At 37.6% G+C, this 144,179-nt stretch overlaps 4 protein-coding genes and 1 long non-coding RNA gene across 7 annotated transcripts; 3 read left to right on the top strand and 2 right to left on the bottom strand.

Annotated features, from left to right (window-relative positions):
- Positions 1 to 18,046: 18,046 nt before the first annotated feature.
- Positions 18,047 to 19,914, top strand: LOC131995773 (uncharacterized). Its single transcript, XM_059364844.1, has 4 exons — positions 18,047 to 18,148; positions 18,212 to 18,726; positions 18,830 to 19,043; positions 19,261 to 19,914. Exons 1-4 carry the CDS (start codon positions 18,145 to 18,147, stop codon positions 19,725 to 19,727), a joined length of 1,200 nt encoding a protein of 399 aa, XP_059220827.1. The 5' UTR covers positions 18,047 to 18,144; the 3' UTR covers positions 19,728 to 19,914.
- Positions 19,915 to 52,175: 32,261 nt separating this feature from the next.
- LOC106088837 (uncharacterized) lies at positions 52,176 to 53,312 on the bottom strand. The gene is made up of 3 exons (XR_001221520.2): positions 52,570 to 53,312; positions 52,420 to 52,504; positions 52,176 to 52,347 (listed from the first exon to the last, which is right to left on the bottom strand). It is a non-coding gene; the product is annotated as an uncharacterized LOC106088837 (long non-coding RNA).
- Positions 53,313 to 64,397: 11,085 nt separating this feature from the next.
- On the top strand, positions 64,398 to 66,265 carry LOC106088835 (uncharacterized). Its single transcript, XM_013254525.2, has 4 exons — positions 64,398 to 64,499; positions 64,563 to 65,077; positions 65,181 to 65,394; positions 65,612 to 66,265. Exons 1-4 carry the CDS (start codon positions 64,496 to 64,498, stop codon positions 66,076 to 66,078), a joined length of 1,200 nt encoding a protein of 399 aa, XP_013109979.2. The 5' UTR covers positions 64,398 to 64,495; the 3' UTR covers positions 66,079 to 66,265.
- On the top strand, positions 66,255 to 99,146 carry LOC106088836 (tektin-4). Of its 2 annotated transcripts, none has more exons than XM_059364843.1 (6): positions 66,255 to 66,380; positions 66,449 to 66,532; positions 84,274 to 84,548; positions 84,609 to 85,130; positions 98,340 to 98,562; positions 98,627 to 99,146. In XM_059364843.1, the coding sequence occupies exons 1-6, from the start codon at positions 66,351 to 66,353 to the stop codon at positions 99,002 to 99,004; spliced, it is 1,512 nt and encodes a 503-aa protein (XP_059220826.1). In that variant the 5' UTR covers positions 66,255 to 66,350; the 3' UTR covers positions 99,005 to 99,146. The 2 variants fall into 2 exon arrangements, with proteins under 2 accessions (XP_059220826.1, XP_059220825.1); XM_059364842.1 differs by having other exon boundaries at positions 66,446 to 66,532.
- LOC106092864 (alpha-tocopherol transfer protein) lies at positions 99,039 to 135,685 on the bottom strand. 2 transcript variants are annotated; one of them, XM_013259803.2, is made up of 5 exons: positions 135,540 to 135,685; positions 107,279 to 107,521; positions 106,860 to 107,204; positions 99,295 to 99,452; positions 99,039 to 99,225 (listed from the first exon to the last, which is right to left on the bottom strand). In XM_013259803.2, the coding sequence occupies exons 2-5, from the start codon at positions 107,504 to 107,506 to the stop codon at positions 99,120 to 99,122; spliced, it is 837 nt and encodes a 278-aa protein (XP_013115257.2). In that variant the 5' UTR covers positions 107,507 to 107,521; positions 135,540 to 135,685; the 3' UTR covers positions 99,039 to 99,119. The 2 variants fall into 2 exon arrangements, with proteins under 2 accessions (XP_013115257.2, XP_013115258.2); XM_013259804.2 differs by lacking the exon at positions 135,540 to 135,685 and adding an exon at positions 109,180 to 109,247.
- Between the last annotated feature and the right edge of the window lie 8,494 nt (positions 135,686 to 144,179).

Here is a 144,179-nt window from a genome sequence, read left to right as displayed (position 1 = left end):
GTTTGAAAATTGTTGTTGCTACAGCCACATAAGTCCAAATCCGAACCGATATTGATGAAGTCTTGCAGATATGTTAAGATCAATAGCAAAACAATCCGTGCCAAATTTTGTGCAGATCGGTTGAAAAGATAAGTAACAGAACAGTCCATGCCAAGATTAGTAACAGAAAAATCCATGCCAACATTTGTGCAGATCGGTTGAAAATTGTTGTTACTACGGCCACATAAGTTGAAATCCGGCGATGCATATATATGGGAGCTTTATCCAAATCTTAACCGATATTTATGAAAATCTTGCAGATATGTTAGGATCAGTAATAAAACCATCCATGCGTACCCTATAAATTAGCCCATGAGTGGAGCGGTTGTGTTTTCATTTCGCTCCTCAAAGAAAAAAATCCGTATCTCGAAATAGGTGCTACCTATTACAAAAAATTTCAAATCCTTTTTGGAGGAGGCTCAAAATAAACTCCAAATGTCCCTCCCTTCCTATAGGTTGGTGCCTTGGCACCTGTAGTCGAGAGTAATAGTAATTATTGTCAAACTACACTCTCCATACGACAAAAACTATTTCTTAAAAACATTAAGCGAATTCAGAAGGAACACCAGATCGAACCTATCCTTATCAATATTAGGGTTTCAAACGGAAACCAATTTTTATATTAAAGAAAACCTAACACATTCCAACTATCAGATCCTTCAAGCTGCAGTTCGATTGAGGAAACAAAATCAAGTACATTCGGCGTACACTTATCGCGGATTGGTCTATATCAAACACTTTGTTAATGATAACCCAATTTGCATTGAACACATCAATATGCTGGATACTCTTTTTCGCTCTGCTGAAACTAGCAGAGAACAACATAACGCAGATACTTGCTAAAATAATAATGATGAGAATCTTTTTAATTAAATTTTTCATGAAATTAAACCCTTTTAAACTATTATTTATTTATTTTTATTTATCTTTCAAACTAAATAACGTTGCCTTGTCATACATACATAAATTTAAAATCAAAGATTTGTACTGTCTACAATTACATCTATGTTTCTCAATATGTTGTTCCCTCGTAATGAAAGGGAAAATTCTAGAGACAATATACACCTGATGGTCAGGGTTCTAGCGCGACAGAAGCCAGGACTGAAAATTGTGCATATAAATGCTCAGAGCCTTAAGAACAAAATTGATGAGTTTCGCTATATATTTGAGAAATCCGGTGTTGACGTTATTGCGGTCTCTGAGACATGGTTTCAACCACATTATGGGAATAGACTGGTATCTGTAGATGGTTACAGGTTTTTAAGATCCGATCGGGATGGCAGAGGTGGTGGAGTTGCTATCTATATAAGACATGACATAGATTTCAGACCCATTGCTTCGTCTAGTTCAGCAGACAAAGTTGAATATATTTTTGCCGAACTTCACTGTTTGCGTAGAAAAGTTCTGGTTGGGGTTGTATACCGTCCGAACAAAAGAGTGCAATATGATGACTTGGTGAAGAGACTTGGGGATATAAATTGTCATTATAATGATATTATAGTCACTGGTGACTTTAATAAAGGGTGATTTTTTTGAGGTTAGGATTTTCATGCATTAGTATTTGACAGATCACGTGGGATTTCAGACATGGTGTCAAAGAGAAAGATGCTCAGTATGCTTTGACATTTCATCATGAATAGACTTACTAACGAGCAACGCTTGCAAATCATTGAATTTTATTACCAAAATCAGTGTTCGGTTCGAAATGTGTTCAAATTTTGACAAATTTTGTTCAGCGATGAGGCTCATTTCTGGTTGAATGGCTACGTAAATAAGCAAAATTGCCGCATTTGGAGTGAAGAGCAACCAGAAGCCGTTCAAGAACTGCCCATGCATCCCGAAAAATGCACTGTTTGGTGTGGTTTGTACGCTGGTGGAATCATTGGACCGTATTTTTTCAAAGATGCTGTTGGACGCAACGTTACGGTGAATGAACACATTTCGAACCGAACACTGATTTTGGTAATAAAATTCAATGATTTGCAAGCGTTGCTCGTTAGTAAGTCTATTCATGATGAAATGTCAAAGCATACTGAGCATCTTTCTCTTTAACACCATGTCTGAAATCCCACGTGATCTGTCAAATACTAATGCATGAAAATCCTAACCTCAAAAAAATCACCCTTTAGTAATGTGCTTGAAGAAACACATTTGACGGGGAGCATGCAATCAATAGGGTTGCATGTTGTTAATTCCAATACTGCCACACACTATACAATGACAACAGAGACTCTTATTGACTTGTTCTTCGTAAGTTCCAAGACTGATGTTAAGTTATATGATCAATTATCGGCACCCCTATTTTCAAAACATGATTTATGTTTTTATACCCTCCACCATAAGATGGGGGGTATACTAATTTCGTCATTCTGTTTGTAACTACTCGAAATATTCGTCTGAGACCCCATAAAGTATATATATTCTTGATCGTCGTGACATTTTATGTCGATCTAGCCATGTCCGTCCGTCTGTCCGTCCGTCCGTCCGTCCGTCCGTCCGTCCGTCCGTCCGTCCGTCCGTCCGTCCGTCCGTCCGTCCGTCTGTCTGTCTGTCTGTCGAAAGCACGCTAACTTCCGAAGGAGTAAAGCTAGCCGCTTGAAATTTTGCACAAATACTTCTTATAAGTGTAGGTCGGTTGGTATTGTAAATGGGCCATATCGGTCCATGTTTTGATATAGCTGCCATATAAACCGATCTTGGGTCTTGACTTCTTGAGCCTCTAGAGTGCGCAATTCACATCCGATTGGGATGAAATTTTGCACGACGTGTTTTGTTATGACATCCAATAACTGTGCCAAGTATGGTTCAAATCGGTCCATAACCTGATATAGCTGCCATATAAACCGATTTTGGGTCTTGACTTCTTGAGCCTCTAGAGTGCGCAATTCTTATCCGATTGGAATGAAATTTTACACGACGTGTTTTGTTATGATATCCAACAACTGTGCCAAGTGTAGTTCAAATCGGTCCATAACCTGATATAGCTGCCATATAAACCGATCTTGGGTCTTGATTCTTGAGCCTCTAGAGGGCGCAATTCTTATCCGAATGGAATGGAATTTCGCACGACGTGTTTTGTTATGATACCCAACAACTATGCCAAGTATGGTTCAAATCGGTCCATAACCTGATATAGCTGTCATATAAACAGATCTGGGGATTTGACTTCTTGAGCTTCTAGAGGGCACAATTCTTATCCGATTTGGCTGAAATTTTGCACGACGTATTTTATTTTTACTTTCAACAAGTGTGTTAAATAAGGTTCAAATCGGTTCACAACCTGATATAGCTGCCATATAAACCGATCTGGGATCTTGACTTCTTGACCCCTAGAGGTCGCAATTATTATCCGATATGTCTGAAATTTTGTACGACGGATCCTCTCATGACCATCAACAAACGTGTTTATTATGGTCTGAATCGGTCTATAGCCCGATACAGATCCCATATAAATCCTTCTCTCTATTTTACTTCGTAAGCCCCAATGGGCGCAATTCTTATACGAATTGCCTGAAATTTTACACAGGTCTCCAACATATAATTTAATTGTGGTCCCAACCGGACCATATCTTGATATCGTTTTAATAGCAGAGCAACTCTTTTCTTATATCCTTTTTTGCCTAAGAAGAGATGCCGGGAAAAGAACTCGACAAATGCGATCCATGGTGGAGGGTATATAAGATTCGGCCCGGCCGAACTTAGCACGCTTTTACTTGTTTGACTTATGGCGTTCCAATGGAATATACAAGTATAACATATACGTACAGAGACTATAGAAACATTGATTATAACTCACTACTTTGTGAAATTGGCACCGTTGAGTGGCAGAAACTTTATGGCATGTCTTGCGTAGATGAACAGATTGCATTTCTTCAACATAATGTGAGTCAGATTTTCGACAAATGTGTTCCGATGAAGACCCGAACTGTTTTTTCGAATGGGAATCAGTGGTTTGATAATGATATTAAAGTATTGATACGTAAAAGAGATTGTGCGTACTCTCGATGGAAGCGTTTTAGAACACCTGAACTCTTCAATGATTACAAGCGTGCGAGGAATCAGACCACTTCTTGTATAAAGACGAAGAAAATAGCTTATTTTAGTCGTAAATTTCAAGAGGCATTGAACACGAAAGATACTTGGAGACATATAAAGTCAATTGGAATAGGAAGTGATAATGCATCAATTGATAGACATGTTGATTTAGATGAGATTAATAGGAGTTTCTTGAACATATCTTTTCCTGAGCCAAACGTACATTTCTACGACAGTGAATTTAGTAACGTAAACCATAGTAGTAACAACACCTCACCGGACCTACGTTTTGATCTTGAGCGTTTTGAACAAAGCGATATCGTTAGCGCTGTAGAATCAATTAAGTCTAATGCCATTGGTTCTGATGGTATTGACCCAAGATTTTTTAGGATAATTCTACCCTTTATTCTTCCGTATATGTGCCATCTTTTTAACAATATTATTTTAAGGAGTTGCTATCCACAGTCTTGGAAACGGGCAAGGATAGTCGCAATACCAAAGAATAACCAGGAATTTAGGCCAATAGCAATACTTCCATTCGTCTCTAAGATATTTGAGACTCTAGTCAACCGGAAAATATCTGAATATATTGCGAATAATTCGCTGCTAACAGATTTTCAATCTGGTTTCCGGCCAAAGCACAGTTGCACTACTGCACTGTTGAAAGTAGTTGAAGATGTAAGGAGTGATATTGACAGCGATAAAGTTGCCTTTCTTGTTCTTTTAGATCATTCGAAAGCTTTTGATTCCGTTGATCCCAATATACTTTGCCTTAAACTGAAACATTTATTTAAATTTTCTGAAAGAACAACGGATCTTATATATTCCTATCTTACGAATAGAAGCCAATCGGTATGTGTTGATAGCCGCTGTTCTAGTTATCTTCCAGTCTCAAGAGGTGTTCCACAGGGGTCTGTGTTGGGCCCACTCCTTTTTTCCTTATATAGCAATGACCTTCCTGGACAGTTGCGCAACTGTGGTATTCATATGTATGCCGACGACGTACAGCTGTATATGAGCTCCTCGCCGGGGAGGTTGATCGATGGCGTACTTCGACTAAATAATGACTTGCATAGGATAAACACATGGGCAAACACCAACGGACTTCTTTTAAATCCAATAAAGTCAAAGTGCCTTGTAATTGGTAGGAATCGGGTGACAATGCCGCCCAATCTTGATGTGGCAATTGCTGGAGCCCCAATTGAGATTGTTTCATCTGCAAGAAACCTTGATTTGGAGTTTGATGATAGACTTTCATGGAAGAATCATGTCAGAATGACAGTGGGCAGGACCTACGGCGTTTTACGAAACTTATATATGAGTCGACAGTATACCCCTTTGTCAATAAGAATGCTTTTGGCTAGGACATTTATTCTGCCGAAACTATTATACTCTTGCGAGGTTTTTTACGGTAGTGATGTAACTCATAGGAATAAATTGCACGTGGCCTTTAACGATGTCGTTAGATACATTTTTGGTTTGCGTAGAAGAGACCGGGTATCTGACTTTGCCAGACAAGTATATGGTGTCTCTTTTAACTCGTTCCTTAAGATACGCTTGTTGCAAATGATCCACAAGATAATTTATACCAATGAACCGTCATATCTGGCTTCTGTTTTGCGTTTTGCTAACTCTACAAGAGGTAAACAAGTAATACAAATACGTCATCAATATCGTGTATCTGAACAACAGTTCTTTGTTAATGCTATACGTCTCTGGAATAATCTTCCCAATAGTATTCAAATTATAAGTAATGAACGACAGTTCAAATCTTTGATTTATAATCATTTTAATTAATTATTTGTTTTGTTTTTTTTTTATAACTATTTTTTTAATTTATTTTATTAGTAACTTTGATTAAATTGTTAAATTTTCTTTAAAGTTTCTTTTTCTTTTTTTTTTTTGTTTTGTTTAAACCTTTTTTTAACTTAAATATTGTATCAGTAACTTTGCTTAAATTGTTAAATATTTTGTACCAATTATTGTTCTATTTAAATGAAAACTTGTTGAACTCATTGTATTTATCAATTTACTAACCCATGCTTTATATAAGACACTGTCTTTTGTATGGGTTTTATCATAATAAAAATACAAATACAAATACAAATACTTCAAGCGGGCAACTAGTTGTCAGCCTAATTGATGAGGAAGAGACGGATAAACCAGAGGGAGGCACAAATCGTCCCCAGCCTTTAAGTATAGATGGCGTTTTCGACTTGGACAGCGACAGTGTCAATGAAACAGTCATCGCAGCCGAATCGAGAGATGAGGGCAGCGGGATGACGGCAGAAGTGAGCAATGGCTTTGCTAAGCTCACAAGCAGACCGGGAAAGCGATCCTGTGTACAACGAAGGAGACAGAGGAGATTGTACCGGCAGCGCAATCGGACGAAAGTGCTGATGCTGGAAGGAATAGAACTGACATTCCAGGCACTTCTACGGAAGCTGAAAAAGATCAGATCTCCCGAAGAGCATAACACTGCTAAAATGCTGAAGAAGAAAAGAGCTCCCCGTTTTCACAAACTCTTGGGGAATGGGTTGAGGATGGGAGCAGCTCATACCAACACGGTATATTCGAGGCGACGATAGGAAACCTGGAAGGAAGGGAAGGGGTTTCCGATCGGATACCTGAGACGACACTAGAGGTCGAGCGCGAGGTACTGCTGCCAGTAGTACAGTCTGGGTCTGACAGAACCCTAGAATTGCCGTCTGCAAGATCATGATCACAAATGGATCAAAGCTAGGGGACAGAGTGGGTCTGGGAGTCTACATTGAGAACCCAGGGACTGAGATCTGTTTTAGACTGACCATAATACGGTCCTGCAGGCAGAGATCCGGGCGATAGCGTAATGCGTGAGGTGGTTTGGTACTAACCCGTGGACGTCGAGTGTGAACATCTTTACGGACAGTTAAATGGCCATAAGGGCAATAACAACCAGGACGGTAAGGATTAACACCTTCTCTGTGGATGACACAATCCGCATCGTTTGGGTGCTGGGCCATAACGAAGTAAGAGGGAATGAAGGGGCAGACGATTTGGCAGTGAAGGGCAGAGAACTGCCGTCGGTAAACTTGGTTAAACCGAATCCTTTCGAACAGATCGTTTGAAAATTGTTGCTACTACAGCAATATAAGTGCAAGTCAGGCGATACATAGATGCTATATCCAAATCTTTACCGATTTTTATGAAATCTGGAGATATGTTAAGATCAGTAACAAACCAATCCAGTAACAAACCGATTTTGTGCAGATCGGTTGAAAATTGTAGCTACATATAATTGGGAGCTATATCCAAATCTGAACCGATTTTGATGATATTTTACAGATATGTTAAGATCCATATTAAAACCATCCTTGCCAAATTTTGTGCAGATCGGTTGAAAATTGTAGTTATTACGGCCATTTAAGTGCAAATAGAGAGATTCATATATATGAGAGCTATATCCAAATCTGAACCGATTTTTACCAAAATCAGTAACGCTCGTCTTTGGGCAAAAATGTGACATGTGCAAAATTTCGTGACAATTGGACAACAAATACGACCTATACAAGCATACATGGACTTACAGACGGACATGGCATAAATCGAATCAGAAAGTAATTCTGAGTCGATCGGTATACTTATTAATGTGTCTAGCTCTTCTTCCTCTTAACTTTGAAAACAAATGCACAAATTTATTATACAGTATACCACAGTGGTGATGCAGGGCAAAAAAACGGCAAACGGACAAAAGGTATAGAAGGGATCCGCGGACTTTTATTATATACCAGCTGAACCGGGCACGCTCCGCGGCGCCTTCTTTTACTTTATATGGAACACATTATTTTTTGAATATTTACTTCGACAATTAAAGAGCTTTAAGTGTCATACCATGCTAAGAAAATAGTGCATGAATATCGCTTGATTAACAGTACAACAATATAAAAGTCTTCATCTGAATCCCATATGATCTTTATTTGTCTATTCATTCGCTCAGAGGGTTTAGGGTCATTTAATATACTTTATTTGAGCCCGATATTCTCATGTTGTCTGATTTAGGAGTGTGTTCGGGGGTGAGGTGTTCCCCCAGACACTTGGCGCTGGAAAAAATATTAGTGATCTTCATCGTGCTCTTCTCTCAAAAACCATTTATTTGAACCCCATATTGCCATTAGGCTCAACATTGGATATCAAATGTGTTTTCTAATCTCAAATGCCTTTCATTTAAACCCCGTACTGCAAAAGTCTGTGGCCCCTGAAAACTATCAATATCGAGCTCCATTCTCTTTAAGACCCAAATTGTCATGGTGAACAAATACGTCCTATTTGGGGGTTGTTATGGGGGTGGGACGTTCCCTAGGTAGTTGGTTCCGAATGTTGATATTAGATTCGTGATCTACGCCCAAATACCTTTCATTTGAGCCCCACATTTCCATAGTCGGCAAACATGATCGGTTTGGGGGGTGTTTTGTTGGATAGAGCAGCCACTCAATGACTTGGACCTGAAAATATATATCAGATTCTTGTTCTTGCTCTCATACTGCCATGGTCGGTAAATATGTCCGATTTGAGGGGTTTTTCGGGAATTGGGTGACCCACGAATCACCACGATCAATCATAATGACCTTAGTTAGGTCATTATGATTGATCGACTGTTTTGGGGTGAGGTGGTCCGCTAGATATATAAGCAGAATAAAGATACCAGATACGCAGTCCACAACCTTATTCCAATAATTTAACCCCATATTGTCATGATTGATGTATACAGTCTTTTTATGGAAGGTGTCTATATATTGATATGTGAGAAGTTTGCCCCTGTTCCTTAGTGGAATGTTCATGGGCAAAATTTGCTAATTTGCAATTTGTCTATATGAGGGTTGTGCGCCACACCCCACGATTTAAGGGGGTAAAGCACCACCTAGATTCTTGGACACAAAGTTTAATGTTATATTCGTAATCTGATCCGAAATGTATTTTATTTGAGTTTCATCATGCTATGATCGAGTAATACTCCCATTTGGGGGGCTTATCGGGGGTGGGGCGACCATCAATTACTTAGGCCCCGTTTATTATGTCATGCCGAATACCATTAATTTGAGTCCCATATTGTCATTATCAACCAATATACCTACTTTAGGGTGTTTTAGGGTCGGGGCGGCCCTCCAGTTACTTGGACCCATTTTTTGATATAAAATTAGTACTCTGCTCCTGAATCCCTTTCGTTTGAGTCCCATATTGTAACGATCGGTCCACTTTCATTTTTGAGTAGTACTTTTGGGGTAAGGGGGAAGGTCTCCCCCCTTCCGATATCAACAAATTATAAAGCCTATACGTCTTTCTTGACCATATTCGTAATCTTTCCCGAATACCTTTCATTCGAGTCCCATATTGCCATTATTGTCCAATAAACCTATTATTTGGGGGTTTTGGGTTGGGTTTTTTCTTGGATCCAACTTTTGATATCAAATTTCTATTCGACTCCCGAATACCTTTTATTTGCGTCCCATATTGTCACGATCGGTCTACTTTTGTTTTTGGGTAAGGGGGAGAATCCGCACCCCTTTCGATATCAAAAAGTTATATATCCTATTGCTCCTTCCGGACCACTCCCCACAATCTGTGAAAATTTCAAAGAGATCGACCGCTTTTGAGTCTTTATGTAACAAACACATTTACAAATCTACAAACAAAAAAACACAAATTCACTTATATATCCACCACCATAGGATGGGGGTATACTAAACTTGTCATTCCGCCTGTAACACCTAGAAATACTGATCTGCGACCCCATAAAGTATATATATTCTGGATCCTCTCGACATTATGACTCGAACTAGCTGTGCCCGTCTGTGAAAATCACGAAAGAGGTCGCGTAAAGCTATCCGCTTGAAATTTGGCACAGATACTTAATATCGATGTAGGTCGTTGGGGATTGCTAATGGGCCATATCGGTTCAGATTTAAATATAGCTCCCATATAAACCGATCGCCCGATTTGACTTCTTGAGCCCTTACAAGCCGCAATTTTTGTCCGATTTGGCTGAAATTTCGCAAGTAGTGTTTTCTTATGACTTCCAACTACTGTTGCAAGTAGGGCCAAAATCGATATATAACCTGATATAGCTCCCAGGTTGTTCCACGATCGTCCTTGTACGGTTCCTAGAAGCTTTATTTTTTGCTGGTTTGACAGAAATTTGGTTTGTAGAATAAAATTATGCCCTACAACTTAATTTATTTTGTATAACTTTTTAGCAGAATCCATAGGATTCGGCCCGACCGAACATAGCACGCTTTTACTTGTTATGTATATAGACTAGCTAGACAGGGCCCGTTCCCCTGCGCCTTCTGCCACTGTCGGGAAAAATGTCATGTTTGGTGGTGCTGGTATGGCGTTTAAGATATTTCGCCTATTGAGCCTAATATTGTCATTATTAGTCAAAATTTTTATATTTAAACACCTTAAAATAATAATACCACCTTAAATAATAATATCAAATTTCTGTTTTCGAGTTATTATAAACAAACTAAATTTCGCGTAAATCAGTGCACCCATCTCCGAGATATGGCGTTTTTGAAAATAGGGTGAGGGAAGGATCCACCCATTAAAGTTTGGATGTTAGATCTACTTCAATCTTAAGTTTTGGTGATGGAGTAGCCAAACGCTTTGCCCCTAAAGTGGATATCAGAATCATACTCTACTTCCAAAACCACATTTGAGCTACATATTGCTATAGTCGGTATATATGTGTGGTTCAGGGGGGGTTTATGAGATGAGTCGAGCCTTTTTGCCATTATCCACAAATAAGTCCATAGTAAGCAAACATTGCTGGTTTGAGAGGAGTTTAGGGGACGGACCCTGAAATGATATTGGATTTTGTTTGAGCCCCATAATGTTAAGCATTTCGAAGGTGGCGTTCAAGATATTAAGGGCTACGGGTCTCGTTCAGATCTACACTAATTAATTTTTTTTTTGTATTGTTTATCTACATTCAAAATCATATTTCAAAGCTTCCATTTGGGATACCACATTTTTAAAGATCCGTATAGTCTCCTGTGCCTATCCCAATTTGAGGGTAAAAAGTGTACTTTCCTACCAAAGACCTATTGCTGTTCTATTTTATCCTGATCGGCCTTCATTTATTATTTTTCCCTACACCACAACCACACCCTGCACCATATTTAGCATATTTAGATATAGCTCCCATATATATATTTCATCCGATATGGCCTATTCAGGCCATAATTTTAGTCCGATCTTTACTAAATTTTTTATGAAATGTTTTATTTGAAGTTCTAATATGTGTCCAAAATTTCATCGAAATCGGTTCCAATTAAGATATATCTCCCATATATATCTTTCATCCGATATGGCCTAAACGGCAGATGGTAACCAAAATACATGAATCCTTATATCAAGATATGATTCGAATTCCAATGTCATAGACCTTTCCTTAAATTCCCATATTATCCCGTTCGAACAACACGTTCTATTGAAGGGTATTTAGTGGGTGGACCGGTCTCAGACTCGGTCCCAAATGTGTATATCAGTTTCTTTGTCATTTCTCAAAAATCTTTCTTTTTATACCCACTTTTTGACGTTGGACATTCATGACAGTTTTAGGATCAAATTCTTATAACAGATGTACACTCAATTTCTAAACATCTTTCATTTGATATCCATATTGTCCCAATCGGTCAATATGCCCTGTTGAGGGGTTTTTGTGCGGTGGGAGCGCCTCAAAAACCAAGTAATACATTTTTATATTAGCATTTTTCTATACTTTTAAATCGCTTCCATTTGATATCCATATTGTCCCAATCGGTTGGGATGATGTCCTGCTGGGGTGTTTTGGGGGGTGGGGAAGCCCCTCAGACCCCAAGGAATAAATTTTTACGTTAGATTTGTATTCGACTTTTAAATACCCTTTCATTTGATACCCATATCACCCAAAACGGTAAAAGTGTCTTGTTGTGTGAAGTTTTTGGGGGTGCCATTTTTATGTCATGTACGTCCTCTACTCATAAATAACCGAGTTCGGGTTATTATACCCTCCACCATAGGATGGGGGTATACTAATTTCGTCATTCTATTTGTAACTCCTCGAAATATTCGCCTAAGACCCCATAAAGTATATATATTTTTGATCGTCATGACATTTTATGTCGATCTAGGCATGTCCGTCTGTCTGTCGAAAGCACGCTAGCTTTCGAAGGAGAAAAGCTATCCGCTTCAAATTTTGCACACATACTTCTTATTAGTGTAGATCGGTTGGGATTGTAAATGGGCCATATAGGTCCATGGTATGATATAGCTGTCATATACACCGATTTCGGGTCATGACTTCTTGAGCCACTAGAGGGCGCAATTCCTATTCGATTTGACTGAAATTTTGCATGAGGTGTTTTGTTATAACTTCCAGCAACTGTGAAAAATATGGTTCAAATCGGTCTATAACCTGATATAGCTCTATAGATCTGGGATCTTGACTTCTTGAGCCTCAAGAAGGCATAATTATTATCCGATTTGGCTGAAATTTTGTACAACGGCTTCTTCCATGACCTCCAACATACGCGTCAAATATAGTCTGAGTCGGTCTTTAGCCTGATACAGCTCCCCTATAAACCGTTCTCCCTATTTTACTTCTTGAGCCCCTAAAAGGCCCGATTCTTTTCGATTTGGCTGAAATTTTCACATATACTTCTACTTTGGTGTCCAAAATTCAATTAGCAAAGCAATTATTTTCTTTTATCCTTTGTTTGTTTGTTGCAATCATACCATGGGGGTATACTAATCTAGTCTCTTCGTTTGTAACACCTCAAAATATTCGTCTAAGACCCCATATAGTACACATATTCTCGATCATCTCGATATAGCCATGTCCGTCCGTCCGTCTGTCAAAATCACGCTTAAAACTTTGCATGGATACTTAATATCGATGTAGATCGTTGGAGATTGCAAATGGGTCATATCGGTTCAGATTTAGATATAGCTCCCATATAAACCGATCTCCCGATTTGACATCTTGAGCACCTGGAAGCCGCAATTTTTGTCCGATTTTTCTAAAATTTTGCATGTAGTGTTCTTTTATGACTTTTAATAACTGTGCCAACTACGGTTCTAGTCGGTCTATAACCTGATATAGCTCCCATATAAACCGATCTTAGGATTTGACTTTTTTAGCCCTTGGAAATCGCAATTTTTGCCCAATTTGGCTGAAATTTTGCTCTTAGTGCTTTTTATGGCTTTTACTAATTGTGACAAGTACGGTCCAAATCAGTCTATAACCTGGTATAGCTCTCACATAAACCGATAGCCTGATTTGATTTCTTGAGTCCTTACAAGCCTCAATTTTTGTCCGATTTGGCTGAAACTTTGCATGTAGTGCTCCGGTATGACTTTCAACAATTGTGCTAATTACGGTCCAAATCGGTTTATATGCTGGTATAACTCCCATATGAACCGATCTCCCGATTTGACTTCTTTACCCCTCGAAGCCGCAATTTTTGTCCAATTTGACTGAAATTTTGCATGTAGTGTTCTTTTATGACTTTTAATAACTGTGCCAACTACGGTTCTAGTCGGTCTATAACCTGATATAGCTCCCATATAAACCGATCTTAGGATTTGACTTTTTTAGCCCTTGGAAATCGCAATTTTTGCCCAATTTGGCTGAAATTTTGCTCTTAGTGCTTTTTATGGCTTTTACTAATTGTGCCAAGTACGGTCCAAATCGGTCTATAACCTGGTATAGCTCCCACATAAACCGATAGCCTGATTTGATTTATTGAGTCCTTACAAGCCGCAATTTTTGTCCGATTTGGCTGAAACTTTGCATGTAGTGCTCCGTTATTACTTTCAACAATTGTGCTAATTACGGTCCAAATCGGTTTATATGCTAGTATAGCTCCCATATAAACCGATCTCCCGATTTGACTTCTTGACCCCTCGAAGCCGCAATTTTTGTCCGATTTGGCTGAAATTTTGCATGTTGTGTTTTGTTATGAGTCTATAATCTGATATAGCTCCCAAGTAAACCGGTGTCTCGATCATCCTTGTTCGGTTCCTAGAAGCTTTAATTTATGCTAGTTTGACAGAAGTTCGGTATGTAGAATAGAATTATGCCATACAACTTATTTTGTATAAACATTTAGCAGAATCCAATCCGAACTTAGCACGCTTTTACTTGTTTATGTATTAAACTTGTAGCAAACAACATATAATGTACTAAAAATGCACATGTCCCTCTTCAGGCCATACTTTAAGTTTGAAAGCTCGCAGTAAATTTAACGAGTACATAAAAAACAAAAACTAGTAGTAAATATGTGCTGCAAAGGTGTACTTGTACCCCCAATTTTGAAATCTTTAGCTCAATACGTAGGGAAATAACCATTTTGTATGTTTTAGTTAAATTTACAAATTTGAGATAAAAAATCATCTAGTCTAGTCAATATATTCTGACAAAGTGTCCGTAAAAAATACCGAAATAATACTAAATGTACCGTTTCCAATTTTCCTAACGTGCTCTGAAAAAAATTAGCCCAAAATTTAAGATTTTTCCATATTTGTAGGATTTATGCAATGAAAACGAGCCAAAAAAATCTAAACTTTAAAATAAAGATGCTATCTTTAAATTTAATTTCCCATTTACTAACGGACATGACCATTTGTTTAAAATTTTAATCGCTGATTGATTATTATTTTACTTCATAGATGACTATCCAATTATCATTTTTTGAAACATCCTTTTTATACCCTCTACCAAAGGATAGGATGGGGGGAACCACCTTATTGCTGAGGTCAGCATGTCCGCCTATGACGCTGAACGCCTCGTTTCGAATCCTGGCGAAACCATGAGAAAAAATCTTTCAGCGGTGGTTATACCCTCCTAATGCTGGCGACATTTGTGAGTTACCTTGCCATGTAAAAACTTCTCGCAAAATAGATGTCACTATGCGGCACGCCCTACACAGATTCATATAATTTTGAGTAACAAAGACTTTGGTTGAAAAAACAACTACAGAAGTTGTTAATTTTCCTGCAACAATTTATTTTAAATCTCAACGACCCAAAGTACAAAATTGTTATTGAAAGGCACTCATTGCAAGCCAATATAAAACAACAACAACAATATATCCATAAGCAAGACAAAAAACCATCTACCAGCCCGCCGCATGTGCTGTACTTTGGCTGGTGGTATTTTTATTTTCTTTATTCGGCTCGCGCTGCTTTGTCTCGTTATAAAAAAAAAATTTTTGGCCGACCGGGGGCCTCCAACCTGTGTTTGCAAGTCATGAATGGCATGGGAGTTTTGTGCTCTACATGGTAGTACGTCTATTTTTACAACTATCTGAACTAAAGAATTTGTTGAAAGTCAACAAAATTTCAATAATTTTGTTTGTTAAGTCTCTTGTAGAGACTTACTTACGTACTTCAACAAAGAATGTCTTCGATTCAATGCTAAAATTTTTTGAGAATTTAAAGTTTCACATACAAATTTGGTAGTTAGTTTTTTCTACGAGTTATTTTTTCCGTGTACGGACTCGGCTATAAAAAGGAGGACCCTTATCATTGAGCTTAAAATTTGAATCGGACAGCACTCAGTGATATGTGAGAAGTTTGCCCCAGTTAACCATGTGGAATATTCATGGGGAAAATTTGCATTTGAATGGCCATTTCGTCCACTGTGAAGTGGTCAACAATGTATTGTTTTTCTTGGTCCTATATGGTACTTTTTATTTATTTTTTATTTTTTTTTACCATTTGTTATACCCACCATTATAGGATGGGGGTATATTATTATATTATACGAAATATTCGTCTAAGACCCATAAAGTATATATATTCTAGATCGTCTCAACGCTCTGAGTTGATCTAGCCATGTCCGTCCGTCTGTCGAAATTACGATAGCGGTTGATCGCGTAAAGCTAGTCGCTTGAAATTTTGCACAGATACTTAATATTGATGTAGGTCGTTGGGGATTGCCAATGGGCCATATCGGTTTAGATTTAGATATAGAGCCCGTGGAGCCGCAATTTTTGTCCGATTTGGCTGAACTGGTATGATTTCCAACAACTGTGCCAATTACGGTCCAAATCGATCTATAACCTGATATAGCTCTCATATAAACCGATCTCCCGATATGACTACTTGAGTTCTTACAAACCGCAATTTTCGTCCGATTTGGCTGAAAATGCGGTGTTCTGTTATGACTTCCACCAACTGTGCCAAATTCGATCTGAATCAGTCTATAACCCGATATAGCTCACATATAAAGCAGTCTCTCAAACATCCTTGTTCTGTTCCTAGAAGCTTTAATTATTGCTGGTTTGACAGAAATTTTGTATATAGAATGAAATTATGCCATATTTTGGTATAGACATATAAACCGATCTCCCGAAATAGAGTATTGAGCCCATAAAAAGAGTACTTTTCATCCGATTTCGATAAAATTTAAAACAGTGAGTTTTACTACACCTCTACACTCCTTTGTCGAATGTGGTCCATGTCGGACCATATTTGGATATAGCTGCCTTATAGACCGATCTCCCGAAATAGAGTATTAAGTCTATGAAAGGGGCATTTTTCATCCGATTTCATTGAAATTTGAAACAGTGGGTGCAACATTATGGGGAAACATACGCTGTATCTTTTTAACCTCATAATGAATTTGTAGCAAAAAGCGTCTTTGAATAAAAAACTTTGAACGAGAACCATTAAACTACCTTGGCAGAATGGGCAAATGTAATTAAAAATATTTTTAATATTTTACTCCCATATATCATATATTACCAATTGTTAACACCAACAATCACATATTAATCAAATTTTAAACAAGTAAAAGCGTGCTAAGTTCGGCCGGGCCGAATCTTATATACCCTCCACCATGGATCGCATTTGTCGAGTTCTTTTCCCGGCATCTCTTCTTAGGAAAAAACAAAAAGTAAAATAGAGAGATCGATTTATGTGGGATCTGTATCGGGCTATAGACCGATTCAGATCATAATAAACACGTATGTTGATGATCATGAGAGGATCCGTAGTACATAATTTCAGGCAAATCGGATAATAATTGCGACCTCTAGAGGCTCAAGAAGTCAAGATCCCAGATCGGTTTATATGGCAGCTATATCAGGTTATGAACCGATTTGAACCATACTTGACACATTTATTGGACATCATAAAAAAACACGTAGTGCAAAATGTCATTCCAATCGGATAAGAATTGCGCACTCTAGAGGCTCAAGAAGTCAAGACCCAAGATCGGTTTATATGGCAGCTATATCAAAACATGGACTGGTTTGGAGCCATACTTGGCAAAGTTGTTGGATATCATAACAAAACACGTAGTGCAAAATTTCATTCCAATCGGATAAGAATTGCGATCTCTAGAGGCTCAAGAAGTCAAGACCCAAGATCCGTTTATATAGCAGCTATATCAAAACATGGACCGATATGGCCCATTTACAATACCAACCGACCTACACTAATAAGAAGTATTTGTGCAAGCGGCTAGCTTTACTCCTTCGGAAGTTAGCGTGCTTTCGACAGACAGACGGACGGACGGACAGACGGACGGACGGACAGACGGACGGACATGGGGTCTCAGACGAATATTTCGAGTAGTTACAAACAGAATGACGAAATTAGTATACCCCCCATCTTATGGGGGAGGGTATAAAAATATAATTGGAATAGAATAGAATTGGAAACTTTGTTAGTAAATTGCCTAATACCTTAGGGTTACTAATGTGAATATATAATTTGCTATATAATCTTTATGGGATCTTAGACGCATATTTCGAGGTGTTACAGACGAAATGACGAAATTAGTACAACCCCCGTTCTATGGTGGAGGGTATAATAACACCGTAATGGTCAACCGGATGGGTATTGGCAAGGCAAAGGTCAGGCAAAGCACACCAGGCCAGCTAGTAAATTATATAAAAAGTCTATCTATGTTTTTCTCCCTACAGTAAACTAGAAGCTAGACAAACGAAAATTCCTTTACTGAGATACACATTTTCCTAATTGTAAATATTATATTTAAAACATCAAGAATAAACAAAATCAATATTTCTCATTTAGTTCAAAATGGGTAAAAAATACATGAGGTTCTATCTTAGAAGCATTAATTATACATTATCGTTATTCTTGTCAGATTCTCCTTGCCTCAAAGATTGTGTGGTCAACGACATGAAAAATTCTTCAATCAGCAAATCCTTCGAATCGCTGCCTTGTCAAAAGAAATTCATATTGAAACCGGAAGATGAAATAAGTTTGGATAGTATTTTTTCGGCCGTATTGGACAAAGTCGAACCTCCAGAATTTCAATTACAAAATCAGGAATGGAAATTAGCCGCCACGGACATGCCCACTGACAAACAGGCCTTGTTGTTTGAGGATAAGATGTATATTTCCGAACTACAAGCCAACGGTTGCACATTAAATGGGGAGACGAAAATTTTAATGGAACGTGAACTAAAAGAAGTTGGTGAATTTAATTTTCTTGTAGAGGAAAGTTATGATGGCTATGTGGCCTTTGCCAAAAGCAATATCGCAAAAGGTTGCGGTAAATATTCCAGAGGCCATTGTGTTAAGGGAAAATATGACGATAAACTGCGTTTGATTTGTGAAAAGCGAAGTGAGCATGACTATGTGGACAAAGCAAGAATTGTAAGTTTAACGTTTAACCTGATTTTAAATTGGAGGAGAATATCATTAGAATATCACAATGTATAATGAATTTAAATGTTTTGACTCTATGATATCTATTCAGGAACGAACATTAGATGTCCGCTCGAAAGAGGACAGTTTGGTGGGACGCCGTGAAACTAAAATCAATAATGATGTTCAGCGATTTAAAACTTTCATTAATATCAAGGGACATGATGATATCTTTCTACTCGATGGAGGTATAATGCTGCTCATACGCTACTTGATAGTGAATCGTTTTCGTGGCAATTTTAATTTTTATACCATGAATTTATTCGGTACGTTTAAAAGGTCATCTAATAAATATCCTTTAAGCCATAACAATTTTAAAATTTGCATCGATATATGGTTAATGATCGCATTACTAAACTAAAACCGAAAACTTAAAAAAATAAAAAAAAATATATATATATATAAAATTGTTAAGAAAATTGTAAAATTTTCTTAACAATTAACGATTAAATGTTTATTTAAATAATCTTAAAATATTTCCAGGCAAAATCCTTCGCTGTCACCTGACCGTTCATGAGGAACGAAAACGAATTAAGATGTTTCACCGCACGTTTACAAATGCCATTCGAGTGGTAAACATTCAATATTTTAACAATTATCCCCAAGAGGTCTCTGAGACTTTCTACAACTCGAATGGGAAAATGATTCTGCATTATTGGCATGGCTTTCACTATATTCTGCACGAAACCAAAGGTTTTATAGAGACCAACGAACGCATTGTACCCAAGATGGAATTAATGTGGCGTTGTCAAAATGAATTGCTGGGTCAATACCGTGAGAAAAAGAAATTTACCTATGACAATGCCATAGCTTATTTTAACAAACATGCAGAATTGTGCCCTTTTCTAATGGATTTTCTACTAAATGTCATTAAGTATAAGCCACAGAACGTATTGGAGTTTACAATTAAATACTTTCAGAAATTTCGTAAACCTTCATTGGATAAATGAAAAAATGCTGTTTTCAACCCTTAAAAGACCTATAAAGCTACCTGTTCTGGATATAGTGCTCTAAGGAGAGAAGCAACTTGTTATTTGAATGCCTACGACATATCAACTTGGAAAAAACCCTTAACAACAATTTTGCCTTTTGTTTACGATGTCAAAATAAATGTTCAAATTCCTTAGTTCGTTCATATTGATGTTTGTTTCGTTTAGTACAATATATTTGTTAACTTTTGTTAAATTTTATTAGTTTTCCAATTGCATTCTTAAGGTGCACTATGGCTTCACATGAGGAATGCTGTCATGAGGTAAAATTTTGTTTTTTATATCATCTTCACCATTGAAAAATTTGTTGCTTTCAATATCTTCTAAGGAGCCCATTCCCCCTGCGGAAGGCGAAGGACAATGTGAAATGCACCACCACATTGAAGAAGGACCACCAAGAGAAGGACATTTTGCCGTAAGTACAGAGTGTGACCAACGAGCAAAGTTTAACCTAATTCTAACCTAACCTAGTCTAATTGATAGCTCATTTAAAATTTTTAATATTGACAATAGGTAGCATGATTTTTATATCCACCGTCCAAGAACGGGGTCATATTCATTTTTTGTGGTACAGCTACAGCTCCATAGCATTAAAATGCAACTTTCTTCGCTAAAGGGAAAAATTTTCTAAAGGACGGACCAAAATTGTGGCTTTTAAAGTGTGATGAAAGATATGTGTGGGTGCTAATTCAAATTTTAATCGAATTTTATTCAATTTAACGTCAAATAAAACCACTTGTGCTAAATCTTGTTAATATTAAACTAAAATTGTGAGTTCTAAAGTCATATTGGATGAAAGATATATATGGAAGCTATATCTAGCCTTAAAAGGCCATTTCGGATTAAAGATATATATGGGAACCATATCTTAATCTGGCCCGATTTTGAAGAAAATATGAACACATATTATGACGTGAAATAAAACATCATGCCGAATTTTGTAAAGATTGGACCAAAATTGTGGCTTCTACAGCCTTAAAAAACCATATCGGATGAAAGATATATATGACAGCTATAACTAAATCTAAACCAATATTGTGCAAAATTTTATATTAATCGGACAACAAATGCAACATGTACCTTGATCACAAGAATACATGGACAAACAGACGGACATATCTATATCGAATCAAGAAGTGATTCTAAGCCGATCGATATATTTATCAACGGGTCTAGCTCTTCTCCTTCTAAGCGTTGCAAACAAATGCACAAATTTATAATACCTTGTACCACAGTTGTGGTATAGGGTATAAAAATTTACAGTGAAAACACACTGTCTTAATAAATCACAAAGAATTTTTTTTACTTTATCTGAAAAATTAAAAACAAAAATTATATATAGGGTTGCCCAAAAAGTAATTGCGGATTTTTCATATAGTCGGCGTTGACAAATTTTTTCACAGCTTGTGACTCTGTAATTGTATTCTTTCTTCTGTCAGTTATCAGCTGTTACTTTTAGCTTGCTGTAGAAAAAAAGTGTAAAAAAGTATATTTGATTAAAGTTCATTCTAAGTTATATTAAAAATGCATTTACTTTCTTTTAAAAAATCCGCAATTACTTTTTGGGCAACCCAATTTATATACATATATATATAAATATTATTAAATTACTAAATCGGAAATGGGAATCGACGGTCTGGAATTATAGGGTTAATGCTTGTTTACTTGTTAAAACTCGATTGACCTTTAAGGTCATTTTCTTCTACGCATCCAGACGAATCTTAGGTACCGTCCACCACCTAACTCAGTTTATATTTGTATTGATACCCTTTAACACTACTGTGGTACAGGGTATTATAACTTAGTGAATTTGTTTGTAACACCCAGAAGGAAGTAAGAAAGGCCCATTGATAAGTACACGGATCGACTCAAAATCAATTTTTGATTGGATTTAGCTTTGTCGTCTGTCTGTCCATGTTAATTCGTATAAAAAGTACAGGTCGTAATATTCCTCCGATTGTCTTCAAACTTGGCACTGGCACAGGAAAAAATCGATTTAGATTTTGATATAGCTGCCATATATATGTGTTCGTTTGATTTGGACTAATATTCTAATTATGTGGCTCCCAATACTGTTGTTGAATTTCATAGAAATCGGTTCAGATTTAGATATAGTCCCATATATATTCATTTCAGGGATTTTCAAGCACGTCTATTAACCGATTTTCTAAAAATGTTGGACAGCGATGCTCTCTATGACTCCCACAATATGTACGGAGTTTGGTCAAATTTCTTCATTTCAAATTTTAATTTCAACGACTTGCAGGTGAAGGGTATCAAAAGATCGGCTTTGCCAAAACTCCTCGTGCAAAATTTCAGTCAAATCGGATTGTAATTGCGCCTTCTAGAAGCTTAAGAAGTCTAGACCCAAGATCGATTTATATGGCAGCTATATCAAAACATGGTCCTATATAGCCCATTTACAATCCCAACCGACCTACAATAATAAAAGTATTTGTGCAAAATTTTAAGCGCCTAGCTTTACTCCTTCGAAAGTTAGCGTGCTTTCAACAGACGGACGGACGGACATGGCTAGATCGACTTAGAATGTCATGACGATCAAGAATATATATATACTTTATGGGGTCTTAGACGCATATTTTGGGGTGTTGCAAACTAAATGACGAAATTAGCATACTCCCCATACTACGGTGGAGGGTATACAATAGAAATGTAAATATGTGTCTCAGTGGATGTTTATAATCACCACTGAATAGTATTTTTTCTTTTGATTTTAAGGGGTGATTTTTTAAGAGCTATGGAAAGTTTTTAAAAAAATAATCATAAAATTCCGAAAAATGTATGAAATCATTATTTGAGTCGATAGTACGGTCCATATACTTTAATGTTTGAAGATTATTTCATACAAATGTTGACCGTGACTGCGTCTCAAATGGTCCATTCGCTTAGTCCAATTTTGGCATACTCTTTCCAACATTTCGGCCGGCATCTCACGAAAAAATGCGTCAATTGAAGCGTTAAATCGCACGGTCTAAGCGGGCAATTGACCGGTCCCGAACGTGAAATAAAATGTTCTCCGAACTCGCCTCTCAAAAATCAAAAGTCCATTGTTAAGAGTACTGTGTAGCATATGGCACCGACTTGTTGAAACTACATATTATGCAAGTCAAGGTCTTGCATTTTGGGCAACAAAAGTTGGACATCATCTCACGATAGCGCGATCCATTCACAGTTATGATTCGATTCGCATCATCTTTGAAGAAGTACGGTCCAATGATGTCACCAGCCCATAAACCGCACCAAACTATGACTTTTTCTGGATACATTGGTAGCACTTGCAATACTTTGCTGATCTTCACTCCAAAATCAACAATTCTGCTTACTTACGTACCCATTGAAACAATCGGCCAACTTTCCAAGAGCCCATTCACCAAAAATTCTGCTCTGTGGTAGGTCGTTCGGCTTCAATTCTTGCACCAGATGTATTTTGAAAAGCTTCACACCTAAATCCTTCCGCAAAATTTTCCACGTTGTTGAGTAACAGAGGCCCACTTGCTGCGAACGGCGACAAATCGATAATTGATGGTCATCATAAACACTGGCTCATACAGCTGGATGGATGGATCAGGTAGCTTATTTATAGTAATATTCCAAAATTTCTAAAAAATGCCTAAAGTAATCAAAACAAGTAAAAGGCAAACATAAAACAAGTAAAAGCGTGCTAAGTTCGGCCGGGCCGAATCTTATATACCCTCCACCATGGATCGCATTTGTCGAGTTCTTTTCCCGGCATCTCTTCTTAGGCAAAATAAAAAGGATATAAGAAAAGATTTGCTCTGCTATTAGAGCGATATCAAGATATGGTCCGGTTTGGACCACAATTAAATTATATGTTGGAGACCTGTGTAAAATTTCAGCCAATTCGAATAAGAATTGCGCTCTTTGTGAGCTCAAAAAGTAAAATAGAGAGATCGATTTATATGGGAGCTGTATCGGGCTATGGACCGACCATAATAAACATGTATGTTGATGGTCATGAAAGAATCCGTCGTACAAAATTTCAGGCAAATCGGATAATAATGGCGACCTCTAGAGGCTCAAGAAGTCAAGATCCCAGATCGTTTTATATGGCAGCTATATCAGGTTATGAACCGACTTGTACTTTATTTGACATAGTTGTTGAAAGTAACAATAAAAAACATCTTGCGAAATTTCAGCCAAATTGGATAAGAATTGCTCCCTCTAGAGGCTCAAGAAGTCAAGACCCAAGATCGGTTTATATGACAGCTATATGAGGTTATGCACCGATTTGAACCATACTTGGCACAGTTGTTGGATATCGTAACAAAACACGTCGTGCCAAAATTCAGTCAAATCGGATAAGAATTGCGCACTCTAGAGGCTCAAGAAGTCAAGACCCCAGATCGGTTTATATGGCACCTATATCAGGTTATGGACCGATTTGAACCATACTTAACACAGTTGTTGGATATAATAACGAAACACCTCGTGCAAAATTTCATTCCAATCGGATAAGAATTGCGCACTCTAGAGGCTCAAGAAGTCAAGACCCAAGATCGGTTTATATGACAGCTATATCAGGTTATGGACCGATTTGAACCATACTTGGCACAGTTGTTGGATATTATAACAAAACACGTCGTGCAAAAGTTCATCCCAATCGGATAAGAATTGTGCACTCTAGAGGCTCAAGAAGTCAAGACCCAAGATCGGTTTATATGGCAGCTATATCAGGTTATGGACCGATTTGAACAATACTTGGCACAGTTGTTGGATATCATAACAAAACACGTCGTGCAAAAGTTCATCCCAATCGGATAAGAATTGCGCACTCTAGAGGCTCAAGAAGTCAAGACCCAAGATCGGTTTATATGGCAGCTATATCAAAACATGGACCGATATGGCCCATTTACAATACCAACCGACCTACACTAATAAGAAGTATTTGTGCAAAATTTCAAGCGGCTAGCTTTACTCCTTCGGAAGTTAGCGTGCTTTCGACAGACAGACGGACGGACAGACGGACGGACATGGCTAGATCGACATAAAATTTCACGACGATCAAGAATATATATACTTTATGGGGTCTCAGACGAATATTTCGAGTAGTTACAATCAGAATGACGAAATTAGTATACCCCCCATCTTATGGTGGAGGGTATAAAAATAGAACAAAATTTTTTTTTCCACAGATTTTTGTACCGCTTTAACGAATGATAGATGGTTACAAAAGGGGGGTTATGAACATTCCGAAATTATGTGACCTAATCTAGACTTCAAGAGGTCTACCGCTTTGATGTCGCTGGCTAGTACAGATGTATCAATTATTGTGTCCGTCATGACAGGTCCCTCTCTGATCAGAAAACATGCTGACAGTCTGAAGGTTGCAAGTAACGACTTCTACACAAGCTGTGAGGACGTCGAGGAAGAAGAGACTGTAGAACATCTGCTGTGTGTGTATCCCACACTGGCAGTCAGAAGGAGTTCCACTTTAGGTTCTCATTTCTTTGAGAACTTATCTTATTTAGCGGATGTGAACATTCGCAAGTTGTTGGGAACTAGAAGACATATTCCTTCTCTTGTGCCTGTGGTATCACAATGGACGGAAACGTCTAAGTAAGTCTGATGGCAGACTGCCACTTAAACTTAACACACAAACGGCAAGACAAGATTAATATCGCCCTATCCTATGATGGTGGCTAACCAAATTACATTAAATCGATGGTAAACAAGTTAAAGCATGCTAAGTTCGGTCTGGCCGAATCTTGTATACCCTCTACCATGGATCGCATTTGTCAAGTTCTTTGCCAGATATCTCTTATAGGCAAACAAAGCAAAATGGATAGGAATTGCTATGCTATTGGAGCTATACCATGTAATGATTGGGGCCATACTTGGTTTGACTGTTAGAGACCAAAGTGGAAGTCATTTAGCTAAATCGGATATAATTGCGCCCTCTAGAGGTTCAAGAAGTATTATAGGAAGATCGGTTTATATGGGAGCAATACCAGGTTATGATCCGAATTAGATCATACTTTGCATAGTTGTTGAAAAATAAAACAAACTACTTCGTGCAAAATTTCAGCCAAATCGGATATTAATTGCGCCCTCTACCGGCTCAAGAAATCAAGAATCGAGATCGGTTTATATGGCAGCTATATTAAAAAGTGGACCCATAAAGCCCATTCGTAATCCCAACCGACCTACACTAAGTATTCGTGCAAAATTTCAAGTACCTAACTTTATTCCTTCGAAAGATAGCGTGCATTCGCCAGACGGACGGACGGGGCTAAATCGACTAAGAATGTCAAGACGATCAAGAACATACATACTTTGTTCGGTCCCCCTCCTATGGTGGAGGGTGTAAAAATCATTTCTAGCAGTCTAGACTAGTGCTTTTCCCGTCCGACAAGGCATAACTATGAGCACCGCACAGGCTGGAACTTTGACCTCCGACTTGTGTGGTGTTCATTGTCCGATAATGGGTTGAGGATTTTGAGAATAGATTTTGCCGCTGCAATAAACAGTAGTTAGCAGCACCATATTTCAACATAAAATAAAAGCGCGCTAAATTCGGCCGGGCCGAATCTTGAGAACCCACCACCATGAATTCTACTAAAATATGGCAACTATATCTGGATATAGACCGATTCGGACCGTACTTAACACAGTTATTGAGAGTCATAACAGAACAATGTGTGCAAAATTTCAGTAAAATCGGAAAAATTGGCGACTTTCAGGGGCTCATGGAGTCATATCGGGAGATCGGTTTATATGGTAGCTATATCAGGTTCTTGGCCGATCCGGACCGGGAGTCTTAACAGAACACCACATGCAAAATTTCAGGTTCTTGACCGATTTAAACAGTACTTGGCATAGTTGTTGGAAGTCATAACAGAACACTGTGTGCAAAATTTCACACATTTATGCGTAACACTTAATACACATAATCTTATATATAACAAGTAAAAGCGTGCTAAGTTCGGCCGGGCTGAATCTTATATACCCTCCACCATGGGTCGCATTTGTCGAGTTCTTTTCCCGGCATCTCTTCTTAGGCAAAAAAGGATAAAAGAAAAGATTTGCTTTGGCGCAGTTGTTGGATATCATAACAAAATAGTTCGTGCAAAAATTCATTCAAATCGGATAAGAATCGCGCACTCTAGAGGCTCAAGAAGTCAAGATCCACGATCGGTTTATATGGTAGCTATATCAATACGTGGACCGATATAGCCCATTTACAATACCAACCGACCTACACTAATAAGAAGTATTAGTGCAAAATTTCAAGCGGCTAGCTGTGCTCCTTCGGAAGTTAGCGTGCTTTCGACAGACAGACGGACGGACGGACGGACGGACAGACGGAGGGACATGGCTGGATCGATATAAAATGTCGCGACGATAAAGAATATATATACTCTATGGGGTCTCAGACGAATATTTCGAGTAGTTAGAAACAAAATGACGAAATTAGTATACCCCCATCCTATGGTGGAGGGTATAATATTGGGTTGCCCAAAAAGTAATTGCGGATTTTTTAAAAGAAAGTAAATGCATTTTTAATAAAACCTAGAATGAACTTTAATCAAATATACTTTTTTACACTTTTTTTCTAAAGCAAGCAAAAAGTAACAGCTGATAAATGACAGAAGAAAGAATGCAATTACAAAGTCACAAGCTGTGAAAAAATTTGTCAACGCTGACTATATGCAAAATCCGCAATTACTTTTTGGGCAACCCAATATATCCAAAGTGACTAGACTAACGACAACAAGTAAAAAGGCGTTAAGTTCGGCCGGGGCGAACTCTGGATACCTACCACATTGTGTATATATGTAAACAATAAATGCGCCTTTTATGGGCTCAAAACCTTAAATCGAGAGACCGGTCTATATGGCAGCTATATACAAATCTGGACCGATCTGTGTCGAGGGGCTTAACTTAACCCAAATTTCGGCGACATCGGAAAATAAATGCGATCTAAAATCTATAAATCTTATATACACTCCACAATGGATCTCATTTGTCAAGTTCTTTGAACGACTTTTTCAAATGAAACAAGTAAAAGCGTGCTAAGTTCGGCCGGTCCGAATCTTATATACCCTCCACCATGGATCGCATTTGTCGAGTTCTTTTCCCGGCATCTCTTCTTAGCAAAAAAGGATATAAGAGAAAGATTTGCTCGGCTATTACAGCCATATCAAGATATGATTCGGTTTAGACCACAATTAAATTATATGTTGGAGACCTGTGTAAAATGTCAGCCAATTCGAATAAGAATTGCACCCTTTGGGGGCTCAAGAAGTAAAATAGAGAAATCGATTTAGATGGGAGCTGTATCGGGCTATAGACCGATTCAGATCATAATAAACACGTATGTTGATGGTCATGAGAGGATCCGTAGTACATAATTTCAGGCAAATCGGATAATAATTGCGACCACTAGAGGCTCAAGAAGTCAAGTTCCCAGATAGGTTTATATGGCAGCTATATCAGGTTATGAACCGATTTAAACCTTATTTGACACAGTTGTTGAAAGTTAAAATAAAATACGTCATGCAAAATTTCAGCCAAATCGGATAGAATTTGCGCCCTCTAGAAGCTCAAGAAGTCAAGTCCCCAGATCTGTTTATATGACAGCTATATCAGGTTATAAACCGATTTGAACAATACTTAGCACAGTTGTTGGATATCATAACAAAACACGTCGTGCAAAATTTCATTCAAATCGGATAAGAATTGCGCACTCTAGAGGCTCAAGAAGTCAAGACCCAAGATCGGTTTATATGACAGCTATATCAGGTAATGAACCGATTTGAAGTATACTTTGCACACTTGGTGGCCATCATAACAAAACACGTCGTGCGAAATTTTATTCCAATCGGATAAGAATTGCGACCTCTAAAGGCTCAAGAAGTCAAGACCCAAGATTGGTTATTGTCCGATTTGAACCATACTTGGCACAGTTGTTGGATGTCATAACAAAATACGTCGTGCAAAATTTCATCCCAATCGGATAAGAAATGCGCACTCTAGAGGCTCAAGAAGTCAAGACCCAAGATCGGTTTATATGGCAGCTATATCAGGTTATGGACCGATATGGCCCATTTACAATACCAACCGACCTACACCAATAAGAAGTATTTGTGCATTTCCAGCGGCTAGCTTTACTCCTTCGGAAGTTAGCGTACTTTCGACAGACAGACGGACGGACGGACGGACAGACGGACGGACATGGCTAGATCGACATAAAAAGTCGCGACGATCAAGAATATATATACTTCATGGGGTCTCAGACGAATATTTTGAGTAGTTAAAAACAGAATGACGAAGTTAGTATACCGCCCATCTTATGGTGAAGGGTATTAAAATCAATTTGTATTTGTTCGTAGGTTTGTTTATTAGTGTGTTCCTTATAGACTCAAATACGGCTGAACCGATTTTCTTGAAATTTTCGCAGATGGTGCATAATGATCCCGTGGTGAAAATAGAGTACTAAATTTTTTGATATCTGAAGGGGGGTGGACCCTCCCCCTTACCCTAATTTTCAGAATCGCCAGATCTCGGAGATGGGTGGTGCGATTTAAGCGAAATTTTGTGTTCTCATATAGTACCTTAAAAATAAAAATTTGGTATCCAAATTTCGGATGGGGTACCTAAGGGGGCCGCCCCACCCTAAAACCTACAATATGGGACTCAAATGAAAGGTATTTAGGATAAGAAAACGTATCTGATATCCAATTGTCCAACCAAGTACTAGAAGGACCACCCCAACCCCCAAAACTCCTCTAAATCGGATATATTTACCGACCATGGCACTATGGGACTCAAATGAAAGGTATTTGCGAGTAGAATACGAATCTGATATCCAAATGTGGGACCACGTTTCAGAGGGGGTCCACCCCTTCCCCAAAACACCCCCCAAATAGGACTTATTTACTGACCATGGGAATATGGGGCTTAAATAAAAGTTGTTTGAGTGTAGAATTAGAATCTGATACCCAAATATGGGACCAAGTGTTTGGGGGGCCGCCTCTCCCCAAAAACATCCCCCAAAGGAGACAAATTTACGACCATAACCATATGGGGCTCAAATGAAAGGTCTTTGGGAGTAAAGCACGACTTTGATATCAATATTCGGGAAAAGTGTCTATGGGGCCACGCCACCCCCACAACACCACCCAAATAGAAAGTATTTGCTGACTTTTGCAATATGAGGCTCAAATAAGAGGGTTTTTAGAGTTTAACACTAATCCGATATATATTTCAAGGCCAACTCACAGAGTGGCCGCCCATCCCCCAAAACACCCCCCAAGCCAGTCATGTTTGCCGTCTATGAAAATATGGGGCTAAAATTAAAGGTATTTGGGAGTAGACCACGTATCTGATATCAACATTAGGGACCAACTGTCAAGGGGACGTTCCACCACTATAACAACCCCCAAATAGGACGTATTTGCTCACCAAGACAATTTGGGTCGTAAAGAGAGTGGAACTAAATATTTATAGTTTTATAGTTTTTATTAATTTAAATATTTATACTTTTGCAATAAGGAGTTTTAAGCGAGATTAGAAAACGAATTTGATATCCAATTTGAGGCCAATGGCAATATGGGGTTCAAATAAATGATATATAGATATATGACATATATGAGCACGTTGCTGATATATTTTCCATGCTGAGTGTTTGGGCGACCACCCGAATCCCCAAAACACCCCTAAATCGGCCATATTTACCGACCATGTCAATGTGGAGCTTAAATGAAAGGTATTGGGGGGTAGAGCAAGAATTGATACCCACTTTTGGGACCAATTTTCTGAGGGTCAACCCCTTTCCCAAAATATGGGGTTCAAAAATATAATATATAGATATATGAGAATAGAGCACGTTGCTGATATATTTTCCGGTCTTAGTGTTTGGGGGACCACCCCAATCCCAAAAACACCCCTAAATCGGCCATATTTACCGACCATGTCAATGTGGAGATTAAATGAAAGGTATTGGGGGGTAGAGCAAGAATTGATACTCACTTTCGCGACCAATTTTCTGTGGGTCAACCCCTTTCCCAAAATACCCCACAAGCAGCAATTTTTTAGTGACCATCGCAAATGGGGCTCAAATAAAGGTATTTGTGAGTAGAATACGAATTTGATATCCAAATTTAGGACCATGTATATAGGGCATCACCCCTTTCCCAAAACACCCCGCAAAGGGTAAACATGTTTCGACCATGCCAATATGTGGTATTTAAGATAAGAAAACGAATTTGATAACCTTTTTTGTGTTTGGGGGACGCCTCATCGTATAACTCCCCTAAACCAATGGCAATATGGGGTTTAAATAAATGGTTTTTGAAAGAAGAGCACGATGCTGATATTTTTCCAGGGCCATGTGCCTGGTAGACAACCTCACCCCCGAAAACAACCCTAAATCAGACATCATGAGAGTAGCGGGCTGAAATAAAGTATTTTAAGAATGGAGTACACCTTACATCCAAACTTAAATTCGTAGACCATTAAAGATCATATGGGATTCGGACAAAGGCACTTATATTGTTAAACAATTAGTCAAGCGATATACTATTTTCGTAGCATGGTATTTCACTAAAGGCTCTTTAATTTTCGAAAATAAATGTTCCGAGGAAACTTTTGTTCCAAATAAAGTAAAAGAAGGCGCAGCGGAGCGGGCCTGGGTTAGCTAGTTTAAAATAAAATATAAGCATTTCTATGTTATAACACTGAAAGAACAAAATTCTGTTAATGGTAGCACAAGAAATTCATCTATATGGTCCAAGATATAATTATATCTGTAGCATATCTCTTTGGATATAATTCTGTAGATCAGATAAAATTATATCTGGTTCCATATCCAATTATATCTACTACCAGATATAATATAATAAATATAATATAATTATGTCTATATAGCATTAGATATAATTATATATAATTGGATATGGCAGATGCATTTGGATTAAATAAGATTGAACTATATCTTATCCCAGATATATTTGGACCTGATCATATTATTTTTTTTACTCAAATGATGATTTTTTAAAGTTATAGGATTTTTTTTTAGAAAGAAAAATGCATAAAATTCAGAAAGATGCATGAATTGCTAGTACGGCCCATATAATTTAATGTTTGAAGATTTTTTCATACAAATGTTGACCGTGACTACGATTCAAATGATCCATGCGCTTAGTCCTATTTCGGCCGGTATCTCATGAATAAATGCTTCAAATTGCAACGGACTTGTCTGTATAGGCATGAGCTATAGCATAGCCCCACAAAAAATAGTTTAAGGCGTTAAATCGCATCTAGGCGGTCATTTGACCGGTCCCAAACGTGAATTAAAATGTTCACCGAACTCGCCTCTCAATAAGTCTATCTTACGCGTCCTGTGCGGCATGTGGCATCGTTTTGTTGAAACCGCATGTCATGCAAGTCAACCTCTTAAATTTTGGGCAAACAAAAGTTGGATATCATCTCACGGCAGCGCTAACCATTCACAGTTATGTTACGATTTGCATCATCTTCGAAGAAGTACGATCTAATGATGCCTCCAGTCCATAAACCGCACCAAACTGTGACTTTTCTGGATGCATTGGTAGCTCTTGCAATGCCTATGGCTGACCTTCACTCCAAAATCGACAATACTGCTTATTTATGTACCCATTGAGCCAAAAATTAGCTTCATCGCTGAACACAATTTTTCTATAAAAAGGTGGTTCTTCGGCCAACTTTCCATGAGTCAATTCAGCAAAAATTCTGCGCTATGGTAGGTCGTTCGGCTTCAATTCTTGCACCAGATGTATTTTGAAAGGCTTCACACCTAAATCCATCCGCAAAATTTTTCACGTTGTTGAGTAACAGAGTCCCAATTGCTGCGAACGGCAACGAATCGATAATTGATGGTCATCATTAACACTGGCCGATACAGCTGCGATATCTTCTTCAGCCGCTTCAGTGGGTCGATTAAACTGACAATAAAATGGACGAAGCGCGCGATGAACATTCTTAGAAGAGCACGACTTTTGATAATAAAATTCAATAATTTGCAAGCGTTGTTTGTTTGTAAGACAATTCATGGTCAAATTACAGACTAAATTGAAGATGTTTGGCATTAAAACAAATCACGAAACGTACGTGAGCTATTTAAACCAGTATTACCAAAAAGATAATAGCTAAAAAATCAGCCTTTATATAATAGATAGTCGATCCTTCCGACATCTATCTTCGTGAACCACACCAACCTTATCCAACCAAAACCTACCTTTAAGCAAGAGTCAAGCTCTCTAAAAAGTCCTTCTCTGTTGTTGTGAGTCTCATTTCAAACGAACATTTTTTATTTATTATGCTGCGCGTATCTCAACCTTCGTATTATTCTATGAACTTAACGCGCTCCTTTTTTTGCTGCCACCAACCCAGTAACTAAATGCTCGAATTAGCGTTTTAATATTTGCCACATTGCTATCCTTCTGAGGTAAATATTTGTTTTCTAAAAATCAAATGTTTCTCATGTTTTTATTACAATTGCACCTCAGTCCAATTCAAGTTAAATAAACTCCCGCACTAAAGCGGGAGTTTATTTAACAATCAACCACATAATGTGGTTGATTGTTTGACTAATTCTCGTAATAGCCAAACATAAAGGCACTCCGAATGTTTGTTCATCCCTTCTTTCTATGTAATTTGCTTGCAGTGGCAAACGGGTTAAAGGTATAACTCAATATTTATTTAAGGCCAATTAAAATGCGGGAACGTTTTCTAAATAATGAATAAAAATATTAAGTCAACTATGGAGAACGTTTTAATGAAGGCAAAATATCAAAAACATGCATACGTTTAATAAAAAGCCTTTATATCCATACTATATGTTTGAAATATGGTATGTATTGAAATTATTAAAAAAAATTAATAAATATAAACAAACACAGTAAATTTTATTCACTGTCCGCATAAGGAAAACAACTAACCAGAAGGGCCAGACACGTCGAAAATCAAAAAAAAAGTGAGTCGAATATCTTGGACACTATGAAAAAAACCGGTGTCGGTCGCAAGGGTGGTCAAGTACCTCCGAGCAAAACCGAATTTGTTGATAAACCAGAACTGAACAAGTAAAAAGGCGTTAAATTCGGCCGGCCGAACTTTGGATACCCACGTCCTCGGGTAAAATGTATAATTAATGACCCCATAGCAGCTATACCGAAAAATGGTCCGATTTGGACCAAATTCGACACGGACATTGAGTGGTGTAATAAGTGCGAGTCATTGTTCAAATTTGTAGAACAAAATATTAGTCTTTTTTGGAAACCATACATACACATATAGACCATATTCGACACGGATGTGTCAAATTTCATCGAAATCGGATTAAAAATGTGCCTTTTATGGGGCCAAAACCTTAAATTGAGAGATCGGTCTTTATGGCAGCTATATCCAGCTCTGTACCGATCTGCACCAAATTGAAGAAGGATGTCGAAGGGCCTAACACAACTCACTGTCCCAAATTTCGTCGAAATCGGACAATAAATGCGCCTTTTATGGGGCCAAGACCTTAATTCGAGAGAACGGTCTATACGGCAGCTATATCCAAATCTGGACCGATCTGGGCCAAATTGAAGCCACAACTCACTGTCCCAAATTTCAGCAAAATCGGTTAATAATGAGGGCTATATCAATATATAGTCCGATATAGACCATCTTCGAACTTAACCTACCTATGGACAAAAAAAGAATCTGTGCAAAGTTTCAGCTAAAAATTTCTATTTTTAAAGACTGTAGCTTGATTTCATCAGACAGACGGACATAGGGACGGACATGGCTAGATCGTCTTAGATTTTACGCAGATCAAGAATATATATACTTTATAGGGTCGGAAATGGATATTTCGATTTGTCGCAAACGTAATGGCAAAATGAATATACCCCCATTCTTAAGTGGTGGGTGAACCGAACACTGATTTTGGTAATAAAATTCAATGATTTGCAAGCGTTGCTCGTTAGTAAGTCTATTCATGATGAAATGTCAAAGCATACTGAGCATCTTTCTCTTTGACACCATGTCTGAAATCCCACGTGATCTGTCAAATACTAATGCATGAAAATCCTAACCTCAAAAAAATCACCCTTTATAGTTCTACTGTGGTCTCCAACAATTCAATTCAATTAGCAAAGCAATTCTTCTCTTTTATCTTTTGTTTATCTAAAAAGAGATACCGGGAAAGAACTCGACCTCTTAACTTCTGTCCAGTATATATGTATTTGATGCTTCATTGGTTTGGTTCCATTCAGGTATTTCAAGAACCTCTTAACTTCTTTCCAGTCTGCGTCTGTTGAACATCACCGTTCAAGTTCAATTTATAATTTTGATTCGTTTACTCGGTTAATTTGGTTATTATGCACGTCGGCAACCCTAGTTCGTTTCATTTTCGGTGGGTAGCTTAGGGTTCCTTTTTGTTACAACATGGTAGGTTTTTTTTACATAAATTTCACAATGTATTTGGTTCTTTTTTCTATTCATTAATGCCTCCTTCTTTCTGTACCTTGAAGTTTAATTTCTCGTTGTTAGATTTCTCGATCACTCGGATCACCCACAATCTATACATATATACACTAGCATATCGGTGGTCTGCTTCGTTACCCCTGTTTTTGATACAACTTTTTGGTGCATGACTTCCAAAAACCTATATAGTCACACATTTTATAGGATTATGAATTTTAAACGCATTAACTTAGTTCATAGCGAAGTATTGTAAGTTTTAGTACTTAAATGTAAGATTTCGAACAAAATTTTAGCCAAAAATTAAGCAAAGATAAGCTATTTCGCTCTCTCTTGCTCTTTTTGGTACCAAAATGTACGAATTTTGAATGGATCATTTTGTCTCCCAATATATATTTCCTTCTTATACATACATGCCAAATTCTAGATATCTAGCTCCATCTGTAAAGAAAGAACCAAATAGTACCAATTTTGCTTACAAAACGTTTGAATTTTTAATAGATCATTTAGTCACCAATCATATATTTCTTAGTTTTAATAATATGCCAAATTTCACTCTATCTCTAACTCCATATATGAAGAAGGTACCAAAATGTTTGAATGGTGAATAGATCATTTAGCCACCCATCGTATATATTTTAGTTGTACCTACATACCACATTTCAGACCTCAAGCTAAATCTGAACAGAAAGTACAAAATGGTACCAACTTTGGTACCAAAGTATACGAATTTTGAATAGAACATCTAGTCAGCCATTATATATTTCCTAGTCGTACCTACATGCCAAATTTCGGACCTCTAGCTCCAAATGTAAAGAAAGTACCAATTTTGGTGCCAAAATGTACGAACTGTAAAAAGATCGTAGTCACTCATCATCAAATTCGGTGCATCAGATGGTGTTGTCCTCAGTGCGGCTGTGATGCACAAACAAGCCATCCCTTGGATTCGGTTAAGTATTGAGCAGTAGGTGGGTTTTTGAAGCGCATATTAGGTCTGACTGCTGTACACGCGGTCCGAACCCCCTACTTTTGCCAATGGCTCTCTTGCAGGTATATAGGGCAAGAGTTGCCTTTCTTGGCCTTTACAAAATGTTGGATTTGAAGTTCATTTTCCTGTCCAGCAAAGCACCCAGATATTTTCCGTTTTCTGTAAATGGAACATTCTCTTCACCCAAGGAAACAGGTTCCACTGTAGGCAACTTGTATCTCCTGCTGAAAAGAACTACTTCTGTCTTGCATGGATTTATACCCAGACCACTTTCGGTAGCCCAGTTTGCTGTTGCATGTAGATTTACCTGAAGTGTACCTCTTAGAGTGCAAAGAAACTTCCCCTAACTGCAATTCCTACGTCATCATTATACTCGAACACTTTAACAATTTTTTCTTCCAGAGACAATAAAAATTTGTTAAGTAGAGGAGACAGTACACCTCCTTGAGGTGTTCCTCTGCTGACCCATCTTTTTAGATCCACAGATCACAAGCCTGCTGTAATGCATCTTTTAGTAAGTAAGTGATTATAAAATTTGTTTACGGTAGAGACTCTGACTCATGGAAGCCACAATATTCATTAGGAAGTGCCGGCAATAAGGACTCAAAAGCAAGGTAGTTTGGAGAAGAATTCGAAAATGTATTAAAATATTTAAAAAAAAGGGATGTCATCCCGCTCTAAAAACCAACCCCTCCCCTGTAACTCCATTGGACCAGATGGCATAGATCCCAAGTTCGTTAGAGTGATACTACCGGATTCAAAAAATGTTGGACGTCAACACTAGTAAAATTAACTAGATTTAGGAAAAATTGAACTTCCTATGGTGCTAAAGAATTATATGCTCGCTACAAGTTCAATAATTTCATAACAGCTACGAAATTGTTCTTACAGAGTATTATTATCATTATTTCCGAACTCTTCAAAGCATCCAATTGGAGATTAGCTGATACATCTTAATTCCCATTTAGTTCCACCTGTCTCCAACCCCCACGCTATCAATTGCTCAGTTGTTTTGAAGAAGACAAATTTAGTATGAAACATTGCAATTATAAATTAAGTAAAACTTTACCTTTTTTGTCGCAGCCGAGAATTGAACCAAAAACCTTCCGTTTACAAAGCAGACGCACTACGAATTCATCGACATCACTATTAGGTGAGTCATTGACTATTTTCATCTTTTAATATTTGCTAACAATACCAAACCAAAACATTTTCTAACTCTTTTCCTTCAAAGATGGCCATGCTTTTTTTATTATATTCTATTTATAGACACAATGTTATCAGCAGTGGAAGTGAGCATAACTTAGAAAAACATTTAGCAAACAAATGTGTAGAAGCTTTTGTGGGCATAGAGCATGTCGGTCTTCTTCTCAATACAATGGTCCCGAGTTGGAGTCTCGAACCAGCAAAATGATTGACTTTTAATTATTTCATACTTTAAAATAGTGTCCCACATTATTCCGCGCGTTCGTGGGAAGCCAAAGAAATAATAAAATACATTTTTCGAGTTGACAATGCCATGGTCAGCAAATTCAATTTTAGTTCAACACTAACTAACTGCTATTAAATTATGCTTACTTTCGAGCATCCTATTGTGAACTCATGAAATACAAATTTTTAACATTTTAATTACATATATCGAACTAAAATTCAAAATTTCTTTGAGTAGTTCAATCATTAAAAAGTTTCAGAAGAGGTATAATCGACGATAATATGCTTTTCCCATGTTTGGTAAAATGCTTGCTTATTCCAAAGAAATTAGTTGAAGTAAAATTACTAACATCTCTTGAGTTTTTTGATGTTTCATCTATACTCATGAAAATTTAGTTTAATTTGTACAAGGCTAATTTTCTAAACCCTTACCAATTTTTAGTTAAACGTCAGTAAAGATCATGAACTAAGATGTATTATGCAATCAACCTATATTTACGATAAGCATTTAAGTGGCCGATATAAGTATTTAGACCGATTCGGATCATACTTGGCATGGAATTCATAGCAGAAGTCTTTGTGTCAAATTTCAGCCAAATCAGGTGAAAATTGTGGCCTCTAAGAGCTCAAGAAGTAAAGTCCGGAGATAGGTTGACATGGGGGCTATATCAGTATATAGACCGATTCGAATCATACTTGACATGGATGTTCGAAGTCATAACATAAGTGTTTGGGCTAATTTTCAGCCAAGTTAGATTAGAATTCAGGCTTCTAGATGTTCAAGAAGTCACATCCGGGGATCGCTTTGTATGGGGTGTATAGACCGATTTAGATCATGCTCGGTACTGATGTTGGAAGTCAGAATGGAGGGCCAAATCGGATGAAAATTGAGATCTCTAGGGGCTCAAGAAGTCAAACCTACAATCCCCAACGACCCACATTGATGATTGAAAGATCATTCGACTAAAAAAAATCATTGACTTGTTCTATTTTTAATTTTAGAACCCCACCACCATGGGATGGGGGTATACTTATTTAGTCATTCCATTTGTATTGATCTCGAATATTGTCTTGACATTCAAAGCCGATCTTACCATTTCCAACCGTCCTACCGTCTGTGAAAATCACAATAGCACTCGAGCGCGTAAAAGTAGACGCTTGAAATTTTGCACAGAAACTTTTTATTCATGTTTGTTATTGGGGACCGTGGCAGTTCAGATTTTGACCGTATCAGTTCAGATTTGGATATTGCTACCATATAAACCGATCTCCTGAATTGATATCTTGAACCGGTGAAAGCAACTATTGTTATACGATTTGATTGAAATTTTGCACGGAATGTTTTGTTTAGACTTCCAACAACAGTCCCCAGCATGATTCGAATCGGTCTATAATCTGATATAGCTCCCATTTAACCTATCTTCCGATTTGATTCTTGAGGGCCTAGAAGCCGCAATTGTCCACCAATTGAGCTGAAATTCTGCACGAAGTGTTCTATTACGACTTGGTGCTAAATACGGTCCAAACCGGTCAATAACCTGTTATACTTCCCATATAAACCGATCTCCCGATTTTAGATAGTGAGCCCCTCGAAGGCGCAATTGTTTTCCGATTTTGCACTTAGTGTTCTGTTACGACTTCCAACAATAGTGCCAAGTATGGAACGAATCGTTCTATAACCTCATATAGAGGTCCCATATAAACGGATCTTCTTACACGGTCCATAGAAGCACAAATTTGTCCCTGATTTGACCAAAATTAGGCACTTAAAGAACGCCTATGCCCTTCAACTAAGTTAATTAGAGTAAATTTTTAGAAGAATTAGTGATGGTGAGTACCCTAGATTCAGCCCGGCCGAATTTAACACGCTCTTACTTGTTTATTTTTAAGAAGAGTGGATTTTACATTGTACATTAAGAGTAAATTTCAAAACTACTAAGTACTGATGAAGTGCATCTACATTCCGTTGAAATGAAAACATTTTTTGGGTGAAGTTGATAATGTGGAAGACATGGAATGTACAATGGAAGTTTCGAAACAGAGTTTGTCTCTTAATGAAATAGATGTATTCTGCGAGAATAAAATCTCATGAAAACATGCTCTTCCTCTATGCATGCTATAGCGTTCCCAAAATTTGGTTACACACAATCACATGTCAACATTTGGATTGATTGCACAATGCGGGAACTCTCGATGAACATTCGATTGATTCACAATTGATTTAAACCATAAAATAATCCACAACAATTTTAAATCTGTTGACAAAAAAAAACGTTTAAGCTCTGAGGGGAAGAAAAAGAGCAACTGCTTAGTGATTGTGCGGATAGAATACGCGATACTTTGTGTAAATATTTACCAGAGACTCAATGCTCCCCCTGAACATTGTCAACTAGAATATGATAATGATGGTGCTTCAGCATAATCCGAAACGATTTGATTGAGATTTCCTCGCAAATGAATGAATGCTTGGATGATTGAGTGATATGAGCGCAAATGCCGATATAATTGAAATTGTTCTATTTTTCTGATTTAATCCATCTAAGCAAGTACGAGCATGGTAGCATAGTCTTTAATAATCTGAAATTAACAAACAACATTCCTCTAATATGGAACTGCATATATGGCAATGTTTGATTTGATGTGGGCTGATGGTATTTACTTTTTGTTTTTGCAGAAAATGCTGTGATTTCATATAATTTTTATTTACCCACGTTCATCTATGGATAATAATTATGAGAAACCAATTCAAAAGCATTGCATACCTTGGAATTAAGAGTAGAAACATGGCTTATGGCTATTAGCATATCTATCGTAACAAATGTGTTATGAGTGGAATAGTTTATTCGGTTTCATGAGCTTCAAACCGCCAAGAACTTTTTAATTTTTATACCCTCCACCAATCCTATATGGGACTCAAATGAATGGTATTCCGGAGTAGACTACGAATTTCATATTAAATATTGGATCCAAGTTACTAGAGGCCGCCTCGAACCCAAAACCCCCAACAATATGTTTATTGGACGATAATGACAATATGAGACTCGAATGAAAGGTATTACGAATATGATCAGGAGGAGATATAGGCTATATAATTTGTTGATATTCGAAGGGGACGGACCCTCCCCCGTTTCCACAAAAACACCACCCAAAATCAAAAGTGGACCGATAGGGACAGCATGGGTATCAAATGAAAGGTATTGAAGAGTAGAATACGAATATGGCATTAAAATTAGATTCAAGTACCCAAGTGGTCGCCCAACCCCAAAACACCCACATACAGATATATTGGACGTACATATCAATATAGGACTTAAATGAAAGGTATTTGGGAATAGAATACGAATAGGACATACAAAATTAGGTCCAAGTGATTGGGGGTCGCCCACCCCCAAAAAGCCACCCAAATGGGAATATTACTCGATCATAGCTATATGACACCCAAATTAATGGTATTTGGGAGCCGATTACTAATATGACATTAAATCTCCTCCATTAGGTTATTTGATCCTTTAAAACAATGGGGGATCAAGCCATAGATATTTTTGAGTGGAGTGCATCATTTGCGCACAACTCAACTTTGGACGCCCTCCACTAAACGACTGCATACACCAATCATGACAATGTGGGGTTCAAATTAAAGGTATAAGGTTGTGGACTGCGAATCTGATATCATTATTCTGCGCATATACCAAGCGGACCACTTCACTTCAAAACAGTCGTTCAATCATTCGCCGCCATACTCCCGAAATTTTGACGTTCGGCGTGGTAAGATTAGGGGCTTATCGATAAGCGTCCTTTGTTTCCTTGCAAGTCCTAATGACGTGCGGCTAGGCAAAACTTTTTTGTTCAAAAGTTTTACATGGTTTAAAGCGTTACTACTAAGAACTGTCGCCACCGCACCAAATATATAGACTGACAAATTAATTCTTTAGCTCAGAAAATCGTTTAATATAGCAATCTGATTTGATTTAAAAAAAGACTAAATGATGACTATTTAATAGGTAGTCAAATAGCCTTTTATATACAACTACCACATGATGACCAATGTTACAGGCGTTAAGCCACTCCAAGCGAGTAGCATTAACATTTAATTTAGCGCCATCTACTGGCTGCTCTTAATTGGATTCAGAAAATAATCTGTAGATGGCGCTAATTTGGAGAAACCAACATGAACAGAGAGATCGCAGAGGGGTCAAAATTGATCATACAGCATTTATCTTTGTTATGACAACCTATCGGTCTTTTGAATAAAGAAAAATAAAATAAAGGAATTTCGTTGTGGTTGTTTGCGGTATTATTTGACCTTCCCCCTTAACTAATTTACAAAAACACCAGATCTCGGAGATGGGTAGGCCATTTGAGCGAAATTTTTTTTTGCACACTAACAGTAACCTAAAAACAAAAATTTGGTATTAAAATCTGGGATGGAGTGACTAGGAGAGCCGCTCACCCCCAAAACCCGCCAACCGGATTTACAGACCAATCACTACAATATGGGTAGCAAATTAAAGGTATTTGAGATATCAAATTTTGGAACTTAGTGGTTTGTGGGTCATACAAAAATGTATTCGTGCTTGTGTGTTTATTTGTGGGTTGTAAATTTGTTTGTTCCGCATGGACTCAAAAACGGCTAAACCGATTTCTTTGAAATTTACACAGATTGTGGAAAGTGGTCCGCAGGAGCAATAGGCTATATAACTTTGTGATATCGCAAGGAGTGCGAACCCTTCCCATCCAAAAATAAAAGTGGACCGATCGGGACAATATGGAACTCAACTGAATCGATCGATTTTTCATCTCAACTTGGGATCCCTTTGACAAGCTATCGGTTCTCTGAATAAAAACAATTAAGAGCGTGCAAAGTTCGGCCGGGCCGAATCTTATATACCCTCCACCATGGATCGCATCTGTCGAGTTCTTTGCGCAGTATCTCTTTTTACGCAAACAAAGAATAATGAATAAGGACGGGGAGGAGGAACTTTATCAAATTATAGTCCGACTAGCAGACCCTTGTTTTACTTTATATGGAATAAAAGTTTCCTTGGTATATTTATTTTCGACAATTAAAGAGCTTTTAGTGAAATACCATGCTACGAAAATAGTATATCACTTGACTAACAGTTCAACAATATAAGTGCCTTTATCTGAATCCCATATGATCTTTATTGGTCCACGAATTTAAGTTTGGATGTAAGGTATACGTCATTCTTAAAGTACATTATTTCAGCCCGATATTCTCATGATGTCTGATTTAGTGGTGTTTTCGGGGGAGAGGTGGTCCCCCAGATACTTAACCCTGAAGAAATATCAGCATGGTGCTCTTCTCTCAAACACCATTTACTTTAATCCCATATTGCCATTGGTTTAAGGGGAGTTTACACGATGAGGCGTCCCCCAAACACATGGCCCAAAATAGGTTATCAAATTCGTTTTCTAATCTCAAATACTTTTCATTTAAGCCACATATTGGCATGGTCGAAAATGCCCTAAATACATGGTCCTAAATTTCGATATCAAATTCGTATTCTACTCCCAAATACCTTTATTTGAGCACCACATTGCGATGGTCAGTAAAAAATTGCTGTTTGTGGGGTATTTTGGGAAAGGAGTAGACCCACAGAAAATTGGTCCCGAAAGTGGGTATCAATTCTTGCTCTACCCCTCAATTCCTTTCATTTAAGCTCCACATTGACATGGTGGGTAAATATGCCCGATTTAGGGGTGTTTTGGGGATTGGGGTGGTCCCCCAAACACTAAGCCCGGAAAATATGACAGCAACGTGCTCTATTCTCATATATCTATATATCATTTATTTGAACGCCATAATGCCATCGGCCTCAAAATTGGATATCAAATTCGTTTTCTAATCTCATTTAAATTCCTTATTGCAAAAGTCAGCAAATATGTCCGGTTTGGGGTATTGTTATGGTGGTGGGACGTCCCCTAGACAGTTGGTCCCTAATGTTGAGATACGTGGTCTACTCCCATATATCCTTAATTTGAGCCCCATATTTCAATAACAGGCAAACATGACCGGCTTGGGGGGTGTTTGGGGGATGGACCGCCACTCAGTGAGTTGGCCTTGAAAATATATATCGCATTAGTGTTCCACTCTAAAAACCCTCTTATTTGAGCCTCATATTGTAATAGTCAACAAATGCTTACTATTTGGGTGGTTTTGTGGGGGTGGGGTGGCCCCATAGACACATTTCCCGAATATTGATATCAAATTCGTGCTTTACCCCCAAAGACCTTCCATTTTAGTCCCATATTGCTATGGTTGTAAATTTGTGCCCTTTGGGGGATGTTTTTGGTGAGAGGCGTCCCCCTAAACACTTGGTCCCATATTTGAATATCAAATTCGTATTCTACTCGCAAATGCCTTTCATTTGAGTATAATATTGTCATGGCCGGTAAATATGTCCGATTTAGGGGTGTTTTGGGGGTTGGGGTGGTCCCCCTAACACTTGGTCCGACGATTGGATATCAGATACGTTTTCTAATCCTAAATACCTTTCAGTTGAGTCCCATGTTGTCGTGATTGGCCTAAATACATGTTTGGTAGGTTTTAGTACCCCATCCGAAAGTTGGACACCAATTTTTATTTTAAGGGTACTATATGAGAGCACACAAAATTTCGTTAAATCGCACCACCCATCTCCGAGATCTGGCGTTTTTGAAAATTAGGGTAAGGGGCTCAAGAACTCAAGATCCCAGATCGGTTTATATGGCTCCTATATCAGTTTATGGACCGATTTGGACCTTACTACGCACAAATGTTGGAAGTGATACCAAAACACCACGTGCAAAATTACAGCCAAATCGGATAAGAATTGCGCCTTCTAAAAGCTCATGAAGTCAAGACCCAAGATCCGTTTTTATGGCAGCTATATCAGGTTACGAACCGATTTGAACCATACTTCTCAACTGTTGTTGGCAGTGATATCAAAACACTACGAGCAAAATTTCAGTCAAATCGGACGAGAATTGCGCCCTCTAGAGGTTGAAGAAGTCAATACCGAAGATCGGTTTATATGGCAGCTAAAGGGTGATTTTTTTGAGGTTAGGATTTTCATGCATTAGTATTTGACAGATCACGTGGGATTTCAGACATGGTGTCAAAGAGAAAGATGCTCAGTATGCTTTGACATTTCATCATGAATAGACTTACTAACGAGCAACGCTTGCAAATCATTTTCAGTGAATGGGCCCTAGAAAAGTTGGAAGAAAATCCGCTTTTTTATCGACAAATTTTGTTCAGCGATGAGGCTCATTTCTGGTTGAATGGCTACGTAAATAAGCAAAATTGCCGCATTTGGAGTGAAGAGCAACCAGAAGCCGTTCAAGAACTGCCCATGCATCCCGAAAAATGCACTGTTTGGTGTGGTTTGTACGCTGGTGGAATCATTGGACCGTATTTTTTCAAAGATGCTGTTGGACGCAACGTTACGGTGAATGAACACATTTCGAACCGAACACTGATTTTGGTAATAAAATTCAATGATTTGCAAGCATTGCTTGTTAGTAAGTCTATTCATGATGAAATGTCAAAGCATACTGAGCATCTTTCTTTTTGACACCATGTCTGAAATCCCACGTGATCTGTCAAATACTAATGCATGAAAATCCAAACCTCAAAAAAATCACCCTTTATATCAAATTTTCACAGATTGTGTAGATTCGACTGAAAGGAGACATAGGCAATATGGTACTAAAATTGAAGTCTTAGTACCCAGCGGGACGCCGCAGCCCCAAAACTCCCCCCAACATACATATTCGACGTTCATGTCAATATGGTACTCAAATGAAAGGTGTTCGGGAGTAGCTTACGAATACGGCAAAAAAATAAATCGATGAAATGGGAGCTATTCCCACACCCAAAAATCGATCATGGCTGTATGGGACGCAAATGTAAGCAATTTGGGAGCAGATTAGAAAAATGAAACTAAAATTTGTGTTAAAGTATCTAGGTGGCATTAAACCTCCTTAAAGCACCTTAAATAGGATATTTGACCCATCATGACAATATGGGTCTCAAATGAAAGGTATTTAAGAGTAGAAAAGAAAAAAGCCAGTTTTGTGGCCAAGGGTTTGTGGGTAAGCCCCTAAGCACACCATAAACTGAACTTATTTTCCTAGCATATCAATATGGCTCTCAAATGAAAGTTTTTTGGGGGTAAAGAACGAATTTGATACCTATTTTTTGGCCAATGTGGCGGAATGCCATTCCCAGCCACAACACTGTACAAATTTATGGACCATGACAATTTTGGGCCTAAATGAAAGGTTTTTGGGAGAAGAGCACGAATTTGACATCCATATTTGGGCACAATGTCTGGGGTAACATCCCACCCCAAAAAAGCACTCTCCGTTAAATGGATATATTGACCAATCACGACAATATAGAGCTCAAATGAAACAGGACTTATATACCGGCTATGGTAATATGGGGCTCATATAGAAAGTATTTGAGAGTTAGCACGAAGGTCCAAGCGTCTGTGCGGCCACCTCACTCCCAAAATACACTCCAAACCAGAAATATTTACCCACTAAAATATAGCAGTTATTTATCCGAGATATATCAGAGAAAGGTGGCAATTATTATATGGTGCTACTGTCATTTCTCAAAACTATTATGTTATTATTGAAAAACTTTGGCCGCATTCAAACATTATCCCTAAATGGTTTTATTTTAAAGGCATTTTTATTAATCAACCCCTTGGTACCATGGTGCACTTTTCCAACCTTGCCTTAATGATATCTCAATTCATTTGGCCATTTGAACAACCTCCTCTTCTCCCGGCGTTTGGACCGAATTCGCATTCACAACCCTAAATATTTTTCAGTAGTTGAGAGCGAGGTTACGGAGAAGGACAATGATAAACATCCGCAATGAAGACATCCAGGGGAGTTGCTTAAAAACTCATTTAACAAATGGCAATGATTACCCAACAACCTTCGAGAAGAATGGGACACGAAACACGAACAGCATCATGACAAAACGAAAACAGTTTTATGGTGTGGAATCAGCCAGTGATCATCGCAATTGCTGGTGATAACTTTGATAAATGGCTCTAATATATCAAAACAAGTCTTGATTTCAACCATTCACTACCCAGGGCCAACAGTCACTCCCGATGGATGCTGCTGTTGCGATACTACAAGAAAACGGGGTGTTGTTGGTGGAACAACGAAATGAATGTCATTTGACTTCTTCACACCTAGATTTACAACAATCGCATGCCGAACGGAATGGGGCGAAACGGGTGGTTCCTTTATATCAAAAGCACACATAAATACTTAGGATAGACACCATGGCAAACAAACGTTGTGATGTCAAAACAATTCAATATTTTATTTATTGAACAGAAAGGCCAAAACGGACACAAACATCGAAGTTCAAATTACATACAAAGGACTTAGTTGGTCCTTTTTATTAAATAAATGGACGCAAGTACCAAACAAATGTTTGAACTATCAGTTGATAAGTAGTCTAAATCCACACAATTCCACACACTCAACAAAAAGTGAAACCATGGTTGAGTTAAAATAGACTGTTTTTTTCTAAAGTTGAACTTCATATAGCGCTACAGACATTTTTATTTATTTATTTATTTATTTTTTTTTTTTTTTTGATTCAATGTAAACTAATTAGAACTAAATTATTAATTTTTTCAGTACGTATGATGAACAATTATATCTTATATATAAAAATCAATTTGTGTTTGTTTGTTTGTTCGTTTGTTTGTTTGTTTGTTTGTATGTTTGTGTGTTGCTTATAGACTCAGAAACGGCTTAACCGTTTTGCTTTTGAAATTTTCACAGATGGTGAATAATGATCCCGTGGACCCCTTCCCCATCCCGTGGACCCCTTCCCCATCCCGTGGACCCCTTCCCCAAAACACCCCCCAAACAGGACTTATTTACTAAACATGGGAATATAGGGCTTAAATAAAAGTTATTTGAGTGTAGAATTAGAATCTGATATCCAAATATGGGACCAAGTGTTTTGGAGGCCGCCTCTCCCCAAAAACATCCCCAAAGGGGACAAATTTACGACCATTTACGTAAAACACGAATCTGATATCAATATTTGGGAAAAGCGTCTATGGGGCCACCCCTCCCCCACAATACCACCTAAATAGAAAGTATTTGTTCACTTTTGCAATATGAGGCTCATATAAGAGGGTTTTTAGAGTGGATCCGCCCATCCCCCAAAACACCCGCCAAGCCGGTCATGTTTGCCGACTATGAAAATATGGGGCTCAAATTAAAGGTATTTGGGAGTAGATATTTACCGACCATGTCAATGTGGAGCTTAAATGAAAGGTATTGGGGTAGAGCAAGAATTGATACCCACTTTTGGGACCAATTTTCTGAGGGTCAAACCCTTTCCCAAAATATGGGGTTCAAATAAATGATATATAGATATATGAAAATAGAGCACGTTGCTCATATATTTTCCGGGCTTAGTGTTTGGGGGAACACCCCAATCCCCAAAACACCCCTAGATCGGGCATATTTACCGACCATGTAATATACCCCACAAGCAACAATTTTTTATAACTATCGCAAAATGGGGCTCAAATAAAGGTATTTGTGAGAAGAAAACGAATTTGATAACTAAATGTAGGACCATGTATTTAGGGCATCACCCCTTCCCCAAAACACTCCGCACAGGGTAAAAATTTTTCCATCATGCCAATATGTGGTATTTAAGATTAGAAAACGAATTTGATAACCTTTTTTGTGTTTGGGGGACGCCTCATCGTATAACTCCCCTAAACCAATGGCAATATGGGATTTAAATAAATGGTTTTTGAAAGAAGAGTACGATGCTGATATTTTTTCAGGGCCATGTGCCTGGTGGACAACCTCACCCCCGAAAACACCCCTAAATCAGATATCATGAGAGTAGCGGGCTGAAATAAAGTATTTTATGAATGGAGTACAACTTACATCCAAACTTAAATGTGTAGACCAATAAAGATTATATGGGATTCGGACAAAGGCACTTATATTGTTAAACAATTAGTCAAGCGATATACTATATTCGTAGCATGGTATTTCACTAAAAGCTCTTTAATTGTCGAAAATAAATATTCCAAGGAAACTTTTGTTCTATATAAAGTAAAAGAAGGCGCAGCGAAGCGGGCCCGGGTCAACTAGTATATTATATTTTTAACTGAACTCAATATAATTGATGGAATAAAATGTTGGGAATTTGTACACATTGTTAAAACAACTGTACAAACTTATTGGGTTGCCCAAAAAGTAATTGCGGATTTTTTAAAAGAAAGTAAATGCATTTTTAGTAACACTTAGAATGAACTTTAATCAAGTATACTTTTTTTACACTTTTTTTTTCTAAAGCAAGCTAAAAGTAACAGCTGATAACTGACAGAAGAATGAATGCAATTACAGAGCTACAAGCTGTGAAAAAATTTGTCAATGCCGACTATATGATAAATCCGCAATTACTTTTTGGGCAACCCAATATTGCAAAATTTCTCCGTTTTAACTAATGCCCATAAAATAATTCATTTAATTGCACGTATATAATGCCGGGCGGTGCCGACATTATAATACCCTACAGCTACCCTATAGGTACAAAGTGGGAGCTATGTCTAATTCTGCCAGAGGACTGCAAGAAACTTGGTTAACCTGAAGCCTTTTGGGTCGAAGCAGTCCGAGGGGTGGGCGACGAACAGCGAAACGGTCGTTAGGACGGCGAAAATCCTATGGAGGGATCCAGATAGTGAGAAGACGAGGCTATTACTGAAAGGACGTAAGAAGGAGGACAGTATAGCTATTGGTACCATAACGGGACACATATGACTACGAGCTCACTTATGTAAAATCAGTTCGGCAAGTGATAGCATGTGTAGGGCATGCGGGGAAGATGATGAGACGTTGGAGCATTTCCTTTGTCATTGCCCGGCGTTCGCGTCCAACAGATACCGGCATTAAGGTGGAGACACAATAGCAGACATGAACCAACATAAGGGAGTGGTATTGAAAACAATTAAGGATTTTGTAAGTAGCACGGAATTCCTAACTTAAAATTTTCATTTTAGAGGTTACTTTATAGTTTTTAGAGCGCAAAATAAGCCGATTAATGGTTTAGGTGTATGTCCATAGTGGCATGGGGCGGATTAATATCTGCACCCTCTTTTCAACCTAACCCAACCTAAGTCTAAATCTGAATCGATTTCGAGTAAATTTTATGGACATTGTGGAAGTCGTCGAAAAAAGCGTTGTACAAAATTCCCTTGCAGTGGCTCTAGGAGTGAAAATTGGACGCTATGTATATATGAGAGCTATATACAAATCTGAACCGATTTTCATGAAATTCACCAGTAATGTCGAGAGTCAAGAGAAAATCCTTCCTAACAAATTTCAAGAGAATCGATTAACAAATGACCATTTTATTGCATTATAACTCCAAATCGGACAATCATATATATGGGAGCTATATCCAAATCTGAACTGATTTCCATGAAATTCTACAGTAATGTAGAGAGTCAAAAGAAAATCCTTCCTAACAAATTTTGAGAGAATCGGTTATCAAATGACCATTTTAGTACAGTATTACTGCAAATCGAACGAACATATTTGTGGGAGCTATATCCAAATCTGAACCGATTTTTTCCAGTTTCCGTAGGTTTCATCTTTAGCCCGGAAAACATGCCCATTCCAAATTTAAAGATCGGATCGGATGAAAATTGTTCCTCTAGTTACAACAGACAGACAGACGGACAAAGCTAAATTGAATCAAAAGGTGATTCTGAGTCGATCGGTGTACTTATCAATGGGTCTATCTCTCTTCCTTTTGGGTGTTGCAAACTAGTTTACTAAGTTATAATACCCTGAACCACAGTAGTGGTGTAGGGTATAATTATGCCTTTCACCTAGTTATACCCACCACCGAAGGATGGGGGTATATTCATTTTGTCATTCCGTTGTGTTTTCAACACATCGAAATATCCATTTCCGACCCTATAAAGTATATGTATTCTTGATCAGCGTAAACATCTACGACGATCTAGCCATGTCCGTCCGTCTGTCTGTTGAAATCACGCTACAGTCTTTTAAAATAGGAATATTGAGCTGAAACTTTTTTTTTGTCCATAAGTTCAAAGTTTAAAGATGCGCTATAACGGACTATGTATTGATATAGCCTCCATATAGACCGATCTGCCGATTTAGTGTCTTAGGCCCATAAAAGCCACATTTATTATCCGATTTTGCCAAAATTTGGGACAGTGAGTTATGTTAGGTTAGGCCCTTCGACATCCTTCTTCAATTTGGCCCAAATCGGTTCAGCTTTGGATATAGTTGCCATATAGACCGATATCTCGATTTAAGGACTTGAGCCTATAAAAAGCGCATTTACAGTCCGATTTTGCCAAAATTTTGGGAAAATGAGTTGTGTTAGGCCCCTCGACATCTTTCTTTAATTTCAGCCAGATCGGTCCAGATTTGGATATAGCTGCCATATAGACCGATCTCTCGGTTTAAGGTTTTGGAGCCATAAAAGGCGCATTTATTTTCCGATGTCGCCGAAATTTGGGACTGTGAGTTGTGTTAGGACACTCGACATTCTTCTTCAATTTGGCACAGATCGGTTCAGATTTGAATATTGCTGCCATATAGACCCATCTCTCGAGACGCATTTATTGTCCGATGTCGCCGAAATGGACAGTGAGTTGTGTTAGGCTCTTCGACATTATTCTGCAACTTGACCCAAATCGGTCCAGATTTGGATATAGCTTCCAATTCCCAATTGTAAATAAATCGCAAAGGATTAAGCAACATATCAAGGCGTATTTAATAAGGTAGCCGCATCGCGAATGGCTACAACAAAGTATCTTTTTTGGGAACTTGTTATGTCAAAATTTATAAGCAAGGCGAATAAAATTCTATTCGCCATTACATTTTAAATTTTCGGCAAATTTGCTTCGACCAAACAGAGCAAGAACTTTATTTATTTTTGAGTGTCAAGCTAGAAAAAAACAAATTTTAAAATTTACAAAATTCCTATTAGCTGCAAAGGCTTAGCCCAAAAAACCACCAAGATGGCAGGCTAGAATAGCTTTCACTAGGTCATTTTAGCGGTAGATTGTTAGCAAGTGGAGCTGATATTGAATATTGCAAAATAGTTGGCTTACTACTAGCAAAGGGCTCAAATATTGTAGGAAGACTGTGACTTGAGATTGTGACTAGGTGCAGGATTATGGTTATCTTCAGGCGCATGGTCATTTTACCATTCTTGACTAATATAGCTTTAAATTGCAGATTCTTCTTCTTCTTCTTCATTCTTGTGTCTGACATTGTACTGACGTAAATTTTTTCTGTGTTCTTTTGCGCTTTTTGAAACTATTTGGGGGCTACTCATGGACCTAAGTTCCCTGAGTGAAGCTTTCAGCGATTGAGGTTGTTAGACGCGTGCTGCCAATATAACCTAAGTTTAAGAACCATAAAAGCAACAAAGCAAAAATCAATTAAAAAAATATTTTTTGAAGTTTATATTTTTGTAAGGCGAATTCAAAAATTAATTGACGTATCAAACTCTATCAGCTGGGTTGATGCGGCCATCTGATTAATACGCCTTGCACCATATTATCACAGAAATTCCGTTACGCCATATCCACAATATTATATAGCTTTAGTTAACTGTTTGAAAAAGAAATTAAAGTGTTAGATTTATATACAATTGCATAGTTTTATTTTCAATCTTATACTAACCAAAGAAGGGTACGTCCGTCTGTAATTAGCTGTATAAATGCCTTCGCCGCATAAATTGAATTTCGGATTTCAATTTAAAAAGTTCCTGCAAACAAAGTTAAATAGAGACCAGTAAAATAACAGAATAATTTTTGGTTTTCTAATGCTTACCAAAATTTCGGACCGTGTTACGCTTCATGTTCGGGCTATTTTGAGAAGATAGGAATGTCAGCCCTCGCCAATTTTATTTCACTATTTCACATGATGCTTAACTGCATATTTGTTTTCTATAAACACACCAACATATATATAGGGATTATCTCTCACATCGTAGGTAAACAAGTAGATTGTCCCATTTACTTTACTTTAATTGGCTATTACAGAACACCCATGTCTCAGAACCATATAACAACACGGGTAGGATCAGCATCTTGTATACTGTAATTTTAGTCTGTCGAGGGGTGGTCTTGTTTCTTAACTGCCAACAGAATCGATAGTAGCATCTGTTTGCCAGTATTATTCTCCGCTTTATTTCAAAGCTGGTGTCATTCGTTTCGGTTACGGCGGTGCTTAGGTAGATAAAGTTACTGACTATCTCAAAGTTGTGGTTTCCAACTTTCTCCATTCGCTTTATCTGCTCGGTTGTACAAGGCGTTTTGGGAGTTGATACCATTCATTTTGTCTGGGCTCCATTTACTACCAGACCCATTTTCACTGATTCTCTTTCAAAGGCTGCACTTACTATTTCTGTTGACCGTCCCATGATATCGATGTCGTCGGCATAGACGTATAGCACGTGTTGTCTTGTGAGTAGTGTGCAAAATCTATTCACATCTGCATCTCGTATAATTTTCTCCAGCAGTATATTAAAGAGATCAAACCGTAAGTTGTCGCTATGTCTGAAACCTCATTTAGTATTGAATGGTTCGGAGAGATTATTATACCCTCCACCATAGGATGGGGGTATACTAATTTCGTCATTCTGTTTGTAACTACTCGAAATATTCGTCTGAGACCCCATAAAGAATATGTATTCTTGATCGTCGCGACATTTTATGTCGATCTAGCCATGTCCGTCCGTCTATCCGTCCGTCTGTCTGTCGAAAGAACACTAACTTCCGAAGGAATAAAGCTAGCCGCTTGAAATTTTGCACAAATACTCCTTATTAGTGTAGGTCGGTATGTAGGTCGGTTGGTATTATAAATGGGCCATATCGGTCCATGTTTTGATATAGCTGCCATATAAACCGATCTTTGGTCTTGACTTCTTGAGCCTCTAGAGTGCGCAATTCTTATCCGATTAAACGACGTGTTTTGTTATTATATCAACTGTGCCGAGTATGGTTCAATTCGGTTCATAACCTGATAGAGCTGCCATATAAACCGATCTTGGGACTTGACTTCTTGAGCCCCCAAAGGGCGCAATTCTCATTCGAATTGGTTGACATTTTACACAGGTCTCCAACATATAATTTAATTGTGGTCCAAAGCGGACCATATCTTGATATCGCTCTAATAGAAGAACAAATCTTTTCTTATATTATTTTTTGCCTAAGAAGGATGCCGGGAAAAGAACTCGACAAATGCGATCCATGGTGGAGGGTATATAAGATTCGGCCCGGCCGAACTTAGCACGCTTTTACTTGTTTTCTATTCTTATTGAGGAATGTGTATCAGCACGTGTCATCATGCAGAGTCTTATTAATTTTGCAGGGATATCAACATCAGACATGGCTTAAAATACCTTTGAACGTAAGGGGGTACCGAAAGCTGCTTTGTGGTCAACAAAAAGATGGTAGATGCTGGTTTGTCCTTCTCGGGTATTTTTCAGGATTTGGCGCAGTGTGAATATCTGTTGTAGGATGGATTTACCAGGTCTAAACCAGCATTGATAGGGCCCAATTAACTCATTAATCTTAGGTTTTGGCACATTCCGTTTTGTCTCCTTTTTTGTTTACGGGACATATTATGCTGAGGTTCCAATCATCGGGTATGCGTGCTTCTACCCAGATTGCGCAGACAAGCTGTTATAACGTATCGCCTCTGCTCTTAAATAGTTCAGCGGGTTACCAATCGGCTCCTGCTGCCATGTTGTCTTTTAGTCGGGTCACTGCTACTTGGACCTCATTCTGACTAGAAAATAAACATTCTATACCATCATCAGGAATTGGTTCTGCGTATCCTCTTCCGCGCCATCATAGAACACAAGCAGTTGTGTAAATTCTTTTGTCCATATCCTTAGCACGCTAACTGTGTCATAGACATTTCTCCTCCCTCCTTTTCTCCCTATATCTTTTCTTCATCTTACGTTGCTACTGACTGCAGTGTTGCTCTGTATGGCGCATTATTGACTTCAGTAGCATCTCGACACTCTTGATCGTACCATGGGTTTTTAGGGGGAAGCTGACGGTGGGAAATTGATTGCCACTGCGCCGTTATATCATCAGGACAAGGAGTGCTTTCATCAAGCAGAAATATTTTTTCTGATGTCTCCGTCAGAATTCGAACCCAGGCGTTCATCGCCATGGACGAATATGCTAGCCTCTGCGCTACGGTAACCTCCAACCATCTGACTATGTTTCTGAGTTGACTATTCTACTGAATATTCTGCAAAGTTGTTTGCCCTTAAAGAGGTTTTAGTGAAATACCATCCTACGAATAAAATATATGTATATCGCAAAAGCATAACAATAAAAATGCCTTTATCTGAATCCCATATGATCTTTACTGGCCTATGAGTTCGCTCCCAAGGTTTGGGGTCATTAACGTTTGGGTGTTAGATAAACTCCATTATTAAAAGTCTTTATTTCAGCTCGATATTTTCACCATATCCGATTTAAGAGTGTTTTCGGGGGTGAGGTTGGCCCTTAGACTCTTGACTCAGAAAAATATATCAGCATGGTGCTCTTCTATCAAATACCATTTACTTAAACCCCATATTACTATTGGTTTGTTTGTTTGTTTGTTTGTTTATTGAGTGTAACACCAGCACAACAAGATTATATCTTATATGTTAATGTGCTGATTCGCAATAGAGTATATAAAATAATGATTATTCTTTTTAAAAGGATATTAACTAATCTTAACATTTTAAATTATAGTAGTAAATATTAAGGACATTTAAAGAAAAATAATTCGTAGTTCATTTAAAAAATTTAAATAGCTCATTTTTGAATGAGGTTGCATTGCTTATGCTCTGTATGTTGGGAGGTAGGTTGTTCCAGAGACGCGTACTATGTACAATGTACTGTCGTTCAGAGGTTTGTGTGGCAAATCGTGGTTGAATGAGTTTTAGGCCACGGTTGGATCTGGCGAATTTCAGATGTTTGTGTAGGTATTCAGGTTCTTTTGTGTAGATTACCTTGTGCAGAAGAAGTAGACATCTGACATTCAGTAAGTTTGAAAAAGTTAAGTTAAATATTTGGTATGTAAATTGTGATATACGAGCTTGTCGACTTTTGTTAAACACATATCTTGCAATATCATTGTAAGCAACATTAAGCTTTCTACTGGTGTCTGCATCACAATTCGCAAATATCTCGCATCCATATAACAGTGTGGGAATTAAATAACTTTTTGCAAGTAACATTCGGATGTGAAAAGGAGTTGACAAGCGAACAGTCCATAAATTTCGCAGCATCCCACGTACTTTGCCAACTGTTGCATTAATGTGATTTGTCCACGTTAGGGTTGAATTAAAAGTCAATCCTAAATTTGTGGCTACTTGTACAAGATTCACTACAGAGTTACCAATTTTCACAACGAGATCATCAGTTATTGTCACATTTCTTTTACTTATCAGAATCAGTTTGGTTTTGGATGGATTTAAACATAATGCATTATTAACAGCCCAACAATGTATTAAGTCTAAATCAATATTTATGTTAGACACACAGGTTTGGATATCTTTCAGTTTGCAGTATGTGTAAAGTTGGACATCGTCAGCATACATTTGGATTTTAGATGTTGCAGGCACATCAGGCAGATCATTTATATACATGGAAAATAAAAGAGGGCCAAGGATAGAACCTTGAGGTACTCCTTTAAGGACATTCAGAGAGTTAGACCAACTATTGTTATAAAAAACAGACTGCGATCTTTGCGTCAAATATGATGATATCAGCTTGCAAGACGTCTCGGAGAAATTAAATAATTTCATAAGTTTTAGGACAAGAATATTATGGTTTACAGTGTCAAAGGCCTTACTGTGATCCAAAAGAAGGAGAAAGGATATCATTCCGTTATCCATACTTTGACGAAGGTTTTCAATTACATCAATCAGAACAGTGGTACAACTTCTTTTCTTTCTAAATCCAGATTGCCAGTTAGATAACAAATTTTCAGATTTCAGAAAATGCTCAATTTGGTTAGCCATTATGCGTTCCAGTGCTTTAGACAGGTATGGTAAAATGGCGATGGGACGGTACTCATTTTTTGATTTGCGAATAGGTACAATTTTTGCATGTTTCCATTCAAGCGGAAAAGTGGATTTAGTTAGAACAGTGTTAAATATATATGTTAAATATGGCAGAATCTTTGGCACAATTATTTTAATAAATCGTGGATTTATTTCATCAGTTCCGATCGCATTAGATTTAATGGACAGAATGCTGTGTAGAACCTCAGTTTCATTTACACAGCGAAAGGAAAAAGGATTTTCAACAGCTACCATGCACATATTTTCATATATATTTTCAGTAGGATAGACAGTGTTTATTGAAACAAAATTCTCATTTAGTTCATTTATGTTCATGTTGGGTTCCAGCTGAGTATTGCGTTTTTCTCCAACGCCAATTTTTCGTATCTCATTCCATTTAGATCGACTATTAACAGCATTCTGAAATTTATTATGAAAATACAATGACTTTGCCTCAGTTATACACTTTCCAACAGCTCTTCTAGCATTTTTAAAATGTTCATGTAGTTGTGAGGTTCTAAAACGTTTCCAACGTCTATATGAAAAGTTTCTTTCATCAATCAAAGTTTTTATTCGCTGGTTAAACCAAGGTGGTTGTGAATATTTAATTGTTATTGTTTTCTCTGGAACACATCGATTGTATATTGAACAGATATGATTTTGAACAAATGATATTTGTTCATCCACAGAGTCAAAATGATAAATTGAGTCCCACGGTACTTCATCAGTAAGCGAAGTTTATGGGATGAGGCGTCCTCAAACATTTGGCCCCAAAATTTTTACTCTTTGGGGGGTGTTTTGGTGTTACATGGTCCCACATTTGGATATCAGATTGGTATTTTACTCCGAAATACCTTTATTTGAAGCCCATATTGCGATGGTCAGTATATAATTGTTGTTTGTGGCGTGTTTCAGGGAAGGTGTAGACCCCCAATACCTCTCATTTGAGTCCCACATTAACGGGGTTGGTATATATATATATATATGCCCGATTTAGGAGTGTTTTGGGGAGTGGGGTGTCCCCCAAACACTTAGCTCTGAAAATATATCAGCATTGTGCTCTACTCTCAAATACCATTTATTTGAACCCCATATTGCCATTGGCCTGAAAATTGGATATCAAATTCGTTTTCTATTCTCAAATACCTTTCATTTAAACCAAAAGTCAGCAAATATGTCCGGTTAAGGGTATGGGCCCTAAAAACTATCAACATCGAGATCCACTCCCTTTAAGACCCAAAATTGTCATGGTAAGCAAATACGTCCTATTTGGGCGTTGTTGTTGTTAAGGGTGTGGGACGTCACCTAGGGAGTTGGTCCCGAATGTTGATATCAGATTCGTGGTCTACTCCCAAATACGTTTCATTTTAGCCCCATATTTCCATAGTCGGCAAACATGACCGGTTTCGGGTTGTTAAGGGTGTGGGACGTCACCTAGGGAGGTCCCGAATGTTGATATCAGATTCATGGTCTACTCCCAAATACGTTTCATTTTAGCCCCATATTTCCATAGTCGGCAAACATGACCGGTTTCGGGTTTTTTTGGGGGGAAGGGCAGCCGTTCAGTGACTTGGCCCTGAAAATATATATCAGATTCGTGTTCTACTCTAAAATACTTCTTATTACAGCCCCATATTGGAATGATCAGCAAATACGTCTTATATGGGAGGTGTTATGTGGTCGGGGTAGGCCCCTATGATATGAGATTCGTGCTTTACTCCCAAAGACCTTTCATTTGAGCCCCATATTGCTGTTGTAATAAATTTGTCCTCTTTGGTGGTTGTTTTTGGAGGGGGCGGCCCCCATACACTTGGGTTCCACATTTGGATACCAGATTCGTATTCTACACTTAAATACCTCTTATTTGAGCCCCATATTGCCATGATCAGTAAATAAGTCCTGCTTGGGTGATATTTTGGGGAAGGGGTGCACCCCCAGAAACTTGCTCCCACATTTGGATACCAAATTCGTATTCTACTCGCAAATACCTCTCATTTGAGTACCATATTGCCAAGGCCGGTAAATATGTCCGATCTAGGGGTGGTTTTGGTCCCCCAAACACTTAGTCCGACAATTGGATATTGGACAATATGTTTTCTACTCCTAAATACCATTCATTTGGTGTATATATATATATATATATTTGGTATGTTTTGGGGGTGGGGCTGGCCCCTAGGTACCCCATCCGAAATTTGGATACCAAATTTTTTTTTAGGTAACTTAAGAGAGCACGCAAAATTTCGCTTAAATTGCACCATCCACCCCCTGCAAATATCAAAAAATGTAGTACCCTATTTTCACCACGGGATCATTATGCACCATCTGTGAAAATTTCAAGAAAATCGGCTCAGCCGTTTTTGAGTCTATAATGAACACACAAACAAACAAACCGACAAACAAACACAAATTGATTTTTATATATAAGAAGATAATAAATAAACGTATATACATAGTTATCCAACGTTGTCCACTGTGTCGTTCTCGTGACCATTCAAAGGATAACATTTTTCGCACTCAGATTTATGTCCTAAGATTAGTACTATAATACGGATGGTGATATTGTTTGTTACTAAAGAAACAAATAGAAGGAATAGAAATGGAATAGAAATGGAATAGAAGGCAAGACATTTTTTGAGCGGCGGCCATTTATTTCTTGTGTTTTGGTCAATTGATAAATAACTTTACATCGTATCTTCATCGACTGCTTGTAGCTTGGCGACAGTTAGTTTTTGACTCACTTTACCCAATTCGCAGTTATGGGGTTAGCAAGTATGATGGGGAGCCATGGCATTTCCCCAGAAATTGTTTTTACGAAATTAAAGCAATTCTACCATTTAACCTTACGCCACAATTTGTTTGCCCTTCTATCCGTCTGTCGTCAATTAATCGATGACCATTATTTATGGATTTAATTGATGGTCATTTATAGTTGGGATACAAACAAATTCTCAAATACATACGTGCATTAACTTAATTGGATATCCTAAATATGTTTAATGTATAAAAATTGCTATAACAATAGAGCTATTTAGCCTTTTAAAGGAATATATGATCATTAAAGTGAAATATCTCAACATGTACATATAAAACATGAAGGAGCTAAGTACTATAAAATATTAGATTAACAAAAATATACTGAACAAAGTTGATCTTTACCAGGATTTTTGGATTTTGTATTAAGATAAGCTATTCTTCATAAAGAAGATTAAGAAGTAAAATTGGAAGACCAGTGAGTATCGGAACTATATAAAGTTGTAGGCCCATTTCGACTTATCTCGACCCCGATATTTTTAGCATTTATTTTACAAATGTGTCATCCAACGCTGCATTTTTATACATTTGGAGACAACAGTTTAAATTTTGGGAACGTAGATAATGCTGATTTATGTTGTGCTCTAAAATGATGCCATTGAGCAACAACTTTAATCGGACTGCACTCATTGATATAAGAGAAGTATCCCTTGTTCATTCATTGTTGGGAAAATGTATAATTATTTTAAAAAATTTAATTGAACCTAGTGCGATGGGTTCTGATCATGTCCCCATTAAATTCATTTGATATTGCTTCCTTTCATTAATCCCGGAAATTTCCATCTGCTTCGAAGAATTTCAATCAATAAAAAATCTATATCAATATTAACGACTTTATCAAAAGCTTTTGAGATATTAATTAAGCACTAGCTAGTTGAATAAATTGAAAGTCTTTCTCTATTTGATTCTTGTCAATTCTTCGTAATCAATTGTAGACCGATTGGGACAATATGGTATTCAAATGAAAGTTTTTTGAAAGATGACAACAAAATCAATAATTGGAAATGTGGCCCCAACCACAATAACTCTACAAGCATGCAGATCGATGGGGACAATATGGAACTTCGGTTAGATTAGGTTAAAGGACACCGCAGTTGCCAACCGCTTCACTCGGAGATCTCTGGACCATAGTGTTCATCCAAGAAACAAAAGAAGTAGGAGAGAAGAGAAAAACTAAGGCCATTAGTAAAAAAAATATGAATACAAACTGAAAAGCCCGCATGGAGACCAAAAAAATCTCACCGACTAGAGGGACACCCCGTCAGTCATTCCAGACCCTTGTAGAATTCCAGAATGACTCGGGGGTAGAAAATTGTAGAGAGCTCATTGAAGAGAAGAGGTGTTCACCCATAATACTACACCTTCTCCCCATCATCGTGGGGTACTGGCACAGCAATTGCTCAATCGTCTCCGACTCCTCCTCTCCTCACAGACCCTGCAGAAACCCTCATCTCCCCGAGCCTATCGCCATGTGAGTGTCCTGATATTGCAGTGGCTGCTCAGGGCTCCCACCAACAATCCAAGGTCTGTATTGCCCGGTGCCTCACCAGTCACCCATAGGTAAGTATCGGCCGAACCACAGCAGTGTAAATCCAGTAGACCGTATTCAGTTGCAACATGAGTAAAGCGCATGGGCCCCCGCCTTACTCTCTCCTCAATATTTCTTCTCTAGTTCAATTTCTGGCGAAGAATAACACCCAGGTATTTAGCCTCCGGAGAGAGCGACAGCTCCACTCCATCAAGGACCGGTCCCCTGAACTCGCCATATCTCCTCCTTCTAGTGAACAAGACCATCTCTGTCTTCCTTGGTTTTACGCCAATGTCATTGGCTTTCGCCTATCTCGTCAACTTCCTCAGCGTGCCTTAAAACAACGACGTCGTCAGCATCGAAGTACCAGCGAATTGCATGTATAACCAAGAGTTTCAACGAACCCTCATCCGTGCGGCGTGGCGTGTTGATAATTGTACCCTTGAGCATAACATCAAACCAATTCACCTGAACAGGTGGGGCAACCAGAGAACAGCGAATGGTCCACAACTCCGAGTTATTAAAAGCCCCTTCTATATCCAAGAAGGCCGCCAAAATGAAGTCCTCTATTCTCAAGTTCCACACTATGTAACCCATCACGTCTTTGAGGGCACTATCAACTGACCGATCCTTGGTGTAGGCATGCTGGTAGCCAACTACCAACTACCAACAATCTCTCAAATGTCTCCAAGACAACATACTAATGGGCCTAAAGTCCTTGAGTCGAGAGTGACCCGGTTTCACCGCCAGGGGAATGTTTGGAATTCTTCCATTCTATTTTTTCACATCCTATTTTTCCGCTCTTCACTATTTCAGCGTAAGGTTATTCACAAAATTTTTTTTGTTTTACTTTGAATTTATAAATTAATAAATTATATTACATGGAGAGATGAAAATTTGCACTTTTAATTTTCTTGATTTTTTTTCTTTTTTGTCTAGCCACTCTACTTTTTGTCTGTATATGATATAAGCGAGACATATGTATATTTGACTTTTTCTCACTGCTTTTCGCATTACATATGTGCGAAAGGGAACAAAATATTACCTTGATCAATGCTCAATTAATACTATTAAATAACAATTTAATTCGTACAATTAAAAGTATGTTCAATGTATGCCTTGGTTACCAATCACCGTGATACAAAAGGAAATCAAATTTCTATGTCAAAAATCATAAAAGCAATTAACACCTTGTTTGAAAAGTTTTTTATATGTCAATACCATATTTAATCGGTCAAATTTAGGTCTATATTTTTTCTGTGTATTGATGTTTGTGTGGTGTTTTCTATATTTCCCGAGCTTTCTTTTCATATTTCTACGAGACCGCAATCGAACCACATCTGCTTCGGTTCAAAAAACGTTCTGGTTTCTCTTGTGGGTTAAGCTTCTCTAGTTTTCCGCATTATAGCATATATACGCGCGTCAACTGTTAATTGGTTGTTATATCAACGTTTCTAACCGTAGTAGGTAAATGTTCTACATAATATAACATATGTTTGTTGCTCCTGTGCAATCTTGTGCGCGACTTAATCGACTACGATACACAAGACGATTAATGATGAGTTCAAATTTTTTATATATACACATTTTAAGTTCTCCAGTGAGAGACTGAACTAAACTTTTTGGAGGATGCTTAGTCTTTCTTCGCTTAAAGCCGATACTATTATTAAGGGCCAGAATTAGAACCCATGCCTTCAGCGCTACAAGCGGATATACTAAACTTTTCGCTACCTCCAAGCTATCAAAATGCAGTATCAAACCATGTGACTCCTTCTGCGAGGAACACCCAAAAAAATTAGGCAATGTTTATAAAAATATTTATTTAAACCAATTGCGAAACTGCTCCAAAACATAATAAGCACCATATCTTTGTAAAAAAAAGTACGTACAATATGAAATAAATAATCTTAAGGTGCATTTAGGTTAGGTTAGGTTTGGTTGAAAATAGGATGCGGATGTTGATCCGCCCATTCCACTATGTAAGCCAGTAATCGGCTTGGTGTTGCGCTCTAAATACTAAAACAAAAGGAAAATGGGTTTAAGTGCATTTACTTCATTCAAATCTAAAGTGGTCATCCGGGTGGGTAATCCACGTAAATAGAAATTTTCAAAAATTTAAAAATATTAATGTCAAATGCGAAAGTAATAAATTTCAAACATATATCAAAATTTGTTCAGTGAGTCCGAACCGCATTAAGTCGGACTAAAATTAGCCAAGATATAAGAAAAACAAGTAAATGCGTGCAAAGTTCGGCCGGGCCGAATCTTATATACACTCCATATTGGATCTCATTTGTCAAGTTCTTTGAATGACTTTTTCAAATAAAACAAGTAAAAGCGTGCTAAGTTCGGCCGGGCCGAATCTTATATAAAGAAAAGATTTGCTCTGCATTTACAGTGATATCAAGATATGGTCTGGTTTGGACCACAATTAAATTATATGTTGGAGACCTGTGTAAAATGTCAGCCCATTCGAATAAGAATTGCGCCCTTTGGGGGCTCAAGAAGTAAAATGGAGAGATCGATTTATTGGGGAGCTGTATCAGGCAAGACCGATTCAGACCATAATAAAAACGAATGTTGATGGTCATGAGAGGATCCGTCGTACAAAATTTCAGGCAAATCGGATAAGAATTGAGCACTCTAGAGGCTCAAGAAATCAAGACCCATGATCGGTTTATATGACAGCTATATCAGGTTATGAGCCGATTTGAACCGTACTTGGCACAGTTATTGGATATCATAACAAAACACGTCGTGCAAAATTTCATTCAAATCGGATAAGAATTGCGCCCTCTAGAGGCTCAAGAAGTCAAGACCCAAGATCGGTTTATATGGCAGCTATATCAAAACATGGACCGATATGGCCCATTTACAATACCAACTGACCCACACTAATGAGAAGTATTTGTGCAAAATTTCCAGCGCATAGCTTTACTCCTTCGAAAGTTAGCGTGGTTTCGACAGACGGACGGACATGGCTAGATCGACTTAAAATGTCATGACGATCAAGAATATATGTACTTTATGGGATCTTAGACGCATATTTCGAGGTGTTACAGACGAAATGACGAAATTAGTACAACCCCCGTTCTATGGTGGAGGGTATAATAACACCGTAATGGTCAACCGGATGGGTATTGGCAAGGCAAAGGTCAGGCAAAGCACACCAGGCCAGCTAGTAAATTATATAAAAAGTCTATCTATGTTTTTCTCCCTACAGTAAACTAGAAGCTAGACAAACGAAAATTCCTTTACTGAGATACACATTTTCCTAATTGTAAATATTATATTTAAAACATCAAGAATAAACAAAATCAATATTTCTCATTTAGTTCAAAATGGGTAAAAAATACATGAGGTTCTATCTTAGAAGCATTAATTATACATTATCGTTATTCTTGTCAGATTCTCCTTGCCTCAAAGATTGTGTGGTCAACGACATGAAAAATTCTTCAATCAGCAAATCCTTCGAATCGCTGCCTTGTCAAAAGAAATTCATATTGAAACCGGAAGATGAAATAAGTTTGGATAGTATTTTTTCGGCCGTATTGGACAAAGTCGAACCTCCAGAATTTCAATTACAAAATCAGGAATGGAAATTAGCCGCCACGGACATGCCCACTGACAAACAGGCCTTGTTGTTTGAGGATAAGATGTATATTTCCGAACTACAAGCCAACGGTTGCACATTAAATGGGGAGACGAAAATTTTAATGGAACGTGAACTAAAAGAAGTTGGTGAATTTAATTTTCTTGTAGAGGAAAGTTATGATGGCTATGTGGCCTTTGCCAAAAGCAATATCGCAAAAGGTTGCGGTAAATATTCCAGAGGCCATTGTGTTAAGGGAAAATATGACGATAAACTGCGTTTGATTTGTGAAAAGCGAAGTGAGCATGACTATGTGGACAAAGCAAGAATTGTAAGTTTAACGTTTAACCTGATTTTAAATTGGAGGAGAATATCATTAGAATATCACAATGTATAATGAATTTAAATGTTTTGACTCTATGATATCTATTCAGGAACGAACATTAGATGTCCGCTCGAAAGAGGACAGTTTGGTGGGACGCCGTGAAACTAAAATCAATAATGATGTTCAGCGATTTAAAACTTTCATTAATATCAAGGGACATGATGATATCTTTCTACTCGATGGAGGTATAATGCTGCTCATACGCTACTTGATAGTGAATCGTTTTCGTGGCAATTTTAATTTTTATACCATGAATTTATTCGGTACGTTTAAAAGGTCATCTAATAAATATCCTTTAAGCCATAACAATTTTAAAATTTGCATCGATATATGGTTAATGATCGCATTACTAAACTAAAACCGAAAACTTAAAAAAATAAAAAAAAATATATATATATATAAAATTGTTAAGAAAATTGTAAAATTTTCTTAACAATTAACGATTAAATGTTTATTTAAATAATCTTAAAATATTTCCAGGCAAAATCCTTCGCTGTCACCTGACCGTTCATGAGGAACGAAAACGAATTAAGATGTTTCACCGCACGTTTACAAATGCCATTCGAGTGGTAAACATTCAATATTTTAACAATTATCCCCAAGAGGTCTCTGAGACTTTCTACAACTCGAATGGGAAAATGATTCTGCATTATTGGCATGGCTTTCACTATATTCTGCACGAAACCAAAGGTTTTATAGAGACCAACGAACGCATTGTACCCAAGATGGAATTAATGTGGCGTTGTCAAAATGAATTGCTGGGTCAATACCGTGAGAAAAAGAAATTTACCTATGACAATGCCATAGCTTATTTTAACAAACATGCAGAATTGTGCCCTTTTCTAATGGATTTTCTACTAAATGTCATTAAGTATAAGCCACAGAACGTATTGGAGTTTACAATTAAATACTTTCAGAAATTTCGTAAACCTTCATTGGATAAATGAAAAAATGCTGTTTTCAACCCTTAAAAGACCTATAAAGCTACCTGTTCTGGATATAGTGCTCTAAGGAGAGAAGCAACTTGTTATTTGAATGCCTACGACATATCAACTTGGAAAAAACCCTTAACAACAATTTTGCCTTTTGTTTACGATGTCAAAATAAATGTTCAAATTCCTTAGTTCGTTCATATTGATGTTTGTTTCGTTTAGTACAATATATTTGTTAACTTTTGTTAAATTTTATTAGTTTTCCAATTGCATTCTTAAGGTGCACTATGGCTTCACATGAGGAATGCTGTCATGAGGTAAAATTTTGTTTTTTATATCATCTTCACCATTGAAAAATTTGTTGCTTTCAATATCTTCTAAGGAGCCCATTCCCCCTGCGGAAGGCGAAGGACAATGTGAAATGCACCACCACATTGAAGAAGGACCACCAAGAGAAGGACATTTTGCCGTAAGTACAGAGTGTGACCAACGAGCAAAGTTTAACCTAATTCTAACCTAACCTAGTCTAATTGATAGCTCATTTAAAATTTTTAATATTGACAATAGGTAGCATGATTTTTATATCCACCGTCCAAGAACGGGGTCATATTCATTTTTTGTGGTACAGCTACAGCTCCATAGCATTAAAATGCAACTTTCTTCGCTAAAGGGAAAAATTTTCTAAAGGACGGACCAAAATTGTGGCTTTTAAAGTGTGATGAAAGATATGTGTGGGTGCTAATTCAAATTTTAATCGAATTTTATTCAATTTAACGTCAAATAAAACCACTTGTGCTAAATCTTGTTAATATTAAACTAAAATTGTGAGTTCTAAAGTCATATTGGATGAAAGATATATATGGAAGCTATATCTAGCCTTAAAAGGCCATTTCGGATTAAAGATATATATGGGAACCATATCTTAATCTGGCCCGATTTTGAAGAAAATATGAACACATATTATGACGTGAAATAAAACATCATGCCGAATTTTGTAAAGATTGGACCAAAATTGTGGCTTCTACAGCCTTAAAAAACCATATCGGATGAAAGATATATATGACAGCTATAACTAAATCTAAACCAATATTGTGCAAAATTTTATATTAATCGGACAACAAATGCAACATGTACCTTGATCACAAGAATACATGGACAAACAGACGGACATATCTATATCGAATCAAGAAGTGATTCTAAGCCGATCGATATATTTATCAACGGGTCTAGCTCTTCTCCTTCTAAGCGTTGCAAACAAATGCACAAATTTATAATACCTTGTACCACAGTTGTGGTATAGGGTATAAAAATTTACAGTGAAAACACACTGTCTTAATAAATCACAAAGAATTTTTTTTACTTTATCTGAAAAATTAAAAACAAAAATTATATATAGGGTTGCCCAAAAAGTAATTGCGGATTTTTCATATAGTCGGCGTTGACAAATTTTTTCACAGCTTGTGACTCTGTAATTGTATTCTTTCTTCTGTCAGTTATCAGCTGTTACTTTTAGCTTGCTGTAGAAAAAAAGTGTAAAAAAGTATATTTGATTAAAGTTCATTCTAAGTTATATTAAAAATGCATTTACTTTCTTTTAAAAAATCCGCAATTACTTTTTGGGCAACCCAATTTATATACATATATATATAAATATTATTAAATTACTAAATCGGAAATGGGAATCGACGGTCTGGAATTATAGGGTTAATGCTTGTTTACTTGTTAAAACTCGATTGACCTTTAAGGTCATTTTCTTCTACGCATCCAGACGAATCTTAGGTACCGTCCACCACCTAACTCAGTTTATATTTGTATTGATACCCTTTAACACTACTGTGGTACAGGGTATTATAACTTAGTGAATTTGTTTGTAACACCCAGAAGGAAGTAAGAAAGGCCCATTGATAAGTACACGGATCGACTCAAAATCAATTTTTGATTGGATTTAGCTTTGTCGTCTGTCTGTCCATGTTAATTCGTATAAAAAGTACAGGTCGTAATATTCCTCCGATTGTCTTCAAACTTGGCACTGGCACAGGAAAAAATCGATTTAGATTTTGATATAGCTGCCATATATATGTGTTCGTTTGATTTGGACTAATATTCTAATTATGTGGCTCCCAATACTGTTGTTGAATTTCATAGAAATCGGTTCAGATTTAGATATAGTCCCATATATATTCATTTCAGGGATTTTCAAGCACGTCTATTAACCGATTTTCTAAAAATGTTGGACAGCGATGCTCTCTATGACTCCCACAATATGTACGGAGTTTGGTCAAATTTCTTCATTTCAAATTTTAATTTCAACGACTTGCAGGTGAAGGGTATCAAAAGATCGGCTTTGCCAAAACTCCTCGTGCAAAATTTCAGTCAAATCGGATTGTAATTGCGCCTTCTAGAAGCTTAAGAAGTCTAGACCCAAGATCGATTTATATGGCAGCTATATCAAAACATGGTCCTATATAGCCCATTTACAATCCCAACCGACCTACAATAATAAAAGTATTTGTGCAAAATTTTAAGCGCCTAGCTTTACTCCTTCGAAAGTTAGCGTGCTTTCAACAGACGGACGGACGGACATGGCTAGATCGACTTAGAATGTCATGACGATCAAGAATATATATATACTTTATGGGGTCTTAGACGCATATTTTGGGGTGTTGCAAACTAAATGACGAAATTAGCATACTCCCCATACTACGGTGGAGGGTATACAATAGAAATGTAAATATGTGTCTCAGTGGATGTTTATAATCACCACTGAATAGTATTTTTTCTTTTGATTTTAAGGGGTGATTTTTTAAGAGCTATGGAAAGTTTTTAAAAAAATAATCATAAAATTCCGAAAAATGTATGAAATCATTATTTGAGTCGATAGTACGGTCCATATACTTTAATGTTTGAAGATTATTTCATACAAATGTTGACCGTGACTGCGTCTCAAATGGTCCATTCGCTTAGTCCAATTTTGGCATACTCTTTCCAACATTTCGGCCGGCATCTCACGAAAAAATGCGTCAATTGAAGCGTTAAATCGCACGGTCTAAGCGGGCAATTGACCGGTCCCGAACGTGAAATAAAATGTTCTCCGAACTCGCCTCTCAAAAATCAAAAGTCCATTGTTAAGAGTACTGTGTAGCATATGGCACCGACTTGTTGAAACTACATATTATGCAAGTCAAGGTCTTGCATTTTGGGCAACAAAAGTTGGACATCATCTCACGATAGCGCGATCCATTCACAGTTATGATTCGATTCGCATCATCTTTGAAGAAGTACGGTCCAATGATGTCACCAGCCCATAAACCGCACCAAACTATGACTTTTTCTGGATACATTGGTAGCACTTGCAATACTTTGCTGATCTTCACTCCAAAATCAACAATTCTGCTTACTTACGTACCCATTGAAACAATCGGCCAACTTTCCAAGAGCCCATTCACCAAAAATTCTGCTCTGTGGTAGGTCGTTCGGCTTCAATTCTTGCACCAGATGTATTTTGAAAAGCTTCACACCTAAATCCTTCCGCAAAATTTTCCACGTTGTTGAGTAACAGAGGCCCACTTGCTGCGAACGGCGACAAATCGATAATTGATGGTCATCATAAACACTGGCTCATACAGCTGGATGGATGGATCAGGTAGCTTATTTATAGTAATATTCCAAAATTTCTAAAAAATGCCTAAAGTAATCAAAACAAGTAAAAGGCAAACATAAAACAAGTAAAAGCGTGCTAAGTTCGGCCGGGCCGAATCTTATATACCCTCCACCATGGATCGCATTTGTCGAGTTCTTTTCCCGGCATCTCTTCTTAGGCAAAATAAAAAGGATATAAGAAAAGATTTGCTCTGCTATTAGAGCGATATCAAGATATGGTCCGGTTTGGACCACAATTAAATTATATGTTGGAGACCTGTGTAAAATTTCAGCCAATTCGAATAAGAATTGCGCTCTTTGTGAGCTCAAAAAGTAAAATAGAGAGATCGATTTATATGGGAGCTGTATCGGGCTATGGACCGACCATAATAAACATGTATGTTGATGGTCATGAAAGAATCCGTCGTACAAAATTTCAGGCAAATCGGATAATAATGGCGACCTCTAGAGGCTCAAGAAGTCAAGATCCCAGATCGTTTTATATGGCAGCTATATCAGGTTATGAACCGACTTGTACTTTATTTGACATAGTTGTTGAAAGTAACAATAAAAAACATCTTGCGAAATTTCAGCCAAATTGGATAAGAATTGCTCCCTCTAGAGGCTCAAGAAGTCAAGACCCAAGATCGGTTTATATGACAGCTATATGAGGTTATGCACCGATTTGAACCATACTTGGCACAGTTGTTGGATATCGTAACAAAACACGTCGTGCCAAAATTCAGTCAAATCGGATAAGAATTGCGCACTCTAGAGGCTCAAGAAGTCAAGACCCCAGATCGGTTTATATGGCACCTATATCAGGTTATGGACCGATTTGAACCATACTTAACACAGTTGTTGGATATAATAACGAAACACCTCGTGCAAAATTTCATTCCAATCGGATAAGAATTGCGCACTCTAGAGGCTCAAGAAGTCAAGACCCAAGATCGGTTTATATGACAGCTATATCAGGTTATGGACCGATTTGAACCATACTTGGCACAGTTGTTGGATATTATAACAAAACACGTCGTGCAAAAGTTCATCCCAATCGGATAAGAATTGTGCACTCTAGAGGCTCAAGAAGTCAAGACCCAAGATCGGTTTATATGGCAGCTATATCAGGTTATGGACCGATTTGAACAATACTTGGCACAGTTGTTGGATATCATAACAAAACACGTCGTGCAAAAGTTCATCCCAATCGGATAAGAATTGCGCACTCTAGAGGCTCAAGAAGTCAAGACCCAAGATCGGTTTATATGGCAGCTATATCAAAACATGGACCGATATGGCCCATTTACAATACCAACCGACCTACACTAATAAGAAGTATTTGTGCAAAATTTCAAGCGGCTAGCTTTACTCCTTCGGAAGTTAGCGTGCTTTCGACAGACAGACGGACGGACAGACGGACGGACATGGCTAGATCGACATAAAATTTCACGACGATCAAGAATATATATACTTTATGGGGTCTCAGACGAATATTTCGAGTAGTTACAATCAGAATGACGAAATTAGTATACCCCCCATCTTATGGTGGAGGGTATAAAAATAGAACAAAATTTTTTTTTCCACAGATTTTTGTACCGCTTTAACGAATGATAGATGGTTACAAAAGGGGGGTTATGAACATTCCGAAATTATGTGACCTAATCTAGACTTCAAGAGGTCTACCGCTTTGATGTCGCTGGCTAGTACAGATGTATCAATTATTGTGTCCGTCATGACAGGTCCCTCTCTGATCAGAAAACATGCTGACAGTCTGAAGGTTGCAAGTAACGACTTCTACACAAGCTGTGAGGACGTCGAGGAAGAAGAGACTGTAGAACATCTGCTGTGTGTGTATCCCACACTGGCAGTCAGAAGGAGTTCCACTTTAGGTTCTCATTTCTTTGAGAACTTATCTTATTTAGCGGATGTGAACATTCGCAAGTTGTTGGGAACTAGAAGACATATTCCTTCTCTTGTGCCTGTGGTATCACAATGGACGGAAACGTCTAAGTAAGTCTGATGGCAGACTGCCACTTAAACTTAACACACAAACGGCAAGACAAGATTAATATCGCCCTATCCTATGATGGTGGCTAACCAAATTACATTAAATCGATGGTAAACAAGTTAAAGCATGCTAAGTTCGGTCTGGCCGAATCTTGTATACCCTCTACCATGGATCGCATTTGTCAAGTTCTTTGCCAGATATCTCTTATAGGCAAACAAAGCAAAATGGATAGGAATTGCTATGCTATTGGAGCTATACCATGTAATGATTGGGGCCATACTTGGTTTGACTGTTAGAGACCAAAGTGGAAGTCATTTAGCTAAATCGGATATAATTGCGCCCTCTAGAGGTTCAAGAAGTATTATAGGAAGATCGGTTTATATGGGAGCAATACCAGGTTATGATCCGAATTAGATCATACTTTGCATAGTTGTTGAAAAATAAAACAAACTACTTCGTGCAAAATTTCAGCCAAATCGGATATTAATTGCGCCCTCTACCGGCTCAAGAAATCAAGAATCGAGATCGGTTTATATGGCAGCTATATTAAAAAGTGGACCCATAAAGCCCATTCGTAATCCCAACCGACCTACACTAAGTATTCGTGCAAAATTTCAAGTACCTAACTTTATTCCTTCGAAAGATAGCGTGCATTCGCCAGACGGACGGACGGGGCTAAATCGACTAAGAATGTCAAGACGATCAAGAACATACATACTTTGTTCGGTCCCCCTCCTATGGTGGAGGGTGTAAAAATCATTTCTAGCAGTCTAGACTAGTGCTTTTCCCGTCCGACAAGGCATAACTATGAGCACCGCACAGGCTGGAACTTTGACCTCCGACTTGTGTGGTGTTCATTGTCCGATAATGGGTTGAGGATTTTGAGAATAGATTTTGCCGCTGCAATAAACAGTAGTTAGCAGCACCATATTTCAACATAAAATAAAAGCGCGCTAAATTCGGCCGGGCCGAATCTTGAGAACCCACCACCATGAATTCTACTAAAATATGGCAACTATATCTGGATATAGACCGATTCGGACCGTACTTAACACAGTTATTGAGAGTCATAACAGAACAATGTGTGCAAAATTTCAGTAAAATCGGAAAAATTGGCGACTTTCAGGGGCTCATGGAGTCATATCGGGAGATCGGTTTATATGGTAGCTATATCAGGTTCTTGGCCGATCCGGACCGGGAGTCTTAACAGAACACCACATGCAAAATTTCAGGTTCTTGACCGATTTAAACAGTACTTGGCATAGTTGTTGGAAGTCATAACAGAACACTGTGTGCAAAATTTCACACATTTATGCGTAACACTTAATACACATAATCTTATATATAACAAGTAAAAGCGTGCTAAGTTCGGCCGGGCTGAATCTTATATACCCTCCACCATGGATCGCATTTGTCGAGTTCTTTTCCCGGCATCTCTTCTTAGCCAAAAAAGGATATAAGAAAAGAGTTGCTCTGCTATTAAAACGATATCAAGATATGGTCCGGTTCGGATCACAATTAAATTATATGTTGGAGACCTGTGTAAAATTTCAGCCAATTCGTATAAGAATTGCGCCCATTGGGGCTCACGAAGTAAAATAGAGAAAACGATTTATATGGGATCTGTATCGGGCTATAGACCGATTCAGACCATAATAAACACGTTTGTTGATGGTCATGAGAGGATCCGTCGTAGGCATATCGGATAATAATTGCGACCTCTAGGGGTCAAGAAGTCAAGATCCCAGATCGGTTTATATGGCAGCTATATCAGGTTATGAACCTATTTGAACCTTATTTGACACAGTTGTTGAAAGTAAAAATAAAATACGTCATGCAAAATTTCAGCCAAATCGGATAGGAATTGCGCTCTCTAGAAGCTCAAGACCTCTAGGGGTCAAGAAGTCAAATCCCCAGATCTGTTTATATGACAGCTATATCAGGTTATGAACCGTTTTCAACCATACTGCACACAGTTGTTGGATATCATAACAAAACACGTCGTGCAAAATTCCATTCCAATCGGATAAGAATTGCACCCTCTAGAGGCTCAAGAAATCAAGACCCAAGATCGGTTTATATGGCAGCTATATTAGGTTATGGACCGATTTAAACTATACTGGGCACAATTGTTGGATATCATAACAAAACACGTCGTGCAAAATTTCATTTCAATCGGATAAGAATTGCGCACTCTGGAGGCTCAAGAAGTCAAGACCCAAGATCGGTTTATATGGCAGCTATTTCAGGTTATGAACCGATTTGAATCATACTTGGCACAGTTGTTGGATATCATAAGAAAACACGTCGTGCCAAAATTCATTCAAATCGGATAAGAATTGCACCCTCTAGAGGCTTAAGAAGTCAAGACCCAAGATCGGTTTATATGGCAGCTATATTAGGTTATGGACCGATATGGCCCATTTACAATACCAACCGACCTACACTAATAAGAAGTATTTGTGCAAAATTTCAAGCGGCTAGCTTTACTCCTTCGGAAGTTAGCGTGCTTTCGACAGACAGACGGACGGACGGACATGGCTAGATCGACATAAAATGTCGCGACGATCAAGAATATATATACTTTATGGGGTCTCAGACGAATATTTCGAGTAGTTACAAACAGAATGACGAAATTAGTATACCCCCCATCTTATGGTGGAGGGTATAAAAATTCACAAAGCCACATGGCTGTCACCCGATCAAAACACGGAATTCCGTTACGACTTTCAATAACTGTGCAAATACGGTGCAAATCTGTCCATAACCTGATAGGCTAATTTGGACCGTACAACCGGTCTCTCGATCATCGTTGTTCGGTTCCTAGTAGCTTTAATTTTAGCTGGTTTGACAGAAGTTAGGTATGTAGAATAAAATTATTATAAATTTATTTTGTATAAATTTATTGCAGAATCCATGGTGGTGGGTTCTCAAGATTCGGCACGGCCAAACTTAGCACGCCTTTTCTTTTTAATATAGAAACCATCAAATGCAACAAGATACGAAAATGTATTCCAGAAATCTTACTCCTAAGAATTTTGAGAAAAAACAAATTTTTTTGATAGTTTTGGATCCAAATATAGTCCAATCTGAACCACACTCCGATTTTGATGCCAAATTTCATCGAATACGGATGAAAAATTACCAATTTATTGCCTCAAGACTTTAAGTCTAGATATCGGTCTATATAGCGGCTATATATAACTAAAATTCAATTTTATGAGATCAGGAGATCAGGATTTTATAAAAAGAATACGAAATCATCAAAAATTGTTTGCAAAATATTTTTATACCCAAATATCTGCAAAATTATAAATTTATTATATAATTACCCAATAAATACCCAAGCGTTGGGTATTTACCCGGTAGAAACTCATCTCTATTTATCGGGTCTAAGAACAATATTTAAAGGTGTTACAAATGGAATGGCTAGATAAGTACACGCCCATCCTTTGGTGTTGGGTATAATAACCTATTTCTAAGGAGTATCATAGATTATATATAAAGAATTTGAAGCTCGCACATGGTTGTGAATGTAGATAAATGAAATGAATATAGAACATGTCGCAAGCATAATTCTTCTCTCAGTATTATGCCGTTTGCGTCATTTTATCCATTATTTCCTTTCCCGTGAAGGCAACTATGGCTTAATCCACGTATGTAGGGTTTCGGCAGCCTTAGCTTCCAATATTTGTATCTTCTTTATTTTATTTATTTATTTTTTTTTTTTTTTGCTGTAAATTTGTTTTTTTTTTAATTTTTTTCGGCAGAGCTGCTTGCTCTGCCCATCACAAGGATGTAAAAAATTCAAATCTGACTGTATGTATGTTTTACTCTCTTTCAGTATTTAAAATCATTTTTTATACTGAATGATTAGTGTTTTGCAAAAGTAAACATAAAATTTAAAATTTTAAATACTTTTTTATACCCACCACCGAAGGATGGGGGTATATTCATTTTGTCATTCCGTTTGCAACACATCGCAATATCCATTTCCGACCCTATAAAGTATATATATTCTTGATCAGCGTAAAAATCTAAGACGATCTAGCCATGTCCGTCCGTCTGTCTGTTAAAATCACGCAGTTTCAATAAAGTTTTCAAAAATAGAGATATTGAGCTGAAACTTTGCACAGATTCTTGTTTGTCCATAAGTCTGTTCGAAGATGGGCTATGTTGGACTATATCTTGAAATAGCCCCCATGACCGATCGGCCGATTTGGGGTCTTAGGCCAATAAAAGCCACATTTATTATCCAAATTTTGCTGAAATTTGGGACAGTGAGTTGTGTAAGGCCCTTCGATCTCCTTTGTCAATTTGGGCCAGATCGGTCCAGATTTGGATATAGCTGCCATATAGACCGATCCTCCGATTTAGGGTCTTAGGCCCATAAAAGCCACCTTTATTATCCGATTTTGCTTAAATATGGGAAAGTGAGTTGGGTTAGGCCCTTCGACATCCTTCGTGAATTTGGCTCAGATTGGTTCAGATTTAGATATAGCTGCCATATAGACCGATCCATCGATTTAGGGTCTAAGGCCCATAAAAGCCACATTTATTATCCGATTTTGCTGAATTCGGGGCAGTGAGTTATCTTAGGCTCTTCGACATCTTTCTTTCTTTGGCCCTGATCCGATCAGATTTGAATATAGCTGCCATATAGACCGATCCCTCGATTTGAGGTTTTTTGGCCCATAAAAGGCGCATTTATTTTCTGATGTCGCCGAAATTTTGGACAGTAAGTTAAGTTAAGCCCTTTGACATACTTCTGCATTATGGCACAGATCGGTCCAGATTTGGATATAGCTGCCATATAGACCGATCTCTCGGTTTTAGGTTTTGGGGCCACAAAAGGCGCATTTATTGTCCGATGTCGCCGCAATTTGGGACAAAGAGTTAAGTTAAGCCCCTCCACATATTTCTGCAATTTCGTCTAGATCGATCATGATTTGCATACAGCTGACATAAAGACCGATATCTCGATTTCAAGTCTTGGCCCCAAAAAAGGCGCATTTATAATCTGATTTAACTGAAATTTGACACATTGACTTATGTTAGACTTTTCGATATACATGTTGTATATGGTTCAGATTGGTTTATTTTTAGATATAGCTACTAAGAAGACCAATAGTTTATTATACACAATTGAACAATGACTTGTACTTATTAGTATTTGGTTCAAATCGGATCATATTTCGATATAACTGCTATGGGTGGTGGGTATCCAAATTTCGGCCCGGCCGAACTTAACGCCTTTTTACTTGTTATGTCTTCCAAGCGTTTAATCAACAAAAGTCATTGTTTTTCAAATAAAAACCGCAAAGCGATTTGTATACCCCTGCGCATGTTCATTCGTTGCTGTCTCAACACCTAGAGTTGGGTAGTTCCGGATAGAATTAGTTCATCGGAACTTATCCAAGTAAGGAACTGCTGTTCCATCTCTTTTCTTCTTATAGTTCCTTTTTTTATGCATGTACACTTTTTTTTCCTCCCTTTTGTTAATTTATAGACCAGCTGATTGACAACCATATTTTTCAGCTTCATACAACAACTAAATAAGAGAGTCAACTTTTTTAAAGAACAACTGTGTACGTTATGATTTAGGTGGGTCAAGAGTCAACTTTTTAAAGAACAACGACTGTGTACGTTGTGATTTAGGTCAAAGGAAAATAAATTGTTTGCGGCAATCACATTAAATGAAAGTGGTGGCATAACTATTGAAACGTGTAGACATCCACACATAATTTTTTTTATTGTCAAATCTACATTGTTTTGATGCGCTTCGATTCGTGTTTTTTATTCGAGACTTAATACTTGTTCAAAACAAAGTACAAAAAATTATTAAAAATTAAATTTTAAGATCAATTACATATACAGTCGGAATGTTTTAATATATACAATTAAAAGCACTCAAAAGTATCTAAGAAACTAGTTCCTTTTGTGGAACGGAACTGAAAGGAGCTATTACTTAAAGGAACTAAAATGCCCACCTCTATCAATAACGACTGAAACAAATAGCATAAAAATACGTGTGAACGCTACCGGTCTATTAGTTTGATTTTTGCTGCCAAATTTTGAGAGAAATTAGATTCCACTTGTATCCGTCCTCTGTGGGAGTATATTCAAAACCAGATTTTTTCGCCATCTAATAACAAAAAATTTCTGTGAAAAGTTATAGCATAATTTTAGGCGCTCGTTCCTAAATATTTAAATGCAATTTAACAGTAAATTTTAAAATCCTACTCACACTACACCCATCCTGTTTACCCACCGCTGCCTTAAACTATCCATCTGTTACCCTATAAAGTATATTTGAGAGTGTCCTGCACTATAAAGCAGAATGATTTCATTTGGAATTTTTCCTTTTGACCCCAATTAGCAAAATACGAAATTATACTCTTCTTAATTTGGTTTAGCTATGTCTGTCTGTCAGCGTATCCGTGTATCGTATCGTTTCTCCGTGTGTTATTTTTTAATCAGGTGTAGGTTGAATTTGTGTGCCCAAATAACTCCAGTAATTCCCCATTAAAAGAAATAAGTCCCCAAATAGAAAATGAAATAACCCTCCAATAATTTTTGGGGTCTTATTTCATTTTTTAAAGATTGAAACACATTTAGGGAATGTGCTGAAAATATCAATTTTAATAATTCAGTATATAAAAATTCACATTTCACTAAAGACCTGCGGGCAGTCTTCAGCCTTTAATCTGCAATAGGGAGAATTATATGTGCCAAATCCTTGAGAAATGATATCTGCTTGCAAACTATGCTGGAATATGTTGCAAATTTGCAGATGTTTAGCGATAAAAGGAATACTTTTGGCATTTTGTCTTTGCAAAAAACTTATTACTTTAATACTTAAATCCAGTGGATCGTGTGGAATTCTTTTTCCGGTTGATAGCTCAACTCAGATGATATATTCTCTGAATCTTCCAAAAAGATATTTGGATATTTCAATAAAGATTGAGCAAACTACTTGTTTTCCCTTTATAATACTCTGAAAACGACTCGTTTTTCCTTTACAATATAAAGGGTGATTTTTTTGAGGTTAGGATTTTCATGCATTAGTATTTGACAGATCACGTGGGATTTCAGACATGGTGTCAAAGAGAAAGATGCTCAGTATGCTTTGACATTTCATCATGAATAGACTTACTAACGAGCAACGCTTGCAAATCATTGAATTTTATTACCAAAATCAGTGTTCGGTTCGAAATGTGTTCATTCACCGTAACGTTGCGTCCAACAGCATCTTTGAAAAAATACGGTCCAATGATTCCACCAGCGTACAAACCACACCAAACAGTGCATTTTTCGGGATGCATGGGCAGTTCTTGAACGGCTTCTGGTTGCTCTTCACTCCAAATGCGGCAATTTTGCTTATTTACGTAGCCATTCAACCAGAAATGAGCCTCATCGCTGAACAAAATTTGTCAAAATTTGAACACATTTCGAACCGAACACTGATTTTGGTAATAAAATTCAATGATTTGCAAGCGTTGCTCGTTAGTAAGTCTATTCATGATGAAATGTCAAAGCATACTGAGCATCTTTCTCTTTGACACCATGTCTGAAATCCCATGTGATCTGTCAAATACTAATGCATGAAAATCCTAACCTCAAAAAAATCACCCTTTACAAGTGCGAAACGATTCATTTGCCACAAATACGAGTCATTCAAAGCTTGTGAACCCAAATAAAAGCCTAAATTGTGCTAAATAAACACAGCCCTGAATAATGTCAAATAATAAAAATCAAATTTCTATCCAAAAATTTGTAAAATAAATCAAAATTTTACAGACATAGCAAGAGAAAACGAATCTGAACAATAAGCCATCATAAAATGTAAATTTGAGTGTAAAAAATTGAATGTGTAAAACATCTCAACTGATGTGAACAGTTGAGATGTTTCCCAAAACATGTCGAAAAGCCTAACATAAGTCACTGTGTCAAATTTCAGCGAAATCGGCTTATAAATGTGCTTTTTATGGAGCCAAGACTTTAAATCGAGAGATCGGTCTATATGACAGCTATATTCAAATCTGAACACAACGCGCTGTCTCAAATTTTGGCGAAATCGGATAATAAATGCGCCTTTTATGGCCCCAAGACCTTAAATCAAGAGATCGGTCTACATAGCAGCTATATCCAAATCTGGACCGATCTGGCCCAAATTGAAGTGCGATGTCGAGTGGCCTAACATGGGGGCTATATCAAGATATAGTCCGATATAGCCCATCTTAGAATTTAACCTGCATATGGACAAAAAAAGAATCTGTGCAAAGTTTCAGCTCAATATCTCTATTTTTAATGACTGTAGCGTGATTTCAACAGACAGACGGGCGGACATGGCTAGATCGTCTTAGATTTTTACGTTGATCAAGAATATATCTACTTTACTAGCTGGACAGGGCTCGCTCCGCTGCGCCTTCTTTAACTCTCTAATATATTTTTAGGGTGAGGACACTTCGCCCTGAATGTGGATATCGAATTCGTGCTAATGTAGCCTTAGTCCGCCTATGACGCTGAGCGCCTGCGTTCGAATCCTGGCGGAACTTCGGACAAAATTTAAAGCAGTGATTATCCCCTCTTAATGCTGGCGACATTTGCGAGGTACCATGCCATGCATGGTCATGTAAAAAATTCCCCCCAAAGAGGTGTCGCGCTGCAGCACTCCGTTCGGACTCGGCTATGAAAAATTGATGTGTGAGAAGTTTGCCCTTGCTCGGTTTCTGGGTAAATTTTTACTTTAGTGTATTGATAAAAATTTCGGGTTTAGGGGGTATTTCGGGGGTGGTTACTTCGCCATTAAGGTAAATATAAGATTAGTGCTCTACTTTCGGAAACATTTCATATGAGTCCCATAATGGCATGATCGGTAAATAAGTTGTGATTGACGGTCAATAAATTTCCACCCCAAATAGCTTTTATATAATAGGGAGGTATTTTGAGGTGGGGCGGCTCCCCAAACACATGGCTCTGTATTGTGGTGATTGGTCGAACGAACGCATTACCAATCTCTGACATCTAGTATATTTGAAATTGGGGTAATGAGAAATGCTTTTTAGGGTAGACATTTCGACCAAAATATGGATATCAAATTCGTGTCCACCCCCAAATCCCTTTACTTTGAGCCCCAACGGTATGAACTGTTTGCAGGGTGTTTTGGGGCTGGGCGACCACCGGCATTTTGCACTGAAAATAGATATCAAATTCGTTCTTTATTCCCAACGAAAATGAATTTCAGTTTAGGGTGTGCTTTAGGGCGTACCCCAAAACACTTGGCTCCAAAATTGGATATCAAACTCGTTTTATACTCTCAAATACCTTTCATTTAAGTCCCATATTGTCATAATGGGTTAAATAACCCATTTGACGTAAGGAAAAGCGCCACCTTGACCTGAATGCAAATTTTAATGTCATATTTTTAATCTACTCCCAAATATCTTTCATTTGAATCGCACATAGCCATGGTCATCTGATATGCCCATTTTGGGCATATTTGGGGGTGGGGCGACCTCCCTTTACATGGACTTAATTTTTTATGCCATATTTGTAATCTACTGCCGGATATTTTTTATTACTTTGTGATTCTACAGAACAAACAAACAAACCGAGTCTCATATAGTCATGATGGGTCATATGCCCATTTGGAGCTCTTTTTCTTGGGAGAGGGGAGGGGGTGGGTGGCCCCCTATACTTCGATCTGATTTTGTCAGATCAGATTCTTAATCTACTACCAAATACTTTTCATTTAAGCCCCATGTTGATATGGACGACCAATTTGTCTGCTTTTAGACATTTTGGGGTTAGGGCGATCCTGGGTGATTGAACCCAATTTTTTATACCATATTCTACCTTTCATTTGATATTCATATTGTCTTGATCTGTCCACTTGTGATTTTGGGTGGTATTTTTGGGGTAACGGGGTCCGCCCCTTCCGATATCAACAAATTATAAAACATATTTCTTGTTCCTGAACATATTCCTAATCTACTTCCGAATACCATTCATTTGAGTCCCATATTATCATGATCGTCAAATAAACCTATTTTAAGATGTTTCAGTGCACTTCAAGCGTACTCGCATTATGTATTCAAAAGATTGCACTAAATCGCAGTTTGATAAACCATTCATAACTATTCATTGTTTATAAGTACTTACCAAAAACCAACTAGTTTGGTTTGAGGATAGATTGTATCACGGTCTTCCTCATAGCCTGCTCGAAATCCGTAATAAACACCTTCGGCTTCATGTCAAAAATATTTTCTTTAATATATAATATTGTTAGTATACGGCGATACGCCGCCAATGGGACTTTGGTTGCTTTTAAAGCCTTAAGCTCTATAGAATAATCTTCCACGTTTTCGTGGTTGTGCTCTGAATAATTTTGCCGTTAGGATGCTAGTTCACCCTGCCTTGCAAGATTGCGATCTATACTCATATTTAACCACATATTGATAAGAAGACTTATGTTGATTGATAATTTTTTTATCCATTACGTTGATAAATCTATCAATTTTTGATCTCTCACGTTGATGGATCATTTCTTGGTCTATCACGTACAGCAGCTCATTGTTACGTCTTTGACCACTAATATCTTCACAATTTTTCAATAAGTCCTCGCTTTTGACGTTTTGCTTGTTAGAACAAAATGAAATAACTCCCCAAAAACTTAGTTGGGGACTTTGTTAATTTTTTAAATAACTCCCCAAAAACTTAGTTGGGGACTTTGTTAATTTTTGAAATAACTCCCCAAAAATGAATAAAAAATAAATCCAAAAAAAAAAAAATAAATAATTCCACAAAAATAGTTGTTTTTGTTTTCCGTAGAGCATTTTGGGGACTTATTTCATAGAGCCCGAATGTGGTATTAAATTATCACGACATATTTCATGCATTCCACTTTATTGTCCCAAAAACCAACGATATGAAGTTTTGGTGGAAATGGGTTCAGATTTAGAAAAACTCCATAATATGTAAATAGAATAATTTTCTACCGGTCTACACATAATTTGGTACAGATTGTTTTAGCCTTTGCTAAATTTCTTCAAAATTGGATTTGGAAGCATCCATTATCGGTTCATAAATAGAAAAAAGCACTAATATAATTCCGAAACATTTGAAATTATTTTTCAAGTCCCTAACATATAAGCTGAGTTAGTCAGTTTTTATTGATATCAGGATCCGTGGTTGCGGGTCCGATCGAACCAAGCTCATTTTTATCATTTTACATCACTAATGTTGTACAGAGTGTTATAACTTTGGGCCTCTATATACAGAATCAAGAAAATGACAAGACGATTTTTGCAAAATTGAGAGGAACTGTTTTATTTAACATCTCAGTATGCCCGCAATATTTAAAAGCAAGTAAAAGCGTGCTAAGTTCGGCTGGGCCGAATCTTATATACCCTCCACCATGGATTGCATCTGTCTAGATCTTTTCTCGGTATCGCTTTTTAGGCAAACATCTGATAAAAGAAAAAAAAATTGCTATGATATTGGAGCTATATCAACTTATGGTCCGATGGTCCGGACCATAATTAAACTAAATGTAGAAGTCGTTGTGTAAAATTTCAGCCAATTCGAATAAAAATTGCGCTCTATAGAGGCTCAAGAAGAAAAATAGGGAGATCGGTTTATATGGGAGGTGTATCAGGCTATAGACCGATTCAAACCATAATTGATACGTATGTTAAAGGTCATGAGAGAAGTCGTTGTACAAATATTCAGCCAAATCTGATTATAATTGCGACCTCTAAAGGCTCCAGAATTTAAGATCCCAGATCGATTTATATGGCAGCTATATCAGGTTATGAACACAACTGTTGGAAGTCATAAAAAAATACGTCATGCAAAATTTCAGCCAAATCGGATAGGAATTGCGCCCCCTAGAAGCTCAAGAAATCAAGTCCCCAGACAGCTACATCAGGTGATGGACCGATTTAGACCGTACTTGGCACAGTTGTTGGACATCATAACAAAATACTTCGTGCAATATTTCATTCAAATCGGATAAGAATTGCGCCCTCTAGAGGCTCAAGAAGTCAAGACCCAAGATCGGTTTATATGGCAGCTATATCAGGTTATGGACCGATTTGAACCATATTTGGCACAGTTATTGGATATCATAACAAAACGGTTTATATGGCAGCTATATCAAAACATGGACCGATATGGCCCATTTACAATCCCAAACGACCTACACTAATAAGAAGTATTTGTGCAAAATTTCAAGCGGCTAGCTTTACTCCTTCGAAAGTTAGCGTGCTTTCGACCGACAGACGGACGGACATGGCTAGATCGACATAAAATGTCACGACGATCAAGAATATATATACTTTATGGGGTCTCAGACGAATGTTTCGAGTATTTACAAACCGAATGACGAAATTAGTATATTCCTATCCTATGGTGGAGGGTATAAAATAATTCATCAGATACTCGCATATATATATATGGCTTCCAGAAGGTCTCTCGTGCAATATGTAAATTGCAAAACCAATTTTCCATTTTAGTAATGCTGAGCTCATAACAACTACAATTTTCGCTCATTTCAGATGTCAATTGATCCACATGCCGACGAATTAAATAACCCAGCTTGTTATCTACCCCAACCACACGATGCAAAGTTCATTACAGAAAATCTTCAACCTATGGGCCCAATTGGGCCCTGGGCAACAGGCAAAGTGGATTGGAGTCCCATGGCGGGTTTGACAGGAACTCGACCGGTCGTTGACCGTTATTCAATAACACGTTTTAGCCCCAGTGAGTGGAGAGCTAAAAATTTCGAAACTGTTAAGAACACCAATCAGGTATTCGATAGAGCTTTGAGGTTAGTTGGATACGAAACATAATTTTAAGTAAAAGGTTGACATACTAATTCATTTTCAAGAAATCAGCACCACTCAAAGACCTCGCAAATGCGCATATCTGCAATGGTGGACAAGACACAATCTGAGACCACGGACAATGTACGCCAGAGAGCGCACCTCATTGACAAATGGAAGACGACATTGGGAGCAGCCATCAAAGCCATGGCCGATGAAATTAGCATTTTGGAAGAGGAAAGAGTTCGGTTGAAGAAATCTTTGGTTATTTTAGAACTACCCGAATCCATTGCCAAGGAGTGTCTTGACAAACGTTGCGGTCGTCCCGATACGGAATTAGTTCGCGATGCCCCCGAAGAAGAGTTGATAAATGAATTGGCTTTGATTGCTGAAATAAGGCAGCTGTTGAAAAAGACTTTGGAAGATTTCGAACAACAACAAGTGGAAAATCGTTCTGCACGTCAACGTTTGGAATACGATTGGAGTGACAAGAAAGAGGCGTATGAAATGGATTCTGCAAATGCCCATTTGCAAAATAAATCAACTACCATAATGTTTAGACCCGGAGCTGTTAGGCAACCGCCGGAGTAAGTGTGAGAACTTAATGCGAAATGATGACTAAAAATTAAAAATTTTTACTTGATCGAAGGAGTTGGTAATGATTTCCAGCCAAAGAAGCAAGAGATAACATTAACGACGGTATCTTTTAATTTTTGAATCACTTTCTACTAAAAGTCATTACTTTCCTATTCGAATTTCATTGCCGACTTAATCTCAGTTTACTTCGCAAATGACTCTCAATGCCATCTTATATCCACCAACACCTTGAAACATCCATTGCAACATTTTGAAATATCCATTGCCAACGTTCTTATTGAACGTCTTAAAATTCTAACACGATCGAACGATGTTCGCCCATTTGTTTGACCGTGAATCTGGTCATCTGCCATTTGCAACCACGCTAGAGTATTAAAAATTTTAAATGTTGAACAGAAATCGCAGGTTAAGTTATTGAACGGGCCAAATCGGACTATATTTGGGTACAGCTGACATATTGACCGAACTGCCGATTTAGAGTCTTAAGCCCATAACCGCCGCATTTTTTGCCCTATTTCGCTGCAACTTTCAAGAATGCGTTGTAGTAGGGCTCTTAATATTCAAACCGAACGAGGTCTTTATTGGACCACATTAAGATATATCTACCATATAGACCAATCCGCGGATTATTAATTTATTTCATTTGTTCTGTAATAAAAAAGCCAACAAGGCCAATAAATTTATATTACACAGTAATAAACCTGAGTTCAAACTTAGAACTAAGTTCTAAAGAAAATAAGTTTAAATAAAAGAAATATAAAGAAAATAGGAACTTTAGCGGCTCCCCAGACATAAAAAATCAGTTATAGATAATATTAAAAAATAAATTGAGATTTTAAAGCCAAACAGGTCGCATATATGCGATTTCGTTGAAACTTAGAACAGGGACTAGCACTAGACCCTCCGATATCCAAAATGAATAAGATCCATATCAGACCATGTTTTCATAAAGCAACCATATAGACCGATCTGTCGATTTAGGGTTTTAAGCCTATTACAGCCATATTTATTGTCCAATTTATCCTGAGTCCCAAATTAAGTCCAAACTGAATATAGTCCATATTGGATCATGTTTAAATAAAGCTGCCATATAGACCAATCTGCCATTCTTGTTGAAATTGGCGTCAGTGAGCTTTCTTACACCTTACATTACAACTTCTCTCCCAATTAAGGGTCTTGAGCTGTGAAAGGCACATTTTTCACCGAAATTTGATGAAATCTCAAATCAAATTCGGCTCGGTATAACTTAATACGTTTTAACTTGTTTAATTATGCATCTTCAAGCTTCGAATGTAATCGAAAATAAATATTTATAGGGTCCCAATCCAGTGTTACCAATCCAAAAGACGAAATTTTCTTGTGTGAAAATATGTTTCTTATTTTTCACAAATATGTCTAGAAGTAATCTAAATTTCAGAATCCATTCACTTCTACTCGATATTACCACCGAAGGATGGGGGTATATTCATTTTGTCATTCCGTTTGCAACACATCGAAATATCCATTTCCGACCCTACAAAGTATATACAATATATTCTTGATCAGCGTAAAAATCTAAGACGATCTAGACTTGTCCGTCCGTCTGTCTGTTGGAATCACGCTACAGTCTTTAAAAATAGAGATATTGGGCTGAAACTTTGCACAGATTCTTAATTTATCCATAAGCAGGTTAAGTTCGAAGATGGACTATATCGGACTATATCTTGATATAGCCCCCATATGGACTGATCCGCCGATTTAGGGTCTATGGCCCACAAAAGCTACATTTATTATCCAAATTTTGCTGAAATTTGGAACAGTGGGTTGTGTTAGGCCCTTCGATATCCTTCGTTAATTTGGCCCAGATCGGTTCAGATTTGGATATAGCTGCCATATAGACCGATCCTCCGATTTAGGGTCTTAGGCCCATAAAAGCCACATTTATTATCCGATTTTGCGAAATTTGGGACAGGGAGTTGTGTTAGACCCCACTACATTCTTCGTTAGTTTGGTCCAGATTTGGATATAGCTGCCATATAGACCGATCCTCCAATTTAGGGTCTTAAGCCCATAAAAGCCACATTTATTAACCGATTTTGCTGAAATTTGGGACAGGGAGTTGTGTTAGACCCCACGACATTCTTCGTTAGTTTGGCCCAGATGGGTCCAGATATGGATATAGCTGCCATATAGACCGATCCTCCAATTTATGGTCTTAAGCCCATAAAAGCCACATTTATTATCCGATTTTGCTGAAATTTGGGATAGTGAGTTGTGTTAGGCCCTTCGACATCCTTCGTCAATTTGGCCCAGGTCGGTCCAGATTTGGATATAGCTGCCATAACGACCGATCTCTCGGTTTTAGGTTTTGGGGCCATAATAGGCGTATTTATTGTCCGATTTTGCCGCAATTTGGGACAGTGAGTTGCGTTAGGCTCTTCGACGTCCTTTGGCAATTTAGCCCAGATCGGTGCAGATTTGAATATAGCTGCCATATAGACCAATCTCTCGATTAAGGTTTTGGGCCCATAAAAGGCGCTTTCATTGTCCGATTCCGCCGAGATTTGGGACAGTTCGTTGTCGTAGGCTTTTCGACATCCGTGTCGCATATGGTTCAGATCGGTTTATTTTTAGTTATAGCTTCTAAAAAGACCAATATTTTGATATACACAATTGAACAATGACTTGTACGGATTAGTATTTGGTCCAAATCGGAACATATTTCGATATAACTGCTATGGGTCATAAGGTATGCAATTTACACCGGATTTTGGTGGAAGGTTGTTTGAATATATATACCCAAGGTGGTGGGTATCCAAAGTTCGGCCCGGCCGAACTTAAAACCTCTTTACTTGTTAGTCCTTCCTTTGCTATATTAAATGGCTCAAATAAACTATTATGGTTGCTGACTGAGGAGGGACTTTAATCCGTCTGCTATACAAACAATGTAATAATACTCCTAAGGGGTAAGAATCCGAATCAGCTATGAGAAGGGCGGAAAGGGCCTTGGAGATTGCATACGACTGGGCTAGACATAGACAACAAAAGGATTTCGATACCTGACAAAGTTAAATACTTAGGAGTGATCTTGGACAGGGAACTATACTGAAATTGTCACATTCAGGAGCGTATTGGGAATGCTCACAGATGTTGGGCGCTATGTAGTCGGGCCGGGGGTCCACATTGAGAAATTAGAGACTCAGAGCTGTTTTCGACTGCCTGACCATTATACGGTCCTGCAAGCGAAAATCCGTTCGATCACGGTCTGGTGGACGTCAAGTGTGTGATCAACGGCCAGTAAACTGGACATCAGAGCAATAACAACCACGACGGTAAGGTCACGAACAGTCTTGGAGTGTAAGAAGGTGATTAACGCCTTCTCTGAGGATCCGCATTGTCTGGGTGCCGGGCCACTGAGGAGTAAGGGGGAATAAAATAGCAGACGATTTGGCAGTGAAGGCCAGAGGACTGCCGTTAATAAACTTGGTTAAGCCGAAACCTTTCAGGTCGACTCAATCCGAGTTCAGGACGTGGGCAAGGAACACGTCCTACCAACCTAAGGACAACGAAACTCCCGTAGGGAGATCCGGATCGTGAGAAAACGAGGTTATTAATCAAAGAAGGTTCTTGAGTGGAGCGGATGTGTTTTTATTTCGGTCCGCAAGATTTTCTGTATCTCATACTAGGCAGTTTCGGATAAATTTTTAAGTCACTTAAAGATAGCTACGATAGTGATTATCTGTGGCAGATCTAGGACCCAGAGTAGGCTTTGTATGAACTCCAAAGACCCAACGGCTGCGGTGGTAGTATCAGGCCGTAGCATGTTATCTGCTACTGAGACCTCGACTGGTGGAGCGGTTGCGCCAGGCTCCACTGGCCGACAGATGACTGGTTCGAGTCTTAAGGACAAGGCCGAACCTATTTTATCTTCGCGTGCCTATAATTTGCCTAGGCCATCGACCTTCCCCAGCATACAACACGCTCTTTTAAAGGTTGGAATAATAAGAGGCGCATCGCTCTCAAGTTTATTGAGAGGCTTGGTGCGAATGATCCTAAGAGTCTCACCGATAAGAAGAGAGACTGCCATAATTGGACTCGGATATTTGCTGAACGGCCGACACCGAAGGCTACACGGCTAGATACGGAAGCTGCACCGCAGTCAGATAAAAGGCTGCGGTCACCTGGAGGGCATCCCATGCCCAAAGGCGAACAATTGTAATATGGGTCCAAGGACCTTTGCTAAGCTGCACCGCAGTCAGATAAAAGGCTGCGGTCACCTAGAGGGCATCCCATGCCCAATGGCGAACCATTGTTGTTTTCATACCTAAAAACAATTGGAATGGTAACGTCAATGGACTGTAATCTGTATACTCCGATGTCCTTAACGATGAAGGTTGTTATCGGGGCCGATACAAACTAATTGCCTTTGGGGATCAACGCTCAATTGCGATTTATCTTTGCGCCCGAAAGAAGATTGGCTAGATCTGGCCAGGCTCAGCACTGGATTTGCTCAAGAAGGAATATATTCCTTTTCCACCAATGGCACACGCTAGGATACCAGGGATTCTCTCAGATCCTGAATCCTTGCTAGGGAGACTTACTTTAATTGGCTATGACAGAACATTGGTTTTACTAGACGAACGTACAATAGCATTCCAAAAGCCTCGATCTTCTGCGCTCATTCTGAAATCTTTGACATCAAGTTTCGATGTGTCTCCCACCACTTGATTTTCCAGGTTTTTGGTCTTCCCGGTTTGCGTGTACCACCGTGTTTGCCTTCAAAAGACTTTTTTGCTGGAGCTTCTTCATCCATTCTGACAACATGACCTAGCCAACGCAGTCGTTGTATTTTTATACATGTAACTATGATATCGGCGTCATACAGCTCGTGGTTCATACGACGCCTATATTTTTCATTAACGCAAACTGGCATATATATTTAACGAAGCATCTTTCTCTCAAATACCCCAAGCACTGCCCATGCCTCAGAACCATATAACAACACGGGTAGTATGAGTGTCTTGTATAGTGTAATCTTCGTCTTGGGAGACTAAGAAACTGTAATACCAATCGTTCAATCACCGATGAGGCTGATGGAGACCGGAGACATGCGGTATTCGTACTAAACACCAGCTGTCTCGCAGACCTCAACAAGTTATGTTCTACGGATTCAACAAGTTGAAGCTGAAGGTCTATAGAAGCGGTGGGGTTGGGAAATCAGGACGTGACTGAGCAGTTGTTGCTAAACACTTGTCTGAGCAACTATCGACCACATCTCTAAAGTCTGAAGGATTGCAGGATACCGGAAGACCCCCTGCTACGACCGGAACAGGAGAGGGAGGCGTTGAAACGGGACCCGAGGAGCCCTGTGTGAGTGGGTAATCCGGTTGGATTGGACAAAAGGGTTGCGCCAGCGAGGAAGGGCAGAATACAAAAGGTACTTCGACAGCAGCAACTAGTAAAGCATCTAAGGAGGAATCATCCACACCGCAAGTGTCCGATGAGGAAGAGTGGTTCCACTGCTTTTTCAACTGCCCCTGGTTGAGTAAGGAAACTCATCCTAACTTTTTTTAACGCGTTTAGCTTTATTTTCGCTATTTTGTCGTTCGAGTTCCTTTATGTCGCCAAAGTCTTACAGCAGCTGTATTTATGCGATTTAATACATAAACATTTTTAGTTGTCCCACTAACTTCTTTATAATTACCTAATGCTTATAAACGCTTACACCAGTATTCACAAAATTTTCTTTATAGAATTGTCAAATAAACTTTTTATAAGACTTCATTAAGTTTTGTGAATACGGTCGTTACTTTATAGAACTGTTCAATAAAACTACTTTAGCCCTGGAAAGTCATTCTTATTTTGTGTACACTAACGTTATCCTTCGTCACTTTGACTACGACCTATATTTAGGCTCTGTAAATAACATCGACGCACAGTGGGCCAAATGGCAAAAAAATTGGAAATAAGTCTACAACTTTTTATCTGTTGATTTTAGCCATACAAAATGTTCTAGACATTTGTAGAGGAGGACATAGGCTTTCAGAAAAGTGCTGTTGTTGGTCCATATCTTTAATACAGGGTGAGCTACAGGGTGTCAAAGTTGACCACTTTTGACTTCTCCAAGCTTCTGGGGGCCATAACTTTTGATCTACTCAACCGATTTACATGATTTAGGACTCTAGAGAAAGAGCTTGACAAGATCTAAAAAACTTATGCATAAAGTACCATGCCATCGTGTACTGTTAAGGAGTTATGAATTGTTTAATTTTAAAATATGAAAATTTGGCCTTGGTTTTTTTCAGTGTTTTTTTAATAACTCCGTCAATTTTAAAGCTATAAACTTCATACTTCACACAAATTATGCCAGCATATGTGTGCATAAAATACAAAAGGAATCACGTGAATATCTTTAGCGGTTTAAAAATGGCATCGTTTTCAATATGAAAAATATTTTTTTTGTCAAAAAATTGCAAAATTTTTCAAAAAAGATACTCCCATTTCCTTTAAGTTTTCGCAAACTTTGGCCATCAAAGCATTATCATTTCTTTCCATTTTCACAAAGTCGAGGTATTAAGAAAAGTTTTAAGTGCTAATTTGGCTAATTTCGATATCAAACAACACCGTTATCTTAAGACCAAAATGGCCAATTTTTTTACTAAACTTCAAAAGTTTCTCACTGGAAAAAAAGTTCCACGGGGATTTTTTCGCTTTTTTTGAACTTAAATGAAAGCTTAAAATGTTCCCAACATTTTAAGGTATGTCTCGCCATATCCTAGCCATAAATGAGATCGTAGCGATCAAAATACTGAAAAAAGTCAATTTTCAAGTAGTGCTATATTCATTGCTAAAAAACAAGTATTACGTCACATTTTATTGCAAAGATGTTAAATAAACTTTTATTTGGTAACACTTCTTCTACAAAACACAAAAAGAATCATGGAAATATCTCTATTCTATTCCATTTTATGGAACCGGCAATAAAAAAGTCAATTTTTCAAAAAAGTCGAATTTCCCAAATTTTGTTTTTGTTGTCCTAATTGCACATGACACACTATAGCCATATTTACGCAACATACCTTATCGTAAAGGAAATTTTCATACCTTTCCAACGATGTATAAAACATTTCTCAACTCGGATTCTATCTACTCTAAAATTCATTTACACTTCATTAAACTCTATATAAAAATGTCTATTTGTGAAATGGAACCTTATATGGGGCCTACACTAAAACATTGATAGATTTGCCCAGGGTTTACAATACAAATGTGTTAGAATAAAAAAAGGTCTCCTGCCAAAGTTTAAAAAAATTGGAATAAAAATATGTGTTTTAGAGCGAAAACACTTCGCATCGGCGTGCGTTTGTATAGTACCTACATCTATTTTTAATGTAAGCTGATGATTTTTGAATAAAAAGTAACCTAGAAATATACCTGCATATATATATATATTTGTGTTAAGATTTGATGCAGACAAATGTTACCTGTTTCGCTATGTCGAATTCCCAGGAAATCCACCGTATCAATGAATGTGAAAAAACCTACCCATAAAAAATTCATTGTCATTTTTTTTAACCAAATTCGAGTCCAGGTAAATAATTATAGAAGAGTAAGTAAAAAGAGGCACTTTGGACCCCTTTTTACGATTGCGTCTGATACCTGAAATGGGTCATTAATTGTGAATATATTGCATAAATATTTGAACAAAATCCAAATTTTCTTCATTATATTTTGTAGAGGCGTAAAGGACATTTATAAGTTATGGAAGTCATACTGAAGTATTCCACTCTTTCGAAAATTGTATGGGACATCAAAAATGATTCCAAATCATACACGGAGTCATTTAAGGAACTTGTTTACACTTTGGACCACATATATGGAATAAGGCTAAATAAAGACGCTTTAGACAAACTTGAAAAATTCTACAAATCATTTGAGAGAAGGTTGCCAGAATGTTCATTCGCAAAAATCAAGTTTTTCAAAATGTATGAGAAGTGGCTGAAATCGGATCTACTTATTGAAATTAAACCGCTGATTCCCGGCCGGCCTAGCAAAGCATACGACGAAGTTACGGAGAAAACCAAAAAGAAAAAACAAGAGGAACTATTGGCGGCACATCCGCCAAATTTAATAAAAGATACGTTCAAAACAGCATTGTTAAAAACACAACCAAAAAATGTTGGACGAATTGTCGATGTTTTACCATTAGCATCTCCGAAAAGGGTAAAGAGAATGGTAGAAAGTATTCCAACTCCAAAATCGACTACAGAATTCACGGAGGAAGATGCACTGGCCCTGATTTTGAACCTAGGCCTCTCAAGAAACAAATACTCAACAATGAGGAAGGCTCTTCGTGAAAAAGGATGGGGTTGTTTACCCTCAAAACATAAATTGTACAACACCAGGACGAAAATGGTGCCATCAAATATATACGTGGACGAATTAAAAGCAAGAGTGAAACTTGCTGATCTTGTTGAAAATACAGCTGTTAGAATTATTTCTAATTTTACTGAAGAACAGTTGAACACATGTAATAATTCCGAAGTGGTTTTGATCAGCAAATGGGGTTGTGATGGATCATCTGGATTTTCCGAATATAAGCAACAAACAGAAATAGATACCAACTTCGCATCAATTTTCATGGCATCATTAGTACCATTGAGAATGAGATTGTACAAGGACCAATCTTCATCATCGAAAGAAAATGCATTTCAAGATATATGGATAAATAGAACACCTGGGTCAAAATATTTATGTCGCCCAATTCGGTTTGAGTATACAAAGGAAGACCGGAACACAACACGATCTTTGGTGAACGAAATAAAGGAAGAAATTGCTGCATTACCCATGATTGTTATAAACCAATTGGGAAGAAATATAAAAGTTTCGTTTCAACTACAACTCACTATGATCGATGGAAAGGTGGCAAACGCATTAACTGGCGTTATGTCCAATTGGAGATGCAATATTTGTGGCAAGAAGAATGGGCAATTCGAGGACAAGTCTGATGAAAATTTAGTAAACGAAAATGCGCTCAATTTCGGTATTTCGCCCCTGCACTGTAGAATTCGATTCATGGAGTATTGTTTGCATTTATCGTATGACCTTAAATATCGGACTAGCCCTGGAAACCGCGATGTCTCTGCTAGAAACAACCAAGATCTTCACAAAATGAGACAGGAAGAGAAGAATCGAATCCAGTTGGAGTTTAAACAAAAGGGACTTATAATAGATAAACCTCTTTACGGATACGGAAGCACAAATGATGGCAACTCGGCAAGGCGGTTTTTTGAGGACCCCGTATCGACATCTAAAATAACCGGTCTTGATGAACACTTGCTAAGACGATTCAAAGTGATTTTGGCTGTAATCAATAGCAAAAAGATGATAAATTCAACCAAATTTGAAGCTTATAGTAATGACACAAAAAACATTTTATCTGATTTATATTCGTGGAAAGCTTTAACACCGACAGTACATAAAGTCTTACATCATGGCAAGGAAATTGTGGAATACAACATACTTCCGTTAGGAGAACTTACAGAAGAAGCTCAGGAATCCCGTAATAGAGATGTTAAACAGTTCCGGCTTTTCAATACCCGAAAGAGCACCAAATTTAACCAAAATTATGATTTACTTCAATATTTATTGTTATCGTCTGATCCGGTACTATACAGCATCAGAACTAAATGGCTACCAAAAATATGTGACGATATAGATAAGGACGATCCCGATGCCATTCAAATTAAAGAGCTTTTAAATTTTGATACCTTAGATTATTTGGTAGAGAATAAAATCAAATAATACAAAACTAAAATGCTTTTTTATTTTGGGAGTAGCTAATATACATATAAACGCACGCCGATGCGAAGTGTTTTCGCTCTAAAACACATATTTTTATTCCAATTTTTTTAAACTTTGGCAGGAGACCTTTTTTTATTCTAACACATTTGTATTGTAAACCCTGGGCAAATCTATCAATGTTTTAGTGTAGGCCCCATATAAGGTTCCATTTCACAAATAGACATTTTTATATAGAGTTTAATGAAGTGTAAATGAATTTTAGAGTAGATAGAATCCGAGTTGAGAAATGTTTTATACATCGTTGGAAAGGTATGAAAATTTCCTTTACGATAAGGTATGTTGCGTAAATATGGCTATAGTGTGTCATGTGCAATTAGGACAACAAAAACAAAATTTGGGAAATTCGACTTTTTTGAAAAATTGACTTTTTTATTGCCGGTTCCATAAAATGGAATAGAATAGAGATATTTCCATGATTCTTTTTGTGTTTTGTAGAAGAAGTGTTACCAAATAAAAGTTTATTTAACATCTTTGCAATAAAATGTGACGTAATACTTGTTTTTTAGCAATGAATATAGCACTACTTGAAAATTGACTTTTTTCAGTATTTTGATCGCTACGATCTCATTTATGGCTAGGATATGGCGAGACATACCTTAAAATGTTGGGAACATTTTAAGCTTTCATTTAAGTTCAAAAAAAGCGAAAAAATCCCCGTGGAACTTTTTTTCCAGTGAGAAACTTTTGAAGTTTAGTAAAAAAATTGGCCATTTTGGTCTTAAGATAACGGTGTTGTTTGATATCGAAATTAGCCAAATTAGCACTTAAAACTTTTCTTAATACCTCGACTTTGTGAAAATGGAAAGAAATGATAATGCTTTGATGGCCAAAGTTTGCGAAAACTTAAAGGAAATGGGAGTATCTTTTTTGAAAAATTTTGCAATTTTTTGACAAAAAAAATATTTTTCATATTGAAAACGATGCCATTTTTAAACCGCCAAAGATATTCACGTGATTCCTTTTGTATTTTATGCACACATATGCTGGCATAATTTGTGTGAAGTATGAAGTTTATAGCTTTAAAATTGACGGAGTTATTTAAAAAACACTGAAAAAAACCAAGGCCAAATTTTCATATTTTAAAATTAAACAATTCATAACTCCTTAACAGTACACGATGGCATGGTACTTTATGCATAAGTTTTTTAGATCTTGTCAAGCTCTTTCTCTAGAGTCCTAAATCATGTAAATCGGTTGAGTAGATCAAAAGTTATGGCCCCCAGAAGCTTGGAGAAGTCAAAAGTGGTCAACTTTGACACCCTGTAGCTCACCCTGTATTAAAGATATGGACCAACAACAGCACTTTTCTGAAAGCCTATGTCCTCCTCTACAAATGTCTAGAACATTTTGTATGGCTAAAATCAACAGATAAAAAGTTGTAGACTTATTTCCAATTTTTTTGCCATTTGGCCCACTGTGCGACGTTCTGAACATTAATCTCAACCAAAAATTACCATTTTTTTATTTAATTAATTTTAAACAAAAACTCGTTCAAAAAAATCAAGGAAGCTATACGAAAAATGAGATAAAAACAAGTAAAAAGGCGTTAAGTTCGGCCGGGCCGAACTTTGGATACCCACCACCTCGGGTATATATGTAAACCACCTTTCATCAAAATTCGGTGAAAATTTCATACCTTATACTCATATACTTCATACCGATCTGAACTATATACGACACGGATGTAGAAAAGTCGAACATAAGTCACTGTGTCAAATTACAGTGAAATCGGATTATAAATGCGCCTTTTATGGGGCCAATACTTTAAATCGAGATATCGGTCTACATGGCAGCTATATCCAAATCTGGACCGCTTTGGGCCAAGTTGCATAAACATGTCGAAGAGCCTAACACTAAGCACTGTCCCAAATTTCGGCGAAATCGGACAATAAATGCCTCTTTTATGGGCCCTAAACCTTAAATCCAGAGATCGGTCTATATGACAGTTATATTCAAATCTGGACTGATCTGGGCAAAATTGAAGAAGGACGTCGAAGAGCCTAACCAAACTCACTGTCTCAAATTTCAGCGACTTCGGACAATAAATGCGTCATATGGCCCCAAAACCTAAAACCTAGATATCGGTCTATATGGCAGCTATATCCAAATCTGGACCGATATGTGCGATATTGCAGAAGTATGTCAAGGGGCTTAACTTAATTCACTGTTCCAAATTTCGGGGACATCGGGCAATACATGAGCATTTTATGGGCCCAAAACTATAAATCAAGAAATCGGACCAAATTGAAGAAATATGTCAAAGGGCCTAACACATCTCACTGTCCCAAATTTCAGCAAAATTGGATAATGAATGTGGCTATTATGGGCCTTACACCATAAATCGGAGGATCGATCTATATGGCAGCTATATCCAAATCTGGACCGATCTGAGCCAAATTAACGAAGGATGTCGATGGGTCTTACACAATTCACTGCCCCGAATTTCATCAAAATCGGATAATAAATGTGGCTTTTGTGCGCCTAAGACCCTAAACCGGAGGATCGGTCTATATGGCAGCTATATCCAAATCTGAACCGATCTGGATCAAATTGACGAAGGATGTCGAGGGGCCTAACATTACTCACTGTCCCAAATTTCAGCGAACTCGGACCATAAATGTGGCTTTTATGGGCCTTAGACCCTAAATCGGAGGATCGGTCTATATGGCAGCTATATCCAAATCTGGACCGATCTGAGCCAAATTGACAAAGGATATCGAAGGGCCTAACACAACTCACTGTCCCAAATTTCAACAAAATCGGATAATAAATGTGGCTTTTATGGGCCTAAGACCCTAAATCGGCGGATCGGTCTATATGAGGGCTATATCAAGATATAGTCCGATATAGCCCATCTTCGAACTTAACCTGCTTATGGACAAAAAAAGAATCTGTGCAAAATTTCAGCTCAATATCTCTATTTTTAAAGACTGTAGCGTGATTTCAACAGACAGACGGACAGACGGACGGACATGGCTAGATCGTCTTAGATTGTTACGCTGATCAAGAATATATATACTTTATAGAATCGGAAATGGATATTTCGATGTGATGCAAACGGAATGACAAAATGAATATACCCCCATCCTTCGGTGGTGGGTATAATAAACGAAAGTAAAAACATTTTGGTCGAAAATAAAAGCGCGCGTGATCGTTTCGACGGAGGGTGACTGTCCAGGGTTAAAGCTACAACAAGTTTTATAAATACCAATTTACAATACTTATTGCAGTTGTAAAGTTGGCTTATTTGAGAAAGTTCTATAAAGAAAATAAACCTACTTTGAAACAGCATTATGATTTTTGAATATGGGCTTCAACTTTTTTTCTACTAAATATATTTTTGAAATAATTTTCAGGCAAGCCTCTGAGCAATACTGGGAACACTTCACCAGAGAAACTTTAGAGGAGGTTGAAATGTGCCGCCAAAAGTCTGTGAAGTTGCGCCAGACTCTAAATGCAATTCTGCTTAACTCTGCTCGCGATATTCGTACCCAGGCTGATGTGGTTGAGAAAGCATTTACAGTTCGCATCAATTGTATGCAAGAGAATTTAAAAAGGTTTGAAATAGATCTCAGGGATGTAAGTATATTCAGTGGAAACTTAGGATCAACGAAATAATCCAATAAATTAATTTCATTCATAGTGTTTGCAAAAACTGGCTGACACCGAGACCCGCATAGTACACTTACAACAAGTCATACGCAGTCTTGATGCTCCCATGAAGGTTGCACAGACTCGAATGGATAATCGCAGCTTCCGCCCCAATGTGGAGAATTGTCGAGATAAAGTTCAGCAGGATTTAATTGATGAGGTGGCCTCCATTCAAAGTGGTGTAACCGCAATGTTGCAAGAACTGGATGAAGCTGAGCAGGTGAAGAACCAGCTAATGCAAACTCGCAGCACTTTGGAGCGTGAGATTATGTTGAAGCGGCGAACCTTGTGGATAGACCGAGAACGTTGCATGTTGCTTAGATCGCATTATCCTTCGGCAAATGCTTTGAGTGGCTATGCGAACATTTAAACATTTTGCTCGGAAATACTAAACGAACCTGAAATATATTTCAACATATTGTATTTAAATTTTATTTTTAAAACTGTTCATTTTCACAATCCTAAATCAGACAGTGCATGAAGTTCTAAATAACATAGCCTTGTTTCTCTAACTCCTTTTGAATATGCTGATTTTCTTTGATCGATTCAATCCATGCCGTGCACGAAAAATCTTCAAGCTCTCCACCGTATCTGAAATAAAAGGTGGGAAAATTAAGACCTATTGTTACCTAACGGTAAATTAAATTCGATTGTCATTACCTTTTGGGCAAACAATCTGGACGTATGTGTTTATGAAGTGATGTCATATCAGAGCCATGGATAAATAGATGTTCGCGCATTTTAGCATCCATAAATGGTTTGAAGACGAAGTTTTGATTAACAATGTGTATTGATGCAACCCTGGTGGGCATTGAAGTCTAAAATAAAAAAAAAAAAAATAAAGGGAAGGGTTTATCATCAGTATCTCTTTTCACATAGACATCCATCGAAATCCATATAAAATAATACTAAGAACAAATTACCGCTGTACAAATGTATACATACAAGAAATTGGAGTAAATCTTATGTAAACTAATGTATCTTCGGCCAAGCCGAATCTTGAAATTGTTAAAAATTTACAGTTTGTATTTTAAATATTTTGAATATCTATTAGAGGACCTATTGGGTTGCCCAAAAAGTAATTGCATTTTTAATAAAACTTAGAATGAACTTTAATCAAATATACTTTTTTTCTAAAGCAAGCTAAAAGTAACAGCTGATAACTGACAGAAGAAAGAATGCAATTACAGAGTCACAAGCTGTGAAGAAATTTGTCAACGCCGACTATATGAAAAATCCGCAATTACTTTTTGGGCAACCCATTATATAGGCATTATTTGGTGTGGGTATTTGAGGGCATAAACGTAACCAACGTTTCGAATTCCAGCCAAAATAGAAATTGAATCCTTTAGAGGCTCAAAATGTCACATCAGGGGAATCGCTTTATATGGGCGCTATAACTCAATCGGTTAGCACTATTCTTTCGGTCGTTATTGTAATTTCGGACGGATGGACATGTCTAGAACTACAAGATGAAATGTAATAACCATTAGGTGGAAATAAAAAAAAAACAAATATCTTGAAATTTTGACGGATGGTGTAGTATGGTCATATGATGAAAATAGGAGGGAGGGTTGTACCTTTCCCACACCCCAAAATTGGCCCCTGTTCGTAAATCGAAAGTTCATAGATGTAAATTTGCATTTTCAATTGGCTATATCGGACTCAAGTGTGTGACTGTCCACCCTTCCCACAAATGGGCGTAGAGTGGATATCTGAAATTCAAAGTCTAAACCTACATAGACACATAACGAGCCATCGGGCTCTTAAATCTATTTGGCACGGGCATCTTTATTGGCCTAGAGACGAAGCGTATTGAAGTTGAAGAGCAATACTCAAAAAGTCAGCTTCGCCAGACTTTAGCCCATCCTTACTTCTTAAGAGTAGACTACGGATCGGTTATATTTGGAGTTTGCGAAACTCAAAATTCGCAAACCTAAGATGTTTGCGAACCCCCCATAGGGCTAGGTTTGGTTAAATGATACGCGTAGCTGTCAGCCGCACGGTTGCCAGATTTTTTTGAGAGAGATACCCAAAATTCCGAAAGAATTTCTCTGAAAAATTCCCCAACTAAAATGTTTTTCTCCCTTATAAATCCCCTAAAGAAAAAGATTTACTGATTGAAGTTTTTTATACCCTCCTCCACAGGAGGAGGGTCATTCCGTTTGTAACTCATCGAAATATTGATATGAGACCCAACAAAATACATATATTCTTGATCGTCTTCGACATTCTATGCCAGTTGAAAGAACGCCATCTTTCGAAGGATAGAGCTAGGCGCTTGAAATTTTGCACGAATACTTCCTATTGGTGTAGGTCGGTTGAGATTGTAAATGGATAATATCGGTCAATGTCTTGATATAGCTGCCATATAATCCGTTTCTGGATCATGACTTCTTGAGCCACCATGGACCAATTTGGCTCAAGTTTTCCACAATAACTTCCACTTTGGTCTCCAACAGCCATACCAAGCATGGTCCAAATCTGTTCATTACATGGTATATCCCTAGTTGCCTAGCAATTCTTATCCATTATCCTTTGTTTGCCTATGAGATATCGGGCTAAGAAATTAACAAGTGAGATCCATGGTGGAGGGTATATAAGATTCAAACCGGTCGAACATAGCACGCTTTACTTGCTTAATAAAAATTTAGTTTTAATCCCACACCAAAAGGATTGGTGCAATTTCATTTTGTCATTGTTAATCATATAAAACAATTCGTCACAAATTTCAACCACATCCGATGAAACTTTCGGGGATTCAAGACGTTAAGTCGGTAGATTTATATATGGTTTATATGGGAGCTTTATCAAGATATAAACCGATTTGGAACGTACTTGGCACATTTGTCGGAAGTTGTAAAAAAACTACTGTGTGCAAACTTTAAACCTAATCGGTATTGCAGCTTCTAGAAGCTCGGAAGTCCATTCGATGGACCATTTGCATATGGCCAAACATTTCAAGGAGATAGCTTCATTCTTTTGACCGCTTCGTGATTCCAACCGACGGACGGAGGTACGGACATGGCACATCAATATTTTAAACTGTTACGAACGTAATGACTGGATTTGTATACCCAGATCCGAAGCTGGTGGTTACAAAAAGTTATCGTAGTATTTTGGATGCCGCGACTTTAGCCGACCTTTAATTGTGCTACACATTTCCAGCTTTATTACGATGGATTGAAACCTATGCTTCCTGATAGACTAAAGCTCATGTCTATGTCATGCGTATTTTCTCATCTCGTGGGATGTCTATGTCATGCGTAATTTCTCACCTTGTGCAGGTGAATAAGCTTTCAATTAAACACACGAAAAACTTTTAAACTCAAGAAAAATACTTTTGAAGATATGCCGATGACGTTTCCACTTGAAAATCCGCAATTTTTACTTTTTTCCCCACCAAAATCCTCGTTCCCCAATCACGAAAAAAATCCCCGTTTGGGGAAATTTCCCCTAATCTGACAACACTGGTCAGTCGCTTCACTCGCAGACCCTTGTGTCATTGTGTTCGTCTTCAAAAGAGATGAAAAAAACAGAAAATGAAAAACATCGTCGACTGTAGGTGTGAACTAGCCACCTAAGAAACGTTTGCAATTGGCGTGCATATGATCAAATCCAATCTGTTGTCTGGCAATGTCTTTTCAGTAATCAATAAAAATCCTTAATTTCTTGTGATATTCATTCATTTCTTGTCACAATCATTAATTTCTTGTGATATTCATTCCCTTGGTCAAATTAGCTCGACTCTTTCACCTTTAGGAAAAAAACGCAAATATTTTAGTTATGTTAAAGTTACTTCAGCTACTTATTATTTTATTTATTTTAAATGAAATAAAAAATATATCCAAATTGACTAGACGAACGACAACAAGTAAAAAGGCGTTAAGTTTGGCCGGGGCGAACTTTGGATATCTACCACCTCGGGTATATATATGTAAACAATAAATGCGCCTTTTATGGGCTCAAAACCTTATATCGAGAGACCGGTCTATATGGCAGCTATATCCAAATCTGGACCGATCTGTGCCATATTGCAGAAGAATGTCGAGGGGCTTAACTTAACCCAAATTTCGGCGACATCGGGTAATAAATGCGCCTTTTATGGGCCCAAAGCCTCGGTCTATATGGCAGCTATATCCAAATCTCGACCGATCTGGACTAAATTGAAGAAGGCTGTTGAAGGGCGTGGTTGAAATCACGCAGTCGGACAGACAGACGGACATCTCTTAGATTTTTACGCTGATCAAGAATAATTTTATAGGGTCTGAAATGGATATTTCGATGTGTTGCAAACGAACTGACAAAATAAAAATACCCACATCCTTCGGTGGTGGGTATAGAAAAGAATCGAAGGATACGGATAATAACTCATCTTAAAAATCAAAACAAATCTTTTAGACTACCTTATATATAAAAATCAATTTGTGTTTGTTTGTTTGTTTGCTTACTTGCTTGCTTGCTTGTTTGTTTGTTTGTTTGTATGTTTGTGTATTCCTTATAGACTCAGAAACGGCTAAACCGATTTTCTTGAAATTTTCACAGATGGTGCACAATGATCCCGTGGTAAAAATAGGGTACTACATTTTTTGACCCTCCCCTTACCCTAATTTACAGAAACGCCAGATCTCGGAGATGGCTGGTGCGATTTAAGCGAAATTTTGTGTGCTCTCATATAGTACCCTAAAAATAAAAATTTGGTATCCACATTTCGGATGGGGTACCTAGAGGTGCCGCACCACCCTAAAACCTACCAAACATGTATTTAGACCAATCACGACAATATGAGACTCAAATGAAAGGTATTTAGGATAAGAAAACGTATCTGATATCCATTTGTCGAACAAAGTGCTAGGGGGACAACCCCATCCCCCAAAACACATTTAAATCGGACATATTTACCGACCATTGCCATGGAACTCAAATGAAAGGTATTTGTGGGTAGAATACGAATCTGATATTTAAATGTGGGACCACGCTTCTGGGGGTCCACCCCTTCCCCAATACACCCCCAAACAGGACTTATTTACTGACCATGGCAACATGGGGATTAAATGAAAGGTATTTTAGTGTAGAATTCGAATCTGATATCCAAATATGAGACCAAGTGTTTGGGGGCCGCCTCTCCCCAAAAACCTCCCCCAAATGGAGCACATTTACGACCATAACCACATGGGGCTCAAATGAAAGGTCTTTGGGAGTAAAGCACAAATCTGATATCAATATTCGGGAAAAGTGTTTATGGGTCACCCCACCCCCACAACACCACCCAACCCCCAAAACACCCCTAAATCGGACATATTTACCGATCATGGCAATATGGGACTCAAATGAAAGGTATTTGCGAGTAGAATACGAATCTTATATTCAAATGTGGGACCACGTTTCTAGGGGGCCACCCCTTCCCCAAAACACCCCCCAAACAGGACTTATTTTCTGACCATGGAAATGGGGCTTAAATAAAAGGTATTTGAGTGTAGAATTTGAATTTGATATCCAAATATGGGACCAAGTGTTTGGGGGCGGCCTCTCCCCAAAAACATCCCCCAAAGGGGACAAATTTACAACCATAGACATATGAGGCTCAAATGAAAGGTCTTTGGGAGTAAAGCACGAATCTGATAACAATATTTGGCAAAAGTGTCTATGGGGCCACCCCACCCCCACAACAATACCCAAATAGTAAGTATTTGCTGACTTTTGCAATATGAGGCTCAAATAAGAGGGTTTTTAGAGTGGAACACTAATCCGATATATATTTCAAGGCCAACTCACTGAGTGGCCGCCCATCCCCCAAAACACCCAAGCAGGTCATGTTTGCCGACTATGGAAATATGGGGCTCAAATTAAAGGTATTTGGGAGTAGACCACGTATTTGATATCAACATTAGGGACCAACTGTCTAGGGGACGTCCCACCACCATAACAACCCCCAAATAGGACGTATTGGCTCACCAAGACAATTTAAGTCGTAAAGAGAGTGATACTAAATATTTATAGTTTTTAGGGCCAATACCCCAAACCGGACGTATTTGCTGACTTTAGCAATAAGGAGTTTAAATGAGATGTGAAATCGATATCCAATTTTGAGGCCAATAGCAATATGGGGTTCAAATAAATGATATATAGATATATGAGAATAGAGCACGTTGCTGATATATTTTCCGGGCTTAGTGTTTGGGGGACCACCCCAATCCCCAAAACACCCCTAAATCGGCCATGTATACCGACCATGTCAATGTGGAGCTTAAATGAAAGGTATTGGGGGTAGAGCGAGAACTGATACTCACTTCCGGGACCAATTTTCTGGGGGTCAACCCCTTTCCCAAAATATGGGGTTCAAATAAATGATATATAGATATATGAGAATAGAGCACGTTGCTGATATATTTTCCGGGCTTAGTGTTTGGGGGACCACTCCAATCCCCAAAACACCCCTAAATCGGCCATATTTACCGCCCATGTCAATGTGGAGTTTAAATGAAAGGAATTGGGGGTAGAGCAAGAATTGATACCCACTTTCGGGACCAATTTTCTTGGGGTCAAAGGGTTTAAAACTTTTCGACCATGCCAATATGTGGTATTTAAGATTAGAAAAAGAATTTGATAACCTATTTTGGGCCATGTGTTTGGGGGACGTCTCATCCTGTAAACTCCTCTTAAGCAGGCAATATGGGGTTTAAATAAATGATATTTAAGAGAAGAGCACGATGCTGATATTTTTTCAGGGCCAAGTGCCTGGGGACCACTTCACCCCCGAAAACACCTCTAAATCAGATATCATGAGAGTAGCGGGCTGAAATAAAGTATTTTAAGAATGGAGTACACCTTACATTCAAACTTAAATTCGTAGACCAATAAAGATCATGTAGGATTCAGTTAAGGGCACTTATATTGTTAAACTGTAAGTCAAGCGATGTACTATTTTCGTAACATGGTATTTCACTAAAAGCTCTTTAATTGTCGAAAATAAATATTCCAAGGAAAATTTTGTTCCATATAAAGTAAAAGAAGGCGCAGCGGAGCGGGCCCGGGTCAGCTTGATTATTTATAAATGCGAATGAAAAGTGAAGTACAAGTGTTTGTTAAACAATCAAATTTTGTATTTTTAGCTCGACTGAAACTTTGCACAATTTATTGCGCAATATAAAAGACTTGTGTAAAGTATTCATGGAAACTAGTTATTTCTACTACCTAATGCAAATAAAACCTTCCTTTTATTTATTCTCCTTATACATGATAAGTTGAAACCAATTTTCATGAAACAGAAAAAAGAGAATAATTTTGAAGAATTTTGAAAATTTTCAAATTTAATTGTATTAAATTAATGACTATCATATATTAAATTTGTATGAAATTGGTATTAGAACGCATAGGATTTGTCCCTATAATTATGTTCGTAACATGCTAGAATTGAGTTCAAATATCCCAACTTCGTGAAAATTTCAACTATTTAGATTTGAGGCTTATGGCCTCATAGTCAATGGTCAATTTTACTACCATATTGTTAAATTTTCATTCATTTAGGTTTCACTTTGTTTGAGTGTACACTTCACACCCTTAATTTGCATTCTACTATTAAGTTATTAATTAATCCAACTCTGAATTCATAACCCTATAACCTAAACCCAACCAGCAAAAGTTAGGGGAATCCATAGTTCAGCTGGGCGAAACGTAGCGGTTCTTGTCTCGGCGAGGTATGCATTTTACATTTCACGCCCTTCATTATCATTTTTATACCCTCCATCATAGAATGGTGTGGTATACAAATCTAGTCATTTCATTTGAAACCTCGAAAAATTGATCTGCGACTCCAAAAAGTATATGGATTCTAGATAGTCTTGACATTCTGAATCGATTTAGCTATGTCTATCCCTCCGTCTGTCGAAATCACAATAGCGATCGAACACGTAAAGCTAGCCGCTCGGGATTGGTCCATGGCCATATCGGTTAGCCCAATCCCCAATATATCCAATTCTGGATATAGCCCTCATTTAAACCAACCGCCGGATTTGGCTTCTTGAGCCCCTAGAAGACTCAGTTTTCATTCGATTTGACTGAAATTTAGTTCAGTGCTCTTATGCCCTTTAACACACTCCAAATCTCAAACTGATAGGTTAAAAACATATATAGACACCAAAAACCGACCTCCGGATTTGACTCCAAGAAGCATTAGTTTTAGACCGATGGGGCTAAAATTTAGGAACTTAAAAGACTATACTTACCACCATTACAGCGATCATCTTTGTTGCCACACTGGGACTCAAATGCAACAAGTGACTCAAAGAAAATCCTTGTAAATCGAAAATTCCTATTCCGCCTACAACTTGGGTAATCGGTTCCAATATACCCATTTCCATCAGACAAACTGTGGCACGAAATATATCATCTGTGGTAACTTCACTGGGTTTCCATACTCCAAATCGATAGATCATTATACGACGTCCACATTGATCACGATATGGAGTAACATGGACTATATCCTTTGATGCAATGTATGTGAGATCTAAGGGACGCACTTTTTCAAAGAAGTTTTTATTTTGTTCTCGAAATTTGTAATAGTTACAAAGCTGAAATCATAACAAAAGCAAATACAAATGAAGATGTAAATACCGGGTGTTGAGCCATTCCATTCAATATTCACCAATTTATAGCTTTGCGGAATATTCCAAAAACGTGCTCTCAGGTATCGGATCAAAAATTCATCATCTGTGCGATGGGGCTGGCATTTATCATGTTCGAGAATATAATTTCGGAATTCTTCAATAGTTTGTATACGTGTCTCTTCGCATTCCCCCTGTTCGATGGCGACTTTTTTAATGTCATCGGGCAATTCTGGGTCCATGTTAAGTTCATACTCAAAGGAGGGCATTTTTGTTCAGTGTTTCTATAAGAAAAGAAATGTTTCCTTTAGAGCAAACTTTTGAAATTCAAATTCAACTATTAATGAATACTTAGATAATGATATTGAACTATATTAACTTGTTTGTGTGTATCTCTTTATCAATGCAAAAATCAATTCAAGCGTATGTTTATCCCAGTAAGGTATTTCATTAACTTATAACCAATTATAGCTACAGGCGATGTAAACGTGATTACAAATTGCGCTTAATTGTTCGAATAAAATTCAATCAAGTAAAGTGTGTGTATTTGTAGCAATGTTCTTTCCAGCTACCAATAACTAATTCTTTGGCCATCATTTTGGGAATGACTAGAGATATGGGTAAAAAATGTATCAACAATAAATCAGCCGCATGACGTGTCGATCAGACTCTGTAGCAGCATGCATTCACATTAAATTCCCTGAAATATCTCTGCGGCCCGGCAACCAGAAGAACTGTTGAGCTATCTCGTCAAGGACGGTTTTGAAATTCCATGTTAGGGTTAGTGGTTAAAAATATATAGAACATCTTGTTGATCATTATACGAGTCTAATACGTAGTAAGAACAGACAAATTCGAATCCAATTTCAACTATGTGCATAATGTAAGTGAGTCATATTAAATCTTTCTTTTTTATTTTTATTTCATTTATTAACTTTTAAGAAATAAAAATAAGTGCTCTAAACGATGCTAATGAACTGGTCACAATTTTTAATGACGAATTTAATTTCAATAACATGAAGGCTCTCAATAATTATTTGTGTCGTTGAAAATAAAAAAAAACACATCATTTGCATAAATCGTTGGAAAAAGATCGGCATTTTCACACAATAACAGTGTGTTGAAAAAGGTCATCCAGTTGCAAGATGACTTATGTTGCGATGTTGTTGTTTGCATGAACACACATAGCAATTACCAAGCCAAAGCTTTCTTAGTTCGGACGGGCCGAATCTTTTATTCCCTCCACCATGGATCGCATTTATCAAGTTCTTTGTCCGGTGTCTCTTTAAAGGTAGAACAAGCAAAAGCGCTTTAATTTCGACCGGGATGAATCCTAAATACCCTCCATCATGGATCGCATGTGACAAGTTATTTGAATGACCTTTTCAAATATATTGGAGCTACACTGTCGGACAAAATAAAGTGCGGTTTTAAATATTTTTAATTTTTTGATTGAAACAAATATTTGTTGTTTTCAAATGTTTATAAATTATAATTTTCTTTTTGATTCGGTTAGTATTTTATCGAATAATGAACTTAACATCGAATTCTTACTTTATGTTTTCTATTTATAATGCAAACTGCATGACACATAAGTAATTTCAAGTGATAAAATAAAGTAACACTTCTTTAATAAATATTATAAAAAATTAAATAACTTTAACATTTAGTACGAAGTTGCTCCTCCTTATTTATGACTTCTCTTAATCTTTTCGGCATACTTAAAGCAAGATTCTTCAAAGTATTTGTTGGAATTGCCCTCCACTTCAAGCTTTCAACTCAAAGCTTTTCGCGATCTTGCACCCACATATCTTTTTGAGTTTCGGTTAAGGGCTTCATTTTGAAAAAAGTAATGGACCATACTTATTTTCTATATATTTAAGTAATATTGAACGTAAAAGTTAGGTACTTTGCTACAAATTATTCTTTTTTAATAACTTACCATAAATTTCACGATTTATAAAAAAACGTCCTTTTTTATATCGCTAAGACTTTTTTTATACTACAACAATTTTACATAAGAAACCTGAAGGAACGTGTTTAAAAATTTCAAGTGTTTATGGAAATAATTAAGGCACTCCAACCAATAACGAGAAAATAGAAAAACATTAAATAATAAACGTAGATAAAAAATATTGAGGATTAAAGAAGAAGGGTACACAACCGCACTTTATTTTGTCCCACAGTGTATATCTAGTAATAGACCGATATCGAGCGCACTTGTCATGTCAATTAGAAGTCATACAATTAAACCACATTCATAATTACAGCAAAGTCTTATAGTAATCACGCCCTCTAGAGGCAAAAAAGTCATATTGTGAGATTGGTTTATATGGAAGCTTTATCAGGCAATAGACCGATTTGGACCATACATGGCACAGCTATTGGTTTGAAATCGAAAAATTCTCAAAATCCTTCTGTTACTGTGAAATGGATAAAAATATTGCAAATTTTTTTTTATGGATAAATTTAGTCACTAATTGGTCCAGGGAGAGACACATCGCCGGTGACATTTGGTCATAAAATAAGAGTTTAACTGTGTATCGCTACCCGAATAGATATTTTTGTGCAGATATCTAATAGTGATTTTGATTCTGAAAAAAATGTTACACGAATGTAAGGTTAGATTGAAAAGAGGGTGCTAGTATTAATCCTACCCATTTCACTATGGACATACACCTAAGCCAGTAATCGGCTTGTTGTGCGCTCTTAAAACTTAAAAAATAACCGTTGAGTGAAGCGGACGTATTTCGCTCCTCAAAGAAAAAAATAAATATATATTCGTATCTCGGAATGGGTACTATTACGAAAAAATTTTAAAGCCTTTTGGAGAGGCTAGAAATGGACTCCAAAGACTCAACATCTGCGGTGGTGGCGTCAGACCGCAGCATGTTGTCCTCCCCTCCTATAGGTGTTAGTGCCTTGGCACCTGTAGTCGAGAGTAATGCTTCAAGCGCACAACTAGTCGTCAGACTAATAAATGAGGAAGAGAAGGATAAACCAAAGGGATGCACAGTTCGTTCCCAGTCTTTAAGTAAATGGAGTTTCCGACTCGGATTCAGACAGCGACAGTGTCAATGAAACAGTCATCGCAGCCGAATCGAGAGATGAGGGCATCGGGAGACGGCAAAAGTGAGGCTTTGCTAAGCTCAGAAGCAGACCGAGAAATCGATCCGATACACGACGAAGGAGACAGAGGAGTGTGTTCCGGCAGCGTAATTGGGCAAAATTTCAGGATGCTGGAAGGGATAGAACACTTCTACGGAAGCTGGAAAAAGAATCAAATCTCCCAAACAGCATAACACTGCTAAAATACTGAAGAAGAAAAAGTGCTCCCCGCTTTAAAGTACTGTGGGAAAAGCAAGCCAGCCATCCAGCATTGGAGACTTCAGACTGAGTCCTGCGGAGGTGGACAAAATTGGAACAGGAACAAAGGAAGCGCGCACGACCCCTGAGTTTTCATAGAGGACTGCGACTTCCAAAAGGCCACAGCCATCACGGAAGGGGAAGATGGTCGCTGAGAATAGTAAGGAGCCGCCCTCTTACGTCAGAGTGACAAGGAAGCACAAGAGAGATGAACTGACTTATGCAGTCATCAATATTGGCTGTGCATCCGGTAGGATTCCACCAGATCATCGGTCCCAAGTGGAGGATCTGGTTAACGATAGGTTTTTCGAACATGTGTGGAACTCTGTAGGGGGTCCACCCATACAAATGATAAGCTGCGAGTTTAGAGGGGACATCTTTACGCTGCGTTTTGCGTCGGCGGAAGTATTCACGCTCCCTGGGAGGGTGCAAAGCTCGACCTTGTGAGAAAGGTGGATATCCCCCAGCTCACAAAGGCTACGGTCTTCATCAAGGGATGGGGCAGTAAATTTGCGACGGAACGCATGTTGGGATTCTTGGGCATGCAAAACCAAGGTTTGGTCGCAGAGAAGTGGTTGGTCTTCCACAGAGAGGAGAAGGAGGAAGGAACTCTCTTTGTGTTTGGAATTGATCAAGTCTCCGTGACGAGTTTGGCTAAGACTAAAGGCATGGTGCACTGCGGGAGCAAAGCTTTCTTTTTCAAGATTGGGAAGACTAGGATAGGCAGAAATTTTCATTCTGCGACACCAGGCTGTGCAGTGGCAGGTGACACAACACCGTCCAACAAACAGGGGGCCGACAACGAGACCATCACGGCATCTTTCAATATTGGAAAGACGCTATGATCCTAATATTTAAATATCAGGTAGTGTAGAGGCGAGAGACCTAACACAGCCTACCAAACAGGAACCTGACGACGGACCTATCACCAACTTAAAGATTCGGAATACTGGGATAGGTAAAGATCCTAATATTGAAACATTAGGCAGCGCAGCGACAGGAGACTCAATGCAACCTAACCAACAGGGAGCCGTTGATGGTACCATCACCTACTCCCAAGAAGCCCATTTACTTAAGATTCGGAAGGCTAAGATAGGCAAAGATCCTAGTATTAAAACACCAGGCATAACAGGGAATGGAAACCCAATAAAGCTTAACGAACAGGGACCCGACGATGGAACCATTACCGACTTTTAAAAAAAAATCGAAAGACTAGACTAGGCAATGAACCTAAAACGATGACATCAGGCCGTGCAGTGGCAGGAAAGTCACTGCAGTCTAAAGAACAGGGAGCAGACGATGAGATCAACACCTACTCCCAAGATGCCCATTTACTGAAGGACCAATGATTGAGGTAATCCAGATAAACCTCTACCGGAGCGAGACTGCTACACACGCTCTGATGGAGAAAATCAGCAAGGGCAAGATTCATATTGCCTTAATTCAGGATCCATGGACGACCCGGAACAAAGTCTCTGGACTAAACCATATCAACTACCAATTATTTTATGCTATCACTGGCATTCGGCCGAGGACCTGCGATATTTGTCATAGAAATTTGAATTGTCAACGTCGGATGCAACAGTGGTGAGACAGGGAGACGGTGGAGCATACCTGGCATCACTTTATCTGCTTTTATCTAAAAAATAAAATAATTACCGACACCCAAGGCGTATTTAAGAGCATCTACTTTGGGAACCTGAACGATAGTAGGTGAAGGATTATGGCTACACAAAATCTATTTTCCTGTTTAAATTATCTTGATGCAAAAGTCCTTTCGCCATTCTTGGAGGTAGCTTCTCTAGACCTCCTGGCCGTTTTGTAATGCATGTTGGCTCCTTATCGACTTCTGCGCTTTTTGAATCTTTCGGGGCGACACAATAGACCTAAGTTCCCTGAGTGAAACTGATAGTGGATGAATTTGCTAGACGCATTATATACCCTAAGTTTAAAAACCACAGCAGCAGCAAACACAATTTATAAATTATTTATTTTGAAGTTTATATTTTTATACGGCGAATTCGAAAATGACTTGCCATATCAAATTCTCTCAGCTGGGTTGATGCGGTCACCTGATAAATACGCCTTGCCGACACCTATAAACTTGAAATTCGATATAAAATTTCGAGGGCACAAAAATTTCTCTGTTATTTCAATCCCTTTAAGTAAGTTTGGTTAGTATTTTGTTGACGATTTTTTTTTGTTGAATATTGTAAAAATTTATATTTTTCGCTAGTTTTTAAATTAAATGAGCCATCATGTGTATAACAATATTGAGATTTTCTTGAAAGAAATCATATATAATGCCAAATTTAAGTCTTATGAGAAAATTTTGATAAATGGTTGTCCTTCGAGAAAATTTTGTTAAATGTTTGTCTTTTGGGAAAATTTTATGAAAAAAATAACTTTAAAGAAAATTATTAATAATATTTGGTTTACAAAATCACAAATATTTTACATTTTGCTCCTTACAGACATTGTTATTAAAATTTTATTTTAGGAAAATAAGTTATTGAAATATTGTTTCTAAAAAAAATTTTTGAAAAAAAAAATTTATTTAAATTTTTAAGAAATATTTCATAAAATTTTGTGTGTTTTAAAACCAATTTTTTTTAATTGTGTCTGTAGGAAAATTTTTAGAAAAACTTTGTCTTAGAAAACGTTGGATTATAATTTTATCATAGGTTTGATTGCAATTTTTTTTTAGAATTTTTTTAAGATGCACGGAAACAGATGACAGTATTTGTTGTTTGTAGCCAATATGTCATAAAAATTTTGTAAAAAAAAGTTTCTTTAACATTTTCTTCATTATAATTTTGTCTTAAAAAAAATAAAAATTTTTTCAATGAATTTTTTTATGAATTCTGTTGATTAGAAAACTTTATTTAAGATTATATAAGATTTGGTTTTTAAAAAAGTTTTATAAAATGTTGTCTCTCGGAAAAAATTATTGGAAGTTAATCTTTGAAAATTTTTATTGAAATGTCTTAATTACAAATATTATTGAAAGTTTGTCTTACTTTTTTTTTAAATATTTCCTTTTTTTGAAATTTTGTCTTTAGAAATATTTTGACTGAAATTTCGTTTTAAAGAAGGTATTACGTTCGCGTTTCGCAATATTTTTTTGACAATAGATTTTAAAGCAAAAAAACTTGCTGATTTCATTCAGTCAAACTTATGGCAAAATTTTTATAAATTTAAATTCCTGTAGTGTTTCTAAAAACGAATCGCGAAAAACATGGGTTTCAACGGTGAAAAACGAACATAGTACCAGCCTTTAAGAGAAAATTTCATTGACATTTTGTATTTAGAGCAAATTGCATTAAAATATTTTCTTTGAAATTTTGTGTTTATAGAAAATTTAATTTAAATGTCTCTAAAAAATAATGCCAAGGTAGCCCGGGCATGGCCAAATGTTGCCTTTCCAGAATTGTTCACTGAAATTTTGTCTTTAGAAAAAAATTTATTCGTATCTAGAAATAATTTCATTGCATTTTTGTCTTTAGAGAAAATTTAATTTCATTATGTGTTTAGAAAAAAATTTATTAAAATTTTGTGTAAAGAATAAATTTCATTACTATTTGGTCTTTAAAAAATTTCATTAAAATGTAGCCTTAAAAAAATCATTAAAATGTTGTCGCTATAATAAATTATTTGGCGTGGCCCGGGCCTCAGCAAAAAAATTTAATTTTCATTAAGAAAAAATTTATTGAAATTGTGTCTACACAAAAAATTTTTTATATTTTTGTCTTTAAAAACTCTTTAAAAACTTTAAAAACTTTAGTTTGACCGAAAATTTCATTGAAATGTTGTCTCTGGAAAATTTGGCCACTTTTAATTTTGTCTTGAAAGAATCTCAAAAAATTCCTTTAGAAAAAATTTTGTTGAAATTTATCTTTAGAAAAAAAATTAGAGGGTCCGAGGCCTGAGCCAAAGATTAACGTAAAATTTTGCAACGTAGACTTGTGACTTAAAGTCACTTTTTTGCCAGTCACTTTTGTGGTCCAAGGACGAACGCTATTGATTTTGACGCATATATAAGCATTCATCCGATATGTCCTTTTAAGGCTGTAGTAGCCACAATTTTGGTACGATCTTTACAAAATGTTCCGCAAGACGTTCTATTTAATGCTCCAAAAAGTGTGTAGAGCCTAAAAGTGTCATATGGGAAGAAAGATATGAATAGGAGGTTTATCTAAAACTCAACCGATTTTCATAAATTTATGCACACATGTTGCAACAATAAATAGAACGTCTTGTGTAAAGATCGGACCAATATTGTGGCTACTACAGCCTTAAACAGCCATATTGGATGAAAGATATATATGGGAGCTATATCTAAATCTGAACCGATTTTATAAGCAATAGCGTTCGTCTTTGGACAAAAAAGTGGCTTGTGCAAAATATTACGAAAATCGAACAACAAATGTAGCCTGTACCTTGACCACAGGAATATCGAATATCAAAAGAATAGGAAACAAATTTCGAAGTCGAGAGACGGGGATTAGGAATTTATTTTAGATACATGGTCTCTTCGGTGAAACTTCTAACGATTGCATGTAGTTTACGTTTTTGCTATAAGCTTTTAAGTAAAAAAAAAAAATCTCCCTTTTATACTCTCCACCATAAGATGGGGATATACTAATTTCGTCATTCTCTTTGTAACTCCTCGAAATTTTCGTCTAAGACCACACAAAATATGTATATTCTTGATCGTCATGATATTTTAAGTCGATCCAGTCATGGCCGTCCGTCTGTCTGTCAAAAGGACGCTAACTTTCGAAGGAGTAAATTTAGCCGCTTGAAATTTTGAACAAATACTTCTTATTAGTGTAGGTCGATTGAGTCATATCGGTCCATAATTTGATATAGCTGCCATATAAACTGATCTTGGATTTTGACTTCTTGAGCCACTAGAGGGCGCGATTATAATCTGATTTGGCTGAAATTTTGTTCAACGGCTTCTCCCATGACCTCCAACATACATGCCAAATATGGTCTGAATCGATCTATAGCCTTATACAGCTCTCATATGAATCTATCTCCCTATTTTAATTCTTGAGCCCCTAAAGGGCGCAATTCTTATTCGATTTGGCTGAAATTTTATACAATGACCCTACTATGGTATCCAACATTAAATTCTATTTAATTAGCTTAGCAATTCTTTTCCTCTGTCCTTTGTTTGCTTAAAAAGAGAAACCGGGAAAAGAACTCGACAAATGCGATCCATGGTGGAAGGTATATAAGATTCGGCCCGGCCGAACTTACCACGCTTTTACTTGTTTGTACTTTTTATACCCACCACCGACGGATAAGGGGTATATTCATTTTGTCATTCCGTTTGCAACACATCGAAATATCCATTTCCGACCCTATAAAGTATATATATTCTTGATCAGCGTAAAAATCTAAGACGATCTAGACATGTCCGTCCGTCTGTCTGTTGAAATCACGCTACAGTCTTCAAAAATAGAGATATTGAGCTTAAACTTTGCACAGAATCTTTTTTTGTCCATAAGCAGGTTAAGTTCGAAGATGGCCTATATCGGACTGTATCTTGATATAGCCCCCATATAGACCGATCCGCCGATTTAGGGTCTTAGGCCCATAAAAGCCACATTTATTATCCGATTTTGCTGAAATTTGGGACAGTGAGTTGTGTTAGGCCCTCCGACGTCCTCCGTCAATTTGGCTCAGACCGGTTCAGATTTGGATATAGCTGCCATATAGACCGATCCTCAAATTTAGGGTCTTAGGCCCATAAAAGCCACATTATCCGATTTAGCTGAATTTTGGGGCGGTGAGTTGTGTTAGGCCCTTCAGCATCCTTCGCCAATTTGGCCCAGATCGGCCCAGATTTGGATACAGCTGCCATATAGACGGACCCTCCGATTTTGGGTCTTAGACCCATAAAAGCCACATTTATTATCCGATTTTGCTGAAATTTGGGACAGTGAGTTTTGTTAGGCCCTTCGACATCCTTCGTCAATTTCGTTCAGATCGGTCCAGATTTGGATATAGCTGCCATATAGACCGATCCTCCGATTAAGGGTCTTAGGCCCATAAAAGGCGCATTTATTGTCCGATGTCGCCGAAATTTGGGACTGTGAGTTAAGTTAAGCCCCTTGACATACTTCTGCATTATCGCACAGATCGGTCCAGATTTCGATATAGCTGTCATATAGACCGATCTCTCGGTGTTAGGTTTTGGGGCCATAAAAAGCGCATTTATTGTCCGATGTTGCCAAAATTTGGGACAAAGAGTTAAATTAAGCCCCTCTACATTTTTCTGCAATTTGGTCTAGATCGATCAAGATTTGCATATAGCTGCCATATAGACCAATCTTTCGATTTAAAGTCTTGGCCCAATAAAAGGCGCATTTTTAATCCGAATGCACTGAAATTTGACACACTGACTTATGTTATGCTTTTCGACATCCGTGTCGTATATAGTTCAGATCGGTTTATTTTTAGATATAACTACTGAAAGGACCAATATTTTGTTATATACAATTGAACAATGACTTTTACTTATTAGTATTTGGTCCAAATCGGAACATATGTTGATATAGCTGCTATGGGGCGTAAGGTGTCAGTTTTGCACCGGATTTTGACAAAAGGTGGTTTACATATATCCAAAGTTCGGCCCGGCCGAACTTAACGCCTTTTTACTTGTTTAGTTTCACATCACTTTTATAAGCTTTTTCTTAAAGAAAAAATATTTATATTAAAAACAGCTCATTTCTCTCAAACAGCGTCAAGGTCGCAACTTATGTATATGCTTCTCAAAGGGCTTGTAAGTACCTTTAATTTGGGGTTTTACTTTGTTTTATAACTAACTTTAAAGTATGTAATTTATCAAAGTTAAGTAGAACAAATTATCCCCAAACGTATAATTTGTTATAATTTTTAACAAAAACTGGCGTATCGCTCCTTTTTAAAGTGTTTTCTATTGCAATAAACCGAAAATACTTAAAAAAATTCAAATTTTTCTTTTGGCCAAAAAATGGGTTATAGGCACCAAAGTGCATTGTATATTGCATTTAAAGTTAATTTGTGTACTCCCATCCCACAGGAAAGCCAGGTAGCCAAAATTTTGATCGCTCAAAGAATTATCGACTCAGACACAATTTCTTCAATAATTATTTTCAAAGTTCTACTAAAAAAGGAGTTCCCTTATCATTGTACTTAAAACTTGAATCGGACAACACTCATTGATATGTGAGAAGTTTGTCCCTGTTCATGGGCAAATTTGCATTTGCAGATCTGCAAAAAATGCTTCTAAAAGTATTTAAGAAATATTTTCCGTTATAAAATATATTATTATTTGGCGAAATTGAAGTTCATATAGAGCTAAATTTCTATTAACATAATTGTCCATTATGCTAAAATCCATGGTCCCCTCCTTATTTTGGCCACAATTTGTGAGGTACTATGCCATGTAATTACAATTACAAATTCCGCCAATGGGTAAATGCAAATTTGCCCATGAACATAGCATTAAAGAATAGAGGCAAAGTTCTCACATATCAATATGTGCTGTCCATCCAAGCTTAAGCTCAATGGTAAGTAACCTCCTTCTTAGAACCGAATTCGAACGGCTTGCGGCAGCGCGACACCTCTTTGGGGAGAAGTTTTAACACGGCATACTCACAAATGTCGCCAGCATTAGGAGGGAATAACCACGAACATTTTTCTCGCCAGCATTCGAACCCAAGCTTTCAGCGTCATTGGCGGACATGCTAACCTCTGCATTAAGGTGGCCTCCCCTCCACCGGGCGGCTTCGATCCAGCCGTGTAGCATGAACTTCCAGATAGAAATGCCAGAGTTCCGTCAATCCAAGACTGTGCCTCTGGCAGCAGTGCCTAGCACTCGAGCTCAAGTATCGTCTCAGATATCCGATCGGAAACCTCTTCCATTCCTTCCATGCTTCCTATCGTCGCCGAATACACCGCGATAGTGTGACCTGTATCATGCATCTAAACAAATTTGTTAGTAAAAACAACAAAAAAATTTCCTGTGCCAACAGAGACTCTGCTGAAAATTGGAAAGCAATAATTTCTTTCTAAAACAGCAAACATTTACTGCTGTTTTCAAAAGTAAATAGTTGAAAGTTGGCAAAAAAATTTTAAGGTTATATAGCGTAAAATGCTAACTAAATTTCTGCAATTTCATAATCTTTCAACGATTTGAAGTAACAGAAGATAAAATACCTTCTAAAATATTATTAATGCCTTTGAACAAAAAGTTTACGCCTGAAACTGCAAAAAAAGTATAATAATAATTAGCAAATGCTTTAAAAATCGTCAAGAAGTTCAAAAGTTTGGAAAGTTTTTCTGCAAAAGTCAAAGTAATTTTGATTTATATGCAGCAGGCAGTATTTGCTGATATCATCATACTCATTTTTTTGGGTTTAGCTGCAGTGGTTGCCTCATACTTAATCTGTATGTCTATGAGTCCGATATCTAGTCCTCATGCGGGGCTATACCAAGACAACAAATATCCTTACGTTTCACTTTTTCTCCATCGCAGTCCACTAAACTACAGAGGCGTAGGTTAGTTTTTTAGGGCCAATGGACTATCCTCGGATTCAGGCCCCATTTCGAGCCCGTCTGCATGGTGCCTTCCATCTGTGAGCCTTCTCGGTATGCTCCTGTATGTGACACTTTCAATTCAGTCCCCAGTCCAAGATCACACCTAATTATTTAACCTTGTCGGATATCGAAATCGTTTTTTTTTTCAACAAACATGGAGTGTCAAATTAGTCCACCTTCGTCTGGGTTAACATTGAGACCCCTAGGTCTAGTCCAGTCGTATGCCATCTCCAAGATCCTTTCGACCTATCTGCATGCTAATTCGGATTCTTGCCCCTGAGAAGCAAGTTATAACATCGTTTGCGTAGCAGACGGGTTCAAATCCCTCCTCAGTCGGCAGACGTAAATGTTATTTGTGGTGATCACCCATGAGAGCAGCGATAAAATTCCCGTATCTTTATGTCATGGGACCCACAATTTATCAACCTGTTCCTTAACATATTGGTTATCCAGTCTCTAAGGACCCGTTCCACCCGTTACTGGTCTAAGGATTGGATCGGTGTGTCGGTCCGGACATTGTTAAAAAGCACTCTCGATGTCAATACATACCGCCAATGTGTCCGTTTTGGCATCGAAGGATTCTTCTTTTTTATGCTCGAACACGTGCAGGCATAGGCAAGGTGTTTGTGTTTGAGTAGTTCGCTGGATGTTCTACTCTTTATTGTCCACAATACGTTGATAATTAATCACATGTTATTTTGCATGGGGATTTCACCATCTCCATTGTCAGTAGATCTTGGCCTACATGAGTTCATAAGTCATATATTTTATAACTATGCAGCGTATGCCATTTATTGGATTTAAGAACACAAATTACTTATTTTATTTTGTTTAGAAAGTTTACATATGTTTTTCTGTACAAATGAAAGGCTTATCAATAGCCATAAGCCAACGTGAACCTTTTATTAATTATATTTATTTATTTATTATTATTTTATTACAAAGAGAGTATAGTGCTTGCTCCAAAATATACAAGTATTGAGTATATATAAATTGATAAGAATGTGGGAAGCTCTTGTTTTGCATTGTGACCCTTCAAATAAATTGTGTTTGCGTCACCATATATTCTATAAAAATATAACTTGTCCTATTTACGTTGCATTTGGTCTCTTTCAGAAACCAAAGTCGTCTGAACGACCAAATGAAGCTTGGTCGCCCGGGAAGCCGAATTTGCCCAAGTCGTCAATTCAGGTGATAGGTTTATATAGGAGCTATATTAGGATATAGTCTGATTTGGACCGTATTTGGTCCTAATCGAATACAAGTTGCTGCTTCTAAAGCCTCAAGAAGTCAAGTCAAAGATCCATTTTATATGGCAGCCAATTTGGCCCATTGTCAATCCCCAACCAGCTATATAAACAAGAATCTATTAAAAAATTTCAAGCGGTTATCTTTATTCATCCGACCACTATCGTGATTTTCATAAACGGACGGATATGCTTCATCGAATTAAATGTCGTGACGATCAAGAATATATATACTTGATGGGTTAGCCGGTGGATATTTCGATGTGTTACAAACGAATTGTGAGATTAGTATAGTGGGTTTAAAAAGTGCGAGTAATCTTGTATACACACCACAATGGATCGCATGGTACATGTTCTTTTAATGACGTTTTCATATATATAGGAGCTTTAGCAAGTTATGGACCGATATGAACAAATCGGATTGTAATTGCATCCTCTAGAGACTCAAAAAGTCAATTCAAGCGATCGATTTATATGGGGGCCACATCAAGATATCAGCCAATTTCGATTATACTAAGCTTCGGACGCCTCCCCAGGTGGTGGTACCGCAGAAACAAATATTGCGGGGCGAACCAACAAGTCAGCTCAAGCAGGGGGCGTCACGGATACGAATACGAAGACAATGTGTTCGTGCAATTGGGTCGGCAGCGGATGAGCCAAATGAAATGGCCAACGGTGGGGCTCACAGATCTTCAGAAGACCCACCATCAAGAAAACCCGGTCTGGAGGGTTACTGGCAGCGACCAGTGGATTCAGAACACGGTTTATGAATGAAACATGGAACGTCAGAAATCTCTCAGAATCACGAGACTTTATGAAGTCCAGAACGAGGAGTCAAACTACAACCTAGACATCCTCGGTTTAAGTGAAGTATGATGGCCGAACTCAGGAACTATGGATCTTCAAGGTGGCTACCACTTCATATTTTCAGGCAATAAAATCCATCAAATAAATGAGGTCGGACTTTTACCGTAGCCGAAAGCGATGCGATCTATACAATATCATATCTGAACGCATCATGATGGCAAGATTAAATGCAAAATTTCTCAAAATATCTATTAAACAATGCTACGCGCCAACCGAACCGATGACGACGAAACAAAGGATCAACTCTATTCCCAACTCGACTCAGTGACACGCTCTCTACCAAAATAAGTCGTTAATCTTGCTATGGGAGATTTCAATGCCAAGTAGGGAATAACAACAATAATCTACCATCAATCATGAGAATACAAGGACTTGGCGAAACTAGGAATGACAATGCCAACAGATTGGATAATTTCTGCGCAAGAAAAAACTCTTGATTGGTGGCACAAAATCCCCCCATAAAAATATATTCAAATATACTTGGGAATCACCAGATGGAAATATGCATAATCAAATCGATCACGTACTTATTATCAAACTCTTTGTGGGCACGCTGATGGATCTAAAAACTAGACGAGAAGCTGACATCGATAGTGATCACATGCTCGTTGTGACCACTCTACGGCTACGCCCAACCTTTGCACAGTGGTATTTAGCCGAAAAAAACCTCCTGAAAAATATATGCCATGTGGGAACGGGTAGAGATATCCCTTTGAAATTTGAAATGGTTAGAGCTGAGGTGTTAGCGAGATTGTTTGCAAAATTTCGGTATTTCGGAATATTTCGAAAAATTGTTCGGGCTGTCAAATCATTTGTGGTCCGATTTTCAAAATTCTTTTTTTTTAAAGAAAGTCAGCTTAAGTTGAACAATATCTTCCCTGGTTTTGGGGATATACGAGTTTTAATTTTTATTTGTTGAAATTTTGGACGATACTGGCTTCGTATTTTGCAATATACGAATGCATTTGTGACTCGATTTTTATTTTTAAGCATAATTTTGAATTCGTGGCAAAATTTGCAACGATTTTACCATATTGTAGACATATTGACATCTTGTTGATGCTTTAAAGTGAAATTTAAACAAGATATGTCAACCTAAACGGGTGATACATTTACTTCAAAATAGGCAAATTCTTATTAAAAAAAAGTCGGAAAAACCCCTCGAGTTCAATGCCCTAATCTTACAATATTTGTAGCCTCCACAGCAAATTTATTAAAAAATGCTGATTTTGAAACCAACTTTGCCCAAAAGTGGTATATTGGTGATTTTTGTAAAAAAAATCGGCAGAATTTATTTTTATTTATAACTAGCTGACCCGGGCCCGCTCCGCTGCGCCTTCTTTTACTTTATATGAAACAAAAGTTTCCTTGGAATATTTATTTTCGACAATTAAAGAGCTTTTAGTGAAATACCATGCTACGAATATAGTATATCGCTTGACTAATTCCTTAACAATATAAGTGCCTTTGTCCGAATCCCATATGATCTTTATTGGTCTACACATTTAAGTTTGGATGTAAGTGTACTCCATTCATAAAATACTTTATTTCAGCCCGCTACTCTCATCATATCTGATTTAGGGGTGTTTTCGGGGGTGAGGTTGTCCCCCAGGCACATGGCCCTGAAAAAATATCAGCATCATACTCTTCTTTCAAAAACCATTTATTTAAACCCCATATTACCATTGGTTTAGGGGAGTTATACGATGAGGCGTCCCCCAAACACATGGCCCAAAATAGGTTATCAAATTTTTTTTCTAATCTTAAATACCACCTATTGGCATGGTCGAAAAATTTTTACCCTATGCGGAGTGTTTTGGGGAAGGGGTGATGCCCTAAATACATGGTCCTAAATTTGGATATCAAATTCGTATTCTGCTCCCAAATACCTTTATTTGACCCCCATTTGAGATGGTCACTAAAAGATTGCTGCTTGTGGGGTATTTTGGGAAAGGGGTTGACACCCAGAAAATTGGTCCCAAAAGTGGGTATCAATTATTGCTCTACCCCCCAATACCTTTCATTTAATCTCCACATTGACATGGGCGGTAAATATGGCCGATTTAGGGGTGTTTTGGGGACTGGGGTGGTCGCCCAAACACTTAGCCCGGAAAATATATCAGCAACGTGCTCATATATCTATATATCATTTATTTGAACCCCATATTTCTATTGCCCTCAAAATTGGATATCAAATTCGTTTTCTTATCTCGTTTAAACTCCTTATTGCAAAAGTCACCAATGGTCCGGTTTGGGTATTGGCCCTAAAAACTATAAATATTTAGTTCCACTCTCTTTACGACCCAAATTGTCTTGGTGAGCAAATACGTCCTATTTGGGGGTTGTTATAGTGGTGGGACGTCCCCTAGACAGTTGGTCCCTAATGTTGATATCAGATACGTGGTCTACACCCAAATACCTTTAATTTGAGCCCCATATTTTCGTAGTCGGCAAACATGACCGGCTTGGGGGGTGTTTTGGGGGATGGGCGGATCCACTCTAAAAACCCTCTTATTTGAGCCTCATATTGCAAAAGTCAGCAAATACTTACTATTTGGGTGGTGTTGTAGGGGTGGGGTGGCCCCATAGACACTTTTCCCAAATATTGATATCAGATTCCTGCTTTACTCCCAAAGTCGTAAATGTGTCCCCTTTGGGGGAGGTTTTTGGGTAGAGGCGGCCCCCCAAACACTTGATCCTGTTGTTGGATATCAGATTCTAATTCTACACTCAAATACCTTTTATTTAAGCCCCATATTCTCATGGTCAGTAAATAAGTCCTGTTTTGGGGGGTGTTTTGGGGAAGGGGAATTGTATTCCAAAAAAATTACGGTTTAGTGCCGTTTATGGGCCGGCGGCGTCATTGGACCATACTTCTTCCGTGATGATCAAGGCCGGCACGTTACTGTGAATGGGAATCGCTTCCGTTCAATGATATTAGCATATTTTTGGCCCCAATAGGATGATATGGACTTGGAGGACATGTGGTTCCAACAGGACGGCGCCACAAGCCACACAGCAAATGTCACAATCAATTAATTGGAAACCAAGTTCGGAGAACGTGTTATTTAAGAAATGGTCCAGTAGATTTTCCGCCTCGGTAGTGAGATTTGTCGCCGTTAGACTATTTCTAGTCTTTGGTCTACGCCAACAAGCCAGCGACGATTTATGAACTTCGTACGAATATCGAACACGAAACCGTCGAAAATTGGGTTCACCGTCTGGACATCATAGCAAGTCAAGTGATGGCAAGTCTTCTTTTGCAGCGTATTTCGCCTGCACTGGACAGCATTATGAGGAAGGAACAGGCAGAACATAATACACATCTATACCTTTTATTCATCGACTTCGAGCGTGCTTTTGACACAGTTTCGCGAAGTTCTATGTGGAGCAAGCTGTTGAATAAGGGCATCCCTAAAAAAAAGTGGCACTAATATAAAAAAAGAGAGCCTCGGGATCGGCAAATAGTGAAGCAGGGTTGCATCCTGTCTCCGGCACTATTTTTAGTTTTATTAGCCTCCGTAGTAGAAGTAACTAATGCTAAGGCACCCCATGGCATATGCTGGGTTATTAACGACTTCCTTGGAGATATCGACTACGCGGATGATGTATGCCTCTTTACGAATTGCTTAGAGCACATAAAGGCGAAACTGGAACGATTGAATGAAAATTCTGCCAAAATAGGCCTGAGGATAAACATAGCAAAGACCAAATTGATGAGGATAGGAACATCAAATCTGCCACCAGACACTATAAACGACTATGTCATTGAAGGCGTTGACAACCTCTCCTATCTTGGCAGCAAAATAACAAAGGGCGGAGGATCAGAGGCAGACATACACGTACGTATCAACAAAGCTAGAAGCGCCTTTCTCAATCTCATCAAAGGTTGGAGATGCATTGACATCGCACATAACACAAAAGTCAGAATCTTCAACGGTAGTGTGAAATCTATTTTATTATATTGTATAAGTTTTATAACGAGAAATTTTCTGGCCGAACCGTATTTCAAACAAAAGCGTGCAAAGTTCGGCCAACCCGAATCTTATATTTCAGCCAAATCGAATATGAAGAATGCGCCCTATAGTGGCTCAAGAAATAAAATTGGGAGATCTGTTTATATGCTAAATCAGGTTATGGACCGATTCAGGCCATATTTAACACCTATGTTTAAGGTCGTTGTAGTAGTTTTTGGACAAAATTTCAACCAAATCGTATAATAATTTCTCCCGCTAGAGGCTCAACAAGTTTAATCAGGAGATCGCTTTATATTGGAGCTATATCAGGTTGTGAACCGATTTGGGCAATACTTGGCGCAGTTGTTGACGGCCAAACCAAAACACTTCACGCAAAATTTCAGCAAATCGGGTAATAAAGTCGGCCTCTAGAAGCACATGAAATCAAGACCCGTGATCGGATTATATGGAAGCATATCAGGTTATGAACCGATTTGAACCAGTTGTTAGAGTTATAACAAAACACCTCATGTGAAATTTCAGGCAAATGGGATAATTATTGCACCCTCTAGCGGTTCAAGAAGTCAAGATCCGAGATCGGTTTATATGGGAGCTATATCAGGTTATGAACCGATTTGAAAAATACTTAGCACAGTTGTTGGCATAATAAAACACTTAGAGCAAAATTTCAGCCAAATCGGATAAAAATTGCGCCCTCCAGAGGCTCAAGAAGTCAAGATCCGATATCGGTTTATATGGCAGCTTTACAAAAACATGGATTTGACCCATTTACAATCCCAACTAACCTGTAGTGTTTATGCAAAAATTTCAAGAACCTAGCTTTACTCCTTTGAAAGTTAGCGTGCTTTCGACAGGCAGACGGACGGACATGGTTCAATCGACTTAGAATCTCAAGGCTATCAAGAATATATATACTCAGATCAATATTTCGTTGTGTAAAAATTACGAAATTAGTATACCCACGTCCTATGGTGTAGGGTATAATAAAGAATTGCAAATAAGAACAACCGATTTGAATCATACTTTGCGCGGTTATTGTCACATCAAAATACTTTTTGCAAACTTTCCTCCAAATGCGGTGGTAACTGTTCTCAAGAAGTCAACACCACGTGCAAAATTTCAGCTAAATCGGATTAGAATTGCGCCCACTATAGGCTCAAGATGTCAAATCGGGAGATCGGTTTATATGGAACCTATCGCAAATAATGGACCGATTTAGACCATTTACAATCCCAACCGACTTACACCTATAAGAAATATTTATGCAAAATTTTATGCGGCTAGCTTTACTTCTTCGAAAGTTAGCGAAAGTGCTTTCAACAGGCAGAAAGATGGATGGACATTGCTAGACCGATTTAGAATGTCAAGGCGATCAAGAATATATATTCTTTATAGGGTCGCATCAATATTTCTAGATGTTACCAACGGAATGACTAGTATACTCCCTATCCTATGACAATGTGGGTCATATAGACAATGTGAGCCATACATGACAAGGAAGCTGTTCTGAGATGCAGCTATGGTCGGTGCGGAGTTCTTCTTTTTAAAAACTTTCTATAGGTAACACAATTTGATATAAAGCGAAAATCAATTTTTGGTCGGGTGTAATTTTCTACGTTTTCTACATTTTGAAACTAACATTTACCGTCATAACACATGTCATTTACTGTCATATCATCAAAACTGTAGGAGGATGGATTAGTCTGTATTTTCGCTTAAGCTGCCATTACACGATCAGACATGTCCATCCGTAATTTGGATACCAAATTTTTATTTTTAGGGTACTATAAGAGAGCACACAAAATTTCGCTAAAATCACACTACCCATCTTCGAGACATGGCATTTCTGAAAATTAGGGTAAGGAGGAGAGTCCGTCCCCCCTTCAGATATCAAAAAATGAAGCATCCTATTTTCCACACAGGTCCATACTGCACCATCTTTGAAAATTTCAAGAAAATCGGTTCAGCCGTTTTTGAGTCTATACGGAACATACATACAAACAAACAAACACAAATTCATTCATGACTTTGGAAAAGTTTATTTTTTTTTTCGGAGGCGATACTTTTTTTGGGAGTTGGCTCTATAGGGCAATTATACCCAAATATGGTTCGATTTAGGATGTAATTAGCATAGATTTGGGGGCTGTAATACAACTCACTGCTCAAATGTTCAGCAAAATTTTGTAAAAGACACGCCTATTATCAGCCAATGAAACAAAACCAAACCCTCTACCATAGGATGGGGGTATACTTATGTCATTCTGTTTGCAACTCCTCTGGAGTCTTACCCCATAACATATATATATATTCTCGATCGTCATGACATTTTAAGTTGATCTATCCATGTTCGTCCGTCTGTCTGTCGAAAGCACGCTAACTTTCGAAGGAGTAAAGCAAGGCGCTTGAAATTTTGAACAAATATTTCTTATTAGTGTAGGTCGGTTGGAATTGTAAATGGGCCATATTGGTCAATGTTTTAATAAAGGGTGATTTTTTTGAGGTTAGGATTTTCATGCATTAGTATTTGACAGATCACGTGGGATTTCAGACATGGTGTCAAAGAGAAAGATGCTCAGTATGCTTTGACATTTCATCATGAATCATTGAATTTTATTACCAAAATCAGTGTTCGGTTCGAAATGTGTTCAAATTTTGACAAATTTTGTTCAGCGATGAGGCTCATTTCTGGTTGAATGGCTACGTAAATAAGCAAAATTGCCGCATTTGGAGTGAAGAGCAACCAGAAGCCGTTCAAGAACTGCCCATGCATCCCGAAAAATGCACTGTTTGGTGTGGTTTGTACGCAGGTGGAATCATTGGACCGTATTTTTTCAAAGATGCTGTTGGACGCAACGTTACGGTGAATGAACACATTTCGAACCGAACACTGATTTTGGTAATAAAATTCAATGATTTGCAAGCGTTGCTCGTTAGTAAGTCTATTCATGATGAAATGTCAAAGCATACTGAGCATCTTTCTCTTTGACACCATGTCTGAAATCCCACGTGATCTGTCAAATACTAATGCATGAAAATCCTAACCTCAAAAAAATCACCCTTTATATAGCTTTTATATAAACCGATATTGGATTTTGAATTTTTACGCCACTAGGCGGTGGCAGAATGGATTGAGGATGAGAGCAGCTTATACCATTGCAGTATAATCGAAGCGACGATAGGAAACCTGGAAGAAAGGGAAGAGATTTCCGATCGGATACCTGTTATGAAACTTGAGGTTCAGCGCGAGGCACTGCTGTCAGCGGCACAGTCTTGGATTGACGGAACCTTATGACGGAAGATCATGTTACACGGATGGATCAAAGCTAGAGGGCAGAGTGGGCATGGGGTCTACATTGAGAACATAGGGACTGAGATCTGTTTTAGACTGCCTAACTATAATACGATCCTTCAGGCAAAGATCCGGACAATCACTGAATGCGTAAAGTGGTGTGATGCTAACGCGAGGACGTCGAGTGTGAACATCTTTACGGACAGTAAAATTGCCATAAGGCAATAACAACCAAGACGACCTTTCGGGTCGACGCGGTCCGAGTTAAGGGAGTGGGCGACAAATGCGCATGCAACATTGTGGAACAGCGAAACGGTCGGTAGGACGGAGAAAATCCTATGGGAGGATCCAGATCGTGAGAAAACGAGGCTATTACGGAAAGGAAGTAAGAAGGAGGTCAGTATAGCTATTGGTATGATACCACGGGACACATAGGATTACGAGCTCACTTATGTAAAATCGGTGCGGTAAGTGATAGCATAGGTAAGGCATGTGGGAAAGATGATGAGACGTTGGAGCATTTCCTTTGTCTTTACACGGCTTTCGCGTCTAACAGATACCGGCACTTAGATGAGGACACAATGCCAGAACCAACTGAGGGACGTGGCATGGAAAACAATTAAGGATTTTGAAAGTAGCACGGAATTTCTAACATAGATTTTCTTTTTCGAGGTTAGTTTTTGTTTTGTTTTTTTTTTTTAGATGTAGAGCGCACCCCCTCTTTTCAACCTAACTTATCCGACTTGGCTGGTATTTTGCATGAGGTATTTTGTTATGACTTCTAACAACTGTGCTAAGTTTCGGTCCATGTTTTGATATAGCTGTCCTATAAACCGATCTTGAATCTTGAATTCTTGAGCCACTACAGATCGCAATTTTTATCCAACTTCCTGAGCCTCCAGAGGGCGAAATTATTATCCGATTTGGCTAAAATTTTGTACAACGTATTCTCCCATGACTTTTAACATACATGTCAAATATGTTCTGAAGCGGTCTATAGCCTGATACAGCTCCCATATAAACCGATCTTATTTTACTTCTTGAGCCCCTAAAGGACGTAATTCGTATACGAATTGGCTAACGTTTTACACATTAACTTCTTCTATGGTCTCCAACATTCAATTCAATTATGGTACTAATCGGACCATAACTTGATATATTGGGTTGCCCAAAAAGTTGGCGTTGACAACATTTTTCACAGCTTGCGACTCTGTAATTGCATTCTTTCTTCTTTCAGTTATCAGCTGTTACTTTTAGCTTGCTTTAGAAAAAAGTGTAAAAAAAGTATATTTGATTAAAGTTCATTCTAAGTTTTATTAAAAATGCATTTACTTTCTTTTAAAAAATGCGCAATTACTTTTTGGGCAACCCAATATATCCAGTAGCATGGCAATTCCTTTCTGTTATTCTTTATTTGCCTAAAAAGAGATACCGGTCAAGAACTCTACAAATTCGGTCCATGGTGGAGGGTATATAAGAACACTTGTTAATAATTGTTATACCCACCACTGAAGGATGGGGGTATATTCATTTTGTCATTCCGTTTGTAACACATCGAAATATCCATTTCCGACATTATAAAGAATATATATTCTTGATCAGCGTAAAAATCTAAGACGATCTAGACATGTCCGTCCGTCTGTCCGTCTGTCTGTTGAAATCACGCTACAGTCTTCAAAAATAGAGATATTGAGCTGAAACTTTGCACAGATTCTTTTTTTGTCCATAAGCAGGTTAAGTTCGAAGATGGGCTATATCGGATGTATCTTGATATAGCCCCCATGTAGACCGATCCGCCGATTTAGGGTCTTAGGCCCATAAAAGTCACATTTATTATCCGATTTTGCTGAAATTTGGGACAGTGAGTTGCGTTAGGCCCCTCGACATCCGTCGATTTGGCCCAGATCGGTCCAGATTTAGATATAGCTGCCATATAGACCGATCCTCCGATTTAGGGTCCTGGGCCCATAAAAGCCACATTTATTATCCGATTTTGTTTAAATTTTGGGACAGTGAGTAGAGTTAGGCCCTTCGACATCCCTTGTCAATTTGGCTCAGATCGGTCCACATTTGGATATGGCTGCCATATAGACCGATCTCTCGATTAAAGGTTTTGGGCCCATTAAAGGCGCATTTATTGTCCGATGTGGCCGAAATTGGGGGCAGTGGGTTAAATTAAGCCCTTCGACATGCTTCTGCAATATGGCACAGATCGGTTCAGATTTGGATATAGCTGCCATATAGCCCGATCTCTCGATCTAAGGTTTTGGGGTCATAAAAAGCGCGTTTATTGTCCGATGACGCCGAAATTTGGGACGATGAGTTGTGTTAGGCCCTTCGATATCCTTTTTAAATTTGATCCAGATCCGTCCAGATCTGCCATGTAGACCGATATCCCGACTTATAGTCTTGGTTCCATAAAGTCGCATTTATAATCCGATTTCACTTAAATTTTACACAGTGACTTATGCTAAGCATTTCGACATCCGTTTAGTACATGGCTCAAATCGGTTTAATTTTAGATATAGCTACTTAAAAGACCAATATTTTGTTATACGCAATTGAAAAATGACTTGTACTTATAAGTATTTGGTCCAAATCGGAACATATTTCGATATAGCTGCCATGGGGCATAAGGTATGCATTTTTCACCGGATTTTGACGAAAGGTGTTTTACATATATACCCGAGGTGGTGGGTATCCAAAGTCCGGCCCGGCCGAGCTTAACGCCTTTTTACTTGTTTTATGTACTTAGAAACGTCTTTCATTCTACACAATGCAAAGCAAACTAAATCATGTATGTTTTTGACACGACAGGAAGGCAACAACAGATAACGGAATTCCAAACTGAAGAAGAATCGTCACTTTAAAAAACATAACATTTCAACTTCATTTGATATGGTATTTAACTCGGTAATCAAGGTCCAAGTTTTGCTAAATGAAATTACCCCCTTTATTTTTTGAGATATCTTATAAAACGTCAATTCTATAACGAATTATATTATGTATCCCAAAGGTATTAATTCGCCATTTTCCAACTGTTATCTGTTGTTGCCGTCTTGTCGCGTCGAAAAGTATACATAATTCAGTTTGCCTGTCGTTGTGTAGAATGGAAGACGTTTCTTTGCAAAGCAATTATTAAAAATTTAATTATTCATATAAAAATTTTTTATACATGATCCAAATCAGATCATTTTTGACTTTTTTCATAAGCCAGTAAAAGGCGTGTCTATGAACTGATTTTGTTGAAATTTTTGGCAGTCGGTTGTATCAGAGCACTGACATCTATGACAAATACATTCTTAATCGAACCATATTTGTGTATAATTGCCATTAACACAGAACTCCCGAATAATTCCTTGCCTCCTAAAAAAAGTAAATTTATCTAAAGTCATAATGGTGTTTAAAATCCTTCATATTATATTTATTGATAAATGTAGCAATTTTTACATTTAGCAGAACAAATTATTTAATGTATATCGGGGGACAAATTGTTTGATTTTTTATAAAACTATATAATAATAACATTGTATTGAAACACATTACACACAAACAAAATTCATTCCAAATACATTGTTAAATAATGTATTATATTAAATAAATTATATATTGCTTTCTTCGAACATGTCATGTCCCGTGTTCAGAATAAGGTATTCTGGAATCAACAAGCTATATTCATTATCCTAATATATGTGAAAACTTTTATCAAAATCAGATGAGATTTCAAAGTACAATCTTGTTCTATTTGGCATGTGAAAATGCGTTGAATATCGGGTTGCTCCCATAAACGTGTTTCATTCGATGTGCAATTTCAAGGCAGTTCTCACAATATCTGTTCCATCTTCATGAAATTTGCTACTTTATGAATACGGATCAACTTCCGATACAGCACCCGCATACCACATCTTGCAAACGATATGTAAAATTTTCTAATAATTTTCGCATGTTAAACAACAAAAGTTGTTTAACTTATATGTCATAAGCAGTGTTGCCGTTTTTGGTAGGTTTCTACCAAAATTGTTATGTTTTTATTCTCTTAGTAGGCTGACCTCAATGTTTTGGTAGGTTTTTCTAACATATAAATACCATGTTATCTACTGAAAAAATCGCCGGTGGTAACTCAAAATTATTTCACTTCTTGTCGTTTCTGTGTATTCGGTAAGAGTGCAGAATAAAAGCAAGGATGTCGAGGAGCAACAAACAACAAAAGTTGTTTAACTTATATGTCATAAGCAGTGTTGCCGTTTTTGGTAGGTTTCTACCAAAATTGTTATGTTTTTATACCCTCCACCATAAGATGGGGGGTATACTAATTTCGTCATTCTGTTTGTAACTACTCGAAATATTCGTCTGAGACCCCATAAAGTATATATATTCTTGATCGTCGTGACATTTTATGTCGATCTAGCCATGTCCGTCCGTCTGTCCGTCCGTCCGTCCGTCCGTCCGTCCGTCCGTCCGTCCGTCCGTCCGTCCGTCTGTCTGTCGAAAGCACGCTAACTTCCGAAGGAGTAAAGCTAGCCGCTTGAAATTTTGCACAAATACTTCTTATAAGTGTAGGTCGGTTGGTATTGTAAATGGGCCATATCGGTCCATGTTTTGATATAGCTGCCATATAAACCGATCTTGGGTCTTGACTTCTTGAGCCTCTAGAGTGCGCAATTCACATCCGATTGGGATGAAATTTTGCACGACGTGTTTTGTTATGACATCCAATAACTGTGCCAAGTATGGTTCAAATCGGTCCATAACCTGATATAGCTGCCATATAAACCGATTTTGGGTCTTGACTTCTTGAGCCTCTAGAGTGCGCAATTCTTATCCGATTGGAATGAAATTTTACACGACGTGTTTTGTTATGATATCCAACAACTGTGCCAAGTGTAGTTCAAATCGGTCCATAACCTGATATAGCTGCCATATAAACCGATCTTGGGTCTTGATTCTTGAGCCTCTAGAGGGCGCAATTCTTATCCGAATGGAATGGAATTTCGCACGACGTGTTTTGTTATGATACCCAACAACTATGCCAAGTATGGTTCAAATCGGTCCATAACCTGATATAGCTGTCATATAAACAGATCTGGGGATTTGACTTCTTGAGCTTCTAGAGGGCACAATTCTTATCCGATTTGGCTGAAATTTTGCACGACGTATTTTATTTTTACTTTCAACAAGTGTGTTAAATAAGGTTCAAATCGGTTCACAACCTGATATAGCTGCCATATAAACCGATCTGGGATCTTGACTTCTTGACCCCTAGAGGTCGCAATTATTATCCGATATGTCTGAAATTTTGTACGACGGATCCTCTCATGACCATCAACAAACGTGTTTATTATGGTCTGAATCGGTCTATAGCCCGATACAGATCCCATATAAATCCTTCTCTCTATTTTACTTCGTAAGCCCCAATGGGCGCAATTCTTATACGAATTGCCTGAAATTTTACACAGGTCTCCAACATATAATTTAATTGTGGTCCCAACCGGACCATATCTTGATATCGTTTTAATAGCAGAGCAACTCTTTTCTTATATCCTTTTTTGCCTAAGAAGAGATGCCGGGAAAAGAACTCGACAAATGCGATCCATGGTGGAGGGTATATAAGATTCGGCCCGGCCGAACTTAGCACGCTTTTACTTGTTATTCTCTTAGTAGGCTGACCTCAATGTTTTGGTAGGTTTTTCTAACATATAAATACCATGTTATCTACTGAAAAAATCGCCGGTGGTAACTCAAAATTATTTCACTTCTTGTCGTTTCTGTGTATTCGGTAAGAGTGCAGAATAAAAGCAAGGATGTCGAGGAGCCAATCCCATGGCAGCCGGTTGTACGTACCGGATTGACCTGATGAATTCCTTTATCGACAAGGGCTGTCGCCTCAGTGTGGAAAACACTGCTACAACGATAACAACAACAACAAGAGGCCTCACTCCTTCAAACTTCAGGAAAAGGTCGTAAGCTCTGATATTGGAACCAAATTACGTAAATTCTAGTTAACAAATGCGGCTTTTGTGCGTTCAATGCCTTCAAATGGAAAATTAGAGTATACGGCAGCTGCATACAAATATGGTCAGATCTGGTCAATACTCAGACGTTCGGGGGTCCATGCAACTTACTAGCACCGCTAAAATCGGCAGAAAAAGTTCATTTCTGGGCTCAAACCTTGTTATTGTTGTAGCACTGTATTATCGTATCAATCCGGTACCTTCAACCGGCTGCCATGGGATTGCTCAAACCCTTAAAGCAGCACTGTTGTTCATTGAAGTCAGGGTTCAAATACGACTTCTATGAACTCAAGATTTCTTATCGGGAGGACGGTATAAATAGTGCTAGAAGCTATAGGCCATATTTGAACTTTGGGCTGTAGAGTAATGTCAAGAAACAGACGGACGGATATGTTCAGATTGTATAACACCGATCTAGAATGCATGCTTTGTAGGGCTGAAATGTACAATTTGATGTGTTCCAAATGGAATGGCAAAATGGCGAAATCTTCGGAGGTGGGTATAAAAACATATATGACTTTTTTGGCCTGTAGAACTTTTGGTACGTTTTGATAGGATTTTTCTTAAAATTTGGTAGGAATTAGTTTTCTCGATTGGCAACACTGGTCATAAGTAGACATATTATACAATGGCGTAGGATATTATATTGACGGCTCCGTCCGGCTTTAGCCTTTGTTTCTTTAATGATATTGCTTATAACTTAGATTAGAATTTCAATTAACATTTTAATTATTGAGTTCTGATCAATTAATGCAAAAAAAAAACTACATTTTTCACTAAGTAGCATTTTCACATGAATCTCGCTTTGTTGAATTTTAAAGTTTAGACTTAAATCATTTTATAATCTTTTCTTAACGATATGTTTTTTTTAAATATTTACTCATTTAGAAAATTGTGTTTTAGAAGTTAACGTAAAATTTACAAATCACTTGAAAATACAAAACAAATACCTTTATTTACTACTATTGACAGTTTCTATTGTTTACAATATTAATTAGTACTCGGTTTTCAACTAAATATGAACTTAGCCAGAACAACCACTGAACGACCCGTTTGACTTAACTTAAACAAAGATTAAAATAAACTGACTGCAATTTTCCAGAATTTCAATTCTAAATAGAACAATATTCCCTCAGCACCCCACACCGAGTAATACGCATGGATATAGTGAGTGCGAGAGAGTGGCTTAAAGTGATAACAAAAGTTTGAATTCGATTCTCACTTAAAATTATTGTTCTACAAAGCGCTGAACAAAACCGAGAGAAGGAATGAGTGGATACGAGCGTGCTACCGACAGCCAGATGAATAGAACAATGGAGAGTCATAGTACATTTGTTTATAAAGTCATATCTAAAAGAGTAATGCATAAGTTGCATTGCAGGAAATCGTCATCGATACGCTTACATAGCTACAGCGGTCAAAAAAAGTATTCATCATTCAATGTTTTTTTTTTAATAAGTCTACAAAAGACAATTGGAATAAAAACATATTAAACTAATGATGCAGTAGTGCTTGTGTGATATATATGTACACAATTTCATTGTTTTTAAAGAAAAAAATAGTATTTATTGGAACAAAAAAGGCCATTTTACAGCTGAACACAAAAAATTAAACAAAAAAAGTATTCATCATTGCAAAAAAACAAAAAAATAAATAACATAATTTAAAAAAATTAATACTTTGTTATTCGACCACCGCGTCTTATAACTTCTTTTAAACGGTTTGACATCGATTGGACTAATTTAGCGGTTATATTTTGGTCTATATTAGTCCATTCCTCCATTATCACCTGTTGCATTTGACTCTTGCTCGAAAAATTGCGCGTTCTCAATTTGCGTTCGAGATGTTCCCAAAGATGTTCAATTGGGTTCAAGTCGGGACTTTGAGGAGGAGTTTTAATGACTTTGGGGCAGTTATACAGCATCCACATCTTGGTATTTAAAGCAGAATGTTTGGGGTCATTATCTTGATAATATTGAAAGTTATTACCAAGCCCAAGTTTTACAGCACTATCTTTTAAATTCCTCTTTAAAATGTCAATGTAATACTTATGATCCATTACTCCATTAATAATTTCAAGATTTCCCGCTCCTGAAGCCGCCATACACCCCCAAACCATTAAACCACCTCCACCATGTTTTACAGTAGCAACTGTGTTTCGTTCTTCAAGCTCTGTATTTGGTTTTCTGTACACTATGACCTTTCCATCGCACCCAAAAAGATTAAACTTGCTCTCGTCTGCAAAAATGACTGTTTTCCAAAATGATTCGGGCTGTTTTACATACATTTTTGCGAAGTTTAGCCTTTTCACTCGGTTTATTTTATTTATAAAGGGCTTCTTACGTGCAGTTCTTCCTCTGTAACTATGCCTTTTGAGTGTATTTCGAATTGTTTGTGTAGTAACTTCCTTCCCTAAATATTCCATAGTGTTTTTACGAAGAATGGTCGCATTTGTCTTCGGAGTTTTCTGAACTTGCCGCACTAGCCAACGCACATCTCCAACTGAAAGTGCTTTTGGTCGACCAGATCTTGGTTTATTGTCAACAGTTTTCGTTTCTGTCCACTTTCTGATGATGGATTGTATAGTAGATCGTGGTCTATTTAATATTTCACTGATAGTTTTTGAGTTAAACCATTCCTGTGGTGTTTTATTATCAAAACTTTTACCTCATCAGAAACCTCGTTTTGCTTACGACCCATTTTGACAAAAACTATATTTTCAATGAAATTAAATATTTGCTGTCAAGGGCAAAGCCTCCTTTACTAAATAAAACAGAAAAGGGGGATTCCCAAATAATATTTGAATTTGACTTTGATGATAGCACATCAATGATGAATACTTTTTTTGTTCTGTTTTTGGTGTTATTATATAAAATTGCATTTTTTGCGCTAATTAAATTTATTTTTTGAATTTATTTTAAAACATATTACGAAAAATAAACTATTGCATAAAACTGCATTATTTGTTTACTTTAAATTTTCTTCAATTACCCAAAATAAGTGAATTTATTATCAATTTTGCTAATGATGAATACTTTTTTTGACCGCTGTAGCTGCCTTTAGAACAATTCAGAGATGGCAAGTATAAATCATCTGAAGGCAGTCCACGAACGTTTTGTTTATATTTTGTGCTGTTAACGAAGAATGTTAAGTTTAAATAATTAATAATGGGTAAAGGACTTTTAATTTTAATAGACCCTAATGCTGAGAGCATTCTGTTGACAGCTCGGAACTAGATTTTATTCCATTGCAACACGGAAAAGCATCGGCAAAACTAGGGAAGCACATTCTATTACACACTGGAATACCAGTTATGAAAACCGTATTCCTAAGATTACAAAATAATGGGTTTCCTCTAATAAGTTAAATAATTGCTTGCTGCTAATAAAAAGTTAAAGAATGTCCAAAAATTAAGCAAAAATCCAAAGAAAATTTGAAAAAGAAAATAATTCTGTTAAATCTTAAATTTGGTATAAAATTCCTAAAAAATCTATAATTTTTATATCCTCCACCATAGGATGAGTGCATACCGATTTTGTCATGGCGTTTGTGACTCGTCGAAATATTGATCTGAGACCTAACAAAGAATATATTTTCTTGATCGTCTTGAAATTTGTTCATGAAGTGTTCATGATTTGGCTGAAATTTGTTATGACTTTCAAAAACTGTACTAAGTAAAGACCAAATCGGTCTATAACCTGATATAGCTCCCATATAAACTGATCTCTCGATTATCCTTGTTCGGTTCCTAGAATCTTTAATTTTTGCTGGTTTGACAGAAGTGTGGTATGTATGTAGAATAAAAAAATTATACCGTTTAACTAAATTTAGTTTGTATAAATTTTTAGCAGAATCCATGGTGGAAAGTTCCCAAGATTCGGCCCGGCCGAACTTAGCATGCTTTTACTTAATATTTTTAGCACTTCAGCACTTGTACTAAGAATAAATTATTTATCATTCGGTGGTTGGTAAAGGTGGTAAACCACCTTACTGAATTTTGTTTCGGGTTACCCACTGACTTACCCTATTATGTGACTTTTTGCTGACAAAAATTCATAAAAAAATAATGTCGGCTAATCTTGAAAATTTAATTATATGTGGCATAGATCGTACACAGAAAAAAATAAATCTAAGAAAAAACTCAGACTCCGGACAAATTAATAAAAAATATTTCAAATTTTAAATATATTCTAAAAACGGTAAGGGATAAGAATTCCTGTGCTACTGGAGCTATTCGAAGCTATGAATATATTAGGGCCATACTTGGTTTGGTTATTGGAGAAGTCATTGTGCAAAATTTCAACCAAATCGGATAAGAATTGCGTCATATATTGGCTCAAGAAGTAAAATCGGGAAAGCTGTTTATATGGGAGCTATATCAGGTTATAAACTGATTCAGACTATGTTTGGCAAGTATGTTGAAGGTGATAGAAAAAGTCGTTGTACAAAATTTCACCCAAAACGGATATGAATTGCGCCATCTGGTGTCTCAAACTGTATAATCAGGAAATCGGTTTATATGGGTGCTATTTCAGGTTATGAACCGATTTGGACCATATTGCCACAGTTGTTGGAAGTTAAAACAAATTACTTGATAAATCGGATAATAATATCGCCCTCTAGCGGTTCAAGAAGTCAAGATCCGAGATCGGTTTAAATGGGAGCTATATCAGGTTATGAACTGATTTCGACCTTACTTAGCACAGTTATTGGAAGTCAAAATTTCTTGGTGCAAAATTTCAGCCAAATCGGATGAGAATTGCACCATCTAAAAGTTCAAGAAGTCGAGACCCATAGTCGGTTTATATGGCTGCTATATCAAAACATGGAGGCCACCGTAGGGCAAAGGTTTGATGTCCGCCTATGACGCCGAGCCCAGGGTTCGAATCCTGGCGAGAGCATCAGAAAAAATTTTCAGCGGTGGTTATCCCCTCCTTAATGCTGGCGAAATACAAACGGAATAACGAAAATAGTATACCCCCATCCTATGGGGGTATATCAATCAAAGGGAATTTTTTCTTAGAGAAACATTTATCGAAATATTGTTTTTGGAGAAAATTTTTTTATGTGTTGTCTTTAAAGAATTTAAAAACTTTGTCTTAAGAAAAATTTAATTAGAATTTTGTCTTACGAAAAATTCATTAAAATATTGTCTTTTAAACATCTCATTGAATTTTGTCTTTAGAGAAAATTGCTTCGAAATTTTGTATTTAAAAAATTTTAAGGAAAATATCTATAAAATTTTGTCTTTAAAAACTTCATTGAAACATTATCTTAAAAAATATCCTTGAAATTTTGTGTTTAGAAAATTTTTTATTAAAAATGCCTTTAAAAACTATTTCATTGAAAAATTCTTTAGAATAAATTTAATTAAAATTTTGTTAAAAAAAACTTCATTAAAATCTTGTGTTTTTAACAAATGTCATTAAAATTTTGTAATCGGAAAAAATTCATTAAAATTTTAGAAAAAGGCAAAATTTCATTTAAATTTTGTCTAAAGAAAAATTGCATTGAAATTTTGTTTTTGGAAACATTAAAATCTTCTCGCTATGTACAATTTCGACCAAAATCCGTACATATTTTGGAAGTCATATAGAAAATAATTGTGCAAAGTTTTCAAAAGATCGGTTGATAAATGCTCTTGCAAAGGCTCTAGAAGTGAAAATCGGGCGACGCATATACATGGTAGCTGTATCTAAATCTGAATCGATTTCTATGAAATAGCAGTATTAGTCCAAATCGGACGAACATATACATATATGGGAGCTATATTCAAATCTGAACCGATTTTTTCCAATTTCAAAACAAAAACACAAACGGACGGACAGCAGATGGACTTAGCAAAATCGATTCAGAAGGCGATACTGAGTCGCACGGTATGCTCTTTCTATCTTTCTTCCTTGTACAACAGTAGTCGTACACCAGTTTTTTGAATAAACTAAATTTTCGAACAGTTTGAAAGTCCATACTCAGAAACGAAGTACGAAACAATTTTGAAGTATTTTAAAATATTTTTTAGTATAATAAACTTAAATCAATCTGGGCAAAATGACCCATTTGTGACAGCCAACGACCTACAGCAATAACAAGTAAATGCAAATGGGCCCATGAACATTCTATTATGGAACAGGGGCAAACTTCTCACATATCCTTGTCCGATTCAAGCTTAAGCTCAATGATAAAGGGCCTCTTTTTTATAGACGAGTCCGAACGGCGTGCCTCAGTGCGACACCTCTTTGGAAAGAAGTTTTACATGGCTTAGTATCTCACAAATGTTACCAGGGAAAACCGCCGCTGAAAATTTTTTCTTTTGGTCTCGCCAGGATTCGAACCCAGGCATTCAGCGTCATAGGCGGACATGCTAACCTCTGCGCTACGGTGGCCCTTCAAGTTTAAGCTCAATAATAAAGGGCCTCCTTTTTATAGACGAGTCCGAAGGGCGTGCCGCAGGGCGACACCTCTTTTTTATACCCTCCACCATAAGATGGGGGATATACTAATTTCGTCATTCTGATTGTAACTACTCGAAATATTCGTCTGAGACCCCATAAAGTATATATATTCTTGATTGTCGTGAAATTTTATGTCGATCTAGCCATGTCCGTCCGTCTGTCCGTCCGTCCGTCCGTCCGTCTGTCTGTCGAAAGCACGCTAACTTCCGAAGGAGTAAAGCTAGCCACCTGAAATTTTGCACAAATACTTCTTATTAGTGTAGGTCGGTTGGTATTGTAAATGGGCCATATCGGTCCATGTTTTGATATAGCTGCCATATAAACCGATCTTGGGTCTTGGCTTCTTGAGCCTCTAGAGTGCGCAATTCTTATCCGATTGGGATGAAATTTTGCACGACGTGTTTCGTAATTATATCCAACAACTGTGCCAAGTATGGTTCAAATCGACTTATAACCAGATATAGCTGCCATATAAACCGATCTGGGGTCTTGACTTCTTGAGCATCTAGAAGGCGCAATTCTTATCCGATTGGAATGAAATTTTGCACGACGTGTTTCGTAATCATATCCAACAACTGTGCCAAGTATGGTTCAAATCGGTCCATAACCTGATATAGCTGCCATATAAACCGATCTGGGATCTTGACTTCTTGAGCCTGTAGAGTGCGCAATTCTTATCCGATTGGAATGAAATTTTGCATGACGTGTTTCGTTACGATATCCAACAACTGTGCTAAGTATGATCCAAATCGGTCCATAACCTTATATAGCTGCCATATAAACCGATCTTGGGTCTTGACTTCTTGAGCCTCTAGAGGGCGCAATTCCTATCCGATTTTAATGAATTTCGGCACGTAGTATTTTGTTATGATATCCAACAACTGTGCCAAATATGGTTCAAATCGGTTCATAACCTGATATAGCTGTCATATAAACCGATCTGGGGACTTGACTTCTTGACCTTCTTGGGGGCGCAGTTCCTATCCGATTTGGCTGAAATTTCGCAAGACGTTTTTTATTGTTACTTTCAACAACTATGTCAAATAAAGTACAAGTCGGTTCATAACCTGATATAGGTGCCATATAGACCGATCTGGGATCTTGACTTCTTGAGCCTCTAGAGGTCGCAATTATTATCCGATTTGCCTGAAATTTTGTACGACGGATTCTTTCATGACCATCAACATACGTGTTTATTATGGTCTGAATCGGTCCATAGCCCGATGCAGCTCCCATATAAATCGATCTCTCTATTTTACTTTTTGAGCTCACAAAGAGCGCAATTCTTATTCGAAATGGCTGACATTTTACACAGGTCTCCAACATATAATTTAATTGTGGTCCAAACCGGACCATATCTTGATATCGCTCTAATAGCAGAGCAAATCTTTTCTTATATCCTGTTTTGTCTAAGAAGAGATGCTGGGAAAAGAACTCGACAAATGCGATCCATGGTGGAGGGTATATAAGATTCGGCCCGGCCGAACTTAGCACGCTTTTACTTGTTTTAACGTGGCAAAGTACCTCACAAATGTCGCCATCATTAGGAGGGGAAATCCACCACTGAATGTTCTCGGCAGGATACCAACCCAGGCGTTCAGTGTTATAGGCGGACATGCTAATCTCTGCGCTACAGCGGCCTCAATAAGAAGTATCTATGAAAAATTTCATGCGGAAAGCCTCATTCGTTCGAACGTTATCGCGACTTCGGCTATCTGTTGAGCGGCCGGACGAATATGGGTAGACTGCACGAATATAGATAAAGTGGACGAATGAAACTAAATAAAAAAAAATTCCCCGTAATATTAGGCCTTGTCGAAAATCTGCAATTTTTATAGGTCAAAAAATCTTTAAAAAAATTCTAAAATTCATAGGAATTAGATTTTAGATTAGATTTTGCAACCTTTTTAGAGTCTTGTTGCATTTGATGGTTTCTATAAAAAGAAAGTAATTTATGGCGATAAACCTACTACTTTTAACAACAGGCGCCGCTTTATGTCAAAGTCATTAATATCAATTTTGCTTCGCTAAATGGTCATAAAATATGTCGCAGATCTCTTAACGATATGGCTGGGTCACAGAGATATCCCAGGGAATTGTAAAGCGGACAAGCTAGCGAGACTACAAACTTTTAAGACATCCTAGGGGAACTGGGTATGCCTCTAGCGACATGTAAGCTAAGTCTTCGGGATCAGGCCCGAAAAGCAACGAATGATAGATGGTCACAAAGGGGGTGCTGTGAGCACTTCATATTTATGTGACCTAACGACGTTTCAGTCATTGTGTCCGTCACGACAGACTGAAGTTTGCAAGTATCGACTTCTACACAAGCTGTGAGGACGCCGAGGAAAAAGAGACTGTAGAACATCTGCTGTATGTGTATCCCGCACTGGCAGTCAGAATGAGTTCCACTTTAGGTTCTCATTTCTTTGAGAACTTGTCTGAATTAGCGGTTGTGAACATTCGGAAGTTGTTGGGCTTTTTAATGCGACCTGGATGGTTCAACGGTGGTAACTAGATGGCATCTTCGTTTTCCTGATCCTGTGGTATCACAAGGGGCGAAGACGTCTAAGTGAGTCTGATGGCAGACTTACTTAAAAAGAATACAAAATTAATATGGGAGCTTGTCGGGTATCAGAGATCATCTCATAAGCACCGAAAGGAAAAAAGACAGATCCACTTTATTGACTTAGAATCACTCCCTGATTGGATTTAGCCATATTCGTCTGTCTGTTCATGCTTATTTGCGAACAAAGTACAGATCGCAAATTAAATCAATTTCCATGAAACGTGGCACAGTATTTATTTTCCCCCAGTATCTAAAATTTAAGCCAATCTTGTGGTACGGATTGTTTTACTATCCGATATAAATATATATAGGTGTAGAGTATTATGTAGCGGCATCGTCCTTACTTGTTGTCAAGATATATTCATTTACAGGTAGTGGCAGTTGCCCAACAACAAAATATTGAGTGCACTATCTGTCAAAGTCTGTGATTAGTTCAACTCTGAATGTGTGTGTTTTGGTTCTTAACTATAATACACACACACAACCAAAACTTGTTGGCAGATAGTGCACTTTGCGAGAAAAAATTGTACTCAGCTGTTTACGGTACACTACCTGGTAATAATTACATG

Source organism: Stomoxys calcitrans, chromosome 3 (assembly GCF_963082655.1).
Source record: "Stomoxys calcitrans chromosome 3, idStoCalc2.1, whole genome shotgun sequence".
NCBI lineage: Eukaryota > Metazoa > Arthropoda > Insecta > Diptera > Muscidae > Stomoxys > Stomoxys calcitrans.
Note: the sequence above shows the minus strand (reverse complement) of the source record. Positions and strands in the feature narration are given on the sequence as shown.

Coding starts and splice junctions, on each gene's coding strand:
- LOC131995773 (XM_059364844.1), top strand. Junction 18,727..18,829: donor ATGTGGACAAAGCAAGAATT/GTAAGTTTAACG, acceptor ATATCTATTCAG/GAACGAACATTAGATGTCCG. Junction 19,044..19,260: donor TTATACCATGAATTTATTCG/GTACGTTTAAAA, acceptor AAATATTTCCAG/GCAAAATCCTTCGCTGTCAC.
- LOC106088835 (XM_013254525.2), top strand. Junction 65,078..65,180: donor ATGTGGACAAAGCAAGAATT/GTAAGTTTAACG, acceptor ATATCTATTCAG/GAACGAACATTAGATGTCCG. Junction 65,395..65,611: donor TTATACCATGAATTTATTCG/GTACGTTTAAAA, acceptor AAATATTTCCAG/GCAAAATCCTTCGCTGTCAC.
- LOC106088836 (XM_059364842.1), top strand. CDS start 66,351: ATGGCTTCACATGAGGAATGCTGTCATGAG. Junction 84,549..84,608: donor GTATTCGATAGAGCTTTGAG/GTTAGTTGGATA, acceptor TTCATTTTCAAG/AAATCAGCACCACTCAAAGA. Junction 85,131..98,339: donor GCTGTTAGGCAACCGCCGGA/GTAAGTGTGAGA, acceptor AATAATTTTCAG/GCAAGCCTCTGAGCAATACT.
- LOC106092864 (XM_013259803.2), bottom strand. CDS start 107,506: ATGCCCTCCTTTGAGTATGAACTTAACATGGACCCAGAATTGCCCGAT. Junction 99,453..106,859: donor AGATGATCGCTGTAATGGTG/GTAAGTATAGTC, acceptor TTTTTATTTTAG/ACTTCAATGCCCACCAGGGT. Junction 99,226..99,294: donor CCAGATTGTTTGCCCAAAAG/GTAATGACAATC, acceptor CTTTTATTTCAG/ATACGGTGGAGAGCTTGAAG.